At 36.8% G+C, this 122,200-nt stretch overlaps 1 protein-coding gene across 1 annotated transcript; it reads left to right on the top strand.

Annotated features, from left to right (window-relative positions):
- The first annotated feature begins 72,644 nt into the window (after positions 1-72,644).
- On the top strand, positions 72,645-121,803 carry Lancl2 (LanC like glutathione S-transferase 2). The gene is made up of 9 exons (XM_078027647.1): positions 72,645-73,689; positions 91,946-92,063; positions 97,613-97,820; positions 99,473-99,620; positions 100,909-101,076; positions 113,132-113,188; positions 113,310-113,537; positions 115,767-115,839; positions 118,990-121,803. The coding sequence occupies exons 1-9, from the start codon at positions 73,483-73,485 to the stop codon at positions 119,082-119,084; spliced, it is 1,302 nt and encodes a 433-aa protein (XP_077883773.1). The 5' UTR covers positions 72,645-73,482; the 3' UTR covers positions 119,085-121,803.
- Positions 121,804-122,200: the final 397 nt, after the last annotated feature.

The raw sequence follows: 122,200 nt of genomic DNA, 5'->3' as shown, positions 1-122,200 counted from the left end.
AGGATCCCACAACCTCTTCAAGAGCATACCCTCATGCCACCAATGACCTGAAGCCCTCCCACTAGGTCCACTTCTTTTTTAGTTCTTTTTCTATTGGCACATTATAATTATGCAAAATAGTAGGAATTATTGTGTGATATATTTGTATATACACATAACATAATTCGGTCAATTTTATTGCCTGGTATCTCCTCTTTCCCTCCCTTCCTCCCTCCTCCTGATCTCTATCCTCTATTCTACTGGTACCCCTTCTATCTTCATGAAACACGGCACCCCCACCCCCACCCTTTTTTTCTCTTTAGCTTCCATAGTTTGAGAGAAACATGTAACTGTTGATTTTTCTCAGCCTGGCTTATTTTATTTATATGATGTTCTAAGATTTCATCCATTTACCTGCAAATGACACAATTTGGTTCTTTGTAACTAAATAAAACTCCATTGTGGGTGTGTGTGTCAAAAAATTATATATATATGTATATATATGTATATGTGTGTGTGTGTGTATATATATATATATATATATATATATATATATATATATATCACATTTTCTTTATCATTCATCCATTCATGGACACCTAGGTTGGTTTCATTACTTGGCTAATGTGAATTGAACTACAAACATGGGTATTCATGTATTGCTAATAGTATGCTGACTTTAATTATTTTGGATAAATACCAAGGAGTGGTATAGTTGGGTCTTCTGATGGTTCCATTCCTAGTCTTTAAAGAAACATCCATACTGATTTCCATTGTAGTTGTACTATTTTACCCATCAAAAGGGTATAATTGTTCCTCCCTCCCTGACATTCTCACCAACATTTATTATTATTTCCATTTTTGTTGATTTAGGCCCCACCTCTTATATGTTCTATCCCTTCCCGATAGTGCTAAGCTGGGGTTCATTCCTTTAATTCATGGGCCTCTGGGGGACATTCCAGATCAAGCCTATAGCATATAGAGATACATGAGGAAAAACAATTGTCCCTTGCCTGCCTCCTACCCTCAATTCTGTTCTCCCAGGGAAACAATAATCATTTCTGATTGAGTCCTTTCAGAATCTGCTTGTGTAGTTCCTAACAACAAGCTTGAAGAACAATTTCTGGATTTACCAGCTTTACATATTATCCATTAACTTTCTGCTCTACTAAGGAAGATGGGTTTCCACCCCCAATCTCTCTTCATAACACACACGTGTTACATACATATATATGCATAGAAGTATGTGTTTATAATATTTTTTCAATATATCTTTTGCTTCTTTTGTATCTTTAAATTATATCCTTTTAGCTATTTTTTCATTAATTATACAAATTTATTTCCTTTTTAAAAATATAATCACTGATTCTATTTATTAATCAAAGTTGTAAATTAAATATTTACCAAATTACTGTACTAATTTCTTTTCTGCTCTGATTTATAATTTTGGATTCCTAGCTGTCAGAGATAATGGGTAGTCAGTTGAATATTTAGTGTTTTTCCCCCCACTTATCATTTTTAAATCTTTTGAAAAAAATACAGTGAGATAATATTATTCTGATGTGCCACATATATGGACTGGCCACTGAGCTCTTTTTAGATCCCCTTCAGGGATCTTCACACTATCTGTAATCTCCACTCGGGTACATTTACCCTGGACCTCCAGAAGCCCTTCTCTTCTACATCAATAAGAACTCTGTGCTTTCAAAGACCAGTGAATTACTGTCTCCCAGAAATATCTCTTCAGAGCTCTTTTAACTTGGATCCACTGATCCACAGCTTCTTCATATTTTAAATTTTTACCTGCTAAAGTCCTGAAGAGAGATACAAAAGATAAAATTCCCCTCATTAGCACGAGTAGCTTCCAAGGCATTTGCCTTAAGTTCACATGATGGTATGTTTTCATAAAATCTTCAAAAATAAGGTAGTTTAACAGCACTTGGTTAGGATAACAGCTCTTCCCTAGTTCCACTCTATCTTATTTCCTATTTTACCGAGTGCTGGTGGATAGTGCACCAGCACATTGAAATGTGCCCAATGGGAGGCTGGCTGGGGATTCTCTGAATTTAGGTATGAGCCACAGGCTTCTCTGGGTAGGGGTGAATTCTTGCTGGGAAACCAGAGAGGAAATGCTTTCTTCTCCTCTTTGCTGTGTCTCTTTGCTCCTAGTCAGGTCTTTCCAGAGCAGGCCAAAGGTCTTATCCCAGTATGAACGCGTCTGTTTATTATACTATGAAAGAAATAACAAAATTTTGGTCAACCATAAGAAAGAACTGAATATTTTTACTCACCCTATAAAATATTACAGAATTTTTACCATATGAAGAAGCAATCAAAGAGTATGCATGTAGGAAAAAATGTATGATAAAAGTGTAATAGAAATGAGTCAAACAGTAAAAATTTTTCTAGGTTTTGTAATGTTTGTACAATTGTTCCCCATTATCCAGGGGCATATATTCTAACATTCTCCAGTAGATACCTCAAACAGCAAATAGTACCAAACTCTATGTATAACATATTTTCTTGAATATGCCTGGCAGCATTGACACCTGGTATCAGAGTTAATTTGTACTTTCTTGTTTTATGTTCTGGTACCTCCTTTGCATCATAGCTCTTGTGCTTTTTAGCCATTTTAAATTTAAAAAAAGGGTTACAAACACTTCAATATCATGACAGTCAATCTGATACCTGAGATGACTACTACTAAGTGGGGAAGTAGCATATCCAATATAGATACCTTGAACAAAGGGATGATTTACATCCAGAGCAAGATTTTGTCATGACACTTGGAACAATTTAAAACTTACAAGTTGTTTATTTGATAAATTTTCCATCCAATGTTTTCAAACCACAGTTGATTGGAGGTAACTGAAACCTAAGAAAGCAAAGCCACAGATAAGGCGGGGACTGCTGTATTATTTTTCAGCTTTTTAATATCTGTATTTGGTTGTTATATCTTTTATAATTCTAAATAATATTCACTTCTGTATCTTGGTTAGGATAATAACCTAATTCTATAGGAATAATTTTTAATGATTTTTCATAACAAGGGCTCCCCAAATTATCTAGGCTTCAAGCCCCACAAACCTGAATCCATCACTGCATTAAAGATACATATTTTGAGACCTTGTAAGTCTAACAATAACATATATTTGATAGATAATGTAGCTGACTAGAGTCTTGGGTTGATTTTTTTTTCCTCACACACCCAAGGCAGTGCCTCATATCTTCAAGCATCCAGTGCTGCTATTGAGAACATTCTGGTTTGGTTCCCTAGTTGGGTGGAGTAGGGTAGGGACAGGCAGGGTGGATCCATGGCTGGTCCACACCCAAACAGCTCCACTCCTCGTTAAAATATGGAAACTCTTCTGTAGGTCTCTTTTGTTGGTGCTTTTCTTTTATGTGTGTGACAGGATATGGGAACTTTTCACTTCTAAATGTTCTCTGAATTTTAATTTCTTCTGATAACTCAGATGCCTATATATATATCACTTTTGGGTTACAAAATTGTACAAAGCTCTCTTTTGCACATAGAATATTGTTTGCATTGTTTGAAGCCCTCCAGAGAATAGCCCCAGTCTGCTTTCTAGTTTTATATGACCATTTCAACCATTGCTACAACCACCCATCACCCACTCCATACTGCAGTCACCACTTAGCTCACTGTTGCCAGAGCCTGTCCCCTCTGCCTAAAATGCCTGTCTTTTATTTCCTCATCTGTACTGGAGGATTTCACTCACACTCCTTCTCTAAAGCTTTCCCAAATTCAAACATCCTCCCGCTCCCGACTAAATTCATCTCTCCCTTAGCCATATTCCTATTAAGTTTTGTGTGTGTACCTGTGGTAGTTCTTACCTTTAGATTCACTTATGAAACTACCCCTTCTTATAAGATGAGTTTCTGCAGAAAATAAAACTGTTTGCAAAATGGTTTGCATATTAAATAATAATTTCCCATGGAATTTGAACGATTGGCAGGAGGTAAAGTTCTGTAAATAGAATCTCTTTGGATAAAAAGTTTAAGAGGAGCGAACCAGAGCTATGCAACTTTTTCATTGTCAAGGTTTAATTTCATTTTGGCTTTGTTGAGAGACTTTGACTCTCTGAATTTCAGAATCCTTGAAGAGGAGAAACTAAAATAGTAAGAGCCTCTTTACTCTGGTTTTACCATTGAGAGTGGTAAAGCTAGATCTCGACCCAAGCTTAAGATTAAGAGGAGGATCAGGTAAAGAGATCTTTCTACATTCCACTGAGTAAATAGTTGTGCAGATTATAAAAGCAGAGACTTCACTGGGCCATCTGAGATCTATGGCTGTCTTTTCTCTCCAGACAATTTCAACAGTTTAGGACGACATATCCTCTGTCTCTCCCATATTATTCCCCACGCGAATCTTTATCTCTGCAGCTAAGGAGACTTGGCCTGGCTCCTGGGAAGAGAAGGAAGGGCAGAATTTTATGATTTTTATCTAATTTTGTCTTTGTTTTTGTCTAATCAGGAATGAGTAGGAGGCCCAGCAACTACCCTTTTAGAAAAACAAAACATGCTATCAACTTCCCCAAAATCAGAAATATGGAAAAGAATCAACTATATGTTCTTCTTCCACTTAAAACATCTTTGAAACCTCCAATCTTATGCCTCTTTTGCTTCTCACATATGACAGTCAAGGGCTCCATCAAAGATCAACTATTTTACAGGAGAACGGGGCCAGTAACATGTGAGGTTCAACATAAGATTTGAGAAAGAAAATCAGGGATCTAGCATTCCAACATCCTGAGTGGGAAATTTTTTTTTTTTAAATAAAGAGTGGAAATTTTTTTTTTTTTGTAACAGGGATTCAACTCAGGGGCACTCCACCATGGAGCCACATTTCTGGCCCTATTTTGTATTTTATTTAGAGACGAGGTCTCACCAAGTTGCTTAGCACCTCGTCATTTCTGAGGCTGGCTTTGAATTCACGATCCTCATGCCTCAGCCTCCTGAGCTGCTGGGATTACAGGAGTGTGCCACTGTGCCTGGCAAGAGTGGAAATTTTTAAGAATCAAATGACCAATTATTTTATTTGCTTATTTTCTTCATTGTATGAAAAATCATGCAAGTCTTGACAAAGTAAAATTCAAAATAGGCCTCAGATCGTGGAAGTTAAGGTTCTCTTCTGATTGTAAAAATACTATTTTACTTTAAATTTATTTATTTATTCTAATTAGTTATACATGACAGCAGAATGTATTTCAATTCATAGTACACATATAGAGCACAAGTTTTCATTTCTCTGGTTGTTCACAAAACAGAGTCACATAAATGTATTTAGAGTAGTGATGTCCATCTCATTCCACCATCTTTCTTACCCCCATGCCCCCTCCCTATCCCTCCCTCCCCTTTGTCCTATCTAAAATTCCTCCATTCCTCCACTATCCACCCCCATCCCCATTATGAATCAGCATCCACATATCAGAGAAAACATTCGGCCTTTGGTTTAAGGGGATGGCTTATTTTACTTAACATTATATTCTCCAACTCCACTCATTTACCTACAAATGCCATTATTTTTCTCTCTTTTAATGCTGAATAATATTCCACTGTGTATATATACCACAGTTTCTTTATCTAATCATCTACTAAAGGGTATCTAGGTTGGTTCTACTATTTAGCTAATGTGAATTGTGCTGCTTTAAACATTGAAGTGGCTTTGTCCCTTTAGTATGCTGTTTTTAAGTCCTTTGTGTATAAACCTAGGAGAGGGACAGCTGGGTCAAATGGTGGTTCCATTCCAAGTTTTCCAAGGAATCTCCATACTGCTTTCCATATAGGCTGCACCAATTTGCAGTCACACCAGCAATGTATGAGTGTACCTTTTCCCCACATCCTCACCAATACTTATTGTTGTTTATATTCTTAGCTGCCATTCTGACTGGAGTGAAATCTTAGCGTAGTTTTGATTTTCTCTAATTGCTAGAGACGTTGAACATTTTTTTCGTATGTTTGTTGATTAATTATATAACCTCTTCTGAGAAGTGTCTTTTCAGTTCCTTGGCCCATTTATTGATTGGGTTATTTATTTATTTATTTTGGTGTTAAGGTTTTTGAGTGCTTTATATATCCTAGAGATTAGTTGCTCTATCTGATGTGTGTGTGTGGTAAAAATTTGCTCCCATTCTGTAGGCTCTCTATTCACCTCACTGATTGTTTCTTTGGCTGAGTAAAAGCTTTATAGTTTGAATCCATCCCATTTATTGAGTCTTGATTTTATTTCTTGTGCTATAGGAGTCTTATTAAGAAAATTGGGGCCTAATTTGACATGATGAAGAACTTGGGCCTAATTTTCTTCTATTAGGAACAGGGTCTCTGATTTAATTCTGAGGTCCTTGATCCACTTTGAGTTGAGTTTTGTGCATGGTGAGAGATAGGGGCTTAATTTCATTTTGCAGCATATAGATTTCCAGTTTTCACAGCACCATTTGTTGAAGAGGCTATCTTTTCTCCAATGCAAGTTTTTGACAGCTTAGTCTAATGTAAGATAATTGTAATTTTTTGGGTTAGTGTCTGTGTCCTCTATTATGTACCATTGGTCTACCAGGTTGTTTTGGTGCCAATACCATGCCGTTTTTGTTACTATTGTTCAGAGTATAGTTTAAGGTCTGGTATAGTGGTGCCACCTGCTTCCCTCTTCTTGCTAAGGGTTGCTTTGGCTATTCTGGGTCTCTTATTTTTTCAGATGAATTTCATGACTGCTTTTTCTATTTCTATGAGGAATGTCTTTGAGATTTTGATTGGAATTGCATTAAATCTGTATTGTGCTTTTGGTAGTAAGGTCATTTTGAAAATACAAATTCTGACAGTCCATGAGAGATCTTTCCATCTTCTAAGATCTCCTTTCATTTCTTTTAGCATTTTGTGGTTTTCATTGTCTTTCATATTCTTTCACCTCTTTCATTAAGTTGATTCCCATTTATTTTTTTCATTTGAGGCTATTGTAAATGGGTGGTTTTCCTAGTTTCCTTTCAGAGGATTTGTCCCTGATGTACAGAAATGCCTTTGATTTATGGGTGTTGATTTTATATCCTGCTATTTTGCTGAATACATTTATTAGTTCTAGAAGTTTTCTGGTGGAATTTTTTTTGGATCATCTAGGTATAGAATCATTTTTGTCAACAAATAGTGATAGTTTGAATTCTTTTTTTCCTATCCATAGCCCTTTAATTTCTTTCATATGTCTAATTGCTCTGGCTAGAGTTTCGAGAATTATGTTAAATAGAAGTGGTGAAAGAGGGCATTCCTTTCTTGTTCCAGTTTTTAGAGGGAATGCTTTCAATTTTTCTCTATTTAGAATGACCTTGGCCTGAGACATAGCATAGATAGCTTTTACAATGTTGAGGTATGTTCCTGTTACCCCTAGTTTTTCTAGTGTTTTGAACATGAAGGGGTACTGTATTTTGTCAATTGCTTTTCCTGCATCTATTGAGATGATCATATGATTCTTATCTTTGAGCCTATTGATGTGAGGAATAACATTTATTGATTTCCGTATATTGAACCAAGCTTGCATCTCTGGGATGAACCCTACTTGATTGTGGTGTACTATCTGTTTGATATATTTTTGTATTCAATTTGCCAGAAATTTATTGAAAATTTTTGCATCTATGTTCATTAGTGATATTGATCTGAAATTTTCTTTCTTTGGTGTGTCTTTGTCTGGTTTTGAAATAAAGGTGATATTGGCCTCATAGAATGAGTTTGAAAGTGTTCCCTCTTTTTTTATTTCATGAAATAATTTGAGGAGTATTACTATTCTTTTTTGAAGGACTTGTAGAACTCATCTGTGTATCTATATGGTCCTGGGCATTTCTTGGTGGTAGGTTTTTGCTGGTGACTTCTATGTCCTTGCTTGAAATTGATCTATTTAACTTGTGTATATCATCCTCATTCAGTTTGGGAAAACCATATGACTCTAGAAATTTGTCAATACCTTCAATATTTTCTATTGTATTGGAGTGCAAATTTTCAAAATAATTTTAATTATCTTTTTATTTCTATAGTGTCTATCATAATATTTAATTTTTCATCACAGATGTTAGTAATTTGAGTTCTCTCTCCTTCCCTTCATTAGCATGACTAAGGGTTTATCAATTTTATTTATTTTTTCAAAGAACCAGCTTTTGTTTGTCAGTTTTTCCCAATCATTTCTTTTGTTTCAATTTCATTGATTTCAGCTCTGATTTTAATTATTTCCTGTCTTCTACTGCTTTTGGTGTTGGTTTGTTCTTCTTTTCCTAGAGCTTTGAGATGTAGTGTTATATCATTTATTTGTTGACTTTTTCTTTCTTTAAAGAATGAACTCCATGTAATAAACTTTTCTTGCTGTACTGCCTTATAGTGTCTCAGAGATTTTGATATGTTATATCAGTAGTATCTCTACTTTTTTGTATTTTCTAAGAGTTGCTTTGTGGCATAATATATTGTCTATTTTAGAGAAGGATCCATGTGCTGCTAAGAAAGTATATTCACTCATTGATGGATGAAATATATGTCTGTTAAGTCTAAGTTATTGATTGTATTATTGAGTTCTATAATTTCTTTGTTCAGCTTTTGTTTGGAAGATCTATCCAGTGTTGAAAGAGGTGTGTTAAAGTCACCCAGAATTATTGTGTTGTGGTCTGTTTGACTCTTGAACTTGAGAAGTGTTTGTTTGATGAACATAGATGCTCCATTTTGGGGGGCATATATGTTTATAATTGTTATGTCTTGTTGATGTATGGTTCCCTTAAGCAGTATTAAATGTCCATCTTTATCTCTTTTGATTAACTTTTGACTTGATGTCTACTTTGTTTGATATGAGGATGGAAACCTCTGCTTGTTTCCACAGTCCACGTGAATGGTATGTTTTTTTCCCAACCTGCAGATGTCTGTGGATGACTTTTCCTATGAGATTAGTCTCTTAAAGGCAGTATATTTTAGGATCTTTTTTTTAAAAATCTAATCCGCCAATCTGTGTTTTTTGATTGCTGAGTGTAGGTCATTAACATTCAGGGTTATTATTGAGACATGATTTGTATTCCCAGCCACTTTTGTTTATTCTTGGTATTTAACTTGACTTTTTTTCTCTTTTGATTGGTTTTTCCTTTAATATAATACCTCCCTTTGCTGATTTTCATTGTTGTTTTTCATTTCTTCCTCAAGGAATATTTTGCCAAGGATGTTCTGTAGTGCAGGCTTTCTCATTGTAAACTCTTTTAACTTTTACTTATTGTGAAAGGTTTTTATTTCATCATCAAATCTAAAGCTTAATTTTGCTGGATATAAGTTTCTTGGTTGGCATCTATTTTCTTTCAGAGCTTGGTATATATTGTTTCAGGGTCTGGGTTGAAAAATCTGCAGAGATCCTAATTGTTTTTCCCCCTATATATAATCTGATTCCTTTCTCTCTTTTGGCTTTTAAAATTCTATCCTTATTCTGTTTGCTAGGCATTTTTATTGTAATGTGTCTTGGTGTAGACTATTGTAATTTTGTACATTTGGTGTCTTGTAAGCCTCTTGTATTTGATTTTTCCAATTCTTTCTTCATGTTTGGAAAGTTTTCTGATATTATTTCATTGAAGAGATTGTGAATTCCTTTGGTTTGAATCTCTGTGCCTTCCTCTATCCCAATAAATCTTAGAATTGGTCTTAAAATATTATCCTCTAATTCTTGGATGTTCTTTTCATGGTTTCTTACTATCTTCACTGTGTAGTCAACTTTATTTTCAAGATTGTATATTTTTTCTTCATTATCTGATGTTCTGTCTTCCAAGTGATCTAGTCTATTGGTGATGCTTTCTATTGAGTTTTTTTTATTTCATTTATTGTTTCCTTCATTTCAAGGATTTCTTTTCTTTTTCAGAATCTCTTTCTTTCCTAAAGTAGTCTTTTGCTACCTGAATTTCTTCCCTTATCTCTCTCTAGGTGTGATCATTTTTTTGATTGAATTTACTCAATTAGGTCATTCTTTAATTTGTAGATCATTTTAATTGTATACATTCTGAACTCCTTCTCTGACATTTTATCATGTGCGCTGTTCATGGATTCTATTATTGTAGTATCTTAGTTTGGGGCAATTTCCTCCCCCCCCCCTTTTTTTCATGTTATCTGTGTATCTTCCTTTCTTGCAGTGTGAATCTGAGGTATTACAGTTTCCCCTACTCTTCTAGTGTCCCTGAAGATTACCTGTACCTTTTCTTGGTTTCAGACTTCTAGACCCTGGCCAGTGTCCCATGATAAATGCTACTGCAACTAAAGGTGATGGTGGCAATAGTGTAGATAACACAAGACAGCAGTGGGGTGTCCCAATATGGATGCAACTACTTTCAGAGATGGGGCCGAAAGAGTGGGCTGTCTGTTCAGAGATGCAGCTGCCTCCAGGTCTTATATGTTATCCCAAAGTGGAGCCTACTGTATAGGGAAGGCTATGGTAATGGCTGCAGAGTCCCAAGATAGAGGTGGGGTAGGCCTGTGTTCCATTGTGGGTCTGCTAGTAGGTGGGAGTGGTCCTGGGCTGGGGCCTGGGTTCCAGCATGGGTCTGCAGGTTGACTGGGACATCCTAGGACTAACCTTGTCCTTGGCTCCCACATGGGTCGTTGGGGCTATCTGAGGCCTGGGTGTGTGCTCCGGGGTGGATCTGTAGGTTGGCAGGGTTGGTCCTGCTTGGGCCTGGCTCTGCAGTGGTCTGCAGTGGTCCTAGGCCTGAGCCTGAGCTCTGGCTTGGATTTGCTGGTCCTGGGCTATGGCCTGGGCCTTGGCTTCTTCACAGTTCAGCAGGACCATCCTAGACCTGGGCCTGGGCTCCAGGGTGGGCTGGGTGGGTCTGCTGCTCAGTGGGGTGCCTGATTATAAGAATATTACATGTAAGAAAATAGAGAAAACTGGGAGGGAGGAATAGAGTTTAGAAAAATGTTGAATCATCCATCAAGAACCTACTTTCTTTCTCTTTAGGTGGCTTGCCTCATAGCATACAGCACCAAGATGGGTACTCTAATTCTAGAAATAATATTATAGGAAAGAAGATAAGGACTAAAAAGGTGTGTCTTGCTCTTAAAAGGGGGGGGGAATTTTCAGAAGCTGTGACCAACATTAAATTCTAAGGAGAATCCTTGTTAGCTCATAGAGTGTAAATGAAGACACAAATGGGAAAATATAAAAGAAATTGTGTGGGAAAGTCAAGGTTTGAAGCAACCTCATTATAGAGGCCCAGAGAGATTTTTAAGAGGAAATATGGAGTTGCTAACTCCAGGACAGAATTCAGTGGGAAAGAAATAGTTAGAGGGTTCTTAAAAGAAAATTCAATCTTGGGTTTGCACTGTATGCCTACAAGATTCCTACAAAGTAGGAATGCCTAATTAGTGCTGTGGTGTAGGATCTGCTTTAGGGATGAACTAGAATTGCTGCCTCCTGCTTTGTGGGAAACACATGGAGTGTACTGAGGTATACGTGAGGAATATTTCAAGTTTGTATGTTATCACAAGGCTATTGGTACACAGTGGGAATGAATCTTCATTCATTTATTCATCCTCAAATGGAGAGACCTCACTAGACCTGGTCTAATGACATGAAGACAAGGGTAAGAAATCTTCCAAACCATATTGTTCATATATTGTGGGTTTCTGCTGTCTGGGAATGGAGTTCCCAGGCTTTAGGCAGCAGGGCATTGTGAATACCCATGTTCTCTGCCTTCTTCATGGTCCTCTTGTACTAAGAAGGAAGGATGCACAATTCTGAATGACAATAATTGGGTGCCATTAACCATAAAATTAGTGAATGTTTCATTGGAAATATTGGGATGTGGTTTTCCATTGTCATCATCCTAAAAGTCTATTTCCATTTGTGGATCCTCCATGGCTTCCTGTGGGAGATAAGGGCCACATGAGTTTGTGTGGCTTGCAATGCTAGCATTGTAGTAAGCTGAGGTCTGAGAAGATAAACTTGACATAAGGAACTGAATTGAGCCATGTGGGGTGAGTATTCTAAGAAGAAACAATAACATTAGTAAAGATACAGAGTTAGAAAGAAAAAGAGCAAAATCAGGAGTAGATCAAAGTGAGCTGGAAAAACGAGTTGAAGTCAGAGACAAACCTGGAAAGATTTGGGGCTCAGTAGATTAATATGCTCTTCCAGGTACCAGCTCCAATCAGCTGAAAACAACCATCTTAAATGAGTCTCAGATTCTGTGGAAAAGGACAACTTGATTAGTGAATGACGTTTGCCCCAAGGATGGAGGAAAGAGACATACCAGCATAAATTCCATGTATTCCTTATCACAGATCTAAGACCAGGTTGGAAGGGGTTGACCACACACCGAGAAGTCTGAGGCTGATCTAAAGGGGCTTGTTGTATATCACATACAAAAATACATTTAGTGACTTCTGGGTATCAGGCTTCTTTTGCCTCAAAATTAGGTGGAGACATTGCTTTCTTATGACACTCTTCTTGACACTACTTGGTCAGAGAAGGTGATGGGGTTGAATACAACCCCTGGATTCTTTTTTACCTGAGGAACAGAAGTGCTGAGCATAGACCAATGTAGCCTGGGGGGAGAAGTCCTTCAGTCACTTCCCAGGATAGTGAAGGACGGGGCCTGCCCTCAGAACCCAGAACTGGTCAGGAAGGAATGGATGAAGATGCAGATAAGGAATTGCAGTTTTAAAATTCCTTCAAACAGCCCTCTCCACTTCAACTCTGTAGTTACCTGGAGGTTTCTAACCAGCTTTTAATTTCCAAGTGATCTCAGATATCTAAATGACACTTGGCTCTTTCTTATTTGCCATCCATACTGTGAAGGAATTTTAGTGCCACTAAGGCTGGGCTGATGGCATGTGAGTGTCACTATCTCTATTCCTTCAGTGTTCTTTTCAAATTCCTAAGGATTTTCCCTCACGTTCTAACAAGTAAAGCAAGTTTTCTTGCTCCATCTTGACCCATGAATCTTTCCTCAGTGACCAAGAATTTTGGTCACATTGACAAAAAAATGCCATCTGAAAACAGGGGAAACCCTGCCAGCCTCCAGAAAAGCTTGTCCTCAAGTCGTCTTTCCCCTTCTCACCTCTGCTGCCTTCTCTATTGTGTCCTGGTCCCCTGATTCCTCCTCTCCATCCCCCTTTACTGTCTTCTCCACCAGTTCCTCCCTCCCCTCTTGGTCCCTAACGGGGATCTTGTTTCCATTTCAATACATGACCTTCTCAATTTCTCACTTTATGCCGCAGAGATTTTATCCATTCTCATGGCTTCATTTATAACTTCCATATGGAAAATAACCAAATCTGTATCTCAAGCCCTTTTCCCCCTCCTGAGATCCAAATGTGTGTCTGCAACACATAAACTGAACATAATGACCCTTTCCTACTCCTGCTTCTGCCCAAAAGAGAAGAATAAAAGACAACAGCTCTGTATTAACCTAAATCTGCAATTGCCATCTTGGCATCATTTAAATGCATTCCTTTTCCCATATCCATCTACCAAGTCTAGCTGATTCTATGCTGCTTCCAAATCTGTTTCTACTAGATTTAATGTTACTCTTTCTTTCGAACTGGTGGAAAAATGAGTGGAAAATGAAGGGGAAAAGAAGAAAATAGGGGGGAAGAAGGAGAAAGAAAAGAATGAGCAAAAAGAAAGAAGACAGGAGATGGGAGAAAAGAGAGAAGGAGGCAAGTTAACCTTCAGGAGAGCCCACTTTGGGGCAGATACTTTATTAAGTAATTCCTGAGATCCAACTTTTCATCAGAAAACCTTGGCTTGGCTAACAGTCCTACCTGCAAGCTCAGCTTTTCCAGTTCCAAGTCTAGGCATGACCAGAAAGTGCTCATGATTGAAATTCCTGTGGGCACTCATACACACAAATTAGGTGGAGTTGGGCATGCCAGCTCAGGCTGTGGGGTCAGGTCTCTGACCACTGGCTTCGTAGCAGCTGGACCACATGCATGGCACCAGCCTGGGCTTTCATCCCCACTCCAAGCCCACATTTCAATTACCTGTCAAATATACCAAGGTTGTTGGATACCGGCGCTGAATCCTGCCTCCAACCCAGTTGAAACATCAAAGACCTTCACCTATAAGCAGACCTTCTCAGCTTCTATTTATTTTCCACCTGACAGTGCATCCAATGACTTTCACACAGTGTCTCATTTTATTCCCACAATAGTTTTATGAGATGGTCAAACAGCAAGGATGAACAGAGTGGGCTCACCCAAGTCTGTCCATTTTGACCTGCCCAGGAAGCAATGCACTGTGAAAGGGCATATTTGTTCCAATGAGATAATATTGGAACGATCAACTGCTCTAAAACAGGGAATGCATCCAACTTCTCCCCCCTCCCCTGTTTTATATCAGTACAGTGGCAGTGTATTTCTGTGCCTGAATAACATAGGAACATGTTATTAATTCTTTGTGTCAATACATATCCTGATATTTCATGTGCCTTTATAAGAGATGGTGCCTTCAAATGCTCAGTAACTATTCTTAACACCTATGAATGTAATATCCCCAGATTAAATTTTATCAAATTTTAATATTCTCAATACCTACACTAAAAGCCAAAGTTCTCAAAACACCAACAGATTAATGGTGCCCTCTGCTGGTAGCACAACGGCGTTTAATCAAAGTCAAGATTGAGAAATGGCAGCATGATGTGTTAGAGAAGCATTAACTGACAAACAGAGATGAATTCCAGGCCTAACTCTTTTTTGACAGGCTTTCTGACATCATATAAGTTATTTTCTTTTAGGGTCTCAGTGGTTTATTCAGGAATGAAGAGTTTGAATCATGTGATCCAAAATGCTTCAAGACTCTCACATTCCATCATGACAAGGTTGTTCAGTTCAAGCTCTCAGCAGGCTTTGGGAAACTAATGTTTTAACAATCTGATGTTTGAAGCACTGAAACCCCTGAACCAACATGCCAATTGGGTTGATAAAATGTGGTATACTTCAGTTTGACTTTTCAACCTCAACTGAGACTGGAAAGAAACCCAGAGCAGAGGAGACAGAGGTACTTGCCACCACCTCACACTGATATTCTAAACCCTACGTTATGAGTGGTGATGCGACAAGTGTAGGTAACAATGAAAATAACTGGGCTTACTGTTACTCAAGGCTGACCTACAAAATCTAACATGCTAGAGGACATGAGATATGTAGAGTGATGACATTGTTAGAGATTCGATCCATGCTTTAATGTCAGACTTTTATCTGTCATATATTTATTTCTTATTATATAAGGTTGAAGGAGGAAAAGGTATGATTCTGTCCAATGATATAGTGAATGGCATTCAACTTTGAGTCCCTAAAATATTATTACATGCTACATCTTGTTGTATACATTAGGGTCTTTTCTCAATGAGAATGCATCTCCTTGTCTTGAGAACACTGAAAACAGGATCAAAAGAACTACTGTTCCCATGTAAAGTCATAATCATGTAAGAGTGTCCAGCGTGGGCTCCTGTGCTATTCCTTTGAACGGTTTGTTGATTCTTACACCTGGACTACACTGTCTTGATCACAGTAGCTTTAATATTTACAACGTGCCTTGAAAGTGGGAAGTGTAAGTCTGCCAATTTTGTTTCCAATTTTTCAAAATGTCTTTGAATATTCTAGGTTCTTTCCAATTGCATGTAAATATAGAAGTATTTTGCTAATTTTTGAAAAAATTATGACCTGGACTTCACAATGAATGTATACACCTACTTAAGAATATTGAGACTTCCAATCCACAAAAAAGTATCTTTCTCTTTAATCCCTCTTTAATTTTCCTTAGCACCATTTTTACTTTTCTGTAGAAGTCTTACATTTTTTTATTTATTGTAAAGTGTTATATATTTCTGTTGCAGCAAATAGAATTTTAAGTTGTATTTTCCAATTGTGTGCTCCTAGCACATTAAATTCACATTGATTTTATATGTTAACTGTATAGCCTGCAATCTTTGATTAGTTTTAGTAGTGGTTTTTGTAGATTCTTTAAAATTTTTCTATTTAAACAATAGCAAGTCTTGATTATAAATGATTACAACAAAACCAAGCTATATTCACAAAGTTAAGTCTCTCTATAGAATCTATGTGAAACTTGGAGAAATAAGAAAATTTTAGATGCCTCTTTAATGCACTAAAATTGTTATTTACATGGAGAAATGAATAATTTCAATAACTCAAATTTTTGCAGTTAAAAAATTGACAAAATATCTGAATTAGTCACTTTTCAAAAGAAGCCATTAGATATGTTTACACCATGGTTAAGGAATCTGCCTTGGGCCAGAATAAAAGAACTGGAGAACATAATTGAGGAAAGAATTATTTTTGCATGATAGATTTTCCTCTATGATTTTGTTTTTTATATAAGCTTGTGAACATTATTGTGAACTTGTATGTGCACTAATTTCTCATCTTGGAATGAAAGAGAAATTGCATGTGATGACCCAGAATCTGAAGACAGCTTCCAAACCCAGTTCTGCCACTGATCACATAAGTGTTGGTACATAGGTCCCTTTACCTCCCTGAGTGCGACTGCCCTGGTCCAAGGCACACAGATATTAACCTCACATGTTTGGGTCAAATGAGAAATTCATTATGAAAGTCTTTCAAAAATTGAAAATCAGTGTATAAATGCTATAAGTCAGCTTAACCTCATTTACCAAAGCTTCTTCTAGACACAGTTCACCTACCCATTCATTCATTCTTTCATGAAATATTGAGTTCCTCTTATGTGTCCTGATTTCTGCTAGGCCATGCTGAGTGATAACCAATACAAACAGAACCCCCGGCCTCATGGTGCTTGTGTGATAATGGAGGAGAAATAGATTATTCAAATAATTTTGTGATCCTGTAGCACAACCACTTTTCTTCCATGTTCTTCTTTCCTAATCCACTCTAACAGCATGTAGCCATCTCCACAGTGGTGTTGGAGAAAGGGGAAAACTCCCACACCATAGCCACTGGAAGAACTTCCTCCATAGCAGCAGAGCAGGAGTTTTTTAATTATAGAAATTGTATGAAATTTTCAGTAGTGGTCACATGGTAATAAGAACACAAGAACTTTATTCAACCTAACATTCTTCATAAATTCTTTTGAGATAATATGCCCCCTAATGTCTGTACTCAGGGTGGACTATGTCTACATACCCAGGATACTTGGATTTATTCCTCTACCACTAACCCCGGTTTGGTTCCATTCTTCTCATCTCTATTAGGAGAGCACTTTTTTGTTGCACATAAACTACTAGTGCTCAAGAATCCCAACTGAGGCCCAGTCTTACACACTCAAGGGCCTACTGACCCTTGAGTATCTTTGAAAGAGACCATGTTGAATTTTGAATAGAGAGCCCTTCTCTTACCCTCTCAGCTCAGTTAATGCAGGGTCAGAAACTCATCCTCCAGGACATACAACAATCCAGTGGACTTCACCGCACATTTTTTCTTTCCAGAGCTGTGACATGGTAATCCTGGAGGACACAGCCTATATTGAAGTCCTAGCCCCTCATGTGACTGTATTAGAGATAGGGCCTCTAATGATTATAATAAGGTTAAATGTTAAAGGAGGTCACCAGGTTAGAGCCCTGATCCAATCAGAATAGGTGTCCTTATAAAAGAGAAGAAGCATCAGAGATCAGATATCTCTCTCTTTCTCTCTCTCTCCCTCTCTCTCCCCCCACCCCATCATATGAGGAAACATTAAGAAGGTAGCACTCTGCAAACCAAAAGAGAACCCTCACCAGAAACTCAATTCAAGTGGTTTTTTGATTTTGAATTTTTCCATCTTCTAGAATTTAAGAAAATAAATTTCTGTTGTGTAAGCCAGCAAGTCTATGGTATCCTGTTATGACAACCTTAGAAGACTAAGGCAAGCACTGTGAATATCTCTAAGTAGACAAATCCTAGAATGATGCACTTTTGACACTCCAGTTTTCTGGAAAAACCTTGAGTTCACATATCAGTAATCTGGACTCCATATGCTAAAAAAATAGGGACTGCTGCCTCTGTAGCACTAGCTCAAGTGGTCAGGTCTATGTTTCATGATGCATAAAGACTTGCAAGGTAGATTTCAAAACCAGGAGTTCTTTTTCTCTCGCTGAGGAACTCAAGGCTACTATCACCAGCCTTGAAGAAAATTATGTCAGGTGAGGTCTTGGCTCAGATCCCACCTTATCAGCTAGTGTCATGGTTTGGGGTACGTTGAGTGGGCATAGAATGAAGAAATTCTTCCAAATGTGTCTATCATATCAGAGGCTGGGTTTCAGGCAAAAGCCTTCTTCACATCACTGGTCAGCAGAGCAGCCATGCTGGAGAGCGCATGGAAAATGGCCTTACTCATCTCCAAGTGCAAGGGAAGGGCCCATGTCTAGTTTTGTTCACTCTTTTCTTTCTAGAGCTGAGAGCAGTATCTGCACTGAAGGAGGCTGCCTGGCATTGAACAATGCTTGGCTGTTTTTCTCTTGCCATCTGCTATGATTTGTATGTTGTTTGAATGCGTCCCCAAAGGCACATGCACCCCAGCATTGATGTTGGGAGGTGGTGGAACCTTTAAGAGGTGAGACTTAGTGCAAGGTTATTAGGTCACTGGGGATACTATACTTGCAATATAGTTATCATGGGACCCCAATTCATCCCTGAAAGAGAGGAAAGTTATAAGAGGGCATGGTTCCTACTCAATCTCTGGTTTCCAGTCTTTACATGTGATCTCTCTCACATATTCTTCCACTATGATTCCATCTGCCTGCTGTGATGTACACAGTCAAGGGGTCCTCACCAAAGGCCAAACCTTGTAGAGCTACCTAATCTTGAAAACTCTCAGCCTTAAAAATTGTGAGCTAAAAACATTTTCTCTTTATAAAGTAACCAACACCAGGTATTTTATTATAGCAATGGAAAGGGGACTAATATAGCATCATCACTGCAGCTGAGTTCCAATAAACAGTGACAAACCTTCTCCCTTTACTCATACACTACAAGATGATCTGTTTTGAATGCTTGTCATGGTTTTCCAATGCAGTAGTTCTCTTCTCATATTCTCATGGAGGCAAATTCTTTATTTCATCTCAACTATTGCTTCACAGAACAGCCATCCTGTCAGGGAAAGGAGTTGATCACAAGTGAAACTTACCTGTATGTCCAGGTATGTAACTTTGGCAAGTTGCTATTGCTGATCAGCCTCCTTCTGCCATTATAACCATAAGTGCCAAGGGTCCCACTACATTGTCTAGTGATTCTATGCCATTTCTAGAAGTATTTTGCTCTCTCACTTACCCTGAAATTTATTTTACAACTTCTCAGTGCTCAAACTTCCCCAAATCCCTCTTTTTCTCACTCTCCTCCAATGACATCGCTTCCTACTTTATTGTGTATATAAAAGCAATAATCTTCTACCACTGTATCTGGACCTAGAACCATTGACTCCCTGCACTCTCCAAGGAGTTGTTTTCCTCCTTCCCCAGGTAGTCCCTCCTTTAGTACTTCAGTGCCTATTCTCTCATCAACTGGAAGACTTTTCTCTTATAATGTTTTTCTTCTTCCTCTGGTATCACCAATTTAACCTTCTCTCTTGAATTATTACCATAAACACACATGTTCTAATATTTCCCCCATGTGTTAGTCAGATTTTTATCACTAAAACAAAATGCCGGAGATAATTTATTTATAAAGATCAAAGGTTTATTGTGGTTTATAATTTTAGAAGTTCCAGGGTATGATTGGTTGGGCTCATGGCTTTGAGCCTATGGCAAGGGAGCACATCATGGTGGGACCATGAGGCACAGCAAAGCTGCTCCTCTCATGGCTGAGAAATAGAAAGGAGAGAAAAAGGCCAGGATACTACATTCCCTTCAAGGCTATGAGCTGAAGATTTCTCACTAGGACCCACCTCTTAAAAGCTTTATCACTTCCCAGTTGTGCCCCCCCTGGAAATCAAGCCTTTAACACAGGGACTTTAGGGGAGATTCAAGATCCAAACTATTATTTTTAAAAAATGTTTTGCTTGAGCTCCTGCTGGTTCTCATGCTGCTTCCTCCCTTAGTGACAGCTTCTTTATGGAAGCCCTTTATTGTCTTCTTACCTTCTAAACAGAGCTGCAGAGCTTGGTTCTCAGTCCTAATCTTTCTTCTACTTGTAGTTGCACCCTAAATCTTCTGGTCAATCCCATGACTTTAATGAGATAACATGCTCATGATTATGTCTATTTCCAGCCTCCAAATCTTCCCTGAATTATGAATTCAAATATCTCAGTGTCTATATGGAAGTACAATAGGTGTCTTAATTTAATAAAATCCAAAGCTCTTACCAAACCCCCTAAACTCATTAATCTCTCAATTATCCCCATGTCAGCAAATGGCACCTACATTTTTCCCATTTTCTTAAGCCAGAACCCTGGGAATCCTTATAAACTCTTCTCTTCCCGTATACCTAGACTTCTTGATGGAATTCATCAGCATGTCATGCTCCCTGTTCCTTCACAAATCCTGAATCCTGATCCTCCTTACACGCAGAGATATCCCAATAGGCAGAGACTTGTGACCATCTCACTGAGCTCTTATATGGACTGTTATATACCTGGTGAATACTATGAATCCCAAAGCAGACAAGATGATGAAAGATAATCAGCAACGAATATCAGTCCCACACAGCAGCCTTGCTCAAGCTAAAGGGCCACAAAAACCATATTAACTTCCCCTAAAACACATGAGGGTAAGTAGGAGAGGCAGGACCTGAGCCTTAAAAATTCTGCCCCCCAGATCCTGGGCTCTCAACAACTACTCTAAAATACAAGCAAGGGCACCTAAAGAATCCCCAGCTCACCTGTAAACTGTTAGTCTCAAATGGAAGAAGTTAGCAGTACTCAAAATCCTCTCCACTTCCCCATCCCCACATGCCCCTGTGTTGAAGGCCACACATGGTTATAGGCTGGATATGGTTGTATAAGGTCATTCCAAAATAGGGCTTCCTCAACAATTTTTTTCAGCCTTCAAAAGAGAAAATCTCTTTTATAGGGATGAGATTCTGTTAAATGTCTGAACCCAAGTAAGTGGCCAATTGGGCAACTGGTCAAGTTGGATTAATAAAGAAAAATAGATAAGAGGACCCTGAAGAAGAGCAAAGTACAGGAGAGCAGTTCCTGAACTAGCATTGGATACCTCTCTTGGACTTCAGGGTCCTGGTCATGTAGCTTGGCGCATGGGAGCAAAATATAAACAGGATCCCTAATCTAGGTCAGAAACTAAGTACCAAAATTGTGTAAACCATAGGTTTCCATTGCAATCATCAGATTTGCTTTGGGAGACTTTAAACTACAGATTTCTAGGCTTGATTGCATCAAAACCTCTCAGATGGCATCTTTTAGAAGCTTTCCAGTTCATTCTGTAGATCATCTAAGTTTAGGAACTACTGCTGCAGAGTGAATCTTAAGGTGTATGAAGAAGGAAGAGGTTATTGAGGCTAGAGTGAAGGTCAATCTCCAGGAAACTCTAGGGATTTCCACCACCTGAAATCCATGTAGAGTTGAATTGTGGAGTCTCCTTCCACCCTGAGTTGTTGGACCTGACCTGTGTAACCAGCTGGACATTGCAAAAATTATTAGTGAGGACAGGTTATAAAAGGTCATTACAGCTCTTTCCTCTCTCTAGATCACATGCGTTGACACAAATTGTCAAGGGAACACTCTTCTCTGGTAGATTGGCTGCAATTTCTTGAGAGACTCCAAGTCAGAACAACTCAATTAAGCCATTTCTGAATCCCTGACCCACAAAATGGGATAAAATAATACATCTTTATTGCTTTAATCAGCTGAGATTAGGGGTAATTTGTTATGCAGCAAGAGATAACTAAGGTACCTATAGTGATCATGAATGAAATTGGACTCTGAGCCCTGATAATAAGGGAGAAGAGAGAATGGCATTGGGTAAAATAAAAATCTGGGTCAGGAAGAAAATATTTCACTGAAAGTGAAATAGGAAAGAATAAATTTATCTGTGCTCATGTTTTTTCTTTTTTTTCCCTGTGTTCCTCTAGGGTACAGGAAGGCTGTCCTCATTATGCCCAGTAATGAGGAAGGCTGTCACTTCTCCCATCTAAATATAAACCAGGCCCAATCCTATTTAGCTTCAGAGATGTGATTAGGTGTGTTCAGGGTGGTATGGTTATAGACAAGGATGGCACTTCTACATCAAGCTGGACTTGTTCCTCACCCTGTCCATCACTCTCAAAGCTCAAATGCACATTAAGACCACCTAGGGAATCTTTGAAAATATTAATCCCTTGGACCACACTCACAAAGACTGATTTAACAGGTCATTGCCTAGACACAGGAATTCTTAAATATTTCCCAGGCAGTTCTAATATACAACTAACCACTGCTCTAGTCTAAAAGCTTTGGTATCTGACTATAACTGAGGCTAAATGTATATGCAGTGATATCACAGCAAACTGTGGCCCTTTGTTTTAATGTCGGCCTGGTATTCAAGGGTGCTGGGATCATGCTTGCTAAAGTCAGGATATCTTATGAAAGCAATAATCTAAAATAGCCAATGAACATTGCTATTTGGTTATCTACAATTGCATGGTGTAAACCACAATAGCCATTTATTATTATAATAATTACTTATAGTTCTGAAGATTCACTGGACCCAGTCAATGTTTTTTTTCTTAGGTGGTTAGGACTAGAGTCTTTTCTAAGACTTCTACACACACACACACACACACACACACACACACACACACACACACACGTTTGATGGATGATTCTGGCTGTCAGCTGGCTCTTTTGTTGGGATTGTTAGTATAGCATCTACCTGAAGACTTTCCATGTGACCTGGACTTCCTTGAACAATGACTGCTAGGTTCTAAAAGTGTCTCAGAAAAACCATCAAATGCTGCGGCACCTTTCCTAAACCAGTCTTGAAAGTCATGAAACATTACCACATTGTTATCAAGGCAGTCATAAAGGCCCAAGCTCATGGTATTATGCATTACATTATATCTCTTCAAAATTCACATAGTGAATGGTATTTGAAAATGATGGTATTTGAAAATCAAGCCTTTGGGACTTACGTTCTTAGGTTTAGATGAGATTATGAGAGCAAAGTCCTCATTGTGAGATTAGTGCCTTTATAAAAAGAAAGTTTGTTCCCTCTCTTTCCCTCATATGAGGACACAGCAAGAAGGCTCTGTCTGCAAGCCAGGAAGAGAGCTTTCACCAGAACCTGCCCGTGCTGGCATCCTGATCTCTAACTTCTAGGATCCAGAACTAGGAGAAAATAAATTTCTGTTATTTAAGCCACCTAGTCTCTGGCATTTTGTTATGGCAGTCTGAGATTATAGACATAGAGAAGATAACAGTTTTGGTTTTTTTTTGTTCAGGGATTGGACCCAGAAGGGGCTTTAACCACTGAGCTACATCCCTAGATCACCATGCTTTTTTTTTTTTTTTTTTTGACTGGTTCTCACTAAGTTGTTTAGGGCCTTGCTAAATTGCTGAGACTGTCCTTGAACTTGTAACCCTCCTGCTTCAACTTCCTAAGTCACAGGGATCACAGGCATGTACCACCATGCCTGGCCCTTGGGCTGCACCTCTTGATACAAGCATCAAAAAATGTATACATAAGGTTAAAAAAACCACCAAAAATAAAATGACATCAATATACTCTCTTGGAGACAGCAAGACTCATTCCAGTGAGCCTAAAGCTGAGAATTATTTCAGATAGAGAAATGACTAGTAGTATAATTGTTTTGTAATCCACAGAGTTCCTAGTATTGTGGCTTTAAAATCTTAGAAATGGAAGCAGTTGAGATCCACCTGTTAGTCTCAACAGTAAAGCAATGGGATTAATTTACATTCATTTAAAAAATCCCAGCACATAGCACTCTGCCTGGCACACGAATAAATATTGGTGAACTGATTAATTCAGTTCTCAATGACTATCTCAGTAATAACCTTGGTAACCATATCAGAAGGCTCTGGACTGAAATTACTTCTACCCTATGTCTGCTGTTGCTGTGCTTATGAGAAATGGATAACATTATGTGCTCACCTGCCACCAGATGACAGAGATGGGAGCTGGGGGTCAGAGGACTGGGACTGTGAGTAATGATTGGAATTGGCTTTGAGGGGACAGCATGGGAATCTGTGGGGGGGGATTAAGCTGTGGCTAAGATGCTGTGATTGGTTTCAGATGTGGATGACAGGACTCAGCAGGAATGAAATCCAGCCAAATTTCTCAGAGCAGCTTCAGCCCTGCAGCTGCTCTGAACTGGCTCTGTGATAGAATATCAGCTACTTGTGAAGGGTGCATGGCACAGGGCACTGCTCCCAGGACCCCTTCCAACAACAAGATTTTATAATGCAGACAAGATTTCCACAGGTCACACTTGAAGCAAATAAGTTGGCGCCCCTGGGAAAACAGATGAGAAAGCAGAGTCAGTAGAAGGAAGTCCTGGGGACGTGAAGAGTGTGACAGAGATAATGACTGGAGGCCGCACTCCTCAGGGCAGCAGAGCACTAAGAAATGCCCCATAGGGCCACCTGCTATGGAAAGTGTGGCCTACAGGATTTGGTCTATGGGTGAAGAGTGAAAGAGTCCCAGAGAAGAATTCCTGAGATAAAGTGGGAGGGAATTATCAAGAAACGGGAGGCTATTGCCATGAGGATCCTCAAAAGCAAGCCCAAGTAATTGCTGCTACCATTTTTAAGTGGTTACTATTTGTCTAGCAAAAAAAGCTAAACCCTATAACCATCTAGCAGTTGTGGTTAGCTATGAGATGTGACAGCACGGTCATTAATTGTTATGGTTTCAATGTGAGGTGTCCTCCAAAAGCTCTTGTGTGAGACAATGCAAGAAGGTTCAGAGGAGAAATGATTGGGTTATAAGAGTCTTAACCCAATAAGTGAATTAATCCCTTGATTCAGATTAACTAAATGGTAATTGAAGTAGTAGGGTGTGGCTGGAGGTGGTAAGAATTGGGGCGGGGCTTTGAGGTATATATTTGTATCTGGCAAGTGGAGACCTCTCTCTGCTTTCTTTCTTTCTTTTTTTTTATTGTTTGTTAGTTGTCAATGGACCTTTATTTTATTTGTTTATATACGGTGCTGGGAATCGAACCCCATGCCTCATACATGCTAGGCAATCGCTCTACCACTGAGCCACAATCCCAGTCCCCCTCTCTCTACTTTCTGATCATGATGTGAGCTGCTTCCCACTGCCATACTCTCCCGCCATGATGTTCAACCTCACCCAGAGACCAGAAGAATGGAGCTAGCGTTTTATGGACTAAGACCTCTTAAACCATGAGCCCCTAAATAAACCTTTTCCTCCTAAAACTGTTCTGGTCAGATCTTTTAGTCACAGAAGTGAAACAGCTGTCTAAACCATTAATAAAATATTATATTATTCACTCTCCAGCAACATCTGAAGTGATATTATCTTTTTTTGCTTCTGAGGAAATTGAGTGTATTAGTTTCCTCTGCTGCTATAACAAGTTACCACAAACTGAGAGGCTTATAACACCAGAACTTTATTCTGTTATAGTTCTGGAGGCCACAAGTCTAAAATAATAACATTAGCAAGGTGATGCTCCCTCCAAAGGTTCTTGAGAAGAATCTTGCTTTCCCTCTTCCTAGCTATGGTGCCTCCATCAATCCTGGATGTTCCTCCAGCAATCTATGACACTCCTCATAGACATATCAGTTCAATCTCTGCCCCCATCTTTCATGGTGTTCTTCATGTATCTGCCTCTTTGTGTCTCTTCTTTTATAAAGACATCAGTCATTAGATTTAGGGCCCTCCCTGATTCAGTACAACCTCATTTAACCTAATTAATTATATCTACAAATACCTTATTTCTCAATAAGTTTACCATCTCAGGTTCCAGATGGATAAGAATTTGGGAAGGTCACTATCAACCCATTACTTTGAGTTTTAGAGGGGTAGAAGAAATTATCTAAGTGTAAACAACAGCAAGGTAGATGAAATGGGGTTCAAACCCACAGATTAAAGCTTCTTCCCTTGTCCTAGTAACCCAGAGTTGTCTCAACAACATATTAACAGCTTCTAAGAACTCCTCCAAGAAATGCCATCAACCCTGCCACCATTTTTGAGGAACAGATTGGGAAGACAACAATTGTGCTATCAATGTTAACTCCTAGAAAACAAGTAATTAAACTATAGGGAAAAATGTAAGTGGCACTGGAGAAAATGAGCCTTTGGGTGGCAAACTTGTTACCACATGTATATGACCTGACAGGATCCACGCAGCCAGTGTCAAGGGAAATTTTACTCAGTAACCTGAGATTGTGAGAATGTTCCCAGAATGTTCCCAGCCTGCTTAACGGAGCTCATCTAACTTGACATCCCTAGTGCCCCTGCCCCCCTACCCCCACCACCTGCATGGGAATTACTAATTACATTTGCAAAGAGGATATCTCAAATTTTACAGGAGATGTCTGATGCGGGTGCCAATCTCCAGATTCTGTGTGGATTATAGTGACCCCTGGTGGCTGAAGGAGAAGTGCTGGAGAAAGATCTAAAGCTCCTTTAAAGGCAGAAATCAGAAAGGCAGATGAAGTCTTTGGTGGGCAGTTTGCAACTTCATGAGAGACCTCAGAATCATAAAGAGAGGGAGCTGAGGAAAGGCACGAAGCTACAGTTACAGGGCCTTTGTGTTACTGGGCCAATGGCTCATGAGCATTGGGTAGGTGATCCCTAACAATAAGTAATTCCTTGGTCCAAAGATTCTACACTGGATTCACAGCAAACTATCCAAAAAACAGAAAAGAAAAAAAAAGAACTGAAAACAGAACATGGTTTAAAGGCATAATGATGTACGATCTAAAATATAAATCTTACAGGTATGGAGAATTGTGGTTACAGGGAGGGCTGGGAAAAGGGAAGATGCTGGTCCAGAAGTACGATTTTTCAGTTAGACAGGAAGAATAGATTTTTGATATCTTTGGTATCTCATGGTGACTATAGTTAACAATAATGTATATTTCAAAATTGTTGAATGTGATGATCATTATTATCCAAAGTACATAGTATATGAAGACATGAATTTGTGTGAGTATACTATGTATACAACCAGAGATATGAAAAATTGAGCTCTCTCTATATAATAAGAATTGCAGTGCATTCCACTGTTATATATAAAAAGAAAGAAAGAAAATGTTAAGAGATTTTTAAATGTTCTCCCCACCACAAAGAAAAAATAAATATGTAAGGTGATGGATAGGTTAATTAGCTTGATTTAATCATTCCATAATGTATACAAATATCATATCATCACATTATACCCCATCAATGTGTACAACTATTATTTCCCAATTAAACAGAAAAAAAATTAAATGTTTCTAATGTCTTTTTTTAAAAAACCTGCTTTGTGTCCTCAGTGCCATTGACTTTTATAAGAAGATTACATTGGATTTGTGAGGAGTGAATTGCAGAGGCTGCTTGCTGGACAAATAATTCTCTTTGCTGGGTCTCGGCATTCTCCCCAGAGTCCCCCAATATAGAGGCAGATAGATAAACCCTCAGGCTCCAGCCTTGGCTGTGTCACTGGTTAGCTACCTCAAAACTGGGACCTGGAGTCCCTAATCTGCTATTGGTCTCTTCAGCTGCACAAGGGAAGTAATCATCCTTCTGATCTGACCAAATCATAAAGAGGAACAAGCACAGATAAGACAATAATCTGAAAGTGTAACCTAACCCGCAGCTCACGTTTCAAAGGACATTTTATTGACTTTTTAAAGACTATTTTAGGTGGCCTTATGCAGGGGAGACTGGTGGAGCTGGAAGTTGATTCCACATGAAGGGGCCCAGGGTAAAACATAGAGCAGGTCTTGGGAGCAGGAGTCTGGGGGCTGCATGGATCTGCCCTAGTGCTAGCTGGTAGGCTCCACATTCTCCAAGCCTCACGGCTGTTGTGAAACTCAGAAGAATGTCATATATCTTCCAGGCATCCCTAAAATATCTCAGAGGTCTCTATGTGTTCCCCAAATAATTGGGTTTCCCCTAAATTCTGTATTCTGCTGCTACCTTCTATTTTTGTGATTTATCTTCTCAAGGAAATCTTTCTATAGCCCTTTTCTCTCTGAATGCCTCTGGCTGTACCTCATCATTCTAAATGGAATCTCTTAATCCTTCTCCCAAGTGCTTAATTCTCCTAATTAAGCAGGTGAGCTCAGTCCAGCACAGCCCTTACCTAAGGAAGGCACTTTTCTAGGATGTCAGATAGACTGTGATGAGAATTTAAATTTTCACAGCACTGTAGACAGCAGATGGCAGTGGTTCCTACATGGGAATTTTGAGATGGGCTCTTTTTTAGTTAAATCGCAAAGAAAAGTAAGACTCCAACTGGGAGATGTAAAGGAATCTGGCATCCCAGTGCCCTGAAGCTGCAGAGCCAGAACTGGACAGCTCAGCATAGGGAGCAGAAGAGAAGGAAAGATTAAGGGAGAGATAAAAACATAGTAAAGCAAGTGTAAGCTTATTTTAGGCTGCTTACTTTTCTCCTCTAGGGCCTCAGGTATATCCCTAAAGAGCCCTTGTAATGCAGTGTCACCTCAGAGCAAGGTTCAGCCTCCAGAGAAAGGCAGACCTGTGTGGTAATTACCTGGCAAGATTTTAGGAGCCTGCCCTTTGTCCCCTTTCCTATACACATCTGACAACTTGGCAGTGTCAATCAAATGTCTCAAAACATGTTTATTTCATCGGTTTCATTCATATGCAGGAGTTTATTCTGAGAAAACAAGTGAACATGTGGACAGGAGTGTATGTCTAAGGATATTCATCTCAGAGTTTCTTATAACTGTGAAGATAAATGATGTAAATTATAAGGGAAATACTATGTAGCCAATACAATGATCTTGAGGAATAATGTACATATTTAATGTAATTAAAAAATTAAATCACGGCTCGCCCTCCCGCCCCACCACACCACACCCTGGAGACCGGGAGCCTGCAAACTGTGTGGACAGTCACCTCGCACCTACGCAGTGAGCCACCTTGTGCCCATGCTGGGATTCCTTATTCACCAAAGCATGGCTCCACAGTCCAACATCAGCGTACATATAGGCTTGAGGCTGCCACAGCTGTGAAACTGGGATATCACCACTTCTATCAAGGGACAACAATAAGGACTTGGTAAGATGTCACCAAGGTCCCTGTTGGTCTGACTGTACCAGAGGTTTCTCTACCAGGGGTGCTAATAGTTATCCTGTTGCTGAGGTAACAGGGAGTTTTGCATGGGGTTGTCTCTCTCTTGTTTCTCCTACTAACAGCCAACTTCTTATGATTACCCTCTCACACATCATATAATCTAATACCTCCATATGCTCACATCCTACCTCATAAACATCTCAGCCACCACCCCCCTAGTTCCCTCTTCTACCATTAGCAACTGTAAACCATTACCCAAACCTATTGACTATATGGTAGAAGATAATTGAACTCATCATTTCTGATTACAGTGACAACACTGTAAATGTAAAAATAGAAGCTAACTGATATAGGGCTACATATTGGATACACTGAGTGCTGTAATATTGATCTCTCCCTTAAAAGTGAGGTATTAATAACCTATAGGAACACTATAGGACAATAGGACAGAAGCTGTAATACCTTGGATCTACACTGCAAGAGAGAAAGACACATAGACATCATAAAAAAAACAAGGGAGGAAAGTGCCCCAAACAAACCAGGATACTACAACAGTAGAATCCATAGATAGTGCAGTAGGTGAAATGTCGGAAAAGGAGTTCAGAATATACACAACTAAAATGAATTGGGAATTAAAGAATGACGTAAGTGAGTAGATACAGGCAACAATCAATCACTCCAACAAAGAGATAAGAGAACAAATACAGGTGTCCATCAATCACACCAACAAAAAAATAAGAGAGCAAATACAGATTGCAAAAGATTACTTCAAGAAAGAGAGAGAGATACTGAAAAATAGCAAAAATTCTTGAAATGAAAGAAATAATAAGCCAATTAAAAACGCAATAGATAGCATCACCAACAGACTAGATCACTTGGAAGACAGGACCTGAAGACAATGAAGACAAAATATACAATCTTGAAAATAAAGTTGACCTCACTGTGAAGATGTTAAGAATCATGAACAGAACATCCAAGATTATGGGATACCATCAAAATACCAAATTTAAGATTTATTGGTACAGAGGAAGGTTCAGAGATTCAAACTAAAGGAATGCTCAATCTCTTCAATGAAATAATATCAGAAAATTTCCCAAGCATGAGGAATGAATTGGAAAATCAAATACAAGAGGCCTATAGGACACCAAATATACAAAATTACAACAGATCTATACAAAGACACATTATAATGAAAGTGCCTAGCATACAGAATAAGGATAGAATTTTAAAGATGCAAGAGAGAAAAATCAGATTTCCTATAAGGGAAGACCAATGCGGATCTCAGCAGATTTTTCAACCCAGACTCTCAAAGCTATAAGATCCTGGAACAACATATACCAAGCTTTAAAAGATAATAGATGCCAACCAAGAATCTTATATCCAGCAAAATTAAACTTCAAATTTGTCGATGAAATAAAAACCTTCCATGATAAACAAAAGTTAAAAGAATTTACAGCAAGAAAGCCTGCACTACTGAACATTCTTGGCAAAATAGTCCATGAGGAGGAAATGAAAAACAACAATGAAAATCTGCAAAGGGAAGAAATACAATAAAGGAAAAGCCAACCAAAGGAGAAACCAAGTCAAGCTAAATACCAAAAATAAAGAAAAATGACCGGTAATACAAATCATGACTCAATAATAACCCTAAATATTAATGGCCTAAACTCACCAACCAAAAAACATAGTCTGGTAGATTGGATTTAAAAAACATACCCAACAATATGTTGCGTTCAAGAGACTCATCTCACAGGAAAAGACCTAGGAATTAAATCAGAGAACTTGCACCTAATGGAAGAAAAAGTATGCCCAAATCTCCATCATGTCAAATGAGGCCCCAACTTCCTTAATAAGACTCCTATAACACAAGAATTAAAACTAAGAATCAATAAATGGAGTGGATTCAAACTAAAAAGCTGCTTCTTAGCAAAAGAAACAATCAGTGAGGTGAAGAGAGAGCCTACAGAATGGGAACAAATCTTTACCACAAGCATATCAGATAGAGCACTAATCTCTAGGATATATAAAGCACTCAAAAACATTAAGAACAAAATAATAAATAAATAAATAACCCAATCAGTAAATGGACCAAAGAACTGAAAAGACACTTCTCAGAAGAGGATACACAATCAATCAACAAACATACGAAAAAATGTTCAGCATCTCTAGCAATTAGACAAGTGCAAATCAAAACTACTCTAAGATTTCATCTCACTCTAGTTCGAATGGCAGCTATCAAGAACACAAACAACAATAAGTGTTGGCAAAGATGTGGGGGAAAAGGCACACTCATACATTGCTGGTGGGACTGCAAATTGGTGCAGCCAATCTGGAGAGCAGTATGGAAATTCCTTGAAAAACTTGGAATTAAACCACCATTTTGACCCAGCTATCCCATTCCTAGGTTTATACACAAAGGACTTAAAAACAGCATAGTACAGGGACACAGCCATATCAATGTTTATAGCAGCACAATTCACAATAGCTACATTGTGGAACCAACCCAGAAGCCCTTCAGTAGATGAATGGATAGGAAAACTTTCGTATGTATACACAATGGAAACCTACTCAGCATTAAAAGAGAATAAAATCATGGCATTTTCAGGTAAATGGGTGGAATTGAAGAATATAAGGCTAAGTGAAGCAAGCCAATCCCAAAAAAACCAAAGGCCGAATGTTTTCTTTGATATGAGGATACTGACTCAGAATGTTAATGTGGGGGGAGCATGGGAGGAATGGAGGAACTTTAGATAAGGCAAAGGGAGGGAGGGGGCAGGAGGGTAGGAATGATAGCGGAATGAGTTAGATATCATTGCCCTAAGTACATGAATGAAGACACATATGGTTTGAAAATACTTTGTATACAATCAAGTAACTTGAAAAATTGTGCTCCATACATGTAATATGAAATGAATTGCATTCTGCCATCATTTATAACAAATTGGAATAAATAAATAATTTAATGAAAAATCAAATCACAAGAATATGTATAATATAATGATATTTTGCATTATTTAAACAAGAGAGAAGCAAAAAGAAAGGAAGGAACAAAGGATTCTATTAAATAAAAAGTCAATATTGATTAGTTCTAGTTTGTGGTACTATGAGTAATCTCCAATTTGTATGATCAGCATATGTATTGAATTAGTAAATTTATGTTCACAAAAAAGAAAAAAATGAAAAACTTTTACATATAACAATCTCATACTTTAGATATATTTTAAAGTAAGAAAGCCAAAATAATTTAGATTTAAAATTCTATGTAAAAAGATGTTTAGGGGAAGTAAGGACATCCCTCCTGGCATCAACAAATCTCTGCTCTTCTTAGACTGAAAATGTTATTAGGAACTGAGAGCACTAATGTTTTATCTATAATATTGCCCCTTCCTAAATCCTACCTATCTAGTTCAGGAATTCTCTGCAGAGATATTCAACTTACCAGTTTTAAAATTATTTGCAAAGCTACTAAAAATTGTTCTAGAACAAAGATTCTGCCCACCACCAGGAAGCAGTGAAGGTGATGAAGAACACATAGAGGAGCACACAGTGCCCAGCAAAGAGCTCTGGCTTGGGTGTGCATCAGCTTCCATGGCAGACAGTGGGTTTGAGATCTTCTCTTTCCTTCAGTTTCTACAGTAAACTATTCAGTTCCATCTTATCAACCCGAGGGGAACCAGGATGTCTTGTGCTTTTATACCCTGGACTCCCAAATCCAAAGTTCCCTGTGTTTTCTCCAGTTCCTCTCAGAAGCTGCACTGATGACTGACCCTACTGTCATCTCAGAATACTACTGGATGAAATACTGTCTTCCCTAATGCTGACTGTTAAGTTAGTGATAAAAATTTAAATGTCTAATTGAAGAAGCAGCAGATGATTGATTTCTTTCCTGGTGCAATGAGAGAATGGAAAGATTTCTGAGCAACTGAGGTGAAGAGTTAGCAGAGAAGGATTCAATGAGCTTTGAAAAAGACAATGCTGATGATATCAGAAGCAAACTTCCATCTCAATTTTGCCTAGGATTTGAGCCGTGTTCAGGGGTGTTCTGTCAAGCCACTGACTTGCAGCTTACTGGGAACACTGCTGAGCTGAGCTAAATGATGCATTCTGATAGTACATGATTTACGAAGCTTTGTACTTATCATCTTAGTATTGCAAAACTTGTTATAAAGCAGTGTTATAAAGCAGCATTCAGACAACTCCTTGGTTGAGTTCTTTAAGCTACCAAAAAGCAGATTTATTTTATCATGCAAGGATAAATTTCAGTTTTGTATCTTGTATCTAGTAAAAATTATCCAGTTATTAAGTCCTTCTAATAAGAACATAATAAAGATATCAAGAAACATTTTTAAATATCAGTTGTGCCCTGGCTGAGGTATTCATCTCTAGAATACATATTTAGATTTATAAAGAGTCAGGTGAAAACTATAGATAATATTCAGTTGGTGGAATTGCATTTCTATCTTATAAACTATGGGAATGACATGGTTAAAATACAAAACTCCTGCATTTACTGAGCAGACCTTGATAGACAGTCCCCCCTTCTCTAACTGTAAGTATGTGCAGTAACTTACCCAGATGAAAACAGTTCAAGAGAGAACAGGTGGCCACACCATTCCTATTATGGTTTAGATACTAGGTGTCCCCCAAAAGCTCATATGTGAGACAATGCAAGAAAGTTTAAAGGTGAAACGATTGGGTTATGAGAGTCTTAATCTAATTAGTGCATTAAGCTCCTGATAGGGATTAACTGGGTGGTAACTATAGGCAGGTAGGGTATGGCTAGAGGAGCTGGTCATTGGCTGTGTGCCTCTGTGGTATATATTTTTTTGCTTCTGGAGAATGGAGCATGCACTAGCACGCTCTCTCTCCCTCCCCCCTCCCTCTGCTTTTTGGTGGCCATGTCCTGACCTACCTTCTTCTGCCACACTCTTAGTGTTCTGCCTCAGGGGCCCAGAGTTACAAAGTCAATCATTTATGGACTGGGACCTCTGAAACTATGAGCCCTCCTCTAAAATTGTTCTTGTCAGATCTTTTTTGTCATAGTGGTAAAAAAGCTGACTCAAACAATTTCTTAAAATTTGAACTTAAAGCAGAAGTTCTATTCCAGTGTTTTGCAATTTTTAAGGCAGCCGTTTGAACTGTAGATGCCTCCCAGAGAGTCTGAAATGTTTTTCCATTCCTCCTTCAGAGTGAAGGGATGAAAAAATGATTTAATAATTGTTGATTTAAAACAACTGAAATCTATATTGAGACCTTCCTATAGCTCATGTATTTGTTTCTTTTAGATACATATGATAATAGAATGTAATTTGACATATTATACATACATGGAGTATAACATTCTAATTCCCATTCTTGTGGTTCTATATGATATGGAGTTTCACTTGTGTATACATGAACATAGGAAAGTTATGTCCAGTTTATTCTACTGTCTTTCCTATTCCCATTCCCCCTCCCTTCCCTTCATTCCCCTTTTTCTAATCCAATGAACTCTATTCCCCATCCCCTTTTTTGTGTTAGCATCTGCATAACAGAGAGAATATTTGGCCTTGAGGCTTTTGGAATTGGATTATTTCACTTAGCTTTATTGTCTCCAGATCCAACAATTTAGTGGAAAAAGTCATAATTTTATTCTTCTTTAGGGCCAAGTAATATTCCGTCGTGTATTTATACCACATTTTCTTTATCCATTCTTGTTGAAGGGCACCTAGGTTTGTTCCATAGCTTAGCTATTGTTATTGTAGCTTATGTATTTATTTGCTCAGGTCCTGGGAAATAATTGTCTGTGCACAAACCAGAATTGGTTGAAAATTAATTTGAAACATAGAAGAACACCAGAAAAAAACACTAAATGAGAAAAATATCTGAATTATCTCAAGATGAAGGCATTGCCTAAATCATAAAGTAATTCTGCTTGAATCACCCACTGTAAGAATGAGGGATTGGTATGATCCTCCTAGTTTCATGTATGTTAAATGTATAGTAAATTAGACCTACTTTATGTAGCCAAGTTAAATTAACTGTTTCAGACACCACATATAATTCATCCCATAGTATGAACACTGTCATCTCAATGATGATGAGAAGGAAAAAAACAGGAAGAAAAATTAATACATTTTTAGTCCAATTGGCCAAGAAACAAAAAGAAAAAAAAAGCAAGAAATTTGAATGACAAAAAAGGGAATAAAGAGTAATACACTGGGGCTGGGTCATTTTATTTATAAATAAATGAATAAATAAAATAAAGGTCTATCAACAACTAAAAAATTTATATAAAAGAGTAATATACTATTATCAAGATTAAAGAAATAAACAGGATTACAGGGGAATCTTTGAGTAAAACTATTCAAAAATTAAATATCTTGGGTGAAATAAAAAACAAATTCCCAGAGAGGTAAAAGGAAAACAAGAAAAAGATGAAACTCCAAAAGACCTATAATAAGTTACTTCAGTTTTTAAGTAACTTAAAAACTCCCCACAAAGAGAATCCCAAATCCAGGTGACTTCCCTGGTGCATTCAAGCAAACATTTAAAAGGAATTAACGCTAACCCTTCACAACTTTCCCAAAATCTTTTCCTCTTTCTATGAGGCCATATTGATCAGATATCAAAACAGACAAGGACAGCATAAGAAAACTACTACGGACCTAAATCCCTTAAGAATATAAATATAACAATCCTCAACAAATTACTAGTAGATTCAAGCAACATATGAAAAGGATTGCACACAATGATCAAGTGACATTTATGACAGGAACACATGGTTGGCTGAACATGTGAAATGTAATCAATGTAATACTTTATATTCACAGAATGGAGGACAAAGATGCAGAAAAGGCATTGACAGGATTAAAAACAAGAGGAGAGTGAACTTCCTCAACCTAACAGAGGCCAATCACAAAAAGCCCACAACTAACATGATATTTAAATGATGAAAAACTGAATAATTTTCATTGTCTTAGGATCAGGAACAAGACAAAAATGTCTGTTCTTACCAATTCCATTCAACATCTTACTGAAGGTGCTAGGCAGGGCAATTAGGCAAGAGAAAGAAAGAAAAGTCATCCCGACTGGAAAAGAAAAGAAAAAAATAAAGTTATCTATTTGTACATAATCTTGTACACAAAACTTCAAGGAATTAACTATAAACTATTAGAACTAATAAGTGAGTTTAGCAAGTACAGCCAGACAGACTCAAAATGATTGAGATTATCTAGAATATTGGTGTAAAGTAATCTCCTACTTTAATGGTAGATTTGTCTATTTCTTCTTTCTCTGTTATCAGTTTTCATTTCATTTAATTTGAAGCTTCTTATTAGGTCCATTAACATTAGAATTGTTATATCTTCTTGTTGTAATTAAACTTTTCTTATTTTGAAATTATTCTTAAACATCCTTCTTTCCTCTGAAAGATTTTAGATAATATTTTGATAATTATATAGCTGCTCTTTCATCTCATTGTGTTAATATACTACTTCATTTCCACTCTTTTTACTCTGTGTATTTATATTTAACATTGGTTTCTTACAGACAGCATACAGTTGGATCTGCTTTTCTTTACCCATTCTGGAAAACTTTACCTTTTAACTGGTTCCATTGTCCATTTACTTTAATGGGATTCCATATCAAGTACATTAGTAGACATATCTGTCATGATAGGCTTTGGCAACAAATTCTAAAACTTCAGTGGCTTGTCTCAGTATAAGTTCAATATTATTCACTCAGCCTTCAAAGCAAACAGCAGGCTCTACTCTATTCATAGACTCAGGAATCTAAACTCTTCCTCCATATTGTGCTACCAGCTCAACCAATACAGGAAAAGAAGGACATGGAAGAAACTTATCTGCTTTCAGCTGCATCTCTCCTCATGGATCCATAGCTTCAGTTGATGTAACTCCATCATAACTGCAAAGGAGTTTGGGATAGGGAGCTCATGGAATTCTGATGAGTACAAATATCTTTGATAATGTTTTGGAGCCATGGATCAGAAAGGAAATGGGAGACATGTAGAAGGTGGTTTAGGGACCAGATCCTACCAGAGTAAGAGTTGAGGGAATTGGAGAAAAGTGTTCAAATTTCATAAAGAGAGACTAAAACAAAGACAATTTTTATAAGATCTTCAACCTTTAAGAAAAATAAAAGTATTTTTGAAGTATCACAAACAAGTGGCTTATCACTTTTCTCTGAACGTAAAAGATTTCATTTCAATTTTTCCAAAGTTATTCCTTCGGAAAACAAGACTCAAAGAACTTGAGAGTGAAGTAATATGCACTTCAATTCATAATAGTAACTAAATACCACTTTAAAATTATCAAATATTAAATTTACACAGGAACTTAGAAATCATTCAATTCAATACCCCTATATCACCATCAAAGAAAACACAAATGAATGCTGTACTATATTTTTGGCAGAATGGACTCTACATTACAAGTCTATTGCACTCTAGGATAGGCTTCTTTCTCTTATAGCATCCTTCAAGACAAAAGTCATAGATCTTCAAAATATTAGAAATTTTACTTCTTGAATTCTGTCATAAAATAGGTACAAGTTTTTTGAGCAGTGCAGATCTACGCTCATCCCAGATCTCACCTTTTTTTGTTATTTGTATGATCTTAAGGAAAATATTTGACCTCTTTAAGCACAGTATTGTAAAAGGATGTAAAACATGCCTTACCTCCCACTCTCTAAATACTTTGGTTGCTCTACAAATTAAATTGACATAAGAAAAATTCATAGGAGAAAATGTTTATAAATTTATTCTATGCTCTCAGGGCAACACCTCACACCATGCTGGCACACACGAACAAATATAATGAAAGCTTAAAGTTTATATAGGTTTTTCTTGAGGAAACTTAGGGGAGAGTAAATGAGTTTGGGGAAAGATGAATGGCCCTCAGAATAGGTGATAATTCTACCTGAGCATGGTATCAACCTCCAGTCTCCTCTCCTGTGATATGAGTTTAATTGTTCCTGATTGATAAAATTCTCAAGGAGAGGATTTAAGGTGACAGTTGTTTCCTTTTTGAAGGACCTAGACAGACAAAGGGAGATCAGAGCAAGTTCCTTTCTGCTTGTCCTGTTCCCTGGGTGCTCTCAGTTTGAAGACCAAGGCAGCAAATTTTGGGTGCCATTGCCTTATCTTCAGTATCCTCTTCTGAAAATGGGAACATCCATCCCATGAGATTGTTGTGCACAATAGATGAAATAAAGTATTTGAAGTATCATTATAGAGTTAATATTCATTAAATGTTTTTTTCTTTACATATTCCTTCTCTTCAAATCAAGATCTGGCTTTAAAAGAAATCTGTAAAATTATAAAATGTCAGAGTTTGGAAGGGACTGCTAAATCCCCCTGATGCTTGATTTGCGGCTACGAAATCTCAATTGTGATCATATGGCCTGTGCTTAAATATCTTCAGTAGCAAAGGTACTCTTTACCTGCCAAAGCAAACAAATTCATCTGGGGCCAATTTGATTTTGAGATGGTTCTTCCATTGGAATTCTCACCAGTTATTTTAGTGTCAACTCCTTAAGATCCTATAAACAAGTCTTCCCATATATAATAGCCCTTCAAATATTTGAGGACACATGTTATACTTCCTAAACCTTTTCTTCTGTAGACTAAATATTCTTTAGTCTCTCAATAAGTTCAACATTTTGGCATGTTTTTAGTCTCATCACCAATTTAATTCTTGCTTTTGTGTTCCAGATTATTTATAGTCCTCTAAACATGTGGCTGTCAGAAATAAACACACTGTTCCAGGTGTGGTTAACCGGCACAGAGTGAAGTAGAGCCATTGCCTTCTGCCTTCTAACTTCCAATTTCTATACTTGTGTTAACACAGTCTGAGCTCATTTTAGCTTTTCTTGGCAGTTACCTCACAAACTGATGACTCACACTGAGACAACTGTTTAATAAATGCACTAAAAGTCTATGTCTATGTAACAGGAGATGTCACAAAGCTACAGATTCCTCATTCAGCATTTGAACAAGTGGGCATGCAAATTGAGATCAGGACTTTTCTTGCCAGCTTCCACTTATTCCTGAATCTTGATTTTTGTCCTGCAGCTCAATGTAATCTAAAAGTGTGACAACCAAGCCTTCTGTTGACCATATCCCAGGATTAGGATAGGAGGCATGATGTTTCTTTTTAGCTCCCTGGAGCAGGTAGGGTTCAAGAAAGAGTCAGGACCTGAAATGACCCATAATAAGAGGGTAGATGGAACTCAGAGGAATGCTGATGCACTAAGCAAATAGAGAGGAAAGCAAAAGACAGACCAATTTGTCCATGAATTTGGCCCCAGTTGGCTCTAGTATTTCAAAAGAAGGTAGTGAAATCTTATTTAGGGTATTGTGAAGGCAGGAACTGAGAATCTGACAGGCAAGAAACTAAAGTTCAGGAGAATTGTCCTAAGGTTACAGTTGTTTGGAGTATGGAAAGAAATTAGTTCCTGGAAGAAAAGCTAGCCAGGACAAGGCAGGAAGCACGGTAGAATCCCAGGCCAGAACAACTGAGACTAAGCAGAGCTCTGACAGGCATAGTCATGGGAGCATAGGCTTGGTATTTCCTGATCTGAATCCAAGGATGATAACTTGCTGATCAGTATTCCTAAATGAGATTGATTATGAGACTGAGAGAAGAGGAGGGGGCAATGCTGGGGATGGATCCAGCAAGAAGTGGTTGCAAGTAATGGAAATCCAGAAGTTGAAAAATGAATGGGAGTGATTCATGCCATCATTGAAGTCTCCAGTGAAAGTATGGGAGAGAATACAGCCAAGGACAGGCCTGTAACTCACACGTTTGGGAACCCATACCACTCTCATCCTGCAAAGTTTGAATTTTCTTTCTATCTATTTTTGTTCATTTTTCTTTAGGATCTGAGTTATTTTAAAGCAACTTTCCCTGAAATGTTTTTCTTGATGCTCATTGGACCTTAATATAGCATTTTAGGAGGATATGTGCCAAGACTCAGTATTCAACACTTATTCCACACTGCATTATCATTTAACCTGCATGTCCCTCTCATTCAAAAGGGTAATATAGAAAAAAATTAAATGCCTTCATAAATTTTAGTGATAATGTTATCCATTCTGCCAATCTCATAACTGGATTGATAAAGGAAATGAAGCTACTTTGGCATAGTTTTTAACTGAAATTAATGCCAAATTCTAAGCACCTATTGCTGTTGGCATAACCTCTATTAGTTTTGTTTTTTCAATGATTAAAGTCCTATGTGGTCTGAGTTCAGACTGGTTTTCTAAGCATAAATAAGCAATTTATTTTCTTAAATATTCTGCAAATATATAATCTATGCTGTATAAAATATCCCTTCATTCCCTATCAAGGGAAATGCTTGTCCATCTTTGATCTTTTTTTAAAATATTTTTTAGTTGTTGATGGACCTTTATTTTATTTATTTGTATGTGGTGCTGAGAATTGAACCCAGTGCCTCACTCATGCTAGGCAAGTGTATTACCACCATGCCACAACCCTAGCCGTTTGATCCTTTTTATATACTCTAAATCCTATACATTTGAAAGATTCCTGATCATCATTTGGAGAGTTCAGCATATTAGTGTCTGAAGTTCCTTTGGGCCAGATCTACAGAGCAAAGAGATAATTTATCAATAGATGTCTCAAATTAGCAAAATTTGATCATGTTTAGGCCGAAGCTAATTTTGTTTTGCTTAAGATTTGTGGTACTGCAAATTGAACCCAGAGGCACTGTACCACTAACCTACACTCCCAGCTCTTTTTCACTATTTTTATTTTGAGACAAGTCTTGCTAAGTTGCCAAGCCAGCCTCAAATTTGCAATCCTCCTACCTCAGCTCCTGAGTTTCTGGGATGATAGGTGAGTGCTCACAGAGTCCAATTTTTGGGCTAAAACTTTAACTTATTTGCCAACTTTAATTTAGTTGCCAACTCAACATTGAGAACTTCACATGAAATCAGGATTCTTGACTTCTCTTGAAAATTTGGAAGCTGCCATGCTTCTGGGATTCCCTCATGGAACATTGGTCTGGGATTCAGCAGCTGCCAACTCCTTAGGGCATCATGTAGTTTTGGTTTCAAAGTTTTCCATTCAACCCACTAAATTTATTCATCTTGGCTTCCTGGCCCCTTTTGAATGAAGTTTGTGATTCCTGATTTTAGGTTTTGCCATATGCTGGTATATTAGTCAATTTTCTGTCATTGTGATAAATACCTGAGAAAATCAACTTACAAAGAGGAAAGGTTTATTTTGGCTCACGGTTTTGGAGGTTTTATCCCATGGTCAGTTACCCCTATTGCCTTAGGTACCATAGTGAGATAGTAAACACATCACAGTAGAAGTGTTTAGTGAAGCAAAGTTACTAACCATAGAAGCCAGGAAAAAGAGATAAGAAGGGTCTGGGTCCCCTTGTCCTCTTCAAACACACACCCCAAATGACCTAACCTCTCCCACTAGGCCGCACCTGCTGAAGGTTTCATCACCCCCTGATAGCATCATGAACTAGGGACCAAGCCTTCAACACATGGGCTCTTTGGGAACATTCAAGATTCACACTATATGACCTGGACTCCGTTTATTCCTTCCAGTAATAATCTTCTTAATCTGAAGCTAAAACTCCCCCAAATGAGAACTAAGACACATAGTTTGAGTTGTGAATAAATGCCTTCAATAGCAGATACCCTTGTTGAGATGCTCACAACAACCCTGTGTGGTGACATTATTGTTCATTTTATAGGTGAAGACATTATGGCTCAGAGATGTCAGCCAGCTTGTCCAGAGTCAACTGCCTCTCCACACCTTCTGTTCAGTTCACATTTACTGGAACAAATATTCCCTGCTCTGCCCCTAGTATTCAGATGGGTTTTCTTCCTTGACCCTCAACATTTTGGGTTGCTTAGGGCTTTAACCCTCTAGACATATTTCCTCCAGGATTGTGAGATTTGGGTGCCCCTCCTCTCTTTCTTTGTGTTGTCCATTTTTAAATTGGGGCTGAGAAGTCACTCTTCCTGTGACTTCTTGACGGCCATTCTATACAGGCTTTAAGAAAACCAGGAAATCTGTTAAACAAGTTTTTTAGACACCCAGTTAGAAAACTTACAAATAAAACTGTCCTGAAAAACCAAGTGCACAGGGGAAGGGAAAATGAAGTGTAGATGGGAACTGTTATTATTTCTCATGAGTCAGGGAGAAGCTAAATTTACTGTCTGAAGTCAGAGCCTTAGAGGATCACCAGCTGCAATCTGGCAGTGAGTAAGTGGTTTTAGCACTTTCACTTGTCATTACAAATAAACTTGAAATTGAAGGAAAGTGAATAAACATCTCTCAGAAGAGCCTGGTGTCTTTGACCTGGATTTCTAGAGCAGGAACTGCACATGGATTCCTAAAACCTCATCTAGTCAAACTGAATAAAATTTATAATCCAGGACATGCATGTGGTCAGTAATTCATCAAATATTCACTGAGTGCCTACTTGTGCCAGAAATGGCACTAGATGGAAACCCAGGGCTTCATTCATTTTCTAATATTTATTTGAAGGCTTACTAAATGCAAACCCCACACTGGGCTCTGGGGATGCATACTCTTTTGTAGACAATATTTCAGCAGAAGTCAGATTTTCAACAACAAATTACATTACTCATTAATTACAATTATAAATGCTACAAAAAGAGAACTTAATATGCTTCCCAGACAGTATGTGTTCTCTAACAGCTAGTTTCCCTGGTGAAAGATAATTAAGCTGCCATTTGCAAGAGTTAAAGAGCTCAGCAAAGGGAAGTAAAGGAAAGGGTAAGCCTTCCAGGTCAAAGGAACAGGAAGTGCTAAGACCCTAAGGAGGAAAGGAATCACTGTTTTCTAGACCTGAAAAAGGCAGCAGCTCAAGGGGTGTTCTGGTGACCTTGGCAAAGGTCACACCATGCAGGGCTGTTGGGCTTGTTAAGAAGCTTGAGATTTATCTTAAGAGCATTGGGCAACCTTTAGGATTTTCAGCAGGATAATGGTATCATATTAGCGTATATAAAGATCAGTATGCAGATCTTTGTAGAAAGGTCAGAGGTATGGCAGGGTATGGCAGGTAAGGCAGCGCTCATTGGGCTACTTCAAGTGCAAAGGAAAAATGAGGGTTCACAGTAGGGTTTCTCAACAGCTGCATTATTGACACTTATGGCTGAGTCAATCTTCATTGTGAGGGCTGCCCTGAGCATTGTTTGTGTTCAGCATCCCTGGCCTGTGGCTACTGGATGGTAGGGTAGCATTCCTCTCCCAATCATGACTACCAATCACCATCACAGACTTTGCTTGGGAGGTGTGTTAGCTTTCTGCCACTGTAACAAATGCCTGAGATAATCAGTTTACAAAGAGAAAAGATTTATTGGGGTTGGCAGTTTCAGAGGTCCCAGTCAATGATTGACCCTATTGCGTCTGGGCTCGTTTCTCTCTAGTCATCACATCACGGTGCAGAGTATAGGGTGGAGCGAAACTGCTCACCTTATGGCCAGGAAATAAAATGCAACAAGGAGGGGATGAGGATCCCACTATCCCCTTCAAGGGCATGCCCCCAGTGACCTAAAGACCTCCACTAGGCCCCACCTCTTAAAGCCTCCACCAACTCCCAGTAGTGCCAAAAAAAAAAAAAAATCTCTAGCACATGCGCCTTGGGGTTCGCTTCATATCCACACCATAGCAGGAGGTAAAATTGCCTGTGGTTGAGAATTGTTGGTGAAAAGTGGGTGAGAAGAGAGGTGATGAAATGTGGGTCAATCCAAGCAGAGAGATTGAAGATCCAATCTACCCCTTTAGAACTCAGTTCTGGAAATGACAGCAGGCACTCCTGGGTGACAGACTTGTATCTCTGCAGTAGAGCATTTTGAACAGCTCCTAACCGGGTGCCCCAGGGAAGCAACAGTGTTATACTTCGAAGGTCTGGTTCTATATGAATTTTCACATTATCAAATGTAACACTGCCAGCCTCCCCGGAGTTTTGTATGCCTGTAGTGCAGATTTCAAAACATGAAGAGCAAGTTCCGCAGTGCTGACACTATTCTAAAGTTCCTGGGAACCCCTTGCAAAGGAAAATTATCCATTGTGTCTCCAGGGACCAAATGTTTATAACAAAGAGCAAGCTGGGGATAAAACAAGTCAATTTGAAAATTTATTTATGAAACTTCTGAGGAGAAAAATGTAACTTGCTCTTCCTCATTACTCACCCAAAGTATATATCATCCCTTCTTATCAGTCCACAAGATTCTTCTATGGCTTAAATGCTGCCTGTTTTGTCAATTGGTCTTGACTTAATCAAAAAGTTTGGGGAAAGGTATAGATAGAGCAGGGTTGCCAGATGAAATATAGGACACCTAGTTAAATTTAAATATCAGATTAAACAATGTACACATTTGTAGTACAAGTATGTTCCTAATAATGCATGAGACATGCTTATACTACTACAGTACTCATTGTTTTACAGAAATCCAAATTTACCTGAATATTCTGTATTTTTATTTACTAAATTTAACAACTCTTAAAGAGCAGTGTGAATTTCATTTTCAACTTCATAAGAGATATTTTTAGTGTATTTATTCAGTTATTTAATATATCTTTTCTTGTTCCTCAGAGTATTTGAGGTGGTTTAATAAAGCTGTATCCTTTTAGATGAGTCAGTTGTCACTTATGGTTCACTTATTATTACTGAGGAAAAGATGATCCTTGGACAAAAGTGAGGATTCTTTTCTCAAGCTGTTGAAGAGAGACCTGGCAGAAAATGGCAGTGGTCCTGAGAGATAGTCTGAGTCTTCTTCCGTCCATGGGACCTCTCCCTCACGGCATCTATTTTCCCATTGCAAAATTAGAGTAGAATGTATAACAAACATGATACAGGGCATGGAGGTCTGTCTCACCTGTTAGCCCGCCTGCCTTACCCCTTACTCTTTAATCCTAAAGAAAAAGTCAAACCCCTCACCTCCCACACATGACTCTCATTCATTTTGATCCTTTAGGATGGATTTTCAGAAGATCAAGAGGAGCCGTCCTTCAAAGCTCTGGAGTCCTGGCAGACAAGTTGAATGTAATGCAGAGCTAGCAGCTCTTCAAAATTGTAGAATATCATGAAGACTTTGGAGAAATGTGTAATGAGAGAGAGAGAGAGAGAGAGAGAGAGAGAGAGAGAGAGAGAGAGAGAGATTGAAAGCAGTGCCTTTTCTAATACGTTCACTCTCCCATATCCTTAGCCTTGGCCCTTCCAAACTTTGGAAACTGGCTGAGACATGGGGTAAGAAGTACCACCTGCATTTGGAAAGATATCTCTCAGGTCCAAACTTTCTCTGGTCTTTCTGGAAAGAGGGTGAGGCAGAGACATGAAAAGCAGGCCTGGCTGCCCCATGACAAGAAGACGTGAGCAGGGTCATCAGAGCTGTGTACCCACTAACCCTGATTCAGGCTCTGGTATAAAGTCATGTAGCAAGAAAATCCCCAGAATATCATCTTCAGTCATTAATTAGATAAGTCTAAATAAACACAAAAACCTGGTGGGCTTCAGGTGGCTCAGAGTTCTGACAGGCCATAATTGCCTGAGGAACTTTTATGACTCACAGCTATGAGGGATGATAAGAGGGTGTAAATATCCTCTTCATAATAGAGAAACAGAGACCTTGAGGACTCTTCAGATCAGGCCAAAGAATATTAGGAAGATTCACAACAATATTTTTCATTTTCATTTTTATATATTATTTAAAAGTTTAAACATATACAAAATAGAATAGTATAGTGAGCCCTCCTTCAACCAACACTTAACTTCAATAATTTTCAGCTCATGGCCAATCTTATTTTATCATTCTCTCTTCTCTTTCCTTTTTCTCATGTTATTTTAAAGCAAATACCAATCATTGTATCACTCATCAAGAATGTTTTAGTATGAATCTCTGACAGATATTTTTTCTGAATGCAGTCATGTTACCAATTTCATACCTAAGAAAAAATTAATTTCCCTAGTAGCATCAAACATCCAGTTTTCAAAAGTCCAATTTTCTCATAAATATCATATTTTTTAGTTTCTTAAAACTTTGATCCAAATAGCCTATATGTTCAGATTAGCTGTATGTATAGAATACATTATTTTTGCTTTTTTTTGTTTGGACAGTTCTGGAGATCCATCCAGGGTCTCTTGCATGTTAGGCAAGTGCTTTATTATTAGGCTATAACCCTAGCCCTGGAAAAGACATTTTTGCAAGCACATTTTTAACATTTAAGAAATATCAACAAATTTCAAAGTATTTTTATCATAATAACTATATCCTGTGACTATATAGAAAATAAGGTAGAAACACCTGGCTGCTGTGGCACATGCCTGTAATCCCAGGGCTGGGGAGGCTAAGACTGGAGGATCACAAGTTCAGGCCAGCCTCAGCAATTTAGCAGCAAGGTCCTAAGCAACTTGGTGAGACTCCTCTGCCAATAAATAAATAAATAAATAAGGCTGGGGTTATAGCTCAGTGCTTAATTGCCCCTGGCTTGAATACCCATGCCTGCTCCCCAAAAGAAGTTAGAAATAAATAAGAAAAAATGCCACATAAAGATTAACAATACACTTATTTGACTTATGGATTAAAGTCCATGGCTCATAATGTTAATATTTATATTATGGAGGAAATTCCTTTCTTTCAAACTATTTAAGCCTAAATTGAAAAATGTTAAACATCAATTTGAAGGTAAGTGAAAGTGCTTCAAAATGGTTTTATAGAAATACGAAAGAAAAGAAGAAAGGGAGGAAGGCCTCTGGTTTAAAGAACAATTGGCTCCTGCAGGTGGTAGAGCCATGCTCAAAGAGATGACCGCTAACCTGGGGGCTGATCAGAAGCAGGAATAGATGATGTGGCAAAGCTGGAGTTATCAGAACAACAGATATGCTCCTGCTTGCTGGCATCATCTTTCAGGCCAAGAGCAGCTCCACTGGAAGTGACAGTGCTTCCTGGCTTGATGCCATGAGCACCACTTGGTCACTAAAACATAGGTGCATCTCCACTGCCTCCATTGCTTCATATCCTGAAGTCATGACATACATCCTCATAGCTTCTTCTACTTGCTATTCATACAAATGCAAATCACTTCTCCATCAGCCATATGATATATAATATATATATATATAAGATATATATAAGATATATATATAAGATATATATATATATATATCTTATATATCATATGGCTGATGGAGAAGTGATTTATAATATAATATATAAGAACCCTCTCTAAAGTTAAGCAATTTCTAGGGATTCTCAATCTCTGATTCTGTGCCAATTCATTATTGCAGTGGTTCATTAAAGATAATATAAAACTTTCATTTCAACTTGCACTTTGAGCATCACTAGCATTTACACTTTGTAAGCACCTATAGTGATGCATTTTTGTCTTAAATGCATTTTATCAGCCAGTATGGATGAAATTTCTCAGCAGAACTTTCAGTGGCAGAAAGCATGACCACAGTAATAGAATTAAAGGTTTGACTGGTATTGGCAAGCCAAGAAAAACACATTCAGCTCTGTCTGGTTCCTGAGATACAAATGACTTTGCTGTATTGACTAATGTGGTGACTGTACTCTTTCAAATTCTAGAATATAAAATATTTCTTTGGGAAATAGAGCTGTCATGACTAGGACTGTGTGCAGTAGCTGAGCAGAGCTCCAATAGGATTGTATAGCATGAAAATACCTCTGGAGTGTCCTGGAACTGCTGTTTTGCAAGGATGGTAGTCTTGTCAGAATACAATGTGCACTGGTGGGGACAACAGCAGTAACTCAGCATCCACAGCATGAGACAGGCAGTGTTGGCAGCAAGTTCCAGAAAGCCATGACCGGTAAACAGCCACATATGCTAAAACACTCTTTGGACAACAAGAATAGTATTGGGTCTTGGACATGTAAACCCAGATCCATCTCCTCTTGCTTTACCAGGCAAAAATAACAAGAGCAATGAAAACTGGAGTTCCAGTAACTATTGATTTTGTTAGCAAGAACAGGAAGCTTTATTCTTCTTTTCTCTGTTGTCCTTTCTTAGACCAGTGGCCAAGAAAAAAATACTTATATATGAAACTCCAAGTTGTTTGAAAATTTAGTGTAATACAGCAGCTAGTAACTTTTGTTTTGCCTAAAATTGCACTGCTAAAACAAATATCAGGTGATAACCAACCAAGCCAAGATGTAAGGTTCACAGATGGACAGCTATGAAGCCATTGGCTAAAGGCCAATAGGACATCTGCTCTGGGTCTGTCACAGAGATTGAGCCAAGACAGTCAGATCTGCAAATTAAATATTTTCAATATTGATTTCCTCTTTTATTTACAAAGTATAGCATAAACTAGATGAAGAAGGAAATTTTTCCAAGATAAACAACCTGGAAAAAGTTTTTGCTATTTCCTTTGCAGTGCTGGGGATTGAACTCAGGGGCTCACACATGCCAGGCAAGTGCTCTACCACTGAACCACATCCCTAGTGCATAAGTCATACTATTTTAAACATGGAGTACTGCCGGGATTCAGCCCCAGCAGGGATCTAGGGGTCCTGAAGGATGAATAGTGTTGGCGAAAGAAGACACGGGGTGACAGGTTGCAACATTTAACTTTAAAGCATACCTATAATTATTTCATTAACCTTTAACTTTAAAGCATACCTATGATTATTGGTCAGCTTTCTTACTTCTAAAGTCCCAATAAAACACACTTAAAATACTGAAAGTCTATTACTTAAAAGCCTACTATTCTGAGTGCCTCTAAAATATATCTATGTTAATTTTACATTATTCTATTTTTAATTTCCAATGTAATTTCCTTTTTTAATAATTTTTTTTAGTTTTTTGTAGGTGGACACAATATCTTCATTTTATTTTTATGCAGTGCTGAGAATCGAACCCATTGCCTCACGCATGCTAGGTGAGCATGTTACCACTTGAGCCACATCCCCAGCCCCATAATTTCCTTTTTCCATATGACCTATTTAACTGCTTTCTTAAAGAGTTTCTTTGATCCTTGGTCAAAGTACACCAAGTCTTATGTCTTTGTAGTCTTTAACTAAAGAGCGGGTTCTGCACTTCAACCCATTTGCCATTTATATTAACTATGTGTTTCTCATTTTCATCATGAATTCCTGTGTAAGGCAAAGGAGGGTCTGTTAGTGGGGGGAATATATATTGCACAGGTTGTGGCTTTAGAACAGGGGGCTTAGCATAAATTGTTAAGTTTTTCTCAGGAACCTTGATTTGCAATCTTTTCCCCCATACATATCTTGAGGAATAACACTATTGTTTGTATCCTGAGAGATATTGAAACACATTTTGGGGTGTGTCTTAATTGTATTCTTAGTCTCATTCTGGGAATTTTCCTGCAATCTCAGGCAATACATACTTTTATTATTGATGGATGTATGCCCTGTTATCCATATAATGAGTATCATAAATAAAACACTTAACATTCCCCATGGTTCCGGTTTCCAGATGGTGTGGCCCCACTGCAGCATCCCCCACGCTGTGACCCTATAAGATAGCGGGTACAGGAACACCTTCACCAGAGTACATACAGGAGACTTCCTTGTTCCCAAGATCAGGGGATTTCTCTTGATGGAAACTTTCATGATTTTATGCCAACTCTATCTGATACATAATGCTTCAACGTAAGTCTAAAAGAAGATACTAGACTAAACTGAGCCAGCAAGTAGCTATTCTATGCCCAAGAGAGGTTCCTGAACATTTAGATTTACTACAATTATGAAAAAGGAAAGTATCCTCCAATAAACCAGCTTCTGGCTATCATCTTTCTTTTCTCTTTTTATTCTCCCATGATTTCTCTTCAGGATAACATATGCACAGACATTTACAAAGTAATGACTATTGTGTGACAATGTATGCAGACTTCAGGGTGAAATCAAAGACACAGTATAATAAAAAACAGTATAAATCAATAATGTACTCATTATTTTAATCAACTCAGCTCATTAATTGTATTAATTTCACAATTGAGGTCCATTTACTTTTTTCTTGAATAATGTAGAGATCCTTTTAAAAATACAATAACATAATAATAATAATCCAAAGTTATATTGATATAAAAATCAATCAGAAGTTTAAGATGTGAAAAATTCAAATGACTATCATTAGTGATGACTACTATATTGTAATACTGAGCATAATATGTATAGAAATGCATACACACACATCCATTAAAATATTGGCATTCAAAGGTTAAACATTTGCAGCTTCAGCCATTCCCCATTAACTCTAATTTTCACCTCCACATGGTGCAAATTTCAATCTGCTATGGAGAGAACATCATTAATCTAATGCACATATTGCTGGAGTTCCCACCATGATTGCTCAGACCTCTGGTTGTCATAAGTAATGCACCAGACAATACAAATTCAACCCATTCGAGTAAATTTATTGGAAAGTGCTATTACATATGAACCCTACACTAAGCTTTTGAACTAAGTGAGTGGGATTAATATATAGACAATCCTATCAATGTGGTTAGAAACAAAGAAAAACACAGGTAGAACTCATAAGGAAGTGAATGGAAAGTTGGGGATCCAAAAACCAGGGTTACTTTCTCTTTTCTGTCTTAAGGATTTCCTTGCCTCTATTTTTTTTCTGTGCCTCTCACTCTAGTTTTTTCTACTTTCTCCTCTTGCACATGCATAAAAATTTCCACCATAGCCCCCAAGGATAAATGAATCTTGGTATTATTACCCCAGAACCTGAGTTTCTTAGTCTTAACTTAAGTATCACTGGAGTATCATCAGATTCGCACAACACATCTTTGACTGTTAGACCAACAACCAAGAGTCAGGTTTCAGAAAGACTCCCTGGGAGTCTGTTGTGGGAACCAGGCAAGAAGCAGCGAAGGGCACTCAAAGAGTGAGAGAAACCAAAGTTTATTTTACATAGGCAGGCCCAGAGGAGATCAGCACTCCAGATTGAGAGAACCTCTTACTAGTTTTCCACAACATTTATAGGTTATCTAGTGTCATATATTTTCAAGTCTAAAATGATACATGGTTGTGCACAAGGTTTCAACAAACAATATATGATTGTGTGCAAGAGTTTGAGTGTGTTAAGAGAAACTGCTCCTCTTACAAGGCCTCTAACCTTGGGCTGGAGAGTCTTCACAAGGGCTCTCACACTTCAAAGGAAAGTAGTTAGATTCTCTGGAAAGTCCTTTATAATCCAAAAGGTAAGAGAAAATGGTGCTAATTAGATTCCTTGAAAACCAGCTTATGGGGTGAGACTCTCTTTCCTAAGCATTAATTTTCTTGGAGAGTGTCCTTAGTTTGTTTTTGGGTTAGTTACCCACTAAAAGTCCAGTACACACTCAGATCTTGTCTCCTGTTTCTGCCTTCTTGCTTAGATTGAGCCATGGTCATGGATGATGTACAGATCCTTAGGCCTCTAAAATCTGGCACTTTGTCTTTAATATGACATTATCATCCTCTTTCTTTCTTGCCATAAAATGATGCAATTTTATTTCTAGTGTTTTCCATCCAGGTTGTCTGCCTTGAGTTTATAAACTCTATGCATTAATTTTAAGTCAAGCTCAGAATAAGAAATACCATATGATCTCACTCATATGTGGAATCTTAAAAAAGTTGATCTTATAGAAGTAGAGAGTAGAATGGTATTTGCCAGAGACTTGGGAGAATAATAGGGAAAGGGCTGGGGACAAAGTTGGTTAGGTAGGATGAATAAACTCTAGTGTTCTATGATGCAGTAGGGTGAATACAGTTACTAATAACACAGTAGATATTTAAATGTACTCACCATAAATAAATAATAAAATTTGTGATGTATATGCAAATGAGCCTGAATTGATCATTACCCAAGATATACATAAAACAAAACATCACATTGGTGGATTGGGAATACAACTCAGTGGTAGAACCCTTTCCTAGCAGGCAAAAAAGTCATGAATTCAACCCCCAGCACCATAAAACCAAAAGTAAAACACCACATTGTGTGGGCATATGCCTGTTCTTTTAGTCACATCAGTGAAATAGCTGACTAAAACAGAAATTGATATGAAGAAGTGGGGTCGTTGCTGTTACAAATCAGACCATGTGGATCAAAAGCTTTTTAAGTTTTCTGGAATTGGTTGGAGGAATTTTGTAATGTTCACCAGTGCACACTGGAAATGCTTTAGGTTGTTGTAAGCAGAGCTTAATGGCTTATTCTGGTGGGAGCTCAGAAGACCAGAATGTCAAAAGTACATTGAACACTGAAGATAGGGTTCAAGAGAGTTTAGAGAAAAAGGAGGACACTATTGGTAGCTGGACTACAGGCCATTCTTGTTCTGGCTAAGAAGTTGTCTACATTTTGCCCATGTCCTGAGGTTTTCTGTGAAGCTGATTTGAAAAGTGATGGGCTTCTTTATCTGGCAGAAGAAATTTCTAGGCAGCACAGAATTCAGGAAGTGGCATAGGTATTGCTGGTGACTTTTAGCCAAGGTTTTTCTAATATTCAGGGGCAGAAAAGCAGAGCAGAAAGATTTGAAAAACTTGAATTTAAAGGAACACTTACTTCCTATCCAACTAGGAATTGGGTCTTTGTTTAGAAGATTGCTGCTATATTTTTTATTATTAAGCAATATTACTTGCATTTAAGTGGTTTCTAATCTTTGATATGCAAATGATGAAAAATCTCTTCTGGTCTAGACTTTTTTTTCCCAGATACATGAAATATAATAAAACACAGGAAGAAAATCTCAAGCTTTAATGTTTCAGATTTCATTTGAATTTGACCATTGGCTTGCAATTCAGTGATCTATCCTCTAATCAAATCATTGTCATTGGATAATCTAGCGTTAAATTAACAAATAAATAATTTTTCTCATTGATGGATAGTAGATTTTTGTTTTGGAGGGTTTGGACAAACTAGGACCCCTACATAAAGAAGCATTCAGTGCACATATTTTGTCATTGCAATTGAAATGGTTTGTCATTTCTTTCTTTTCTGAAACAATATATTTTTAAAGAAACAATAAAATTTCAATAGTAAATTTAAATAGTTAATGAATTTTCAACATACTTCATACAAATTGAAATGTTTCCTAATACAAATAGCTTCTTTCTGTTTCCCTCGCTGGTCATCTTAGTTCTGTACATAAATGTATTGAATTTACTTGTGCCTATATGAATGTGTTCTGTACAATTGAGAAAGAATAAATGCCCTATATTTGAGGCCATCATTTCCATTTTGCTTTTTTCAAAAGGTAGCATCATGGTATGAGGAAGCTCGACTGCTTCCCCACAAATAAAGAAATATAGCTTGCTTTATATTAATTTCAACAGAGGAATCAAACAGAAGCAGTGAATTAAAGCTTATTTCCTGGTATTCAAAGCTCCCATGGATACCCAGAGCATCCTCTTGGATTTTTGTTTGCTTGTTTATGTTGTGCAGGGATCATATACCAGGGCCTCAAGCATGTTAGCCAAGCACTCTACTACATACATCCCCAGCCTGCTTCCTTCAGTTTTGAGGAAGGCAAAAGCAGGTACAAAACAACTAAGCAAAGAATAGTTGTGACTTGAGGAATTTGTTTCCTTACATAGGCAAATGATTCCAAATTTCTTTCTAGCATAGTAGTGATGCCATCATGCAAATTAATGCCTTTGTGTTTGCTGCTGTCTTATACTTTATCCATCTCTTGAGATGGAATCTATTTGATTTCATTTAGGTCTTATGCCAGTGGTTCACAAAAGTTGGAATTATTAAAGAGACTTCAAAGTGAAGAAAACATTTACAGAGATTGGGCAGGGTTAAGGGACAAAGTGGGTATGCAGAGGCTCACAGAGACCAAGATCAATGGGAAGCTATGTCATTTCAATGCTTGTTGTGGCAATGGTATTATCAGAGGCTGGGTGAAAGTTAAAGTCCTGGATGACTGTATTCATAGAGCAATACATTCTCTGTAGGACCATACTAAAGCAGGAGAAAAGAAGGCAAAATACATACCCTGACCATTCTCTTCAACTCTCTGTTGCCTGTTGTCAGTTATTGCCTCCCATTAGCCAAACCCTTTGGGAAGCCTGAGAACAAGAGACTATGGGGGACAATATTCATAAAAGCCAGCATCCTGTCACATGCAGAATAAAAGGTGGTATTTGAATTTAAATCTTGAATGTCCCAAAAGACCCACATTTTAAAAGCCTAGTCTCCAACCAATGGTACTATTGGGAGGTGGTAGAATCTTTAGGAGGTAGAGCCTAAGTGGTAGGAAGTTAGTTCATTGTGGACAGACCTGAAAGGGGATATTGAAACCCCACCCCTTTCCTGTCTCTCTTGGCTCCCCAACTGTCATGAGATGAATAAACCTCTTCCTCTACATGCTCCTGCTATGATGTACTTTGATGCCACAGACTCCAAGTGAACAGGGCCAAATAACCATTGACTGAAATCTCTAATTACATGAACCCAATTTTTCTTCCTTATAAGTTGATTATTTTATATATTTGGGGTATTTTGACACATGTGTTTTTGGGGTATTTTGATGGAAAGCTAACAGATAGAGAATAGTTCAAGGGGTTTGAGATAGTATGGAATAGGATATAACCAGCATTGTCCCTTCTACTAGGCTAATTCAAAGAACCAGGTCATGCTGGATTGCTGTGGGATTGGTTTCTCCTCTATGCTAATCATTAGTGATTTGTCCATTGTCTGAGTCCTAATGGTTCCTTGGAGATGCTGTTTGTTCTGTGCTAGGCTGGGGAGTCCTTGCCCAGGTGGAGCACCTCCATAGCTCTCCTACTTCCACACTCTCCATGTTCACCTTGGAAGTGTCCCCTCTGAGATTCTGCTAACTCCGCAGAGACAACAAGGGAATGAGGATGGTCTTGTTTTTGAGGGTCTAAAAATTAAATTTAAATTAAAAATTCTAAACCTTCTCAGTAATTTTGGGCAAATACTTTTAGTAAATTTGTTAATTTTGTGCTTTCTTTTTTTTACCAGACTTTAAAGGAATTTATTTTATTATTATTATTATTATTATTATTATTATTATTATTATTATTATTTAGTTTAAATGGCAAATAGATTTTGGATCTTTTCTTTATGCAAGTATTCTTTTTTAAAAGATTTATTTATTTATTTATTTGTTCTAATTTGTTATACATGACAGCAGAATGCATATCAATTCATAGTATACATATGGAGCACAATTTTTCATTTCTCTGGTTTTACATAAAAAAGAGTCACATCATTCATGTCTTCATACATGCACCTAGGGTAATGATATCCATCTCATTCTACCATCTAAAAGGAATTAATTCTTTGTGACAAAGGCTAGAAATTCAGAGATATCTTTTGTTGCAAGTATTTTGTGTTGATTAATTATAATTTAGATAAAAGAGAGATATTTCTTATTTATCTCTTTAATAATCTATGAGAAATTGCATACAGTTTTGCCCAAGAATTCCAAGACTCCAGTATTGTTTAACATCGGTCTAATTTTTGCTATTTTAGTTCTTGCATATTCTTCTGTTCCTTTTTCTAACAGTGTTCTAATTATCCATCCAAATATCAGTTCAAAGAGGTAAAATGCTTAAATTTTTGCTTTATCAAACATCTTTTAATCATCAAATATTTAGCATTTAGAAGCTTTCATAATCATTTTTCATTATTTCAATTTTGATAAATACAGATATGTATGTTCTGGCTTTTCTATATAAGTACTTCAACATAAGCAGTTTCCTAGCTATGCTGTAGTCTGCTAAGATGTGATTTTAGTGGCTGTGTAATATTTTATCTAATGGAAACACTCTAACTTAAGTAGCTCCCCTATTTTTAGACTTTAAGTTATATCCAATTTCCCCATGTTATTACTAACACTTAGAACACACTCTTTGAGTTGCTATTTGCATGTCTAATTATTCCATTATGACTATTCCAAGAGGTACATTGAGTGAATTAAATGACATGAAATTCTGAAGACTTTTGAATCATTTTTCCAAAAGATTTCTCTCAAGATATAATTTTGCTTCTCATCAAATACAGACATAAAGGAGAGAAATCATCCAGCATTCTACATAATAGAGTATTTCTGTGATAGCAGCTTAAAAACCATTTAAAGCCCATGTGAATAAAAGCTCATTTAAACCATTAAAAAACAAAAATCAAAGTAAATATACATGAAACAGCACAACTCTCTTGAAGTAACTTTATTTAGAGTTCCTCTGTCCTTTCTGAATTCTCACAAAGTCTAGTTCTTCCCTGGCTCTTGGTGAATGTGAGTGCTCCGGAAGGCTCATGATTTCTCTGGTTATTTACTTGCAATCAAAATGCTTAAGGTCACTGTGCAAAATAGCATCCAGGAAATCTGCTTTCAATAAAATCATGAGCTACATACCCACGTACATGAAAACAATGGACACCCATGTATAAATTTGTGTCTGCTCTCCCTAAAGGCTGCTTCAAGGTGATAAGATTGTTGGGAGCTCCCAGGCCTGTGTGTGAACACAGCAGGGACCCAGGAGAGTGAGCATCACTGTGCCCAGCTTTAACTTGAGGGTATTTTCCAGACCTGGTGAACCTGAGCTTTGTTTTTCACAGCTGAATGAAACTTGAGCAGTCACTACCAAACAACTGCACTGTAGCATAAAAAACAAAGAGAAAAGAACCCCAGGCCCTGACCAAGGTCTCTTCTGCCCTTCTCTTTCTCTACATGCACACACAGAACCAAAACTGAGCCTGGTGACATTTCAAAGAATTGAAAGGAAACAGGTTTCTTGGGATTGGCTTACTTCAGTTAACATTATATTCTCCATTTCCATCCATTTACCTGCAAATGCCATAATTTTATTCTCTTTTAATGCTGAGTAATATTCCATTGTGTATATATGCCACATTTTCTTTATTCGTCTACTGAAGGGTATCTCGGTTGGATCCACAATTTAGCTATTGTGAATTGTGCCAATCCCAAAAAACCAAATGCCAATGTGTTCTCTGATATAAAGATGCTGATTCCTAATGAGTATGGAGGAGAAGAGCAAGGAAGGAATAGAGGAACTTTAGATAGGGCAAAGGGGAGGGAGAGAAAGTAGGGGTATGGGGATAGGAAAGATGATGTACCCCTTAGTACATGTATGAAAACATGAATGGTGTGACTCTACTTTGTGTTCAACCAGAGACATGAAAAAATGTGCTCTGTTTGTGTAATATGAATTGAATTGCATTCTGCTGTCATTTATAACTAATTAGAATAAGTACAATAAAAAATTTAAAAAGAAAAAAAAAAGAAAGGAAACAGGTTTCATTGTCTGGCTACAACATAAAAAATAATAATTAAAAAAAAGGATCCCCCAAATCATACAGTTCTAAACCATAATGAAAATTAGAAAAGAGTGTGAACTGAACTATTTTCAGTATTTAGTATGATTATGCTACATATAAAAACTCTTAGCATTCAGCTAAAACCATGCTTATCGGGAAATTACAAACATTTTTTTTAAAAAAATCTGAAACATAATGCCTCAATTATAATGATTCATAGAGTAAAAAAAGTGTTTCTTTTAGAAGGAATTGTGTGACCTAGCCAGGAAACATTGCTTTAGGTCATGAATTTCACAGTAAAATTAAGGATGGGTTCTTTATGACAATTTGAAACAAAGTGAAATAGTCCATAACTTATTCCTGCTCACAGAATCAAAAACGCAGGGAATGTCAAGAAAACCTTAAGATAACTGCTATAGTTTGGATCTTGAATGTTGCCTAGAAACCCATGTGAAAACTTGAGGAGGTAGGGCTTACCGGGAGGTCACTAGGGGTGTGCCTTCAAAGAGAATTATGGGAGACTGGTCCCTTTCTCTCTCTCTTTGCTTCCTGATCACAATGAGGTGAGGACCTTTGCTCTTCCACATTCTCTCACCATTTCGTACTGCCTCACTACAGGCTCAAAAACAACAGGGCAAATCAACCATGGGCACAAATCTCTGAAACTGTAAGTCAAAATAAACCTTTCCTCTTTTTAAGTTGATTGTCTTGGGTATTTTTCATAGTAATATAAAGCTGACTACCAATAACTTTATTCCTAAAAGTTTTTCTCAAAGAATAATTAAATACAACACTTTCAACAATGAAATGTACAGTTATGCCAAAAGCCTGCTTTCTTTGGTGTGAAGTGTGGTGAGAATGGTTCATCATTCTAGATGAACAAGTGAATGTATCTATAATTGAGAGAACAAGCGGCAGTGAGAAGGGGGAAGAGAGTGGCACTGGGTTATATAGTCATGGTTATTTTAAAAAATGGAAAATAATTTTCTTAAAGGTTCTTCCACCTCTTGATAGTGACATGCTGGGGAGAAAGCCTTTACTACAAGCACCTTGGGGGAACACTTAACATTAAAATTCTAGCACTAGGTGAATATAGGATGAACTCTGTATGACAAATGGTACACTAAATCCTCTTACTTAAGGACTGCTTTTTTTCTCTTGAGAATAATTATTTAACAGGTTGTGTCTATCTTTTAGTATAAAAGGATGAGATTTCTTTTTGTCTTTGTAGTCTCTTTAGTGGACTGCCTGTGATGTGTATCACAATATGGTTTAACATGAATTCCAGAACAGGACTATTTTTTTCTACTTTAATTTTGTGGAGAGGTTTTCTGGACATTTTGGATTTAATTATATTTCCTCAACACTGGAAATGCTCTACATCTTGATTTGAGTGGTGGTGACATGAGTGCAAACACATAAAAATTCTTCAAGCTTTGTGCACACTATTCTAGATAGATTCGATTTTAAATTAAAAAGGAAAAAAGAAAATGTCAATTCAAACATTGCATTTGGCTTTTCTACGAGTTGAAGAATGTCCTGGGCAGAAGCTTCACCTTTCCAACCTTGCTTGAGAGTAACTATGGCCAAGACCTAAATAATTTAAGTATGATTTCCCCCTAAAATCCTCCATCCAAATCTCATGCTTCTATGTCACATTGGTAGAACTCAACTCATATCCAGGAATAGGTCTGAAAAATGTAATTTTAGCTTTGTAACTATACTAGACCCTTAATATATGGGAGGATATGTAATAGGTTCTATGCAAATACTTCACCATTTTACAGAAAGGCCTAATCCTCCACACATTTTTATATTTGCAGGGAACCCAGAAACTGATACCCCATGATTACGGAGGATTGGCTTGCATTTCAAATAGATGGTGAATACAAAAAGATTGAGATAACTGCAAATGACTAAAACATAAGAGGAAAAAAAAAAAGATTCACCTTCCCAGTGTAAAGATATAAATGAAGACAGGTAGAATGGGGGTTTATTGTCCTCAGTTACAAGCAAACTTGCAGAGATTAAGGAATATCAAGAGAGTTTGTCCTTCCAGTTACAAAACTATAGTGAGGCCCAACCAGACAAAAATATACAAGCTTATAAAAATACTGAAGTTGCCACGGATTAGAGCCAAACTGCCAGTATCCTTGGATACTTCAGGAAAAGAAACATTGCCTGTGTCTTTGGCTTGGATTCATCTCTGGAGCTTTCTTCAATCTGCAAAGATTAGGACAATGTACCTTGGATGACAAATCATGTAGTGGGACTTTTCCATTTGCCCTAGATTAATGGCCAATATCCATACCAAGGAAAATAAGAATGCTCAGTATCTCCACTACAATCAGCATAAGATATTACCCCAAAATCTCACGTGTGAGACAACGCAAGAAGGTTCAGAGGAGAAATAATTGGGCTGTGAGTCTTAACCTAAACAGTGGATTAATCTCCTGATAGGGATTAACTGAGTGGTAAATGAAGTGGTGTGAGTGTGGCTGGAGGAGGGAGAAATTGGGGGCATAGCTTTGAGGTATATATTTGTTTCTGGCAAGTAGACATCTCTCTCTCTCTCTCTCTCTCTCTCTCTCTCTCTCTCTCTCTCTCTCTCCCTCCTCCTCTCCTCTTCTCTCTCTCTCTCTCTCTCTCTCTCTCTCTCTCTCTCTCTCTCTCTCCCTCCTCCTCTCCTTTTTCTCTCTCTCTCTCTCTCTCTCTCTCTCTCTCTCTCCCTCCTTCTCTCTTCCTCCCCCCCAGCTTCTTGATCACCATGTGAGCTGCTTCCCTCCGACTACTAAGGAATGGACCTGTCTATGGACTGAGACCTCTGAAATATAAGCTTCCAAATAAACTTTTCCTTTTCTGCAATTGTTCTGGTCGGGCCTATAAGTCACAGTAGCGAAAAAGCAGACTAAAACAACCCCTAACCTCTGGGTCAGAAAAACAGACTCAATCAAATCCCTCCACTTGCCTCACCAGCAAGAGTAGACCAAGGTGGGGAAGTGATGGTGATCACCAAGTTATCTTGTGATTTTTGCACAACATTGACAGCAAAAGTCTTCTTTCTTCTCCTATGAGGAAGAAGATGCCTTCTTCCCCCACTTACCATCTCCCAAAGCCAAGAGAGGAATCGTTTATGGAGACGGAGGTGCCTGAAAGAATTATAGACCTCAATCTGCCTGTTGATGGTTTCTGCAAGTTCCCTAAAGTAATCCAGGCTGATAGGGTGAGAAGGACCCCCTGTGGGGTGTGCCAGAGAACAGGAAGGAGTTACTTCTTTATCCATCCCAGCTCTCTGAAACTCTTGGTAATGTGAAGGGGAGCTCAATCAATCCAGTGGGCAGCACAGACGCTGGAGGAGAAAAGAAAACCGAGGGTCACACAGGTTTAGGATCAAGTAAGTCAAGCCCACCCTTGAGCAAATGTTGTAGACAGAGATTGCTGGTGTAGCCAATGGTAGACACAGTAGATTTCAGGGGATACTCAATAATAAAGCATAAGTCAGGGTAAAATTGGACATGGCTGCCTCTCAAATAAAACACATATGCCATATTTACATAGAGAACAGCACAAACATAGAAGCCACCAACATCAAATTGAATAATACAAACCAGTATAAATTCAGAGAGAGAGAGAGGGAAGGGATGGAACAGATTACAGCCACATTCCTACTCCAGGTAAGGAAGACTTGTAACATATAGAGATTTCATTTAATTTTTTTAAAAACACATTTTTTTTTTTTTGAGGTACTAGGGCTTGAATCCAGGACCTCTCACATGCTAGGCAAGCACTCTACCATTCCCAGCCCTAAATAAATTTTTGTTGAAGTGAACACACATATATAAAATGCAAAAACTATAAGACTACAGCTCAATGATCTATCTCAAAATGAATACACTCTGGATTTTTTTTTTATAAGACTGAAATTTCCCTCCCAAAGTCGTTGGCTCCCTCTATCCTGTCTTCTAACAACATGATTTGAACTTTTACATCGCTGGAATCATATATTATGTTCTCTTTTGACTCCAGCTTCTTTCATCAATGTTATTTTTTTTATATTGATTCATATTGTGTATATAATAGTTCATTTATTTTCGTTTTATGTTTATTTATTACTTATAAACCATTGCATGATGTATTCATTTCCTTCTGGCTACTATAACCAAGTACCACAAAATTACAGACTGTTTTGTTGTTTTGTGGCTTAAAGCAACAGATTTACTTTCTTTTAGTTCTAGAGGCCAGAAATGCAAACTCAGTATCACTGGGCTTTAATTAAGGGCCACAGGGCCAGACTTCTTCTGGGGACATTAAGGGAGAATTTGTTTCTTATGTTTTCTAGCTTCTTGTCATTGCTAGTGTCCTTGACTTGTGATCACATCTCTTGGTTTTCTGCCTTATTGTTCATGTTGCCTTCTCCTATTCTGTGTGTATTAAATCTCCTTCTGTCTCCCTTCATAAGGATATGTGTGTTTGCATTTGGGCACCCTGATAATCCAGGATAATCTCCCCATGTCAAGAGCTGTGGTTTGATCACAGCTGTAAAGATTCTTTTTCCAAATAAGGTAGCATTTATTTCAATTGTTTTTTAGCTTGGGGCTTTATAAATAATGCTTCTACAATTATTCCTGTATTTTTTGTACATTCATGCATTTTTGTGTGTATCCTTAGTAATGCAATTGTGGATCTCAAGGTGTACGTAAATTCAACTATAGTAGTTACTGCCAGTTTACCAAAGAAATTATATCAGTTTAACAGTTCAGCCCATGGTGTATGAAAATTCCCTGTTATTTCACATTCCTACCAACATTTAGTATAGCAATTCTTTTTTAATTTACCTTTCCAGTGGGGTGTGCCCTGGAATTACATTGTTAACTTTGAATGGCATTTCTCTGAGGATTTATAATGTTGAGCACTTTTCATCATGTATGGAAAATATCTTCTTCCTTTCTATCGCTTATCTTCATATTATTAGTGATTATAGTCCATACACAAGCTGTATTTTTAGATACCAGCAACAGTCATAAAATTTTTCATTGAAAATCAAACACCTGGGAATAATTCTAATAAAATTTATACAGGACTGCTATACAGGAAGCCATAAAGTAGTATTGACAAAAAATGTGAAAGATCTAAATAAACATGAATATACAGTATAGTAAAATGTCAATTATCTTCAAAAATGATTCATAGAATCAAAACAGTCTCAATTAAAATAGCAGAAGCTCTAGAAAACTGAGGAGCAGACTCAGGAACATATATGGAATTGCAAATGATCTAGAATAGCCAAGACAATCTGGAAGGATAACAAAGTTATAGGACTTTTTCAAGTAACTTCAAGACTTGGAATAAAATAGCAATAAATTAAACAGTATTGAGAAAGCATGGACAAATGCACCAAAGGAAAGAATACAAAACAGAAACTGACTCAAACATGCACACGTTTAACTTATGGGAAGGTTGGCCAGTCATGCAGAAAAGTCAGTAAAGATAATATGTTGGGTTAACTGGATATTTAAATGGCAAAAAATGAAGTTGAATCATCCATTATTCTTTATACATAAATAGTTCTAGATGGGTTTTAGATATGAGTGTGAACAATTAAAAAATAAAGTATGAAAAAGTAACATAAAAATAGCTTTAGAGCCTTATGCTTTAGTTCATTTTTGATTGCTAAGACAAAATACCTGAGGCTGAAAACTTTAAAAAGAAAAGAGGTTTATTTAACACACAGGTCTGCAGGGTCAGGAGTATGGCACCAGCTTCTGCTTGGTTCTGATGAAGGACTCATTGCAGATGGCATCACAAGGTGGCAGGAGTACATGTGAGAGGGACCACATGGTGAGACAAAAAGCTAGAGGGATTCAAGGGTCAGGCTTGCTCTTTTAATAAAGACTAACTCTTCTTTAAGTCACTGCACATATAAACCAAGAAATCACAAACAAGTCTAAATAAACGTAAAGATAGTTTTATTTGGGTGCAGAATGGGTTTATAAGTTGGAAAAACAGACGCAGTTTAAAAAACCAGAGAGAGCTCTTGAAAGATTAAGCAGGACCAGAGTTTTGATAAAAAGAGGAACATTCTTTTGGGAAGAGAAGCAGAGTTGAGATAAATTGAGTGTTACAAACTGGTGCAAATCTGTATAGCAGTAAGGCTTCTAAGTCCATTGGAATATCTAGGTCAAGAGGCAAACTGGCTAAATCTATTTTTTAAACCTTGCAACATGTTATTAGATTCCAGGAAATTGTTCTGTCTGGTGGATTCAGTTCCCTATATGATGTCTGTGTAGTCACGTATCCCTGCCAGAAAAATCTGTGAGACTTAGAAAAGGGGTTTTGTTCTCCTTTAGTCCGTTCTGAGCACGATTTTGACTTTTATGTTATTACATGAGATCAGTCATAATCTCTTTTGAATTTCTGTCACCTCAGCAAGCTACACTGATAATCAAGCCTTAAGCACATGAGCTTTAGTGGGACACACCTCACCCACATTGAAACCATAGCACGTGAGCTAGGCAATGTGTCCGAAAACTGAATCCAGATAAAACTAATTATAATAGGACTCAGTATATCAACATTTGGATTACTTTAATGACTTAAAGTGATCAAAAAGCTATGGAAAATTAGAATACATAATAATATGTTAATAACACTAGCAACTACCGTTTAATGAGCATTTACTATATATTAAACATGCTATTAAGTTTAAAGTGCTTTTTCTAGTTTAACCCTTATTTAAACTAGAACTGAGGATGAGGATGAGGAAAATGAGGCACAGAGAGTCTAAGTAACTTGCTCAAAGTTATTTAGACTGCTAATAAGTAATAAAGCTACTACTCAGACCAGTTTGACTCCAGAGCTCCACACTCTTTATAATTCCAACTAAGCTCTATTAGAGACATTGAATCTTTTTTTTTTTAATTTTATTTTGGTTAGATGGAAACAATACCTTTATTTAATTAATTAATTATTTTTTATGTGGTGCTGAGGATCGACCCCATTGCCTCACAGGTACTAGGCAAGCACTTTACCACTGAGCCAAAACCCCAGCCCAGAAACACTAAATCTTATATACTGTGGGCATTTAACTGTTATGCTGATGATGAACCTGAAGAGGACATATAGGGTACTATTGTGCAAACATATCAGGAGCCACTGGATCCTCTCAGTGCTATATTATCAAAAGATGAAAAAGACAACAAGACTTTTTTAAGTGTACTAGGGGAATTTCCTAAGAATAACCTCTCAAAAGTCCAGACAACATCATGCTGATAGGCTCAGTCTTCAAGTGTTCCAATCATGTTCCTGCCTGTTATCCAAAGGTATAGGTTTATAATAATAGGAAAAGGTTTTTTAGATTTAACTTAAAAGGCAATTTTTCCTTGGATTTTAATAAATAAGCCTAGCATTATACTAGGAGATAACTTGTCAGTATCAGTCAATAAAATGTCTGAAGGATCTGTGGACCTAAAAAAGCCATGGGCACCCCAGCGATAGTGATAGCAATAAACTTCATTACTGAAATCCACAAACATCAAACTATAATTTTCCTGTTGCATGCTACTTTATTAATTTAGCTGAGTCATATTATCTCACTGTCATTGTTTTTGTTTTCATTAAAAACAAAACTGGTTCTGGGGAAAGGGCAAATCCCAAATTTCACAGAGCCCATTAGAGATGAATCGAACCTTAGTAAGTTCTCAATTCTTTTTAAGAACTGAATCTGGATAAGGTCTACAAAAAATAATAATAAAAGACTATAAAGAGAGACTTTCTGCCCAGGCAGTTAGAATATTCATGATATTCATATTGCATGGGAAATAATACAAGACTAGAAGAAATTATAATCTTATAAGTCACCCCTGGCTAATTGTTTCCCCGACAGAGGAAGAGGTAAAAGATCTAAAACTGTGTATATGAGGGATTAGTATTCAAGAATTTAACTTCTCACAGGAATATAATATTAACACTCATTAGAATAGACAACACATTAAGGATTTTGCTTATGGAACTCCAACTGGAACCATCTGAACATCAAGTGTTAACAAGAGGCTGTGTCTCCTTGTTAGGATTATGGATAGTCTTTCATTTTCTTCTCTGTTCTCTTCCAAATTTTTCTCTAAAAACCTCTAAGCATATATAATCAGGAAAAATAAATTAATGTAAACAAATAAGCAAGGAAGCAAACATTTTACTTGCTAAGGAGAATTAAATTAGTCTGATTTTAATAGCAGCTGCTGCCATCTACCTGCCAATTTTCCTTCAGAGAAAATTTCCTCATCACAGTTTGGGTCTAATCCAACCAGCATTTAGCAAGTACCTTGTTGTGTTCCTAAGGTTGGATATTGTGGTGGAAGAAGTGATATTTGTTCTGAGGGGTTTAATCCAACAGGATTTTGACTGTGACACAGCAACCAGGGTGAACATGGTAATCTTCCTTTACCGCTACTATTATTTCTAAAGTTGGAAAAAGGCACTCACACCTTAGGATATGTAGAGCATAGATAAATATATTTTGCAGAGCAAATATTTATATAAACAATATGAATCATCATGAATTATCGTGACAGTGCCCTTGTTGTGGCCAATTCTTTCTTGAGGTCACTGTCCTGGAAAATTCCACAGGTTTCAGCCCTAGAAGCCCCAGGAAAACAAAGCTTGAAGCAATTGTGGCATCTTCAGGGGTGGGTGGCACAGTAAGAAGATGGAGAATTTTCTAAAGGCAAGAAATGAGAACAAGTCCTTGGATGTCCCATCAGATCTTGGGGCATCCCCACCTAAATGGCATGCCAACCTTGGCCAAACCTAGGCACAAAAGAACTTGGAAATTTTTGAGGAGGGGGCCTAGTGGGAGTTTATGGTATGATCTGTCTTTTCTGCCATCATTCTATCTTGTCCTCTGCCCATCTTGGAGGACTAAGGCTCACAAGTGTCAGGGTCAGAGCACATTTGAGTGAAGACTATTGGTGCCAGTTCCCAAAGCCTTTTTTTTCTTTTTGGTCAATAACCAATAGGTCTATGTCCCAACAAATAAGCCAGGTGTTTTGAGTCTTCATCCAGTACAAGTCAGACAGTCATTTTTTCCACTCATATTGTTAGAACTTTAGATCATAATATCCAACTTTGGATATGTTATGGTTTGGCTCTTAAATAAGTCTCCAGCTTATAGTGCTTTTGGAAGGTGAACTTTTAGGAGGTGGGGCTTAATGGAAGGAAGTTAGGATATTGAGTGTGTGCCCTTAAAGGGATATTGGAATCCCAGGTACTTTCTCTTTTCTTTTAACTTCCTGTCCACCATGAGGTGAACATCTTTGCTCCACCATGAGTTCCCAGCCATGGTGTTATACCTTTCTACAGACCTAAAGGAGTGGAGCCTAGGGACCATGGACTGAAACCATTAGCCAAAATAAATCTCTTCTTCTTTTAAGTCATTTATTCATTTTTGTCACAATGATGGCATGCCAACTAACACAGATGCTCTCTAGGTATTGGCCATCAGTCCATCGTGTACAAAACAGCTTTGAGATATAATTTACATAGCATATAATTCAACTACTTAAAGTACACTATTTGTTGGCCTTTGGTGTATATGCTGAATTGTGCAACTGTCACTATAACCAATTTTAGAACATTTTCATCACTGCAAAAAGAAACCTCATACCTTCTAGCCATCAATACCCAATCCTTCCCCCCCACCCCCCCTCAGTCCCAGACAATGTGTACTCTTTCTAGTTTTAGAGATTAGCCTATTTGGGACAAATACTATAAGTGGAATTGTAAAATTGCAATCTTTATGACTGATTTATTTCACACAGCACCATATTTTCAAGGTTCATCAATATTATAGGATGTATCAATATGTCACTCCCCTTTGTGTGGTAAAATAAATATAAAATTCACCATCTTAAATATTTTAAATTGTGCAATTGAGTGGCATTTGTTCTTCACATTGTTATGCAACCATCATTACTGTCTACTCCCAGAATATTTTCATGACTAAAGGAAACCCTTTACACATTAAGCAGTCATGTCCCATTTCCTCCCAGTACCTGGAACCCCCTAATGTGGTTTCTGTTCCTACTTATTTAATTATTCTGGACATTTGAATGGGCTCAGATATTATTTGTCCTTTTGTGACTGACTTTCTTCACTAACATGTTTTCAAGGTTCATGTGTGTTGCAGAACACTATTCCTTTTATAAATATATCACATTTTATTTCCCCAGTCATCAGTTGAGGATATGTTGGCTCTTTATACTGTTAGCTACTATAAATTCAAAACAGTTGAAATGCTGTTCAACATATTGGCTCAGGAACTGACATCCTTAAATTAAAAAAAATTGAACATTCATGTACAATTTTTTTGTGGGCATATGTTTTCATTTCTCCTGGGTATCTACCAAGGTATGGAAACTTTCTTCTTTTATAACATTTTCCTTTGGGTCTTTTAAAAGGAAGAACAATTTGTGGCCTACCCTAACAGAACCACTTTTTTTTCTCCTTTCATGTAACTTTTTTGTTTTTGGCTCTTCTTAGTTATACATGGCAATAGAATCATTCTGATAAAATTCAAGCATGGAATGTATCTTATTCTAAGTAGGACCCTATTCTTGTGGGCTGGCACAATGAGGGGGATTCACTTAAGTAGTTTCCTATGTGTGCATAGGAAAATTACGTTAGATTTATTATACTGTCTTTCCTATTCCTTTCTCCCCTCCCTTCCTTTCATTCTCCTTTGTCTAATCTACTACTCTTCTTCCCCTTCTCCCTTTATTGCAGTTTAGCTATCACATATCGGTGAAAACATCTGACTTCTGGTTTTCTGGGATTAACTTATTTCACTTAATGTGATTGTCTCCAGATTCATCCATGTAATGGTGAATGTCATCAAGTTATCTCTCTTAATAGCTGAGTAATATTCCACAAAAACACACACTGGATAAAAAATAGCCTCTTCAACAAATGGTGCTGGGAAAACTGGAAGTCTGTATGTAATAGAATGAAAGTTAATCCCTATCTCTCATCCTGCACAAAAATCAACTCTAAGTGGATCAAAGACCTCGATATTAGATCAGAAATGCTGCACATAGTTAGAAGAAAATGTAGGCCCAATACTTCAACATATTGGCTTGAGAACTGACGTCCTTAACAATCCTCCTAAAGCACAAGAAGTAAAATCAAAAATCGATAAATGGGATGGCATCAAACTAAAAAGTTTCTTCACAGCAAAGGAAACAACCAAGAGCATAAAGAGAGAGCCTACAGAATGGAGAAAAAAATCTTTTCTACTTACACCTCAGATAGAGTGTTAATTTCCATGATGTACAAAGAACTCAGAACCACTTTTTAGTTGGATAATTTAAGGGAACCCACTTTATCCTTTAATTGGCCAGGACAGAATCTCCAGACACTAAAGAAAGTGGCAAACCACTTCATGGGAAGGGAAACTGGATCTATGACTACTGGTTCCCCCAAATTTGCTTTTCCTTGGGAAGCCATCATTACTTTCCTCTGCTGACCCGATGCTGACTACAGACTGGGTACAGCTTTTTCACTTTAATGCTCTGACCCTGGATGGGCTCAATTTCTGTGATATGAATAAAAGCAGTCTGCAATTGTTAAACCAAAACTCTCTAAATTCTCAAAATAAAAAGGGAAATAGATAAAGATACATATACACAAATACTATGATTAAAAGGTACAGCATAGTCCCCTTAAACAGGGATCGATACATGGCTACTGTCCAGCTCAGTTCCAGAATTGCCTTCATGAGGCAGAGGCTATTTTTCCCAACTACCCAAGTATGTCCCCTTAGACAAATGAGTTCCTCTACATATGGACGAGAGGATGGGGCTAAGAGAGGCAGGTCCACTCTGTCTACATGACCCAGCTGGAAGACTAGCAAGAAAAACATCCACTCATTTAAAGGGAAATCCCACCTATTCATAGAGGGGCCTTGCCTATGGCCTCAACAGAGGAACAATGCCAAAATACTTCATGATAAGTCTAACATCCCCTGAGAGATGGACATGTAAAAGAGAAGGGAAATGTTTCTGAGTCATTATCTACTTAGGAAGTCAGGTAGTCAACCAGATGGCCAGTTCATTCTTTATAATTGATGGAGCTGTCCCCAATGAAGTTTAGCCTGTATCAAAAGAGGCCTATATCTTTGCTTGAATAAGAGGTCAGGAAATAATCATAGGTGGAGGCAGAAACAGCTGAGTAGAGAAGGTACTTGTTATGAAAAACAATACTACATCTTTGATAGGAAAGATCTTGCTTTTTTTTTTTTTTTTTTTTTTTTTTTTTTTTTTTTTTTTGAGACTGGCTCTTTCTATACCAAATCAGTCTGGTCTCAAAACTTTTGATTCTCCTGTATCAGTCTCCCAAGCAATAGAGATTATAGGCATGTGCTATCATACTTGGCTAATGTCTCACTTCTTCAACTGCCCACAAGCCCATACTCTCCTCCCCATCTGTTTGGTTGCATTTACTCCCTTGTATCAAGTAAGGGATACCTGATATCCCTCTTTACCAAGTAAGGCAGATTTCACCCCTATGGTCATATAAGCAGTAGTAACTTATATTTAAGTGGCTCACTGCATGCAAATGACACTCCTCCCAAATATTTATAGGAGTCCTCATAGTGTGCTTCAGATGCTTATGAGCTATTTGTTCCCCAGATGCTGCCTATACTTTGCAGTATACCATACTGACTGTACTGTTCTGACAGGCATGATCATGAGGCACCAGATCTCTCTGAGTTCCCACAAGCCTGGTGGTCTACAGTAAAATAGAGGAATGCCCAGTTATCTGTGAAGTTTTCTCTTCCTAGGACCCTTCCTCAGTTCAAACTAGGATCAAAGATGCTGTTTGAATTCCTTTGTGAGATTGCCCATCAGATGTGGACATAGGAGGGGACACAGGAAAGCACAGAAAAATGAGTTTTATTAAATGTACTCATAGGTAAGACAGTCAATGCATGCCATGAGAGGGCTATATAAAGGGATCCAAGGAAGTAAGTACAACCAAACAGGTGGGGAGGAGAGTAAGAACCTGTGGGCAAGTGCTAATATTGGGGGTCAAGGTGGAATACACAAACAAAAGGTATGCAGGGATTCCACTGAAATGTCTGGATATTACTACTGTTAGAGAAAAAGTGATTAAATAATAACTGTTAGAACACAGAGAGGCCTACTTTATTCAGGACTATCTCCATAGGCAAGGGATCATGGCAATGAAGTGTTGCATTGGAGAGATTGGACTGACTCAATTCTGAACATTGCAAGAGCAAGTGGATATGTATAGTCAAGTAATAAGGTGGGGGAAAATTACTAAGAGGAACCATCAGGTGGTAAAGAGGAAAAACTGACTGCCATGGTTTGGGTATGAGGTATGAAGCAAAGACCCTGTTAACAAAGGGCTGTTCAGAGGTGAAACAATCCAATTGTGAAAGTTGTAATCTAATCTGCACATTCTAGTTTGAATGAACTGATTGGGTGTTAACTGTAGACAGGTGGGGCATGCCTAGGGGAGGTGGGACACGGGGGATATGCCCTGGATGAATTCCATCTTTTCTGTGGCTTCTTTTCCCACCTCTCTCCTCTGTTTCCTGCCTGCCATGAGGTGAGCAACTTGTCTTGCCATGGCCCTTCTGCTTTGATGTTCTGCATCATGTTGGGCCAGTGGAGTTGGCCATCCATGGACCTCTGAAATGGGCTGCCAAATAAAGTTGTCTTTTTTTTTTTACTTCTCATTTGTTCTTGTTGGGTCAGCAACACAAAACACATCTAAGGGGATGCTGAAGGCAAGCCCTGGTTATTAGCTATCACTTGGGGCATAGTGGATTGCTGATCAGCAATCAAGGGTGATCACATAGTGAGGGTAGAAAGTGGATTTCATAAGGAAGTGCACAAACTAATCTAGGAAAATATTCAGGAACCTGGCCAATGTTTGACCAAGCAAAGCATCTTTGCCACTAGGTCACAGACAAAGAAGGACAAGAAGAATCTGTGACAAGAGCAGCTTTGTCATGGGTGTACCTGGTTCACTGGTCAGGGGGTTTACAGTTTGTTTGTGGGGATTTTTTTTTTTTTTTGTGTGTGTGTGTGTGTGTGTGTGGAGGCGGGATATTGAAGCAGGAGAAAAATACAAAATTTTAAACTATGCTGTACTGATTTCACATTGTTCGAACTCAGCCCCACATTGTTGCACGGTACCTGTGCAAACAAATGGGGCTTTGCTCCTGGACCAGAGGGTTGTACCTGGATCTCACAGAGGGAAGACAAACTGCAAATAGACTGGAGTTGTAGCAACCTGTAAGTCCCCAGATCTTTTCAGACTTGGCTGAAACTCAGCCACAGAGATTCCTCCTGTACCTCAGATTTCCTATCTGAATAAGCCTTAATATCTCTTATATTCTGAAAAACTAAGATAAACCTGTCCTGAGAGCACACTGCTCTTTTGGTATTCTCCAGGCAGGGTTAAAAAGGACAGCAGAGGAGTTAACTTGTCCCAGAGACCTGCCCAGGTGGGTAACTGGTGTGGGGACAGCTGTTATCAGAGCTTCTGGTCTCTAAGTCTCCCATATGAGGATGTGTTTCACATTCACAGCCTTATGGGATTGGGCAAGAGTGGGAAGCCAGGTCTTTACTCACATCAGCTCACTCTAAAGCCACAGAGGGAGCAGTGATTGATAAGGTATTCTCTATCATGTCACCATGTACATAATTTCAGAAAAATGTACCCATTATGCTGTGCTGTGATTTTTGCATTTCTCATCCACTAGCTAGGCATTCTCAGAAACTTTTAAATCTCTTATGTCCTCATGGCCTAGCACCAATTAGAAGAAAACTAAAATAAGACTTTTCTCTTAAGGAGGACAAATCATATTGATTTGGTTCTAAACAAATAGCATGAAGAATAAAAGAGAATCAATAAAAGACTGAAGTTAATATATTATAATTATATAAATGCAAAGTTCTATTTGCTTGTGTCCTTTTTTTATGATACTTCTTGTGCTCCAGGGCATTTATAGTAATAGCGAAGGGATCTCTCTGGTCAATAAAATATTTCAATGATTAAATATGCTTTCACATTATCTCTTGTTACCAAAGATGTCCATTTTTTTTTCAAAACAAAGAAACTGAAAATAAAACACAAGATTAAAAATAAATAAATAAAGCCTGTGGCTCCTCCTCCAAGACAACCCCCCCTCCCAACAGTGATGAATAGGAGGGACTGTATTCCTCGCCCCTGGAGACTATCTTTGCAGATAGTCTGTTTTGAAATTCTTTTCTTTAGAGGAGATTTTTTTTTTTTAAATCTCTCTCTCTTTAAAAATATCAAACAAAGCTGCTGCTTGCTATTCCTGTGGCTGGCGCACCACCTGGGGCTGAGGACATGGGCGGCATCACCGGGCTGGGGAAAATGCAGATTGATGATGGAGCGTCGGGGGATGCGCTTTTCCTTTTCTGCGAACAGCACACTCCTTGAATGACAGCAAATTCTCTACAGGTTTTCCCTGCGGGAACGTGCCCCTCGCGGTTCATTCGGTTTTCTCTAGAAAATCGGCCACCGGAGAGGACAGGGCGCGGCATTACTGGAGCGGTTCCAGACCCGGGGGCTCCAGCCCAGCCTGCGCGTACCCGCGGACAGGCTCTGCGGGCTACTATCCCGGTCCCAGCAAGGCCAGGGCCAGCGTGAGCGTATTCCGAACCGCCGAGGGCAACGGAGGTCCCGCCGAGCCCACTTTTCCCGCCGCAGCGAACAGCAGCCGCGCGGGGCGGAGGCACCACGTGCAGCTCACAGGCTGCATCCAGATGTGCAGGCACCCCGCGGTAAAGAAGGCCACCAGGCGAGGCTATAGCGAGTTCCAAGACTTCCGCTCATCCCGGCAGCTCACAGTTTCGCTCTTTCTAAAGGAAGCCCTTGGCTCCGGCTGCGGGATCTTCGGTAGGTGACTGGTGCGCGAGACAGCGCTGCTCCAGCCGGAACGCCCCGGCAGGAGGTTTGTCCCCGCCCGCGCGCCGTGCCGCGCGGCACCTAGGGTGGGGAGAGGGCGCGCGGCGGAGATGGGCGAGACCATGTCAAAGAGGTTGAAATTGCATCTGGGAGGGGAGGCGGAGATGGAGGAGCGCGCGTTCACCAATCCCTTCCCGGACTACGAGGCCGCCCTCGCCGCCGCGGGGCTCACTACCGGAACCTCAGAAGAGTCGGGCTGTGTTCGCACTCAATCCACCACAGATGAGTTCGGCCTTCCTTTCCACCACGACGGCAAGGTGAGTCGGCGGCCCTGCCTCAGGAAAGGCCCGGCGGGGGTTGGGGGGCGCCAGCGGTGGTAGCGTCCACCCGTCGCGGCCGGCGGCGCGTTGACGTCACACGCGCGCGTCGCTGCTGCCAGTCCAGGGCTAGGCACAGGGCGATGAGCGTTTGTCGTCTGCCGGCGCCAGCCTGCCGAGCGAGAATGGCCTAGGGGCTGTGAGCTTTTATTGCAGTGGCCACTTCAATGGCAGTATACGCCTCCTGGGCCCTCCGGTCTTTAAAACTCTAATGGAGCGCTTTTTTTCTTGGCGCCTAAAAATGATATTAGGGTACTAGTGGCGATTGAGTATGCAGATTTATGTACGAAAGAAGGCCTGCCTCCTGGCTTCCTTCTCTAAAACTGATGAATTTAATGTCAAAAACCTATTTGCATTTCTCCCTAGCCTGATTGTGTGTGGATGTCATACTTGGTTGGTTCCCCACCCTTGGACCTTATCTCTGACGAATAGTAGCAAAAAAGCATTGTTCATAAAATCAAGTCTTGTCATTTTTTTTTTTTTTCCTGCGTGCCCAGCAATTGAAGACGGGAGTAAGAAGAGAAACTTTACTCTGTAAGGGTCCTTGCTGGGCCAGAGAATGAAATTAACGTAAACAAATTAACAGAAAGCACATAAATTTATTTCATGTTTTATTGACATAGGAGCCTCATAAAGAAATGAAGATGGAAGTGGCAAAACCAAATGCATTTATATTAGGCTAAACAACAAGAGACAATTATTGGAAGGGAACTAAAATACTGTTTATACGGAGAATAAAGGAATGTGATAATTTTAATAAATATAAAATTCTTCTGTCTTCCACACCCTGTCCCTGGTGATAAGAATGTTTCTCCTGGTATTGGGGCAGGCATCTTTTCCATGGAAGTTTTATCTCCTACTTTCAGGAGGAAAAGGGGAGGTTTTGAACACCCACCTGCTGTTTCTCAAGTGCTTTTAGCTCAAAATAATCCTTTTGCCAAAATGATATGTTTTACTGGGACATATTCTGCCACGTTTCTCTGGAATGTGAACTCGATTTGTTCATGTTTGGTAAAACCACACATTTACCAAGTTGTCTTTTTCTCTATGTATTACAAGGCTCCTTTCACTTCCCTGGCTCCCCATGCATTCTATTTTTGAAAAGGGAGAAGTTGGCCAAAACTAGGAAGGTAAATTTGAAAGAGTCTGAATATGAAATCTAATGACTTCTCTAAGCCTCTTTTGTCTTACTTGTATTAAAAGTTGGATAATCATTCCTAACTCAGGGATGTTAGTGATGAATTAAAGAATATAAATTGCCCAGCAGAATGACTGATCTGCTACCTAGTAGGCTCTGAATAAATGTTAACTGTTTCTTAGCAGTTTAAATGCTATGCTTTAGAACTCATATATCAATGTTGTTTTTCTGTTTCCTCTCTTTTTCATATGTCTGTTATATTTGTGACTTAGTGTTCAATTTTTTTACAACAAATATCTCTAGCAAACACTTTTTTAAATCATTTATACTTATAATTAGTTGCTCTTTCAATACTTCGAGGTTTAGTGAAAAATGAAGTGAACTCTTGACAGCTTTTTGATGGGGCAGGTGAGCATCATTTTCAACCTCACAATAAATAAGATAAATACTGGGACAACTTACAGTACCAAAATTACAAATTTTTATTTTTACACTTTATATTTCAATAACTGTGATTTTGATCTCTGCTTTACACGAAATCAATTTGTTTAAAAATCGACAAATAATGAATGTGTCTTGTGACCAATTGTCTATGCAATTAAAATAGTAATAAATTGTCTTGGAGACCTATGCCAGTGGTTGTGATTATGTACTTAAGAAAAGGGGAAATGGAAAATGTGTTCTTGAATGTGAAAATGAGCACTTTTTACAGTATTGGCCAAAATATGAAAAACAGTGAATCAAGATAATAGCAGGTTTTAAACAATGGGAGATTTCTATAGCAAATACTCTCAATACTTTACAGTCATTTCCTCCCTGACTTTTACTGGAATTTACTGTGGCCATGGACTTGAAGGGAATTGACTTCAGTTCCAGGAGCTGAATCCTTAGCTGATCTAAGCTAGTAGTTCTTTGACCAGTAGCATCAGCTTTATCTGGCATATTGTCAGGGTTCAATCAGGATAGAAACCACCCAAGGTTTGATTTTTCTCATTATAAATAAGGAGAGTTCTAGAGAATATAGGAATAGTGGAAATAAGGAGCAGCCTCATCCATAGGACTGAGAGAGTGTACAAAGAAAAGGTACCTGTGCTAATAACACAGGGGGTGCTATGCTGTGTATAAAATTACCCCCTAATTTAGCCACTTTGTAAATATTTAATGTCTGAGAGTCAGGAATACGGTTGCCACTTAACTAAGTGGTTGTAACTTGTTGAGGAAGCTGCAGTCATTTTAAAGCTTAAGTGAGGCTAAGAGAATCTGCTTCCAGGTTTGTTCACATAATAATTGTTGGCAGGGCTCTTTAGTTATTATTTAGAGGCTTCAGTTTCTTACCACACATAAGCCTTGCCATAGGGCTGTTTCAGGACATAGCTTCCTTCAAGGTGTACAAGAACAAGATGGAAGGTGCTGTCTATTTTATAATCTCAGAAGTGACCTATCACACAAATGAAGGGATTATACAAGCATATTAATATTAAGTGGTTTGCAGCCTTGCAGCCAAGAAATGAACTTGTTGGGGGAAGGCATGGCCATTGGCTGGCAGAGAAATGGGTGTGATACTGTACCACTGGAACTTGCTGGAAGTGTACCCTCTGGAACCATGCAATGAGTGGTGTAGTAAGTGAGAATACACAAATGATATAATGAAGGCACAAGAAAGAGATTACTTCTGCCCACTGGCACCAGGAAAGGCTTTTCAGATTAAGGTGATATTTTTGAGGTCCTTGAAGATTAAGTAGGACTTGCCAGCCTAAGGTAGAGAACTACATGAGCAAGGACTTTGGAGATAGATGCAGTACTAAAATAGTAGATTGTCAAGGAGTAAAACATGGCTGGAGAGGGGGAGCATGAATGACATGGGAGTTTGAGACAAAAGGTAGAGAGGGGCTGATTTTGATGGATCTGAAGGGTTTTAGAACTTTTTCTGCAGAAAAATGAAATCAGGAAAACTTTTACTTTGCATCCTTAATTTGGTATAATCTTGAGTTATTGGAATGCTTTATTTTAAAAATTTATTTAATTTTTCATATTTTTGTTTAAAAGTGGATGGTCTTTCTATAAAAATTTGTTTAACTTCATATTATATATAAACATAAGGAGAACAGCACTTCTCAATAGCCCAGAGAAATATAATTCCTTTTTCTTCTTTCAAAATGAAGAGGTGTATTCCTACAGTCCTAGCTATGTGGGAAGTTGAGGCAGGAAGATCATCTTGAGCCCAGGAGTTGGAGGCTGCCTGAATAACATAGACTCTGTCTCTTAAACACACATGTATATATGCTTTTATACATACATAACAAAATGAACTGTAGTGGTATATGGGTGTGGAGTAGAGGAATAAACTCTATAGCCTTTCTTCTCAAAATGAGGTTTGTGGACCAAGAGCACAAACATTTCCAGAAAACTTGTTAGGAATGCAAATCCCACCTCAGATCTAGTGAGCCACATTTTAACAAGATCACCAGGCCCAGGGTTATCCTAAATGTGAGAAGTAATATTCTTTCTTGCTCTATGACATTGTTGAATTTTTTTTTAATATGATCTTAACCACCAACCAGTTTTTAATTCCTAATATGGAAAGGTATTGACAGAAGGGTGATGGGAAGATAATGGAGAGGAGGCTAATGAAATAGTAAATTAACATTTCCCATTTTGTGAATAAACTGAAGTAGAGCAGTTAATTACTTGGATAGACTTATTTGCTACTTTTCTGTCACTTACTTGCTTTTAAGTTGGAGCAGGTTACTTAACTACACTGAAACTTGGCTTTCTTACCTCATCGACTTGTTAAAAGTTAAATTGAAAGTTTAATTGAAGTTCTTAATATAGTTATAATATGTTTGTTAAAAGCTTGTAGTAATGATAGTTGTAATACCCCATTTTTATATAATTTTTATAATGGTTAATTAAGTTAATACATTTAAAACGTTCAGAACAATGCCTGATATAAGTGGTAATTAGCTATACATAGTTACTGATGCATAGGTAAGTAGTGAGAATTTAGTTAATGGTAGCTATTAACATCATGCATTTTATATTATAAAATGTGATAATGACAATTTACTTTAAAATTTATATTTTCAGTAGAATACACAAAATATTACATAACCTTTGCTTTTATAAACTTCTTGCAATTATTAACTTTCTTGGGATTATGATATATTTGCCTTAGAGATTATACATAGGAGATCATCAATAACTTTTTCATGTCACACATCAAACTGGATTGAGATTTGTTTAGGATAGGTAATCTACAATATTTTCTACTCATAATAGAGTTTGAAATAAGAAAAACAGAATCAGACCTGATTACGTAAACCAATCCTTATGTTTCTGGAGAATGAACTATTTTTAAACATCTAAGCAAAGAGCATTTTCTTGATACAGATTCAGTTTAGGTAAGGACCTATTTATCATAAATATCACTAGCGAAGGTAGATGTTTCCATAACCATCTAATTCTTTACTGTAGAAAGATGTAGTTCTCCTGTCCACTTTCCCCTTTCATAATCAGCTTTGAGGTAAGGATTATGGGTTGTTTTATTCATTTTTGTTTAACAGAATGGAGTGTTAGAAAACCAAACCCAAAGCCTTTCAAATGTGTAAGACATCACAGAGCATCTTACTTACAAGTAAGATCCTTAAAGATGTGAGATTATGGAATGTACTTTCTTCTAACAAAAAGTTTTGTAAAACCTTTCCTAAGAAAGATCGACTGGTGTATATACATTAGCAACTTTTTATATATCCTCACATAGAAGATGTGGGTCAAAAACCTATTTTTATTATCTGCAAAACTTGTAGGCAAGTCTTTCTCTCTAGTTTTTTCATCTATTCCATGGTAATGATAGTACTGTTTTTAGTATTATCCAGAGGGTTAAATTAGATGAAGGGTCTTAAGTGCTTATCATATATCAGGAATGTATGAATTATCTTATTAGTAAGTACTCCTAGTACATTTAAACTGTTATTCATACAACAAGTTTGATTCATGCATAACTGTTCAGAAATTACTGTTGTGTTTTTAGGAGTTATTTACATTAAACATTGATTTTGGAAGTTTTTACTAACCTCTAGTTGAAATCTTAATTTTTTAAAAAGTTTTATCATCAATCTTTTTAACACTTTCTGTATTTTTATATATGGTAATTGTATTTCTTCAAACCAGCATTAAATTTTCATTAAGAAAATACAGGGAACATTATTATTTTAGAAAAAGAATGATTGCATGTTTCTTAATTTCAGATAGAACTACTTATTTCTTCAAGAAATACCATGTCTTTCACTAAATACCTTTTTTTTTTTTTTGTACCAGAGAGTGAACTCAAGAGTGCTTAATCACTGAGCTACATCCTTAGCTCTTTCTTTTGTATTTTATTTAGAGACAGAGTCTCACTGAGTTGTGGGTCAAAAGCCTACTTTTATTGTCTTCAAAACTTGTAGGCAAGTCTTTCTCTCTTAACTTTAGTTTTTTCATCTATTCCATGGTGATGATAATACTGTTTTCAGTATTATTCAGAGAGTTAAATTAGATGAAGGGTCTTAAGTACCTGCCATATATCAGGAGTGTGTGAATTATATTATTAGAGCCACACCAAGTTGCTGAGGCTGGCTTTGAACTCTCAATTCTCCTGTCTCAGCCTCCTGTGCCACTGGGATTATAGGTGTGCACTGCACCTGGCTACATACCTTTTTTATGGCATCTTTGTACTTCATCACAAAACATTATCCTTGCCACTTTCCACATAGCAAACTCCATAAGATGCATGCTAGATGCTTTTTTTCTCCTTGAAGCTAAATTATAACCATGATGAAGCCATTTGAGGGGTTAAATAAGTTAGTTGTGTTAGTTTTCTATTGATAACATTATAAAAATAATATCATAAATTAACTTTGATTGGGAAAAGGGGAGGGAGGTAGGGAGGGTGCATGGGGGCAGGAAAGATGGTGGAGTGAGATGGACATCATTACCCTAGATACATGTATGACTGCACATAAGGTGTGACGCTACATTGTGTACAACCATAGAAATGTAAAGTTGTGCTGCAGTTGTGTACAATGAATCAAAATGCATTCTGCTGTCATATATACCTAATTAAAATAAATAAATTAATTAATTTTAAAAACGGAAGGCTGATGATGCTCTGATCCTTGATGCAAGGGCTGGGTAATTAGGTGTTTTCAGCTTATGAAAATTTATTATGTTTGAGTCTGTATGTTTGTAATTCTTCAATTAAAAGGAAAAACAAACAAAATTAGCAGCTTAAAATAGCACCTATTTATTTTCTCTGGGTTCTGTAAGTCAGAGTGTAGCTCAGCTGGTTCCTCTGCTCAGAAATTCTCAAGATGTTAGTAGGCCTGTGTTCTTTTCTGGAAGCTCTGGGGGATGGACTGCTTCCAATTTTAGTTCCTGTGGTTGTCAGACTGTGGTGCATATTTCCTTGCTGCTGTTGGCCATGGTGGTCTTCCCCCTACCCCCCAACCCCATGTTGCCCAAGTCTTCATAATTTCTATGTGGCTTCTCTAGCAACAGTACATTGAGTCTCTTTCATATTTGACATTTTTTTCTCATCACCTTCTGTTATAGCTCTCAGTCAGAGCTCTCTGCTTTTAATGGCTCATGGGATTGAATTGATCTCACCTAGATAATTCATTACACTATCTGTTTTAAAGTTTGTAATCTGTTTCAGGTTTCAGGGACTTAGGCATATTTTGGGGTGGCTATATTGTAAAAGTCCTTAGTTTATCAATCTTGAGCTGAATACCTGGGTTCACACTCTGACCCTGCCACTTCCTATTAGCATCACTTTTGGTAAGTGACTTTTCCTCTCTTCCTGTGCTGCATACCTTCATTTGCAAAATATGGGAATGATTGCCCCTTAGACCTTCGTTTTTTTTTTTTTATAATGACAGTGAAGGACAACAGTAGATTCAGACAGAGGACATATAGTCTCTTAATGAAGTATAGGATAAAATTGAATGCACACAGCTCTGCAAGGCAAGCTCAGCAGCATTTTCCATTTGAGGAACAAGCTTTCGTGGACTTCCAGCCCATAAAGTGCCCCACTGATGATACTTCCTTATAGAAGTACGGGTCTCTTAGGACCTATAAGAAACCCCTTCCCAGCCTGACAAAGGTTATTAATGCCTTTCCATCTTCTCTTTCACCCTTCTAAATATTCTGGCTACTCGCCTACTTCCAGGAGCAATAATAACCCCAGTAAATTCCTGAATACCCTCTACAAGGGTGAATTGAAGATTATTTTTCAAGATGCACCATTTACCTAGCTCCTCTAGGCTGTAGACACGTTTGAAGTTTTAGTATCATTCTACATATCTTTCGGAATATTTCATGTTATATGTTGCTAAGTCAAACATTTATTATGTGTTCTCATAATTATTCTTATGATTGTCTTATTAGATCAGGAACTTGGGAGGGAAGATTTAATCTTATCCAACTTTTTATTCTAGTAATAGTGTCTGGCAATTTGATTATTTTTTTTTTAAATAACTGAATGAAATAATCTAATTTTAGACTTAGAATTTGCTAATGAGCCACATTTTTATTTCATTTTTTCCTCAAGTATTTCCTAGGTGTCTGAAGATTATATATATATATATATATATATATATATATATATTCAACATTTTATCATATATTAAGTTGATAAACTATTGTATTACACTTGCTGAGTCTTATGCCAAGATAAAGAAAATTTCAGTAAAACAGTGAATAATTTCAGTAATAGCTTTTAAGCATTCTTATCAGCTATAAGTTTTATAAAATTATAAAAATTTGTGAAATCAACTTTTTTCCCATATTCAATATAAAAAATGGGGTTGGGAGGGAGAGCAAGGGAGGAAGATTACCTCTAGATAGGGAATAGAGTGGGAGGGAAATGCAGGGAGAAGGGGAATAGCAAGGATGGTGAAAAGATGCCCTCATCATTATACAAAATACATGTATGAAAATGTGAATTTGTTGTCAACATACCTTATATACAATCAGAGATATGACAAATTGTGGTATAAAGGTGTACTAAGAAGTATAATGCAAAATAAATAAATAAATAAATAAATAAAAACATAGCTTTTGAACATGGTGATTTTCCATGCCCTTTTTAAAAATCTAGAGATGGAGCAGAGAGATACAGAATGTATGCATATGTTCTAGGAAATAAGAAATTTGGAAATAAATTATTTCCCTTAATTATTTTGATGAAGTACATGGCAAAAAGAGTATGGCTAAGGAGGATATAATTTCCCCAATTTTTTTTTTAAGAACTTAACTGGGTTAAATGTCACCCAGAGTTTGCCTGTCTCTTTCACTTTTTCTCTCTTTCTCCTGCTCCCATCTTCATCTCAGTTTCTTTCTCCATCTCTGTCTCCTTCTTCATCTCCCTCTCCCTCCTTTCTCCTTCTCCTCTTGCTCCAGGAAAAAAAGCTCTCCCATCTAAATTCTAAGATTTATTATCATGAAGAACATTGTAAAGAAGGAAATGGGCGCAAGTTTATAAGCCACTTTCCTACCCCTGCACCTTGTCTCTGTGTCTCCTTTATTATTCCTTATAATAAATCTTGTCATATGCATGCATTGTGCATCCTTTGTAATAACAAGTGTAGTGATGCCTTACAAGGAATTTTACAACCAGTGATTAATAGCTACTCCATTATATTTTTGCTTTATAACACATCTGGGCATTTTTGTATGGGAAAACAAACCTCCCTTATTAGAAAAAAACATTTTCTTTCTGATTGCAATGCCTTTGCAAAGGATCAATCTCAGATAAAATCTCAGTGATAAAACCTCCAAGTTTTTCCCTTATGCATTTTATAGGTATATTTGTACAATGTGAGTGAGTGAGTGAAGGCTGTAGGTCTTGAAAATCTTAAAGGTAAATTGTAAATCCAGATTCCCGCAAAGATTTGTACAATAAGAAGAGAGCGTAGGGAGCCCAGGAACTCTGGAATTAATAATCTACTCAAAGCTCCAAGAGTTTTCTCTCCTTTTGCCTTGTGACCTCCAGTGAGCCTTACTTTCCTCATCTAAAAATTGAAAATTAATGGATGATGAAAAGAGTGACTGAACTATGATGTAAGGCCCATAGTGCCAGGTACATAATAAATGTTTAATAATTGTTATAATAATACCATTATTAAATGAGATGAACCAGTTAAATTTCTCTTGGTATAGTAATCTCCATCAAATGCAAATAGAATTTGTAGAATAAAATAGCATTACCTGTTTGCTTTGTTCAGGAGATTTGGATTCAATATAGAGATTAGAAGTCTCTTTTATATAAGATAGTTAGAAAAGGAGGAACTAAAAAATGTACCTTAAAGTAAAGTACAGTTCTGGGAATGTTAGTATACACCTGTAAAGCCAGCTACCAAAGAGGCTGAGGACAGAAGATCATAGGTTTGAGGCCAGCCTATGCAACTTATTAGCATGGCCATGTCAAAATAAAAAGGGCTGGGGATGTAGCTCAGTAGTAAAGTGCCTGCTTATATGCTTGGAGCACTGGGTTCCATCCCTAGTACTGGGGGGTGGGAGAGAGCACAAAGCAGAAGAATGATTTTTGCAGTGAAATTTTAGACTATATTAAACAGAATTCACATTAAAAATATACATCATAAATAAGAGAAATGAAAACTTAATAGTGTATGCTTTGGAATAAAGTTCATTACTCAGCCACATATGAATGTGAGTTAGGTTTACATTCACAACAATAAACAGAAAACTCTTATTTAAAAATATCTTGATTAGATTTTATTTGCCTTATAACAAGAAATCTAGGGGTAGGCAATTGATAAGGTCTTGATAAGATTGAATAAGATTAGGACCAGGATTTCTGCTGTTTATTTTGGTCTTTCTCTCAAATTTTTTCTGTTATAGTACAAGATGGCTGCTATAGCTTCAGATATCATGTTCAGGTTTTCAGTGGGGAGAGAAAGGAAGAAGTACCTATTCTCTTTCTCTCATTTATCAATAAAAATAACAACTTTCTAGATCTGGGAGATTTGCATTTAGGTCTCATTGGTCAGAACCATGTCATATGACTTACCTTTTTTATAGAAAATTTGAAAGAATAGTAGCTCTTCTGGGGATGGATATATTGTTGTTATGAATATAACCATAATTATTATAATAAGGAGAAAGGGTGTGGGGAATAGATGAACCTACCGTGTAGATTCTGCCACACCAGGTATTATGAAGAGATATTACCCACATTTTTTCTTCATCTGCATCTCTTTGATTATAGCAGAAAATAAACATTAGGACTCAGGAGGCCTAAGTTACTAATTTGACGTCAGAGTTATCAGTCAGTTGTATGGGGAATCAGATAATTATTCTTTTTGACACATTTTTCAATATTTATTGTTGGAGTATCCTCTAAAAGACCATTGGGAGATAGTGGTACCTTTGAGAAGTGGGGCCTTGTTGAAGGAAGTTAGGTCACTGGGGGGACATGTCCTTGAGGGGGATATTGAGAACCTTGCCACTTTTCTTTCTCAGCTTCTTTAGTTCATAAGGTGAGCAGTTTTGCTCTATCATGGACTCCTACCATGCTTTAGGGTACTGTCAAATGCTCAGAATGACAGGGCCAAGTGACCATATACTGAAATCTCTGAAACCATAAACCAAAATAGACATTTTTTCCGAATAAGTTATTTATCTTGGGTATTTCATTACAGTGATGCAAAGCACCTCAGCTAACTTATCATAGCAACAAAATAAAATACATTTACAAGTATATCATCAAATATTAGGAAATGGCAAATCTTGAAAAATTTTTAGTAAGCAAGGATTGGTAAAATGGAGTCTCTCTATATTACATCACCTCTGAAATATCATTGATATTGAATTCATTGGTGTGCTGTCTTTATCATTGTATGTGAGTAAGCATATTTGTAAAGAAGTTTATAAAGTTGCTGTTTGTGTTAGATTTTTAGCTTACCTTTTAAAATAAGAGAATGTATTTTACCACCATGATTGAGTAGGAATTGTAATTTACTACTCTAAATAACATTTAATTAGAGAGATAATTTTGAAAGCTAATGTTATGTTTTAGATACTGAGTAGAATCCATAGTCTACTTGTGCATTTTATTTTAATCTTTTGCAAATGATAAATATGATAAGGAGGAAAAAAGCATACTCAATACCTACATGATAGTTGAAATGTATACTTATTAAAGTAAATCCTCTTTGACAAAATTAGTTGGCTGTAACCACCTCAGCTAATACTTACTGAAGCTTAAAAATGTGGGCAGGGATGGGGATTTTAAAGGAATTGCAGGCATACATCATTTTATCATAGTTCACTTTATTGATTGCACTTCATGGATAATGGTATTTTTAACACATTGAGGATTTGTGGGAATCCTGCATTGAGCAAATCTAGCTATACCATTTTCCAACATGTGTTCACTTCATTTTTCTGTGTCACATTTTAGATATTCTCATAGTATTTCAAACTTTTTCATCATTATTGCATGTTTTATGATGATTGTTGAGACCTTTGATATTACTATTGTAATTGTTTGAGGCACCATGAAATGTGCCAGTATAAGATGGCAAACTTAAGTGTATATTCTGACTGCTCTACCAGCTATTCCCCTATTTCTTTCATTTTACTTAGACTTCTGTATTGTCTGAGACACAAAAATATTGAAATTAGACTAATTTGTAATCCTACAGTGGTCTCTAAACTGATTTACACTGAAATTTGTGTGACTCTTACAGTGAATGAAAGAGTCACACATCTTTCAGTTTAAATCAGAAGCTAGAAATTATTAGATTTAGTGATGAAGGTGTTTCAAAAGCCAAGACAGACCCAAAGCTAGGTCTCTTCTGCAAAACAGTAGCCAAAGGAAAAGTTGTTGAAGGAAATTAAGAGTGCTTCTCCATTGAACACAGAAATGATAATAAAGTGGTTATGGAGAAAGTTTTAGTGAACAGGACTGCCACAATATTCCCTAAAGGTAAAACCTAATTCAGCACAAAGCCCTAAATCTTTTCAGTTCTGTGAAGACAGAGAGAGGGAAGGAAACTACAGAAGAAATCTTTGAAACTAGCATAGGTTGGTTCATAAGAGGCCATCTCCATATAATAAAAGTGCAAAATGAAGTAGCAAGTGCTAATGTAGATACTGTGAAAAATCATCCAGAGTATTTAGCTCAGATAGTTGATGAAGGTAAAGTTACATCCAACCACAGATTTTCAAGGCAAACAAAATCGCCTTCTCTTGGAAGAAAATGCCATCTAGGATTTTCAGATCTAGAGAGCAGAAGTCAATGCTCCACTTAAAGCTTCAAAGGACAGACTGAGACTCTTATTAGGGGCTCATGCAGCTGGTGGCTTTATGTTAAAGCTTATGCTCATTAACCATTCTGAAAATCCTAGAGCCTTTATGAATTAGTTATGCCAAATCTACTTTGTGTTCTGTAAATGGAACAACAGAGCTTGGGCAATAGCACATCTGTTTCTGATATGACTTACTGACCTTGAGAACAACTGCTCAGAAAAGAAAAAATCATTTTAAAATACTAATACTTACGGACAGCACAGTACAGGTGTGCACCACCACACCATGGTCACCCTAGAGCTGTTACAGAGATGTACATGAGACTGTTTTCATGCCTGCTAACACAACATTCATTCTCCAGCCCATAGATCAAAGAAATTTCAACTTTTGAGTCTTATTATTTAAGAAATATATTTTGTAAGGCTGTAGCTGACATGGATAGTGATTCCTCTATTGGATCTGGGTAAAGTAAATTGAAAACTTTCTGGAAAGGATTGTTCATTTTAGGTACCATTGAGAGCATTTGTGTAATGAGGTCAAACTATGAACATTTTGGGGGCGGGGCACTTGGCCACTGAGACACATCCCCATCCCTGTATTGTATTTTATTTAGACACAGTCTCACTGAGTTGCTTTGTTTCTCACTGTTGCTGAGGCTGGCTTTGAATTCATGATTCCCCTGCTTCAGCCTCCTGAGCTGCTGGGATTACAGGTGTGCACCACTGCACCTGGCCAAGCTATAAATATTAATAGGAGTTTGGAAGAAGCTAATTTTCACCCTTATGGGTGACTGTGAGGGATTCAAGACTTCAGTGGAGGATTGTGAATGTGGTGAAATAGAAAGAGAACTAGAAGCAGAGTCTGAAGATGTGACTAAGTTGCTGCAACCTCATTATAGAACTTGGAGTTGCTTTGCATGGATGAGCAAAGACTGGTTTCTTGAAATGGAATCTTCTCCTTGTGAAGATGCTCTGAGCTTTGCTGAAGGGACAAGAAAAGATTTAGAATACCTAAACTTAGTGTTAAAACAGTGGCAGGATTTGAGAGGATTAACTACAGTTTTGAAAAAAGTTCTACTGTAGGTAAAATGCTGTTAAACAACATCACTTGTTAGTTAAAAATCTTTCCTGAAAGAATTGGTGGCTATCAAAGACAAGGGGGAAGTGAGATGAGTCAGAGAAGGGATCCCTAAATTTTGTCTAAATGTACCTCTAACCAAATTTTGATTACAGACTTAAAGATACTTAGCTAAAGACAGAAGATCTGAACTGATATAGAGCTGCTGCCCAAGAAACAGAATTTGCAATTCAACACAAGTGGAGTAACAGACTACAAATTTGCATTCTAGTTGCCATACAAAATTACCTGCTCTATGAAGAACCAAAAAAATAGGGGAGAAAAATAATTTTCTCTTTGGGAGTGCTTAGTTGGGATAGACAAAAGACAGATTAACAAGAGAAAAACAGAGGCTTTTTAATTTGTACAGTGTATTTTCCATATGAATGGGTGGTACCCAGGGAATGAGTAAATCTCAGATTTGGCTTAGAAATATGTTTATATTGCATCTCTAACTAAAAACAGTAAATTTTTAGAGAATACAGAAAATGAAGGAAAAGAAATTTGAATTTTCATGCATGCTAATTGCAGGAAGGCAAATAAATGAAAATTTATTATATTGATTTCTCTGGTGACTTCTCCAGGCTGATTGGTGTCTCGAGTTGTCTTTACTTGTTGAAAAGGGAAGACTGACATTTTTGTAAATTTCTGTACTGCTTTTAGGCCAGTGGGGGAATGCAGAAAGCTGTTCTTATATTGCTTCTTCTGAGTTGTCTTCAACTCAGAATAAATAATTCTTATGTCAAAAAGGCATGTTTTAGGGTGGTATATTCTACTCTTCTACAATAGAAACACATATTCAGGAGAAAAGAAAATTAGCTGCAACCAACCTTGAAATGAACCAGATAGTGAAACTAGCAGACAGGATTTTAAAGTGAGTACTGTAACTGTCTTCCACAAAGCACAGCAAAAATACTTTCAGTGAATAAAAAGATAGGAAAAATCAGCAGGGAAATGGAAAGGCAAAAAACAACATTATGGGTAGTCTAGAATTAATATAAACAAATCTGAAATTTAAAAGCTTCTGGATGGATTTAGAGGAAAAAAGTGACTGAACTTAAAAATAGATCAATAGACATTTATCCATTTGTGAAAAGTAAAGAAAATATTGAAGAGATAAAAAGCAACAGGGCTTCAAGGACTTATTATATGAAGCAATCTAACATAATTGGAATCATAGAAGGAAAGCAGAGGAAGCATGGGAAATAAAAATAACCTGAAGAAATAGTGGGCGAGAATTTATAAATTCAATGAAAGATTAAAATTTTTCTTCTTTAATAGAGAAGGGAAAAACAACACATTATGTGTAGATAATTGATTAATTATGATTAATTAATTAATATGATTAATGGCTGATTTCTAGTTAGAAAATCCTGGAGAACAGAGAAGAGTGAAAAAAAAACCATAAAAGTACTAATAGAAACTGTCATCTAGAATTCTTTATTCAGTGAAAACATCCTTCAAGAATGAAGGTATTTTCAGATTAAAAAAAAAAAAAAAAAGAATCCAAGACCTCTGAGAGAACTTGTAATTAGAAACCCATTCATTGAAATGGTGACATTTAAGGGGATATAGGTAAAAAAAAATTTTTTTCTACTCTTTTATCTCTGAATTTGTTTACAAAACAGGTTGTACATGAAAATTACATTATTATCTTGTAGGATTCATTGCTCATATATTGGTAATATAGATATCAGCTGTAACAGAAGAACTTGGGGTAGGACCTAAACCTATAAGATTTAGAGTTTCCGCATTTTACATGAAGTGGCACATTACTAACTGCAAATGGATTGTGAAAAGGTGTGGATATCTCTTGTATCCTCTAGAGCAACAGTTTAAACTAATTTCCCTGCTAAAAGTTCAGCAGGAATATTAAAATACCTTTCTAAAAGTATTCAAACAATCCAAAAAGCAGGAGGAACAATAACAAAAACAAAAATCAGACAAACTGAAGAAGTTAAGAATGTGCCATCTCAAAATATGCTGAATTGGTATATTGATTATTTCAAGCTGAAATTACTTGAGAAACTGTAAGTTCCCTTTGGCGTCTCTTTTCCTACAGGCAGCAAGGCATAAATATTCTTTTGGGAGAGAAATCTTTGTGCCAAGGCAGGAAAATAGCTTTTATCACCAGACATTGGTGTGTTGGTCAACTTTCTGCTTCTGGGACAAAATACCTGAGATTATCAACTTATTACAAGGAAAGCTTTATTTTGGCTCCTGGTTTCAGAGATTTTAGTCAATGGTCAATTGGCCTCTGTACTTTTGGGCCTGTGGTGATGTAGCACATAGTGACAGGGAGAGCAAAGCTGCTCACCTTCTGGTGCTAAGGTTGCAAAGAGAGAAGGGAAGGGGCTGGGAATCCCAAATGCCCTTTCAATGGAATGCCCTCAATGGCTTAATTTCCTTCCACTAAGCTTCACTTACTAAAGGTTCCACCACCTCCAAATAGCACCACAAGGTAGTGACCAGGCCTTAGCATATGGGTCTTTGGGAGATATTTAAGATCTGTGATTGGGATCGTAATGAAGCCAAATAAATAAGTTCATTGAGTTAACCCTTATTTTACACTAGATTTTACATCCCTTTCATGAATCACTTAATGACATTCTGGAATTTACTATTTGTAGTTCAGAGATCATCTTTTCTTCCTTTGCAAATTATTGTTGTCTAAAAATAATAAAAACATTGATTTGGACATTTTCTTTGGACTTCACTCTGTTGTAAAAATTCCCATGTAATATGCTTTTTTTCTTGCTAATCAGCTCTTGTATTAATTCAGTTCCTAAATCTAGCCAAAGAGCCCACATAAGAACTAAAGAGTGATAGAAGGGAATTCTCCCTCCCTACCAAAAAAAAAAAAAATAGCTAAGGCTGTGCTATCCAAGATACTTACTTTAACTCTGAATACAGAGAGACTGAAAATAAATGGACAGCAAAAGTAATCATCAATAAGAAAACTGATGTGACTTTAATATCACATAAGATAGATTTTATGACAAGAAGATAAAGAGGGTATTAGATTTTAAATATTTACTTTTCATTAGTTTTGTTTTGAGTGTACACAAAAATTTCTTGAATCAGAGATTTTTTTGTTTACCAGACAGCACATAGCAGGTGGTTCCCTGTGACTCAGTTCTTAATGGCGAGGGTGATGCAGTGAAGGTGAGGTCTGCTGTCCTACATGCACAGAGTTGTATTACAGGCAAGAATGAAGAAAAAATAAATTTTCTGCACTTTTTATAAAGGGGAAAGAAGCAATGTCTACCCTTCCCCTTCTAGGAGAATCTTCTTATAAATGTCTTACTCTAACCCTTTGGAATGTACACTTATTTCTATATGAAAAAGACCAGCCCATTGTCCAGTTTTACCTTTTCTCATTCCCTTTTTGAGATGTAAACATATATTTCCAGGGGTTAGCCACTTGGAATTTTCATTACATATACAGTGGCAAATTAATTCTTAGTGTTTGATTTCAGAATCCCAAATTTCAGTAAAATTTGCCTTGACCTCTAATTGTGCAATACAGGTTCTTTTCTATAGTCCTACAATAGGAGCATTTCATTATGAAAGTGAGTCAATTTTTTAGGAAGATTTAATAGTCAAATTTGTGTATGCCACATAACAACTTCAAAATACACGAAAGAAAAATAATCATAAAATATATAATATATATATATAATCATAAACTGTTTTTAAGACCCTTCAGCAATTGATATAGCAAATAGACTTTTAAAAATCAACAAAAGTATAAGAGATTCTACTATGTATTTAAGAATGTTGTGTATGGGGCTGGGGATGTGGCTCAAGCGGTAGCGTGCGTGCGGCCCAGGTTCGATCCTCAGCACCACATACAAACAAAGATGTTGTGTCCGCGGAGAACTAAGAAAAAATAAATAAATATTAAAATTCTCTCTCTCTCTCTCTCTCTCTCTCTCTCTCTCTCTGCCCCCCCCTCTCTCACTCTCTCTTTAAAAAAAAAAAAAAAAAAAAAAAAAAAAAAAAAAAGAATGTTGTGTATTTCTCTTGGGAATGACTGCCAGAAATGAAAAAAAAAACTGTTTCCTTTGTTCTTAGCAGCCTTAGAATTTAATATTTTTTTAAAAAAGTATTCTCTATTAGTCTGACAGGGAAACTGTGGCACTTATAATTATTTGCAATTCATGAATCATCTCTGGATTGGACATTTTGCATATGCTTTTCATTTGATTTTTCTTTTGTGTAAGATGCATTAATAATTTGGGTTGATTTTGGTATTATGTTCTTTTTTGATTTATAATATCTTATATTGCAAGTATTTTCTATTTGTCATTAATTTTTAAATCATCTTATGTGTTTTACCTTATAGAAGCTAAAATGTTTGTGTAGTCAAATCTATCTTTTTTATGTTTATTTATTTATTTTTTATTTTATACCAGTTTTTTTTGTGAACCTACTTGTGAGTTGTAATACCCATAGAGCATTATCTCAGTAAGATACTAACCCTGTAAAAGTCAAGGTAGTGTCCAGGTAGTCAGACATTGAAATGGGCCACATAAAATAAGTTCTGTTATGTTCATGTGACTTACACTATCACTATGACATTGTCCTATTCTTGTGCAACTTAAATTTATCTTTTCTTTTGCTTCTTAGATCATTCATAATTTTGTGAGGCGGATCCAGACCAAAATCAAAGATCTTCTACAGCAGATGGAAGAAGGGCTGAAGACAGCTGATCCTCATGATTGCTCTGCTTATACTGGTTGGACAGGTGAGAATATGGAGTAGAAGCAATTAATATTTTTTTCTTATGAGATGTAAGACTTGGCTTTGAAATTTTATTTTAAAGTGGTAAAGTTTTATACTCTTGAAGTCTTAAACTATCTTCATTAAGAGATTCTTTGGAATTTTATTTCTAAAGAAATATCTTCTGCCTGAAGTTTAATGTATATAGTATGTGATATTTTTACATTTAGTTAACCTAATATGTCGCTGTGAAATGTGTAATAAAAGTAAACTTGCATAAGGGGTCAGGTGTATTTTGTTTTGCTTGGTTTGTTATCATTCTTGCTTTACTCTTGTGATAGGTTTTGATTGAATGGTTTCTCCAGTCTGTTTCATAAACCATTTACCCTTACTGCCTGAACTCAGTATGACTCATTTGTACATGTAAAGATTTTTATTTAAATTTTAATAATAATGGTTAAACAGGCAACCAGTGATATACTTCACTTTTTAGAAAATATAATTTCAAAATTAACTTGCTTTAACTAATCTTTATATTTTTATTGTTTTTACCAGGTAGCCAGAATATTATAACAGCTATTTGGGTTATATAAAGGAAATAAGACAGACCTTGTTCTTAGGGATTAGACTAAAGACTGATTAAATTGCTAATGACAGTTTTTATAACTTTCTTGTTAAATTGTTGTAGTTGAATTTCTAATTAGCATAGACACAGGTATATATATGTTAGAGCTATGGTGAACCGAAAACCTATTTTTGCAATGCATAGCCAAACATGGCAGCCTTGATAATTATGTACTTATATTTATATCAGTGATGTTTTATTTATTATTTGCCTTTTATAAGTACAACAATTATATGGTGACATTAAAATTATATATTTCAGACTTATAAATCCAGATAGACATAGACCAAGTTCAATTACAGTGCAAAAAAATATATATATATCCTAAATGTAAAATTAGATATTTGTGGTTAACCAGAAGAAAAATACAAAGAATATTTTGAGAAGAAAACTATATTCAGGAAAGAACAATAACATAGCTGTTAATAGCACAGGTTTCCCTTAAAAAGTCTTTTACTTACAGCATTTCCTCTTACTTTTGACAAATATTTTTAACTCTAATAGTTAGGTTTCAAACCTGCTATGCATAGAGTCATTCAGAAAGCTTTATAACAAACTAAGAGGACAACTTCAGTAGGAACTCTGGGAATCTGTATTTCTAAAGAATCCTTATCTATTACCATCTTCTGGAATCATGGTAGAACCACTGTGGAGGTATTTGGTTTCAGTGATAAAATAGTACTTAGGGCTTTAGGGTTTAGGAAAAAGTATGGAAGATACCTTTCCATCTTTTCTCTTAAAACCATACAGAGCAAGAGGAATGAATAAAGCATTCATCACTTATTCCCTTTTGCAAAACTTTGAGACAGACCAAAAAAATTCATTCAAATAATTTTGGATAAAAAACAAACAACATACAGAATGAGTGTGGAAAGCCACGCATGATATAGCAGGAAAGGAAAGCCACAGGGCCCAGGAGTAGCAAAATCCTGCTTTTCTCATTCTCCATATTCAACAAGGAGTAATTCCCAGAAGGAGTGGGCCACACCCTCAACAGGAACTTTTGTGGGCACATCTGAGTGCAAAGTGAGTAGGCAATGCTGGGCGAGCAGAGAAGAAGAGGCATGGAAAGTGTACAAGGAAAGAGTATAGACCTTCAAAAGGGGGGTAGCGTCCTTGGTGGCACCAGCTAATGGCTTAAGGCAGGAAGGAAACAGCAATGACTTACACCCTCCTGAAACAGGAAAATATCTGAGAATCAAAGGAAATCTGGCCACCAGAAGTCATCACTATTAAAGAAAGAAACTGTTGTTTATTACTTTGCAAGAAGAGGATGCCCTTGAGAAAAAGCAAAAACAACTATGAAAGCTACCCTAACCATTTTTTTTTTTTGCTAGAGAATCTTCCTGTCAATAATTGCTCTAGAAATATTTAATATATTCACACTTAAGAAAAAAATTTGTTATAATATAAGGGAAAAAAGAGACTCTCAGAATGTCATAAAAGGAATTCTGAAAAAGGAAACATAAGGAAATGCTACTGCAATGTGAAAAAAAATTGGCAATACTTTGAACATGAATTTTGTAAAACTTTTTAAAGCAGTAAGTTCACAAAGCAGAAATAAAGGCATTTGGAGAAGAGAGGGCCAGAAAACAGGAGCCTATGATAAAGAATTGAGAGAACCAAGAAAATAATTGAAAAGGTAAGAATTGACCCACAAAAGTCATTTAAAAAAACTGAAGTACAAGAAGCTGAAGTAACACTAAGATGACACCATGGAATTGTCAGCAGCACTATGAAAAGCCAAGTATCTTTCTTGTCTAGAAAAGTTTCAATACATACTTTCTGAATAAATACATTACTAAATCAAACCATTAAGGGGGAAAAAAGCAAAGAAAAATAAACAAAAATCAACTAAGGAGAAACTCCTGATTTTCAGTCTGGAATGTACGGAGTTGTTACTCCATCCTAACAAGGGAAAAGCTGAACAAACTGAAACATCACCTCTTCTTAGATCTATCAGAGAAGTTAGGTCACAAGGTGAATTGCTTTACCAAAAGTTGGAAGACAGGTGGATGCAGAGAATTAGAACTAATAGGAGCTATTGCCAGTTACTGCCAAAACACAAGGTTAGAACAAATTTAATTATGAATTGTGTTAGTCAACTTTTCATCACTGATAAAATACTTGAGAAAATCAGCTTAAAGGGGGAAAGATTTATTTTGCTTATGGTTTCAAATGTTTCAATTCATGGTCACTAGTCTCTGTTGTTTCTGAGCCTGTGGTGAAGCAGAACATCACTGGAGTAGGGAAGAGTCTGTGGCAGAGCAAAGCTATTCACCTCATGGTATCCTGGAAGCAGAAAAAGTGGGGAAGAGGCCATGGCCAAAATAGATCCTTCTGGAACCTGCCCTAAGTGGCCTTCTTCTTTCAACTTGGCCCCACCTCCTAAAAATGCCATCATCCATGAACTCATTAATGGATTTATCCATTGATGAGGTCATAGCCCTTATGGTCTAATTACCTTCCAAAATCATTGCTGCATTGGGGACCACGCCTTCCACATATGAGCCAAACCATAAAATAGATCTAACTGGCCTCTTCATAATTCATGAATTGAGGCAGCCTTCATTCTACAAGTTAGATGGAGAGCTCCCTCCTGGCAATGGCAGAACAATGGGTTTTGTAAGGTCCGAACCAGGAAACAAGAATAGTACAAAGATGATTGGTTAAGATCAAGTTACTTCAGCTTATTATTATTTTGTAAGGGTTAAAGCAGAAGAGACTTCCTTATTATACTGACACAAGTAGACTGAAATCTGTTTGGGGGTAAAACTGGTCTTTTGGAGGTCTTTCTGCTTCCTTGAAGTTTCAGTTTATGTAACATTTATCAAGAGTGACTCCATTTTGGTTAATTCTGGTCTGCTGGGGTCTCATGCAACAGTTCAGTCTAAAACAATGGGCTTCCATAATTTTTGTTTAATAGTAGGAAAACCTAAATTGTACTTTGATTAATCCTGGAGGCTTAGTGTGAACAAATCTGAAAGAAAAATTCCAGGGGGACTTAATCATAAGAGGACCTCATACAAATGCATCTTGCCTCCAAAAGCTCTACGGGGGCTTCACAGTGAATATTGAAGAAACATTCCATCAATCTTTGAGCAAAAGGAGGGGAATGGAAACCATTTTGAAATACCTCTGAGCACTTTGTTCTTAACAAAGCCCACCCTCTGAAGAAACTTTTACCAGAATCTGACCTCCTAGAGTTTTAACATAGCCAAACTAGCTGGGAAAAGGAAAATACCCAAGTCTAGCTGGCTGTAAACCTTCAATATTGGGGAAGTGAAATAATTAACTCCAGCTCCCTCTGGACATCCAGGCCCTCTAAGGGAACTGGAGGTGAGAGGCACTGGTGAAGTTCAACAGTTTAGGGACCAAGACTTGCCAGAAGATGGAGACCACGGTACTATGGACCATTTCCTCTTCCCACACTTACCCTACATCTCTAAAGCCCTGTTTACCACAGTGCCTTTTACCCAGTGTGTGTCAACATTTTAACAAAGAATTACAAAGCATGATGACTGTTTTCTTTTTATTTGTCCTCATGTACTTTAAAACACTCAAGCATTAAATATAAGTTTTTAGATCCTCAGGTTAACCAGAGAGTATTCTGTTTAGAGGTTTCTGAGTCAGTCAGGGAGTACTTATTTGTAAACTTTTTATAATGATTATTATGTTCGAAATTTATCTGTATTTAACTTCTAACTCTTCTCTAATGATTACGTAAATTTACATTTACTTACTGGAAGAGTTAATAAGCAACTCATACAGAAGACTTTTTTTTTCAGCTTCCAGATATGCTGTAAGGGTTAAAAGTCTTTTTACAGAAATGGATAAGGACAAAAGAAGGATTGCTCAAAAAAATAAAGTGTGAACATTAATATGAAAGAGTCATGGGAGACCCTGAATAGGAAAATTGAACAAAGCAGAATTAGATATTTTGAGAACTTTCAAAAGCAAAATAAAAACAGTAAAAATCAGAGGATGTTATTAGATAAAGACCAGAATATTGAAGATCATAAATTCTACATTAACAGGATGTTTTGTTTGGCCATTTCATCATCATATCACTTCTTTCAATACTTTTTTCTACAATATATTTTATTAAATAATAAAACACTTCACTGTCATACTGACTTCTTTTTGTTAACACATATTAATTGCACATGTTGATGGGGTCAGTGTGATAATCCCAGAGGTTCATTCAGAGCACATTGATCAAATCCAGCCACTCTTCTACCCTCCTCCTTCCATAGCAACTTCTTCCACCCAGGCATTAAACTATGCTTACAAAGCTATGTACATCATCCTCCAAAGGTATCAAAGCCCCCTCTCTGGTTCATGTGAAGATCTGGGTGTGTTATTCAATCTAAAATAGGAGGATTGTGTAGGTGATAGTCCTTACATGTGGTGTTCTATAAATGTTAATCTGACTCACTGATCAATTGTATGGGTTGATCACTAAAGAAAATTGAAAAACTGTGCCAAATAGAAAAATTAGAAAAAGCAATAAAATCCAGAAAGGTAATCATTTAATTTCGGGTAGCATTGGAGGAAATAATTGAATAAGAATTAAAAAGTAAAGGTAACTTGAGATACAAAAGAGACTGAATATAACCTTGAAATGAATAAAAATTAACAGAATGAGCAGGACTATCCTCTGTATTTCAGCCTTGGTATTTCATCTCTTGTTTAAGAGCATAGAATCACCATGCCATACCAGTTAGCAAGATAATCAATTTACATGTGTTTCTTTTTTTTTCCAAGCTCTTATTTCTGTGGGGTTTAATTTTCATTTTAAAGAACTATTTGACATAATTTTTTTGATGTTACCCCTTCAGAAAAGGTAGTGTTTACGTAGAAGAATTTATATCATGTAATTTAAAAATATCTTGAAGGTAAAAAGGAAAGGTAGTAATATTTTTCTTTTGGGGTGGGGATCATTTCAGGCATAGCCCTTTTGTACCTGCAGCTGTACCGGGTCACTTGTGACCAGACATACCTGCTTCGATCTCTGGATTATGTAAAGAGAACACTTAGGAACCTGAATGGTCGCAGGGTCACTTTCCTCTGTGGAGATGCTGGGCCCCTTGCTGTAGGAGCTGTGATATATCATAAACTCAAAAGTGACTGTGAATCCCAGGAATGCATCACAAAGTAAGTTTTTAATTCTGGAAACATTTTCTTTAAATTCTTAGTTGAAACTCTAGCTGTAGAAAAATATACAAAAAAGAAATTATTTTTAACTTACTCTCCTGTTGCAAACAGGTCTCCCTAAGAAGTAAAAGGGTTTGTATGTCTACTTTTTTTTTTTGTACCAGACATTACACCCAGGAGTGCTTAACCATTGAACCACATCCCCAGCCTGTTTTTTAATTTTTTATTTTGAGATAGGATCTCACTAAGTTGCTTAAGGTCCCCCTAAGTTGCTGAGGCCAGCTTTGAACTTAGTGATCTTCCTGCCTCAGGCTCTGGGCCCCTAGGATTACAGGTGTGTGCCACTTTGCTTAACTGTATGTCACTATTGAGCATTTTAGTGAAATCATATGTTCTTTTTCTATTCAAGCATGAGTATTTCTTAATTTCAGAGGGACTTTAATCATTTTTCCTAAATAATTTTTGGTTGCTTTCAATGCATGAAAATTAGCTCACAATGCTGTAGATCCACAAGAATAAATTAATCATAGTTTGACTTTTAACTGATTAGTTATATTAATGAAGTTGAAGTAAGGAATACGTTTCATTGTACCTATTGGTTTATATTCCTTCTTGAAGAAGTAGAAATCAGGGCTTAGTTCTAGGACCTGATCTAGTACATGTTAGTTAATGTCTGTTGAAAGTTAGAATGATTCATACTCATTCCTAAGCACTGGCAGCATTTCAGTGTCATTTTTATTTAGATTTTAAATCACTTTGTTCTAATGCTAGGTGAATTATGTTACATGGTTTAGAATAAATATAAAGGTATACATTTTGAACAGAAAGATTTTTTTCTTTTCTTTCTTTCTTTAATGGTGCTGAGGTTGGGACTTAGGGCCTTGTAACAGCCTGAGCTAGAGGCCTGACTCTGGGTATCCAAAAAGTAGGCGTAGCTACTTGCTAAAAAGCTAAACAGGAAAGGTAATTATAGAGTGTGAAAAGAACTTTAATCAGTATAGCTACACCAGGAAGACAAGGGGACCCATGGCCTTAGTCCTGTCTTTGAGGGACTGACAGTTACTTTGAGGTTTTATAGAAAGAGGAGTAAGTGCAAGATTGTTTACACTGTTGAAGGCTTTTCTTAACTGCCAAATAGGTGATCTTGATCAGGCGTGCTTTGTCCATCATTATCTCATGATTGGTCAGGCTGGGCCTTTTCCAAATAAGAAAATTGCACCTGACATTGCTGAGCAAGGGATGGGGTGAAGGAAAGCTTCAACTCATTATAAGATGTTTATCCATCAGACCTAGATAATGGAGGCAGAGAGGCCAAGTCTTCGCTCCTGCTTTTAGTCACCCATGGGGCATGTGCAGACAAAAGTGAAGTCTAAGTTGAAGTCTAAGTCCTTGTTACACTTGTACATGCTAAGCACATACTCTACCACTGAGCTATATTCTCAGATCAGGTTTTTGCTTGTAATTTTTACATTTGAAAGAAGAATTAGTAAAGTGGAGAAATTCTAGTTGTTTTGGGAATTTGGGGTGCTTTTTTAAATCATAGTTTTAAATTTAAAAATAAATACATTTCTAAAGTGATGAGTTACTTGTTTTGGAAAGAAGCATTTCAGACATGCATATTTGAGAAAACAGAATTTTTTCTTGTTGTTTAGACTTTTGCAGCTGCACAGAAGCATTGTCTGCCAAGAATCAGAGCTTCCTGATGAGCTGCTGTTCGGTCGAGCAGGTTATCTGTATGCCTTACTGTACCTGAACACGGAGATTGGCCCTGGCACTGTGTGTGAATCAGCCATTAAAGAGGTATTGTGGGATTACTGACACCTGTGGGTATTCAAAGCTATCTGTTGGCATGGAGTTATGTTAGTATTAAGGCTCTGCTTCTAGGTTGAATTAGCTTTTTAAAACATCTCATAAAAATAACAAATTAGCTGCTTTTCTTTTTAGGGATTTTTTTTTAAAAACTCAATATCTGTTGGGTGTCATGGTGCTCGCCTATAATCCCAGCAGCTGTGGAGGCTGAGACAGGAGGATCGAGAGTTCAAAGCCAGCCTTAGCAAAAGCGAGATGCTAAGCAACTCCACCAAGTAGGCAGGAACTCCACCCTGTCTCTAAATAAAATTCAAAATAGAGCTGGGGAGGTGGCTCAGTGGTAGATTGCCCCTGAGTTCAATCCCCAGTACTAAAAAGCAAAAATCTATATACTTCTCCATCTTTTATTGATACAACTGGTTTTACAGGAACCAAGCAACAACAGCAGCTTCAAAAAGTTTGAATGTTTATTTTTCTTTTGTGAGTTCTCTGAGGTGACTGTATCTGATGACCTATCTTCTTTTTACTCTGCTATGCTAAAAACGTATCTTTACCTGCATGACCAATGCTAGTTTGGTACCCTTAGTCCTAGGAAGGAGGGAAAGGGAGAAAAAGTATCATCCTTTGTAAGGACTCCATCTGTAAGTTGCCCATCTCATGTCTGCTCACAACCCTTTGCCAGAAATTAGAAAAAATGACTGTGTTCAGCTGTTTCTAGCTAGGAGACCAGATGCTAGCTAAAACTTGGAGTACTCCACCAAAATGATGAGAAGAACTTGGGTTTGAGGAAACAATTAGTGTCTTTGCCACATAGTCATTCCAAACATGATGTTCTTGTGATCTGACTAAAATCCTTCAAGCCACAACTGACCACATTGCATTAGCTTTTCATCAGTGAATCTAAGTCCTACAGTCTTTCTTGAAAAGTGTGTTTGCCAGTCTTTTGGGCAAAACATTGCAGCTACAAAGCAACTAAAAAGTCTGGGACCATTTTTAATGGGAAGTTTTTCCAGATTTTAGTTGACGTTTTTTATAAAGAACTTTTGATTCCTTTCTTAGACTTTTTTTTCTGTCTTTTTCTACTCTGATGTTGTCTTCTGAGTCCTCTCTGCCCACATTTATTAATTTATAAGATAAAAATGACTATGTCAGCTACTAATTGTTTAAAGAGTTGTAGATGAATAATCTCTTTATGTATACATAAGTGTTAATGTTAATTAGACCAGAACAGCATGCATGTACAATTTTTTAGATTTATGGAATCTCATTGCCTCTGTAGGTAGTCAATGCTATTATTGAATCCGGTAAAACCTTATCAAGAGAAGAAAGAAAAACTGATCGCTGTCCCCTATTGTATCAGTGGCACAGGAAGCAGTATGTTGGAGCAGCCCATGGCATGTCTGGGATCTACTATATGTTAATGCAGGTAAATAACAAAATTCTGAAATACTAATACAGCAACTGTATTATAATATATTAGGTCAAATACAAATGGGAAATGAAATTTTTAGACAAATCAAGCTGGCTGAATTGAAACAAGCTCCTCCTTTGAATCACAGTTGCTTAAACTCTGCTTCATGAACATGAGAATTCCCAAGAGTACATTTAGTTGTTTTTCGCCCATGCTTTTCTTCTTTCCTTGTCCTCCTACTGATTGAAGTGGAAACTTTTTTAATACAGATGGATCTTCAGGGAGTAAAAGGGCCTCTTGAATCCAAACTGAGGCAGAACTTTTGTTATATTCAGATGCCCCCAACTTGTTATCAGTCATGTTCTGAAATTTTAACAAGTTTATTGCTATGGTTATGATCTTGTCTCTTAATTATCCTTGTCACCTACTGAATTAAGAACCTGCACTTCTGTGAAGTAGTTAGAAACCCATCCCCGGTATTACCTCGACGGATGCTTCTAGCCTCATTGCCTAAGGCCCCCTTCTGTGCTAAGTATACAACCTCCTTTTTCTTTCTTAAAATTATGCCTTTCTTTATTTTACAGAATCACAAAGCTAGTAAGTCAAGGAATAAGGATTAGAATTTAGATATCTTTGACTGAAAGCCTATTTTAATTTTTTTTATTTCAAATTCCTTTTTGAAAAAAATACTACACCATGCCTAAAGGAAAATAGAGAGCTGGGATTGTGGCTCAGAGGTAGAGCACTTGCCTAGCATGCATGAGGTACTGGATTCGATCCTCAGCACCACATGAAAATAAAATAAGGGTATTGTGTCTACCTATAACTAAAAAATAAATGCTAAAAATAAAATAGAAAATTCATATCTAAACAGGACCAAAACTTTCTTTTCTGGTAATTAGTAGTCTTTGTTAATTACTGTAAAAGTAAACTTGCATATATTCCAGTTGTGGATTTTCTTAAAAGTACAGCATGCATTTCTAAAATAACCAGAATTTCATCTGAATTTTGAAATAACAGTTACTTTTTTTTAAAAGAGATATTATAGTGTGATGTTTGTGTGTTAAAGTTCTCTAGAGAAACAGAACCAATAGGAGATGTAAATACACATACACAACTTGAAGGAATTTATATAGGAATTGACTTTGTGCAATTATGGTGGCTGAGAAGTCCCACAGTCTGCCATTTCTAAGCTTGGGACCTGATGGTGTAAATCATAGTCAAGGGTCAGGAAGAGACTGATGTCTTTGTTCTAAGTAGGCAGGCTGGTGGGAAGGGGCAACTTCTTCCTCCTTTGTTCTACTTATGACTTAAGTGGATTAGATGAAGCCTATCCACATTGAAAAGGACCACCTACTTTACTGAGTCCAGCAATTCAATTGCTAATCTCAATCAGAAAGACACTCTCAGACATACCCAGAAATAATGTATTGGGGTATCCTATTGACCTAGTCAAGTAAACACACACAATTAAACATCACAGGATATGCTCCAGAAAGGTGTTTTAACTGGTAGCTCAGGCACCTCAAATCATAAAACCATTAGGAAAAACATAATAATGTGAGATCCCCACTGATGTGGTTTAGATTCAGATGTTGAGGTTGATTTTGTTGCATATTAGGAGTTTCTTTGAGAGAAATACAAATCATGAAATTTTCCCCTCTTGTGCTTTTAAAGTGAGAAACATGTTTACACTATTTAGTATTCTATTTAGAAATCCTTATCTTTTTAAAGAGATGTTAAGCAGTGTGATGGCACTGGCTGAGAGCTGACTCTGCATTTCTTTTCCCTGTTCCACCTCTCCTGCTGGTGTGGTAGCATTGTCCTGTGGTGGTATTATCCATTGTGTGTTGTCACTTAAACAGAACTTCAAATTCATAATGGCATAACTAAAACAATTCTTCTCTTGAAAATCATTTCAAAATAATAATAATAATAATAATAGAAACTCACATTCCAAAATGAAACTAGAAGACACCTAGAGCCCCAAACTGTGAATATATAAACTGGAAAGAGGTGAATGAATGACAAATGTCCTAAGAGGATAGAAGAAGATCACACAAAAGTGTCTTAATAAATTAGAGGCTGCCAGAAGGAATCAAGCCAGTTTCTCCTGCAAACCCTATGACTAAGGAATTTCAAGTGACATTTACCATAAAAGTGGCATGAGACATGTGTCTATATGGCAGTGAGGGCAGGTCAGCAGAGGACTCTACAAACATTTTTATAAGGAGCCAATGGTTCTCTGTAAGTATCTCCATCCAGCAAAGCGAGATGACTATTTCTCCTCTTAACTCCTGCTGGAGACAAAGAGGATTTAGATCTGTTTTAGTCAGCTTTTATGTTGCTGTGACCAAAAGACCCGACAAGAGCAATTAGAGGAGGAAAAGTTTATTTGGGGGCTTATAGTTTCAGAGATCTCAGTCCATAGATAGATGGCTTTATTCCTTAAGGCTCAAGGTGAGGCAGAACATCATGGTGGAATAATGTGACAGAGGAAAACAGGTCAGGACATGGCCACCAAGAAGCAGAGACTCCACTTTCCAGGGACAGAACATATACCCCTAATACATGCTCCCAGTGACCCACCTCCCCAAGCCACATCCTACCTGTCTTCAGTTACCACTCAGTAAATCTCTATCAGAGGATTACTTCACTGATTGAGTTAAGGCTCTCATAACCCAATCATTTCACATCTAAACCTTCTTGCATTATCTCACACATGAGCTTTTGGGGGACACTTTATGTCTAAACTGCAATAGTCTGAAAGAATTGAATCTACTATTCTGATTAGAGATGGCCAGGTATAGAGGTTGGTGAAGGGGGCTTGAATGAAAGTCTAAGTAGTTTTATGATGAGATCACCCTCTGTCACAGCCAGCCTCAGACATATCCCCAACCCTTGGCCAATGAAAACTCTACCCATACACCAGATGAGGGATTGAAGTCTCCTTTTTTTGAGAAAACAAGCTCAGATAAAAGATTTACAGACATAGGTATTTGAAAGTTCCCATTAAAAAAGTTAGCTAGAAATCTGTGATGATCAATTATATGTGTCAGCTTGGCTGAGCCATGGTACCCAGATATTTGGTCAAAAATTATTCTGGATGTTTCTGTGAGGGTGGTTTTGAATAAGTTTTACATTTAAATTGGTGGACTTTGAGTATAGTAGATTGTCTTTCATAATATGAGTAGGGACCTTTATCCAATCAATAGAATGTTTAAATACAACCAAAGGCAGAACTTCCCTGCTAAGTAAGAGGCTATCTTCCAGCAGACTGTATTTGGAATTCACTTCATCTGCAACATTAGCCCTTTCAGGTTATTTAGCAGACTGCCTTTGGATATGAACTGCAACACTTTTGAGACTTCAGCCTTCTGATAATCCCATTCAGATTTGAACTCAAGACTCTTGAGTGTATTGGTCATTTTCTTAAAAGTCTTTTTCTCTGTATAACATACCATATTGGTTCTGTTTTTTTGTAGAATCTCGATTAAAAAATTATCCTACAACTCTAAAGTGATTTCTACTATTGAACAAATCCCCCCGTGTGCAGAGTATATTCAGTGAGCTTTGTACTACCTTATACAAAATATAGACAAACAGCCAAAGAATTTTCAGACATTTGAAGGAAGTCTCCAACTTGAAAGATGAGAGATCTAAACAAGTTGAAAAAAGAAACTCAGAACATATATACTAGGAAGAAAAAGAAAACATCACAGAAATCAAATTAATAATTAATGTCTTTAGGCAAATAAGAGAAGCAGTTGCATACAAAAAACATTTGAGGAATAAGAAAGAGCTCTTAAAATTAAAAAGGGGCTGGGGATATGGCTTAGTTGGTAGAGTACTTACCTCTCATGCACAAGGCCCTGGGTTCAATCCCCAGCACCACCAAAAACAAAACAAAATAAAACAAAAACAAAAACAAGACATACACACACACAAAATAGTTGTTTTTTTAAAATTATAACAATGTTTGGAAATCAAATATCTTAGCAAACAGAAATAAACAGTGGGAAAAGAAAATAATAGGATTAATTTAGGAGGTCCAACATCTGATTAATAGGACTTCTGGTAAAGGAGAATACAAAATAGCAGGGAGGAAATTTTAAGAAATGTAGTAAAAGAATATGTTCTAGAGATAAGGGACATGAGTGAGTTGCCATATTGGAAAAAACCTACCAAGTTGTTATATAATAAATGGGGAAAATTATCCATACCACATTATTATGAAAACTTTTTAAAGAGATATGTTAAAATTTCAAGAGGAAAAAGGTCATATACCAAGGTTGGACATCAAAATAGCATTGGAATTTGCAGCAGTTTCATTGAAGCTAAAAGAGAAATGGAAACGCCTTCATGTTCTGAGTAAAAATGATTTTCAGCATTGAAAATTATCAATTAAATGTGGATTAGAACAAAGACAGTTTTAAATATCCCAGTCTCAAAAAAAGTAATTCCATGGGCTGGGGATGTGGCTCAAGCGGTAGCGCACTTGTGGCCCGGGTTCGCTCGATCCTTAGCACCACATACAAACAAAGATGTTTGTGTCTGCCGAAAACTATAAGAAAATATATATATATATTAAAAAATTCTCTCTCTCTCTCTCTCTCTCTCTCTCTCTCTCTCTCTCTCTTAAAAAAAAAAAAAGAAAATATTAATTCCCCTGCATCCTATCTCAGGAAGCTACTAGAAGGGAGTTAACTAAGAGAGAGATCCAGGAAAAGAGACCCTAAACAAGAGAGAGGGAATGAAATCTCCATGAAGTTGACAGGTGGATGTCCCAGTACAGCAGTTGTACACAAGTCCTAGAAAATAACTGATTAAGAATGGAATGAGATTGAAGAACTTTCTCCATGAGGAAAAAAAAAAAATCACAGCAGTTTTGCCTTTGTGGAAAGTTAAATTGAGAGACTTTACAAGCTGTTTGTGCATGAGAAAAAAACTTAGATGGCGATTCAAAGAAAACCAGTTAAATAAAAGAGTGAGAAAGTTACTAACTTTAGGAAAAACTGAAAGTAATAAAACTCTTAAGATATATACTTTAGTATGTTCCTTGTCTAAGCAGCAAGAAATATTTACATAGTTCAGTCTGTAAAGAGCACAGTGAATATGAATGTAACAAAAATTGTTGATGGAATAAAATTCTCCTGAGATGATTTGAAGGGGGAAATTATAATCATCTGCCTGCCACAGGAGAATCCCATAGATGAAGTCTAGAATTAGTAAGTCTACACTATGCAGGCATTTTTAGAAATATTCAGGAAATACGAAGATACAGCAAAAATACAAACAAAATCACAGTTGTATCCTGGGAAGAAACACTGAATGTTGCTTTTTGAAATAAACTTCCCAAACATTTTTTTGACATGTAAAACTATTTGATCACATTATCTGTGTAAACTTTTTTGAATTACTGGTTAGTCTTTTTGGAAATATATTGCATGACCTGTAGTTTGAAAAACAAAAATCTAATCTCTAAATATGTGTCAAGGAAAACACTTAAAGATTTTCTAATATGTAAATTAAATTAAAAACATAATAAAGTAGTTCTACTTATGTGAAATTTAGAAACATTAGTGATCCTTAAAATTATCTCTTTTCTTTGGGGTTTTCATTTTGTGTTATAGAAGAAAACATCATGTTGTAGATTTTCTTTGGCTTTAATAGAACAATAATAATAACAATTGTAAGTAGTATTTCACTTTACCATTATAATTTATATTACCTCTGGATACTTGGGAGGCTGAGACAGGAAGATGGCAAATTTGAAGTCAGCCTCAGCAGTTTAGCAAGATCCTCAGCAGCTTAGTGAGATCCTGTTTCAAAACAAAAAAAAATAAAAGGGATTGGGGATATAGCTTAGTGGTAAAGTGTCCCTGGGTTTAATTCCAGTACCAAAATAATTAATAATAATAATAACAACAACAACAATAACTAGTACCAAAATGATTAGTAATAATGTAATAACAATTATATAATATTATATAATAATAAATATAACAATTTTTCTATAATAATAATATTATTATTATTTTGTTGTTGTTGTTATTTTTATTATTTGCCTGCAGTGACAAAGCCAGTTAATAAATTTGGGAGAATTGGGGTAAGAGCCACATGGGAAGAAATCAAGGATCAGTTTTTGGACAAAAAAAAATCTAAACAAAATCCTTTATAGTCCTGGATTCATTAGAGATTTAGCTTAGTCTTCTCCCTTGCTATATAATGACTTCAAGTTGACGATCCTAATGCATCAAAGTAAAAATAAAATATATATCTTTTCTGACACTAATAAATTTTAGAGAGATTTTAAAAAGAGTTGAAATAAACAAAGGTCTGCCTAAGTATTTTTACTTTGATGCATTAGGATCGTCAACTTGAAGTCATTATATAGCAAGGGAGAAGACTAAGCTAAATCTCTAATGAATCCAGGACTATAAAGGAATTTATTAACTGGCTTTGTCACTGCAGGCAAATAATAAAATAACAACAACAACAAAATAATAATAATATTATTATTATAGAAAAATTGTTATATTTATATTATATAATATTATATAATTGTTATTACATTATTACTAATCATTTTGGTACTAGTTATTGTTGTTGTTGTTATTATTATTATTAATTATTTTGGTACTGGAATTAAACCCAGGGACACTTTACCACTAAGCTATATCCCCAATCCCTTTTATTTTTTTTTGTTTTGAAACAGGATCTCACAAGTTTCAGTTTGATTTTGGTAAGCCCATTCAACCACACATGAAAAGCCGTTTTGAATTAATATTTTTATAAAATAAATAGAAAATGTCTTTATTTCACTATTCACTGCTGCTGTGACCAGTACTGTGAGTGTATTTGCATGTTTAACAGAGTTTACATTCATGTGTAAAAGAAATACATGACAAGACAATAATGATTTTCATTCTAATGAGTGTTAGTATCCAAGAAAACAGTAGAAAGAATGAGAATCAATTATTTTTTTGTCTTCACATTATATTACACCCTTGCTTGCATAAGCATTTATTGCTAGATTATAATAATTATCATTCAAGGGCTTTTAAAATTGTTCACAAAATTATTCACAAGAAATAGGAGTGGCATTCAAGTTTTGTACCTCTGGGGTATTATGGGAAAATAGGCAGTATCTTCACTGATTAATTTATTTTTATTTTAATACATCTTTATAATAATTGATGTTGGAGATTATTGCTCATTTAGCAACAAAAGTATACAAATATAACTACAATAATTGCTCTAGTCAATGCAATATTTTAATAAGTTCTTTTGTTTTGAAGAGATAGATAGAATTAATGGAGCAGAATTCACATTGCTACATGAAAATAACAAAAACTGTTACCTGAGTTCAATTTTATTTTCCCTTTATGACTAACTATAATAAATTCTTTAGAAAAAAATTGTGGTAAATTAACTTATGATATAGAATAGTTTCTCAGAATTCTTTTAGTTCTCTTTCAACAATAACACCCCAAATTTTTAAATAGTATAAAAAATATGAATATTCAGAAATGACTCAGTTATGGTATTTGTTGAGGCCATAGATAATATTCTAAACATTTCATAAATAACATTTCATAAATGTTATTTATGAGATATTGAGGATTTTTCTTTTATTACTGTTTATCATGAATGGATGTTGAATTTTCTCTTTTTTTCCCTTCAGTTATTCAAATGCTTCTAAAGTTGTCCTCCATTTATTTTGGTAATGTAGTGGGTTTATGTTGATGGCTTTTTGAAAGTTAAGCCAATATGTGTTCTTATTGCAAACTTCTATTGAACATGATTTTTATCCTTTTTAATATGGTCAGATTTAGTTTACCAATATTTTGTTAAAGATTTTTATGTCTCTATTAGTCTATAATTTTCTTTTCCTTTAACATTTTTGTTTGATTTTGATGTCTGATTACATAATCTATTATAAAGGATTTCCTCCTTTTATATTCAGGAAAATTTTATATAAAATTCATATTCCATATATTTGTGGCATAATTTTTATTAGAAATTCAGTTTCTTTAATTGAATTCATTTTGTATCAGTTTTAATTTTTTCAATATATCTTCTCATTTACCTAAGTTGTGAAATTTACTGGTACAATGTTGTTCCTAAAAGTCTCTTATTATGTTTTTACTGTCTGTAGAGTCTGTAGTGATGCTTCCCTTTCATTCTTGATATCCATAATTTGTTTTCTCTGTCTCTATCTTTCCCTCTCCCCCCACTTCCCCTATCAGTTTTGTTAGTCTTTCAAACAAAAAACGTTTAACTCTATTAATTTTCTTTGGGTTCTCTTTTTTACCTCATTTTGCTTTTCTTCTCTTTCCTTTAAAACTTCCACCTGATATTAATTTTCTCTTCTTTTTTAAATTTTTAAAAAATAGAACCTTAGGTCATTGATTTTATACCTTTCCTATTTTCCCCTGAATACAGCATTTAAAACTTTACATTTCCATTTAAGCAGTGCTTTAGCTTCATCTCTGAATTTTTTTTCTTTTTTATTTAGTTTGAAGTATTTTCCAGTTACCTATGATTTCTCTTCTGGTCCATGGATTATTTAGAAGTACATTATGTATTTTCAGAGAGTTGAAATTTGTCTAGATATTTTATTTTATTGTTATTTTATTCCATGGTTGTCAGATAACATATTTAAATCTTAAATTTTATTTAGACTCATTTTATAACTCAGTATTTAGTCTGTCTTGATGAATGATGTATCAGGCACTTTGATCAGAGTGTATATTCTTTAGTTACTCGGCATAGTTTTCTTCAAATGTTAATTAGGTTAGATAGTTGAAGGTTTTATTCAGTTATTTTGTGTCAGGGGTCTACATACTTTCTGTAAAGACTTGGATAATACATGTTTTAGTCTTGGGGTCCATACCATCTCTTGTGCAATTACTCAATGCTGTCAGTAGAGCACAAGAGCAGGCATAGATATATAGATGAATGATCATGACTATGTTCCCAGTAAACTTTATTTACAGAATCAGACCATATGGGCTTATAGTTTGATAACCCCTGTTCTATGGCCTTTTAGATATGTTTAGTCAATTTTTTTTTCTCTCAGTTATGGCGAGGAGGACTGCAACAATATTTAAATTTGTCAGTTTTTGCTTCATGTATTTTGAGACTCTCTTATTAGACACAAATTTATGATACTAATATATTCCTAATGAATTGGCTCTTTTATCAATATAAAATATCCCCTTTATCTCTGATAATATTCTGTCTTAAGTCTGCTTTGCCTAATATTAATATAGTCATTCCAGAATTTTATAACTACTCTTTGCATGATATATATTTTTGTTTTCAACCTATGGATTTATATCTAGTCTAAATATCTCAGCTTTTTATTTGTAATGTTTAGTTCATGTATGTTTAATGTAATTATTCATATAGTTAGATTTAGCTCGACATTTTATTTTTCATGGAGCTAAGATATATTTGCTGAATATTTTTTAGAATTCCATTTTAGTTTCTCTGTTGACTCTTTATCTATTTGAACATTTTTAATTTTAGTGGTTGCTATAGGGATTGCATGTATATCCTTAACATTTCACACTCTGTGTAGAATAATATATCACTTCACATAGGATGTAATAACTGGTAAGCTTATAGTTCTATTTACTCCCTTTCTTTACACTGTGCCATATATACTACACCTACAAATGTTATAAACCCCAGTATAATTTAAAATTATAAATTTTAAGTTAGAGAACAAATTATATTTTTTATTTAAATATTTCCTAAGTATTTAAAAGAAATTAAGGTAGTTTTGGTATTTATTCACATATATTTTTAGTGTATTGCATACTTTTCTACAGGTTCAGATTTGTGTTTCCTTTCACCTATAGACCTTGCTTTAGCATTTCTTGTAGTCCAGGTTTGGTGACAACAAATTGATTTTCATTTATCTTAGACTTGTCTTTATTTCACCTTCATTTCCTTTGCATCCTTTAAGATATTTTTAATCATTATCTAAAACTCTTATCTCTGTTTGCAACATTAGAGTCATCTCAGAGTTAATCAATTTTGTAATGTAAGCAAACAGGACCAGAGAAGTCACATGACTTGCTCAAGATCACAACATTAGTAGATATAGAAGAATGACTCTTAAGTCTCCTGACTCCAGATCCCTTATGATTTCTTATGCATTGCTGCCTCATTTATCCTGACACATCTCAGAAATCTACGATCAGGAAAAAGAATATGGCTAAGTCAGTGGATTTTCCCATCTAATTATGATTGCTACAATGTAAAGATCATGAATCTGTGATTAAATCTGGGAGCTTATTTTCTATAATACTTAATTTTTCAAATGTCTCATTATTAAAAGTTGCTTTTCACATAGAGAATCATTAGAGTATATGATGGGCGCAGGGAAACTAAGAGTGTAGGTAGCATTATGGGCCTTCCATAGCATCCTCAGTCCTACCAATACAGCAGGACAGTGAAGAACACCTAACTGATTTCTCCTTCAATCTTCACATGCCCCTAGCAACCACTAGAAAGAGGTTTAGGGTTTCTTCACACACATGATTTCAAGACATAGCCTCTTAGTGTCTTTTCACCTGTTAGCTTTGACCTAGTATTTCTTTAAAATAGGTTAAAGTGTTTCATTTTACAGTTAGTTCTCAAGGGATTTAAGATGCAGCTAACAATGTAAAGTAGTCATGCTGGCAGGATAACAGAAAAAAATAATGGTTAATTAAAGATAGGAAGTAGTTAGTACATGCTATGTGTCAGGTGCAGTTCTAAGAGCTTCTTGTACATTATCTCTTTTTAATTCTCACAACAAGCCTTTGAAGTGAAAAAATGTTGGTGGAACTGAAAATTAGGGCAACCACTCTGGAAAGTACTGTGGAGATTCCTCAGAAAAACTAAGAACGGAACCACCATTTGATCCAGTTATTTCACTCCTTGTTATATGTCTAAAGGTGTTAAAATCAGCATACTATATTGACACAACCACATCAATGTTTATAGCAGCATAATTCACAATAGCTAAGCTATGGAACCAACCTAGGTACCTATCTACAGATGAATGGATAAAGAAATTGTGGCTTACATACACAATGGAATATTACTCAGCCATAAAAAGAATGACTTTGTGATATTTGCTGGTAAATGGATGAATCTGGAGACTATCATGCTAAGTGGAAAAAGCCAGTCTCCCTAAACCAAAGGTCAAATGTTCTCCTGTTATGTGGATACTAACCCACATTAAGAAAGGCAGACAATAGAAGTTCATTGGATTAGACAAAGGGGATTGAAGGGAAGATGGATAGGAATAGGAAAGACAATGGAATAAATCTGACATAACTTTCCTATGTACATATATGAATACATCACAATGAATCTCCACATCATGTACAACCATAAGACTGGGATCCTAATTAGAATAAGATATATTCCATGTTTGTATATCAAAATAGATTGTACTGTCATGTGTAATTAAAAAGAACAAATAAAAATAAGGAAAGGTTATCTTTTTACAGAAAACTAAGACATAATGATTAAGTGACTTGTCCAAATTGAAAGATGACAGAAGTAGGATTCAGAGTCAGACAGTCTGACTCCAGAACCTGCCTTTCAGTTGCCATCATGGTGAAGAAATGGAGTCTTGCTTTTGATTCTGGCAGCCTAATTTTGGAAACATTTAATTCCCTTCATGATTAGAAGTGCCTTTCCCTGCCTACAGCCTCAGAGCTCTTCTCGGCCTAGTGTCAGTACTCATTAGTCATTAGTAGATGGATCCTGTATGCCACCATAAGTAGATCATGTCTAATGGCCTTCATGTCTTTCATTGTCCAAACTCATTTGTACTTAAATGGCATGAGTTCATAAGCTGTTGGAATTATTAACAGACTCTGAGAAAAGCACCAGGGAAGCAATAAATGAAAAATAAGAAAAGAGAGAAGAAAATTTATAAGGGAGTCTGGGGAGTAAAAACAAACAGCTTCTTCTGTCAGTCATTTGCCTTCACTGTGCCTGTTTGTCTCTGCAGCTGTCCATACTTTAATAACTAATTTTTTTGGTAACTTTAATAACTAATTTTTAAGCTTAATTTTAGGATTACTTATGCCGCACTACAAAAGAGGAGGCCAAGAAGAATAGGCTGATTGGGACTGTAAGAAATGATGCACTGTTAGTGCTATTGGTTTTTTGTTTATTTGTTTTTACCCTAGTGACATTTCTGTTTTCCTAACATTGTGTAATTTTCTAACCAGGAAGGAAAAGGATTTTACTAACTCTTCATTGAGACCATCTTATTAACACTATTTTGGTTTTTCACTGCCCAGGTTTTTAAGGAGGAGAAATACCTGAAAGAGGCCATGGAGTGTAGTGATGTGATTTGGCAGCGAGGTTTGCTCCGAAAGGGATACGGGATTTGCCATGGAACCTCTGGGAATGGCTATTCTTTTCTGTCTCTTTACCACATCACAAAGGATAAAAAGTATCTCTACCGAGCTTGCAAGGTGAGGACATCTGAACACCCCAGAACTTGTACAAAGTCCCTAAACAGTTCTTTTTCTTCTTTTAACCTGTTTTTCCCATCTTACACGTTTACTAAAACTTAATTTGCTTTCTACCTTCCAAATCTGCTTCCTTTTTTGATCACAAGGGAAAACCCCTGGTTTCTTCTGGCAAAGTTTTGTCCCTGGCCTCCCTATACTGTGGTGTACTTGTCTATAAGACAGGAATAACACATGTAAATGACCTCTGAAGAATAGGAGATGTGGAGTCATACTACTTGGTTAGAATTACCATCTATACTGTGTTTATTTGTTATAAAACTGTGTGATTTTATGAATTTGAGCACATTTCTTCAAGCTTCCTTTTCAAATAAATATTTGCTAGTATAATCATTATTATACACATTTCATACTCTGTAGTAATATGCTCATAGAATAGAGGTCGGAAGAAAATGTTTACCATGAGCCTTGATAGATGGAGTCCTTTTGGTTGATATATTCTTTATACCTTTTGATCAATGAACATCTGTTACAATTATAGTCATTTTCTTAACTGAAATAGAATATAACTCTTGTTGGTGCCTCTGAGTAAACACACACAGAGGATTGTGGATACTGTAGAAGCACATTAAGAGGTTAGGGCCCAAACTGGGTGTAGGAGTTCAGAAAAAAACATCCAGACTAGTACCTACAGAACAGCTAGAAGTTCAGCAAAGAGGTATGAGGTAAGGTATTAACAAGAGAAGAAACTGCTCTGGAGTTGTGAAGCACACAGGGGAACTGTGTGAAGTTTGTGGTAGCTGGAGCTTGGAGTGGGGAGGCCAGAACAGGAGAGACAGAGGTATAAAGCAGCTAGGTCCTGCAGGCTGCATCAGCCTTGATAATTATAATTGTAGATGTTTAAGTAAATATGGGAACTTTGAAGACTTTAGTAGGATTAAGATACAGCTGGTTCTTCAATGATGAAGTCTCAGGTGGACCAGGAGCCAGGTGGCTAAGGGGTGGAATACATTCCTGATAGGGAGAATAACTTGTATAAACTGCCAAGGCACAAAATAGCTCTGTGTATTCTGGAAACTCTGAGCACTTCAGTGTTGTGGGATGTCATAGGAAGAGTGGTTAGTACGAGATAAAGTCAGGCGGGCAGAGGCAAAAGAAAATAAGTCTGTTAGCAGTTTTCAACCTCAGTAACACCTGACATCACAGGGCCCACTCTAGACCAATTAAGTGAAAGAGTGTGTCACTAATAGTTTAAAGCCTCTGCAGGTGATTTTAATAATCAGCTGGTATTGAGTACTGATTTGAAAGATGGGGCTTTAGTTCCATTCGGAAGGATGAGGCAGAGGTTGTGTTTCCACACATTAATGCAAGAAAAATACTGAGTTATACAACAAGGCATTGTCTATGATAGAATGGAGAGTTTAGGATGTAGAACCGAATTTTGTGCCATCTTTTTTTTTCTTTAGAGTGGAGAGGATGGAAATACCTGAGTGTTTTCCTGTTTTCTAAGAAAACCAGGTAGATGCTGATCAAACAAGGGAAAAGAGGAAGCATATTTGGTAAATACAAAACAGAAAGAGTGTTATTAAACGTGCTAAATTTGATATTAATTGTTACCTTAAGAAAATAAAATGGAAGTTTATTATAATACAGAAAAATCCCATTGAAGAGGTTTGAAAACTCAATATTTCTCAAAAGGAAAGCACTGACAAAGCTAAGGGATGAGGCATTTTCAAGGTGGCACTGTCAAACAATGGTGCATAAGAAAGTGGAGGAAGAGGAAGGGGAGATAAGAAAAGTGAGAGTGTAGATTATGTTTAACAAGAGTGTGACTGAGAATGGCCCTGGCCAGGGCTGAAGCTGCTGCCACAGGAGATCACCAGGGGGAGCCAGCAGCTGATTCTGCAGGCAGCTTCCAAGCCAGGTTTTTTAATTCAGAGCAAGTGTTTGGAGTTACTTTGGAAATGACAACTGGATGGGCAGCAGCAGATGCCTAGAAAGGACAGACAATGAATGAGGTAGATACCACCTTGCAGATGAAAAAACAGGTGAAGAGAGATGCATAACATAACTTGCCAGGACTCAGCCCTCAGAGAGGAAGTAGCACTGTTGTCCAGTCCTGAGCCTTTGCTCCAAAACACTGTTGGTTCTGGTGAATTCATTGTAGTATCTCATTTATTGCCTTTCACCAAGTGAAAATTCTGTTCTTAAAAAGAAATGCTTTCTTTTTAGTTTGCAGAGTGGTGTCTAGATTATGGAGCGCATGGATGCCGCATTCCTGATAGACCCTATTCCCTGTTTGAAGGTAGGAGAGTGAAAAAGCAAAAAAAACAACTATAGATTTAAGCATCTGGGTGAGTGAAATTGATCTCCATGTCTCTGGGGATTAGCAGTAGTATATTTGATCTTACATGAGTAAAAATTCCAAAACTAAAATAGCAGTAAACAGATTAATTGATGCCTGAAAATGATATTGAGTATGCCTTCTTTTTGTTGTGAATATCATCCAAGTGTTTGTAGATCTGTGAAGCATATGCAGACAAAGTATGGAAGTGATTATCTAGTGATATGGATACAGTATGGAAGGCTTGCTACTGCGCAGTAGGAGTGATAAGCATCTGGGTGATACCTCTTTCATTTCATTTGTAATATTGTAATATTAATGTGCTCACAGGAAGCTTAAATAGTTAAAAATAAATTTATTTTATATAAACTTAAATATTTATATTATATATTATATATTTAGATTATATGTATATATAAATTATATAAGGAAGTATTAATAATTAATTGGAAGTATTAGTAATTAGGAATACTAATGATTGGGGAAAAAAATAAACAAATATTGAAGAACGTTCTGGAAATGAGCAATAACAGGCCATCAGTAAAAGCAACAAAAATTATCAGTCTGCTCTGGGCACAACAGAATGTAACTTAAGGAAAAAAAATAACAGTCTTACAGAGGGACTTAACTTCTTTTTTTATATTTATGTGTGTATTAACTTATAAGCTACAAAAATCAAAGGACAAAGACTAAAAGGTCAGTTGAGATAAATTCATAATAAAGTAACCTTTAATTACTTTAGAGCCACATCTTATACTTATCCCAAAGTAAACTTCAGAACTAATAAAATGATTTCTACTGAAGGACATTTGGGCTTTTCCCTGGCTTCCTGACAAGTTTTTTTTAGAAGAAAGGGTTCCAGAAGCTAGCCCTATATAATAAGAATTTTACATCTGTATTCATGAAGGGTGTTAATTTCTAGTTTTCCTATTTTGCACTGTCTTTATCTTATTTTGGTAGCAGGGTAATCCTGATCTAATGAACTGTCCTGAGAACTCTCTTCTCTTCTGTTTTCTGGGACAGGCTTTGTATTTATTGGTGGAAAAATTAGCATAAATAAAATTTTAATGTTTGGTAGACTTCTCTAATGAACATTTCTGGGTCTGGAAATTTCTTTTTCCAAGATTTTAAAATAATTTCAATTTCTTTAATAGTTATAGTGCTGTTTCCTTTTTCTGTTTCATATTGGGTACGTTGTAGGAGTTTCCTGCTTTTGAGAAATTGGCCCATTTTATCTATGATGTCAAGTTTTTATGTGTTGAAGCTATTGGTAGTATTCCTTTATTGTTTTATTTGATGTCTAAATCACCTCTAGTGATATTTTATTCTGACCTTGGTGATACTTTTAATCACATAATAGAAATATGAACAAAAATAGAATATTTGTCAGATCTTTTGGGGAATATGATCTTTTTAATATTCAAAAACAACATAGAGGGCTGGGTTTGTGGCTCAGTGGTAGAGCACTTGCCTAGCACGTTCAAGGCACATCATATAGAAAGAATATTTCTCAATGAGACTTTTCCTTATGTCATAAAAATGTGGTATATTTTCATTAGATATAATATAGTTAGAACCTGAACTCTAAATGGAGGTCATTCAGGTTTAGAAATTCAAGTTTATAATAGCAACTTCAAAGCCCTAGTGAGTCAAAATTGTTCAATGTAAAATCTCCTGATATCTGGGAAGTTAACTCCCTGCCTTGGGTCTTTCCAGTGCCTGCCAGACACAAATAGTGGTAAGTGTTAACGAAACTCTTGTCAGATGGACCAAGAAATAGTTATATTGAACGTCTATGTGGCATGTCAGGCAGAGGAGCTACTAGGATGCTGGGGTTGCTGACACCTATGACCCCTCATGAGGGAGCATACTCCTGCTAATGTGCTTCATCCGGTGAGTGTGGCACCCTACCCTTTAAAACCAGAAAATGGGTATTGCAGCATGGCCTTCTCTAGGGTCCTCCCAGAGGTGTCAAGTATTCCTGTTTACTTCTAATAGGTTCCTATATAGGTTTTTGAATTTTTAAAATAAACTTCTGGAACCTTTTCTTCAAGCAAAATTTGTAAGGGAGGCTGTAAACAACTGAAATGTCCTCCAGTAGGAAAACAGGGAAACAATCTATAATGTACTACTCAGCAATAGGAAGAAACCAACTACTGACATACACATGAACAAAATGGAGAACCCAGACACAGAAGGCTGTATTGTGATTTATGTGAAGTTCCAAAATGGGCAAAATTCATCTGTGGTAATTGCTTCTGTGGGATGTAGCAGGGATGGACTACAGATGGACACCGTGGACTGCTTGGGAGTTATAATATTCCAGATCTTGACAGGGTTTGTTTTACACAAGTGTGTGCATTTGTCAAAACTCTTGAGGAAATATGCTTAAGATTTGTGTTTGGTTTTATATGATTTTTATGGCAAAAGAAAACTTAAGCAAACAAATCCTGTAGGAAAGATATCGTTCTGATTGGAGTGGGAGACAGAGGCCTTGAGACTTTCAGAAGCTCCTGTCAGGGAAGTGTGAAACCTGAGGTTTAATTACTATATTGATTTGGAATGGGGATTTTGACCAAAGCAAATAATGTTTGTTTGAAAATTACTGTCTTAAAACCTAAAGAAGATGTAAAGTACAACTGTTTTTTTGACTTAAAATATAAAAGCTCTGAGAGGGGAAAATTTTATGTATTGAAATATAATTGACAACATCTGTAACTTGTGTGTGTGTGTGTGTGTGTGTGTGTGTGTGTGTGTGTGTGTTGCTGGAGATGGAACCCAGGGCATCATGCATGCTGGGCACGCACTCTGCCACTGAGCTACACCTCCAGCTTAGCATCTATATCTCTTTGGTAGTGATTCTGTAGTATTATAGACATAAGATGAGAGTTCATGAGCCAGTTGTAAAAAAAACTTAAGAGTAAAGAATACTTGCTGGGTATTAATATAAGGATTTAATTTTCTTCTTTTTTTAATGTAATCATCTTTGAAGTCCCCAGTACTTTTTCTCATATCCTTAGAACCCCCAGTAGAGGAAAAAATTGAAGGTTACTTTGTTGCAGATATAACCTTCATGACTATTTGTAAAAAGATCCACATTTTGCTTTACAGGCATGGCTGGCGCTATTCACTTTCTCTCTGACATCCTGGTACCAGAGACATCACGATTTCCAGCATTTGAACTTGGCTGTTCACAAAGAAATTAAAAAAGTGCAAAGACAACTAAAATACATGTTGGACCAAAAGCCACCAGATTGCATAGTGCCTGATATAGAACTACCTGTAACTCCTGAAAGAGAAGAAGAAGATGAAAAAAAAAGCAAACACCTTCACAGGCACCCTTCTGTTGCAAAGACCCTCAAGTTAGAGCATGAGTAACAGAAACCATCTCATCAACATTTTGTAACAGTGTCCCCTCATTGTGTAAAATATGAAGTCTTCACCTTCAGGTTCCCTGTGGTGTTTGCATGTTTTTTGGTGTTTGTTGTCTGTAGGTGTAAATTGTTCTAAATGGAAAGCCCTTCTCTCCACATGAGCTCAGAGATGAGCGTGCATGAGCGTATGGGGGCAACCATACCTTTCTGTATATAACATAAAAAGTGGAGTGTCATCTCTGTTGACAGATAGGGGAGCAGTCAGGTGATGTCTCTCTTATGTATCAGAAAGATAATATAACCAGGTATGGTGGTACATGCCTGTAATCTCAGTGGCTAGGGAGGCTGAGGCAGGAGGATCATGAGTTCAAAGCCAGCCTTAGCAAAAGTGAGGCCCTAAGCAACTCAGTGAGATCCTGTCTCTAAATAAAAAGAAAGATAATCTAGAGTGATATCCCACTGACTGTCAGCATTTTCCCTGGGTATTTTCAGAAGACTATGAGAGAAAGACCACTCCAAAACCTAAACAGAAACAGCAGACAAGAGGGCATTTGTTGGGAACTTTTCTTTTTTTTTGGGGGGGGGGAGTATACAGTTGACTACTGTTTATTCTTTGTGTTTTGTGTTCACTTTAGTGTTTCTAAGAAACCCCAGGAAGTGCATTAGAGCTGCCAGTCTAGCAAGGCAGAGATTTCAGGAACTTTGCCTAAAGTTCAAAAGCTCTTTGCAATTCAAGCAGCTAGTGCCCTGAGGAATGTATTTCATAATACCAAGAGTAAACTTAATGACCACATTGTAAGTAGTAATGACTGAGTGTTGGCAATTCTAGAACATGTACCCAGATGTATATTATTAAAATAGACCCCACCTTGGGCTAGGGATGTTGCTCATAGTAGAGCATTTGCCTAGCATGTGCAAGGCCTTGGGTTCAATCCTTAGTATCACAAAAATAAAAACAAACAACAGACCCCACTTCAGTTTTATCAATATGATAACTTATTGGTTATGTGGATACAATTCCAGATGGGTGATAAACAGGAAGATCCTCAGTTGGACCAATGTCCCTGCAACCAAACTTATTTCAAAAATTTAGTTTAAGTGATCAAAAGTGTAAATTTGGGATGAATATATTCCTTTTTGTACACTTTTGGGTAGTTAAAAGTACTAGTCTGCATTTATGCATATGGGGAACAACATAAGGTTCTAGACAAGAAAATTATGGTATTATCCAGATGACTATTTTTTTTAAAAAAGGGGGCATTAATTTGGATTAGTATATCATTAGTAATTCTATTGTGTAGATTGCCGTTTTTAGAAGGGCGTTTGTCATCATGGTACAAGAGGTCTAGGATTTTCTAAGTAATTCTCATTAGGCAAGGTAAGACATTGTCACAAAAGGAAGACTCTGGAATGGTCTAGTCCTTGTCTACAGGGGACTGTCTAAATATTAGCCCAAGTTTCCACTCCTTTTATAAAGGATAAATAATAATATAAATTTAGAAAATAAGTCTCCTTCATGCTTATGCAGTTTTTAGGGCATTGCTGAGCCTTATTTGAGAGTCTGGTACCCTAAACATGTGACCTTCAGTTTCTAAATGATGCCTAGTGACTGTCTTCATTGAAGACGCTCTTGCTTCTAAGTCATTATTATTTTTGTTCATGTTAGGGTGATGACTTGCATGGGCATAAGTCTTCATAATTATGCTTAAACTGGGTCTCTCCGGAAGTCATTACCTAAAGGCAGGATGTGCCATCATGAACAAGCCAACGGGAACTGTTTTGTAGAAGGCCCCACATAATATTCAATCTCTTCCAAACAACAAGGTTCCCATCTTCCCTATCCACTTCACAGAAGAATAATATACAACCCAGCTTACCAATGAGGCCCTGCCTGTCTTGTTTCTCAAGGGAAACTATTGGGGCTTCCAGGAATTCCCTGGGGCTCTCTATTACAGCTTTTTGCAAGGAGGAGTCAGCCAGTAGAATCTCTGATTCTGACCAAGGATCTCTAGTCCAGCAGCAGCAAGGGTGACTCTTAATTATCAGGATGCTGGATATGTTCACGTATGCGCATGTTCAAAAAATACTTACTAGTCTTTCTAATTAACGCAGTAAGGGAAAGAAAGTATTCATGGGATAAATGGAAATATTATTTAAAGATTTTTCTAAGCCAGCTGGGTTGACACCTTCCACTAGATATTAACAGATGTACAGTTCTTTGATTCTATGTTAACGTACTTCTCATGTCTGTTACATGGGCTGCTGTGTGATCTCACCGTCATAAAAAGCAGAGAGAAATAGCACATACTTCACAGGACAGGATTCACAGACATCAGTTTAATAATTACAAGTGTTTGAAATCAGATTTCAGAAGATCTCATTCATTTCTTGTATTTCTTTGTGTCCACAACTGTGTTCTCCAAATGTACCTAAATTTAAAAATATGTACATGCACAATACCATTTCAAAATCTGAAGGAAAAAAGCTAAAGTCCACAAAAAGCATTTGAGGTTCTTTGGTTTTATTAGTAAAAGACAGTTTCGTGTGATAACTTGTGGAATCTTCATTTCTTTCCATTCTGTTTGTGTGAGTAACATGGGTGAGATACACAGGTAATTCTGAAGATTTGATTTTTTAAAAAATTTTTTTAGTTGTCGATGGACATAATATCTTTATTTATTTGTGTTCATGTTGTGCTGAGGATTGAACCCAGTGCCTCAAACATGCAAGGCAAGTGCTTTTAACAGTGAGCTACAACCCCAGCCCTGAAGATTTGATTTTTTATGTGAATGTGGTGGTTACCCATGATGTTATATTTAATGGGCTCTATACATGCACCTTTTTAAAAAATTTCAACAAGACTTTCTGAAACTTGGATAATAAGAAGAACAATCACAAATGTTGAACTTCAATTATGTGACAGACCCTTTATCTTCTCAACATCATGG

Source organism: Ictidomys tridecemlineatus, chromosome 2, assembly GCF_052094955.1.
Source record: "Ictidomys tridecemlineatus isolate mIctTri1 chromosome 2, mIctTri1.hap1, whole genome shotgun sequence".
NCBI lineage: Eukaryota > Metazoa > Chordata > Mammalia > Rodentia > Sciuridae > Ictidomys > Ictidomys tridecemlineatus.
The sequence above is the reverse complement of the archived record's forward strand: the minus strand, read 5'-3'. Positions and strand labels throughout refer to the sequence as shown.

Bases quoted from the DNA above. Each gene is read 5' to 3' on its own strand.
- Lancl2 (XM_078027647.1), top strand. From the start codon at position 73,483: ATGGGCGAGACCATGTCAAAGAGGTTGAAATTGCATCTGGGAGGGGAG. The intron at 99,621-100,908 runs GTATTGTGGGAT...TTGCCTCTGTAG, and splicing joins GTGAATCAGCCATTAAAGAG to GTAGTCAATGCTATTATTGA. The intron at 101,077-113,131 runs TACTAATACAGC...GCTTAATTTTAG, and splicing joins TAAATAACAAAATTCTGAAA to GATTACTTATGCCGCACTAC.